Consider the following 143,373-nt stretch of genomic DNA (forward strand, 5'->3'; position numbering starts at 1 on the left):
ATTTAGTCAGTCAGTCAGTCATTCAGTCAGTCACAGAGGATGAGTTCAAATCGAATCCAGGTGTTCCTCACCACAAAATATTACGTATGCGTCATGTAAGCCAGCTGCTGCTCTTTCGTGGTTAACAAGTAAAAGTTAAAAGAGAATTTCGAGAGAAAAGTCATGTCAAAGCACACACACACATAGACGCAGCAAGAGGAGGAAAAATGTTTAATTTCTTGTTGTTGTTCTTCGTCTTCTTCGTTCTGCTTTTGGGCAGCCGCGGCGTCAGCGTCAGCGTTGCCGTCGATGTCGGCAGCATGGCGTCGTATGGCGTCGCGTGCTTAGCTTTCGTTCAGTGTGTCGAGGTGGCAGCAGCTTTGAAGGAAATGATTGGCGGGGGCGGGTAGTCGGTTGGGGGAGCCTTCTCTATATGTGTTTCAAGTTCAAGGTTAAGATACTAGTTGTATATATACACACACACACACACACAGAGACAGTCAGCCAGCCAGCCAGCAGCAGCAGCACCAGTCGTCGCTGATTTAGCAAGAGCAAACGAGATGGACATATGTTGCTGACATACAGCTGCCCTGTACCTGTGACTGTGTATGTGTGTGTGTGCGACAAACTGGTTTGGCACGTTCTACTGTGCAAGCGAGATAGCTAACCTTCTATATATTTTTGTTTTTTTTTCGTATTTGTATGTATCTATGTGTGCAACGACAAACAAAGAGGAAGCAAAAGCAGCCAAAAGCAATGCCAAAAACGTAAAACAAAAACACATAAAAAGAAAACAAAGAAAGTGACAAACATACCAGAAAAAATAAAACAAATTCAGACAGACAGAGACCGAATATTGTCTTTTTGATGGCTTTTAAACGGGAATTCTTATATGAATTATTGCACACGGGAAACCAATTTCTGACTTTAATTAAAATATTTCAGAAAAAACTGATCACTTGCCAATGAAATTATTTTCTAAAATACATTCTATAAGAAATAGAATGTAAGGATTTCATTATTGGATTGCATGACTTCTTTCACTTGATTGGATTACTTCTAGCTATACATATATTTTTTTGCTAACTGATTCAAATAATAAAAAAGAAAGGAAATTAAGTATTTGACAGTTTTTTCATTCGAGTTACAAACTAACAAACTAGAGACTATTATATAGCACAGACAGCTAATATATCTCAACTAAATTGCTGTTAGGCACCTTCTTGTATAAATGTTATATTAAACAAACATGTTTATTATGCATATAAATAGTTGATAGTATGAGTTTGTAAACTAAATATTTTTGAGGAAGATACATTTCAATTGATCGAAAAAAAAAAGATTTTTTCAGATTTGAAAAAAGAATCAGTTCGTTTATTGTTTTTCAAAGATTTTGGTTTGTGTATTTGAAATTGATAAGCAAAGAAACAATTTTGATATATAGGAAAACAAAAACTACCTAACCTATATATAAGCTTACAAAAACAAAATATATTTTGGTATGTGAAGGAGGGAAACTGATAAAAAGAACAACAGAAAATAGTAAACACCAAAAAAAACAAGTAAACGTTACGTTGTTATTTTTGTAATTTGCTTTTTGACATTTATTCGTAATTATTTGCTGCCTTTTTGGTTTGATTACACTTCACACACACACACAAACACACGTACACACAGAGGCACACACTCACAAGAATACACACATGCTGGCAGAAAAAGCTTTTAATTGAATTGATGTTGATGATTACACTGATGAAGGCGACTGCAATCAATCGTTACCCTGTATACTTCCCACCAACCTCTCCTACACACACACACACACAGTGTAATATCCCCATAGCTTTCTTACCCCTTTCGCCATATCAGTCGAATCGGTCATACCACCTGCAAAAGGCAGAACGAGAAATTCTACCAACCAACTGGACGGGCCATTTAATTAATCGCCAGCTCTGTTACTTGGTGGTTTTCTAGGGCATTGTAAGAGCTTCCAATTGGGTATTAAATATGTATTAAAATACAATGCAGAAATATATTGCACAACAGAACAAAAAAGAAAAGTTTTCCATTGTCAAGAGCAAATAATAATAATAATAAACGTAATAAGTGCAATGCTTTATGACTACATAAATTTTATGGTGCACGTTCTTAGCTTATATTATACATACATACATACATATGTATGTATATGTATGCATGCATTTAGTTGCAGCGAGTTCGTTGTACTAATGCCAGACCGACGGCAATGCACTTCCAAACAGACCTTGACTACAGTGCATTTCGAGGAAAAACTATTGTGCTTGTTATATATGGAACAGACAGCTAATGGGAAGAACCAAATTCATAAATGAAATAAAGTCAGCATAGTAAAATAAAGTAAAGCGTTAAACGAAATGAAAGTAGAAGCATGTATTGAAGAAAAAACTTGCTTATAGATTAAAAGGACCATTCAGGAAACAATTTTTTAATAATTAAAATCTGTTTTCAGTATGAAATGGCTTCTTAGTAATGCAAATTTCATCTTCTTCTTAAGTCAGTGACGAGATTTATATGTATATATAATACAGAAAATGATTGGTTTGTTTTGTAACGTATACGCACTGTGCGCCAGATCTAATTTAGACATTACATAAACCCTTTCTGCAAAAATTCGGTTGTCTTAATTTAATGTATATCGAATGAATGTATCTTAGCAGATTTTGACACTTTTGTTGACTTTTATTTCATCTTTTTAACATGAACATATATTCTCCTATTCTTGATCACCCCAATTTCTGTCCATTCTGAGGCACATTTTGGCCTTAGTTTAAGTCCTTTAGGTTAAATTACTTTTCAAAGTCCTTAATGAACCTAAATTTTGCAGAAGTCAAATCCATTTCACTTTTCAACTTCATAAAAACAATTGGTTTAAATGGTTAATTTGTTTATAAACTCGAAAGCAACATAATTCATTTCTAAAAATTTAGGCTAGTGCCGTTTATTCTAAAGCTTATATAATCTATATATAAATAAATTATCAAACTTTAATTTGTAGCTACATTATGTTCAACATAAATATTTATAATCTCGAGTGAAATAAATTTGATTCCATGGGGAGAAATAAGTCGTATCGAATATATTATTGTACAATAAGAAAAAAAAAACCCATTTTGCGATTTGTTTAGGTAAATGTGGGGAAATCCCAAATGGAATTTTTATATTATTTAATACATATTGCCTATTTTGTTGTGCAATTCTAAAGTCTTCGCATGACAAATGTATAATTAAAATGTTTTAACTGTGATTAGCTAAATTACAAATTCATGACATCATCAAAACAATTACGGAAATATTTTTAACAAATTAAGTCTCATTATTTAATTAGCTGTGATTAACTTTGGTGTGCATTTTTAATTGGGTTCTCTACTGAATTACATGACAAAACTTTCAAGGACTGGTTTTATTAATTTATGTAATGTTAAGTATTTCAGTCCTTCTTTGTATGAAGAGTAACTAAATTTTCTCCAATTGACTTGCCAATTTCAATGTGAGTTGAAATAGGAAGGCAAGAATAATATCCAATGAATATTTCATTTTTATTTCTTTAGAGTCGAAAGGATGAAAATTTTCAGTATCTAAAGCATTGGAATTAACAATTTTATAAAGTGTTAATAGATAAAGATATACAGTAACTCGTCTTGGCAATTAAATTTAATTAACGCAAAAAATATATATATATATATAACTTAATCAATGTTTTTTTTTTTTTTAAAATGACTAACACAATTATATGATGTCATTAAAACTAAAACGTAACCTATTTGATTGATTGATCTCTGCCATAAAAGATATATACAAAATGGGCCAGAATTGATTCCTTTCTGTTATAAATAAATTTTAAGTTTATTTGGGCAAGTATTTTCTTTGACGCGACGCAGTTAAATATGATTGGAACCCAATTTTTTGCCATTTATTTTTATAAATCTATATTTTTTTTTGTTTATGACCCAATAGACTATTTATATTTCTCTGGAAAATATCTTGTTGAAGTGACATATCAAGTACATAAGTACATTTGAAAATGTATTCTAAACTAACTTTTACCTGACTCATGTAGAAAGATTATAAATATTAACATCAATTCTAAATGACTATTATGTTCAAATACATAAATATGTATGGTATACATTGTGTAAATAAAAAATTTAAACAATTGAAATAAATAATGCATAAACATAGAAACATTTGAGTGCATTTTGGTTGCTAAGCAAATGCAAATTTCTCTTTAGTTTTCATAAATATTCGAAAAATTAATGCATTTTCAAAGGAAAAATCTGTGCATTTGCATTTTGTTTACACTAAAATCTTTTCAGATTTTTGAATTGAAAACTCAGACCGCCAATATGAATAGTCCGCAGGTGTTTTTGTTAATAAAAAATGTTTATATATGTTAACTGAGGCATATTTTAATTGCGGGCGTAGAAAGCATGGGCAGTTGGTATGAAAAGATGTGGTAATAAAGGCAAAAAGATTTAGGAACATCAACAAAAAACCAGGGAAAATAATTTTTACAATTACATCTCAGTATTAAGACTGGAAATACCAACTCTCCCTTAATATATATATGTATTTTAAGTTTAACTTTTTAAATAACTTTTATAGCGTGTTAACGGCAAAATTAGCTTCAAATGCCTTGCAAAATGTGAGGGGATAACTCTTTTCCTAATGCAAATCAGTTAGCAGTGACGTTAGAGAGTGAAAAAGAGAAGGGATCATCGTGCTATTTATATCTAAAGCACTTAAAGGGGATCTAATTTTAATTTTAATGGTTTTAAAAACACAAAAATCAGGTGTTATGCATTGAAGACTTCCCATCAAGGTGGGAATATGATTTTAACGAAGCTAGCCCTTTAAATTATTAACTTAAAGATCATAGTACCATTTTTGGTTAAAAGATTTTGTTATTACAAAAATAAATAAATATGGAATTTTAGATTCTTTTTCACATATAATTAAGATTAAGTGATCTTTGGCCTAAAGAAGACGATTCAAATGTGAATAGTTTATGTTTTTTGCTAATTTTGTGCATTGGAATTTTTAAACAAAAACCTTGTTGTTTGTTTATTTTTAGTGTGGCAAACTGCGTCAGCATGGAAATTTAATTAGCGACAGTTGAGTTGAGCCAGGCGGTTCGTCGTTTGCCTTTTGCACACACCCACAAAAGCCGCCACTCTCTCCTCACCACCAATTGCCAGAAACAAAAAAAAGGGCTTGCGAATAAATAAAAATGAAGAAGAAAATTGAGTAAACAGCATGTGGCACACACACACACACACCCGCAAAGGGATATAAATCATGCAAGGCTAAAGGAAATAAAGCATAGGCAAAAATTTCAGTGTTGATTTTTGCATGACGACAGCAAAAAGCAGCAGACGAAAGAGACAGCGATATGGAAGTGCACCACAGAACCCACACACTGCAATTTCTGGATGAATCCCTTGTGTATGTATGTATGTGTGTGTGTGTGTGTGTGGAGAACTGGCAAACAAATATGGCGCAGACCTGCGCACTGTGAGGGCAACTTGAACTTGAAAATGTTTTTGTTCCATTTCTCAAAATGCAACAACAACAATAAAAGCACCAAACGCTGGCAGAGGCAGCAACAGCGCAGCTAGCCGGCAAACTGTTGAAAAGTGAGAGAGAGAGAGCAAAAGAGAGTGAGAGCAAAAAGAGGGTAACAAAAAGAGTAAATGAAAGAAATTGATGATAACTAACAGGTATGTATGTATGGAATTGAAATGTTTTGCACTGTTAGAAAACAAAAATAAGCAATCAAATAACGCAAAAATATTCAACTTAAATTTCACAACAATAAGAGAAAGATTTCGAAGTGAGAGCCAAATGCCGCGCGCGAGACACAAAGAGAGAGAGAGTGAACAAGCTTTGCTCTCCGAAAGCTTTTGCGTGGGCGGCTTAAAGCAGCGAAGCTGACGCCAGCCAACTGTTTGCTTTTGTTGTTGCTCTATTTCGGCGTCCAACTGCTGCCAGCTGCTTATATATACAACGACACACTCTCACTCCCACACTCACATAAGCGTATGTGTGTGAAAAATACTGTTGCATATTTATTAGGGATTCAGGATGAGGCGGCCAACCCACCTGTGTGTGGGTTGCAGTTGGTAAGGATGCTGCCTGGCTAACTTCCTTGCTAGCTGAAAGTTATTTAGTGTCGAGCGTCCTCCCGATGAGGTCAGGCCAAGAATAACAAAAAATGACAGAACAGAACAGAAAAATTAACTTGATTCGGAATTCATAAACCTTATATTATAATCGGGTGTGAAACATTGATTAAACCAACTCTCTAAAAATAAAAAAAATAATAAATAAACCAAAAAAAAAAAACTCTGTAAAAGCGGAACAAATTTTGACACACATATGAATAAACAAGCATATGGAAATAGAAAATTGTGTTAACCAGCCAACTGAATATTACATAAATAGACTTGGGGGGGAAAAATGAAGAGAGACATTTTTTGCTCCTTTGCATATGCATTGTTTTCATTTTTATTTGTACACTTGACCTTTCCACGCCCATGCACGTTAAAAATGCGTGGGGCACGCACACTTACTCATACACACACACACACACACATACAGTCTTATATATATGTGGCATGAACAAGGCAGCTGTTGGGGCCGAATACTAGAGAGATATACATATATGTGTATATATTTTTGAAAAAGCAACCGTTCACGCAATTAAAAAAGTGCTAAGATAAAAGTGAGAAAAAATATTTTAAAAAATCAGAAACTGCATAGTCTTTTCTTAAAAAACTTACAAACATATGTTCATACATAAGAGAAACTTGTTTTTTAACCATTTTTCAAACTCAATTTGTGATGAAATCGTTGAAATTGCGTTAAGGAAAAAATTGTGAAATTATCAAAATACTATATAAAAAAAAAAAAATTGGAAAATTGTGAAAAAAAAGCTACAGCTAGTGCAATTGAAAACACACACAATAACAACAACAATGCGAGCAATCAACCACAATAAGGAGAAGCCAGCCAGCTAAAAGAAAAAAACAAAAAAAAACATTGGTTCATTTCAATGCTAAAAGCTCCAAAAAGCTTTCTAGATTCTTCTGTGCAACTGCCACTGGGATACACCCTGTGCTCGCTTTGAATATTGTGCAAACAAGTGAACACAGCTGGTGGTATCCAGTGGCCGTTTTTTGCATCCATGCAACACCAAAAGATAAATATTCTTCGCCAGGAAAGGCACTCCACATAGGTAAGTCCGAGAATTTGCATTAGTTTTATGCCTTCTTATGTTAAAACCTATTTATTTTTTTAAAATCTTTATACAAATATCTAAATATTTTCCTTTGCAACTCCAATGTTATGGTGTTTTTTTTTTCCTGATTTAATTTTCTTGTTGGTTTTATTTATCCATTATTCCATTTTTACTTAGTCATATAAGCTTCCGTTTTCCTTTTGAAAAATTCCCATATTGACAAACAAAAAATTTAAATATGCTTAAGCAATAAGAAAAGAAAAAAAACCCAAAAATCGTTTAAGAAAAATCAGTGAGAAAATCAAATAGAAACAACCAAAAAAAATTGCATATGATTATTACACATAATTTATATATTCAGCATTTTCTTGTTCTACACACACACACACATTCTCACATATTACTTATATACCTATTAATAGATTTATATATGATTAAATTATCTATCAATCTTTTCCGTTGCCAATTAAAATTTTCAGTTCGATCAAGTTTTGGTTGCCATGCAATTGCCTTACCTACACACACACATATACTCACACGCACAGACATATGCCTCTTTGATACCTCATCAATGAAGGGGGCGTGTCATGCGCCTCAAATTGCCATGCTCTAAATAATTTTACTTCTTAGCAAGAGCAAAAACTTTAATTATACTATGAACCAAATAGCCAAAATGGCCCATAGTAATGAGTGAAATTCATTGTGCCGACATTAAAGTGGTGGAGAAGAGAGGTGGAGAGGAAGTGGGAGTGAGGGTGGAGGGGGTGAAATCGACAAGTTTAGAAATCTCTCTGGCAAAAACAATTAAACAGATTTTCATGCTGTAAATTGATTTGATTTTAACATTAAACACGCCGTCTTGCGAATCGCGTGAGATGACTGCACCAGCAATTGCAACACAAACAAAATGAAAAATGAAAACCATTTTCTATTTTCGTTAGCCATTTCGTTGCGCTTCTGGCTTTTTGGCTCACTGACAACGATTCGGGCCAGGCCAGGCCAGGCTAAGGCCCGAAACCAGGCAGCTGCAACGGCAGCAGCAGCAAAGAATCACTTTATTGGCTCTAGAGATATCTCAGGGGTTCTCTGAATTGTTCTTTTGTTTTTGCAAAGGCAAAAGGCAATCCGTTGACATTATTTCGACATTTGTTGTTCGCAGTGGCATTGCGGCAACATTTTGTTGTCACTTTCTTGCATTTCGAATGACCGTCAATTATCCTTTGTCGACTGATTTCTTGCAAAAGTGTTTCTGCATAACACTTTTTCATTGTCTGCTTTCTGCCAACAGTTCTGCAGGTTGCGATGAGGTCAAGGAAAATGAAATTGATTTTTTTTCTCTCTTTTACTCTACACACACACACACACACACTATCGATATATATACATATGTATTTTCAAAGTAGTTTTCTCTCCCTATTATGCAACGCCACGTACATACGCTCTGGCATGATTTTTGGTCAAATTGCCAGTTTGCTAACTAGATTCTAAGACCAATTTGCCTGTTAAATATCTAAATCAGTTACTTCATATACCTTGTATATAAAGTATATACGCCTTTGTATATAGGGGTAATTATAACCAACAGCTTTCTGTTCGTGTGCATTGTGGAATACACTACAGTTCAGCTGGTGATTCTAACCCGGATGACCTCATGCCAAGTCTGATGATGAAATAAGCTTAGCTAGGCGACTATCCATAAAATTACATACATATATCAATATATTTACTATCATTAAGTTCAATTAAAAGAGAGAAAAAATCTAAAATAAAATAGGAATACTAAGAGACTTTGTCTTGGCCATTTTTTCTCCCATCGTTTGCTCTAGAAACTTTCAAAGACTTGAAACAAATTATATTTTATCTATTACAATTACCCATGATCTAGGGAAGTTGATTTTTATAGAAAATTTATATTTATAATACTTTTTCGACTTTTGAGAGCATTTCGCAAAAAAGCTTACAAAATTTAAAAAGAGAGAAATCAATTTTTCCTTAATTAAGAAAATATTTCTACCTGTCATTGAGAAACTTCACCACAAAAAAAAAACACAACACTAGTTTGAGGTAATTATTAACCAATAGATTGTGAGTAAAAATTCTCATAAAGTTGTATTTGATTGGTTATAATAAATTCACATTTGTTTTTTATTAGCTTTATTTCAATATAATTATTGAAAACTATTAAATAATATTAATTATTCTGGAAATTTTATAGAATTCTAAGTCTAATATCTAAGTTATCACAGTGGGTAGATAAAATGTGCATTTTGTGAGAGGAAATTCAACTTGGAAATTGAAAATCTGACAGTTTTAAATATAAAGCAATTAAGTAAGAGTTAAAAACTTGCATTTCGTGGGTTTAAATGGATTAAAATAAATTTTTTTTTCAATTTTAAATATCAAAACACAAATTATAACTTGAAAATTATATTGACTAAAACATAAATAGAAAAAAACAATCTCGCTTCTGTTCTATATAAAAAAATTAAAGCTTATCTAGCAGGATTAGTAAATGATTTTTAAAATTATATAATTTTAAAATATATTCTAACTGTGTACCTAGTTTCGAACATTATGTGATTGCATTACGAATAAGAATTTAGTGTAAATAAATAAATGAATTTCAATGAATTTTAGACATTTATTTTTTGTGATTAACACGATAATAAATTGAGACCGAGAATGTATAGCAAGATTAACAATGTAGATAAAACATTTGTTGGCCTTCAGATTAGAAAAACAAAACATAAATGAAAACAACGTTTTGTAGTAGCAAAAACTTAATTTTCAATTTAAGTTGACCTTAGAATAGGAAAAATTTGATCGATAATTTCGCATAATTGTGACGGCGCTTTGCCTGAGAGAAACTGTGACACATGGCAAACACACACACAGATACACAGACACACACACAAACACACACACACCCACCGAATGGGGAGACACATCACCTTGAACATTTAACGCCCAATGCAAAATGCAACTGACATGAGAAATTTGCAAGAGTGAGATGGCATGAGAGGGAATAGAGAAAGAGAGAGAGAGAGAGACAGCGTAGGAAATAGTGTAGGCAAGCGAGAGAGATAGATGGATGCCATAGTTTTAGTGTTTTTGGTGGCATGAGTGAGTAAGGGAACTGCGCTATATTTGCGTCATGTTGAACAGCAACAACAACAACAACAATAACTGTTAGAATAGTTAAGTACAGCAGCAACAACAACAACAATTGCATACTGCAAAGCTTCAGTGTCACTTGCTTCCTGCTTTAGAGATTGGACAGCTGTAGTTGTGTGTGTGTGTTTGTGAGTGGGTGACAGAAAGCTCTATGGCAAAGCTTTTAGGCTCTCACACTCGCTCGCTCTCTCTCTCTCTCTTTCCCTCTGTGTCTGCTTTTCGTATGACTTTTTGTGTGTGCTCGCTTTTGAACGAGCCGAGCAGCTGACAGTTGCGCTTCAGCATTAGACCAAAGTAGTTTGACAGAAGAAAATAGTTTTTCCCCGAGACCCACACACGCGAAACGAAATGAAAAGTTGCCGACACACCAGTGACTCAGTGTGTGTGTGTGTGTGAGAGAGTGTGTGTGTGTGTGTGCGTGTATGTTGTGGCAGCTGCATTTGCAGCTCGTACAGAAATAAATACTTTAAAATATTTCGCCCTGCATTTAGTATATTTCACCTTTGGGTGTCTTTGCCACAAACACACATACACACACAAACGGACAACAAACACACTCACACTCACATGTAGTCAAAGCGCGCTGCAAGTTTCATTCACGCCCGCGTGGCCATCAAATAGCAACAGCAACAACAACGTACGATATTTTTTTGTTGGTCGGTATCGGTTCGCGTAGCATTCGGCTAAAAAAGAAATTTGGCCCAAAATTGTAACAGTTTTTCCTTTTACAACAACAAAGAGAAATAAAAACTATAACAACAACATAACAAAAGGAAAATAAAAAGAAATGAAAAGAAAAACTTAAAAACTGCACAGTTGCAGTCATGCTGCTGCCTCTGCTGCAGTTGACGTCGACTTCGGTTGCTGCTGCTGGTGCTGGTGCTGCTGCTGCAGTTGCTGTTGGCGTTTTGGCATTTGGTTTGGTCTGGCCACAGTCAGTGTTAATTTCCTCATCGAGTTGGCAACACACACCAAAAAATTGTGGACGTGGCACAAAAGAAGGCGGCAACGGAGAGTCAACGAAGACGAGACTTCAATTGAGAAGACAAAACAAGACGCATGGATTTTTTTTTCTTTTATCTGTAACGGCCTGCAACATGCTGCAACTTCAGATTAACAGCTGTTCTTCAAGCATCTAAAGTGTTCCCTCAACTCTCTGTGTGTGTGTGTGTGCGTGTGTTTGAGTGTGGCTTGTTGGATCTTTTGTGTTGCCTTCTTAGTTATTGTTGGTTTTGTGTTTTTTCGGCTGCAGGTTGCGTAAACAATTTCCGTAACATCCAACACATTGCATTGCATTATAATTTTTTTTTTCTTGCATTATGCAATTGCTACTAAATGTGGGGAAAGAGGGAGAGAAAGACAGAGAATGTAGCGGGGGGTTCACCCTGTCTGTGTTATTATAATAAACAACTAAACAATGCCCAGAGGCAATGGGAAATTGTTTATTAAATAGGCATCCCCCAGAGTATATGTGTCTCTCTGTGTGTCTGTGTGTGTGTGCCAAAGGCTCGATCCACCGGCCCTCTCAATCCAACCCTTACCACCTCTCCTCTCTCTCTTACTTACACCCAGTTTTCTCTCTCGTTTTTACAAAAATTTAAATTTAGTTTTTTTCTTTTTTGCTGCATTTGTAACCTAAATTTTTAGCTATTTCTCAGTGGATTTGAGTGTATTTGTGTGCGGGGCAATTCGTATTCATCTTATATAAGATGCAAAAAGCAACAACAACAAAAGTCATACAATGTCATGCACTTTAATTGCCTCAACTAATTACAAACAATTGCAACAACAACAACAACAACGACAACGACAACGAAATTTAATTTTCAAGTGAAATCTCAATTAAAGCAAAGCTTAAAATAAGCGGCAAAAGTTGAAAGATGAAATATTCAGGCAATTAAACAGACAGAGTGACAAAGAGAGAGAGAGAGTAAGAAAGAGATCCAGTCTGTTAAAGGTGTGGAGGGGGGGAGAGGTTAGGTTAGTGTCCCACACATGCAACACATTTTCTCTCACTTACTCTACACAGGTTTGACCTTGCCTAGTTTTGCCAATACAAAGACTAAATACTTAGCATTGCAAATTGTTGTTGTTTTAAAAATAACCAAGCACACACACACACCTACATATGTATATATGCACCTGCAACTGTGTCTTCAAATGTGTGTGTGTGTGTGAGTTGTAGTGGGCGTTAAATGCCTGTTATGAGGTCGATATTTCGTCTTGTCTGTCAAACTATGTCTCTTTCACACTCACACACACATGTACACATCTCTATGCATCTCTTTCTATGCAAATGTATATGCATGTATGTGTCTAAGTGTGGGAGGATGACTGAAAAATGCATTTGACACAGAAAACACATACATATATATACATTTTGAATAATAATCCAATGTATTGAAATATTTCATGAGGTTTTTGCTTTTTCGACTTGCAAAAATTCCCTCAAATGATTCATAGGCATAGGCGCTCCTCCTCTTTTCACTCGCAAAAGATTATTTAGGATCTTCTCAAGGCCATTTGCCAGAAAACTAATGCTGCTAGGTTATGCCTCAAGGCTCAAATTGTGATGTAAGACATTAAAAAACTTCAATGTGAAACTTTAAAAATGAAAGCCTCTATGAAATTTAAATTCCATGACAAAGTTTTTTACTTTAAGAACACAACTTTTGAAATAGAACCCCAAAAAGGACTGTTAAAGAAAGTCTTAAATGCTTAAAAGATTTCTAACCAAGGTTAGAATTTCCCTCTTGAACTACGCCTTTGTCCATTGATTGGGTAAACCTGTTTTCATAGTTTAAACTTTGTTTCAAACTAAAATTTATGCAAAAGTCGTTCATCATGATGAATCAATAAATATTTCTTAACAATCTTTTCCCGTCATCTTTTAAAGTTGACATAATATGCAAATCGCAAAAAAAAAAACTAAAAATAGTTAAAAGTTATTAAGTGATAAATCTATAAATATAGCAAACATTTCACACTGAAATTCCTCCAACAGTTGTCAATTGAAATTTTATTAATTTTTGCAATTTTCTAAGCTATTTGCTTTCAAGAATAAGGTGGAAATTATTTTCTTGTTTTTTTTTTTTAATACTTTACAAGTGCTAAAAGAAAGATATATGGATGTATGTACTTATATATTTAGGTATATTCAGTCATTTAACGATACAAAACAAGTTTGTTAGACTCTGAAATGAATTTATATATAAATTTCACTCATTTATACAGAAATTTTTTTGTATTTTATGCGTCTGTGTTTGCAGATTGTATAAATAAAATGCTGTTAGCTTTTGTGGAATTTGTACTTTTAATCAACAACAGCAACAAAAAACACATACATATATGAAAAAAAAGTAAAAAGTTGATGACTGATATCACGGCAAACGAACAAGTATACAGACAAATATATATATACATTTTTACTATGACATCATCAACACCATAATCATCATCATTATATGATGGATCATTAGCCATATGCATATAGACAAACTTGATATATAGTTTATATATGTATACAGTCAGTTCTTTCAACCGACTTACGCATTTAGAGGCAGAAAGATAGACAGCCATACAAAAGATATGTTTGCTATATAGTATATTCATTTACTCTACTGATAAGTAGTGTCTGGTCTTCTAGACTTGTGAATCTTTTTGCCTATATATGTATGAATCACGTGTTTCCTCCTCCAGATAAGCAAAATAGACTAGGCAATAGTTTGGAATGTGTTTCTATTTGTATGGATGTTTGTAGTGTTGTCAGTTTTCTAATATTTCAGTAGATTCTTTGGAAATTTCATATCAATCTTTGCGTTTTTACGTTTTTCCTTGATTTGTTTGATGTTTTGAGGGGCAACCTTCAGCCCGGGCCGCAAGGTCATAGGTACATACACACATACATATGCACGAGTATGTGCAACTGATGCTGCGGCACTTTCAAATGGAGGTCATGCCACACAGCCTATGTCCTTCTTCTCTGGCACAGAGCAATAACAACAACAAATTGGGTCAGTGTTATGACCTAGTTTCCACACTGTTATTTGGCTTACCATTTTCCCTCACCCTTCATAGAGTTTCCATTAGGTTTTCGATAGTTTTTGCCACCTCTTGGTAATTACTATAAGGAATAAGGATGTTCGTGTTCTAGTCGCAATAGTGCTTTGGCTATTGATTTAATTTTACTATCTCTCTATAGCATATACACAGCGCATCTAGTATAAGCAACCTACATAACTCTGTATCTATCAGATATTCGTATGCACACATACATATATATGTATATACACCCATGCCTAGAGGTAGTAGCCTGGCTGCCGCTGTCATTGCAGTTGGTGAGCTTAGCCAAGAAGCCAAAAATAAAAATTCTCTTTGGCTCAAAGCCAAATGCACACAAAATGTGCACACAATAACATGGCCAAGGGGGGGCGGTGATGCGGTGAAGGCGAAATTGAACAGCCTAGTGACTCGGGGGAGGGAGGAGGGCGTCAATGGGACGATTGGTTGTGGTTCGTGGTTAGATGCCGCAGGGCCGAAATTAAAAGTGAAATGTTGCCGTACCAAAAAAGAAAAATACAAGGATATATGTATGTATGTGTGTCTGTTTGTATGTGTATACCGACCATATATATTTGCTGACATTTATTAGTTGGCCCACAAAATTAAGTCAAAAGTACGCCAGAAAATAATTCAAATATGATAAATGACAATTGTCAAAGATTCTCAAAACAATTTATAGCCAAGTTTCATCTTGTTGTCGTTTCTCTCTTGATTTAAAAATCAATGCTCACTTTTGTGTCGTTTTCTTTCCACTTTTTGCCACTTATTACATCATGTTCATAAGACTTTCTCTCTTACACACACACACACGACAAAATTACACTTTGGATACTACGATAGACTTGCATGAGGTCTTTCAATTTGGGTCAACTTAAGGCCTCCCGATGGGTTGTTGGGTTGTTGTTAGGTTGATGGCTTCATAGGCTGCTCATGCCTATCGTTTCAGTTATCCTCGTTCCAGTCATGTCTGTTTAAACTTTAACCAGTTCACCAGTTCAGAAAACTGTGTCAAGCCAACTTTATTTCAAATTGAAATTGCTATTAAACTTGTATAGACATATGGCATATATTTGACTTTTATAAATTTCAAGTGGTTCAATACAGAATGTAATAGATATTTGATTTATAGAGTTCACACAAAACTGAGCACAAGTGATGTAAAACTTTTCGGCAAAGTTTTTGTTTCATGATTATAAATAATTTGTTTACTTTTACTTTCATATCTTAAATCTGATGAAATACTTAGGCTAGAAATGTTTATAGAAAACAATCAAAAGTTCTTTAACTACTTTCAAAAAACCTAAACTAAAAGTAACTTGATTTGCTTTAGTTACTTTTTTCCCACAAGAAATTCGGCGTTTACTTGTTATCAATAAGAATCCATCGATTCTATGGAACTTCCATATAATGTTGACCGACTTTTTATCTCTTTCTCTTTTCAATTCTTGCGATAATTCGCTCTATCCCCTTCATTCGGACATGCCATATGCTCTTTGATCGTATGTTTTGGCCTATCACGCCTCAAACGCATGACTCAGTGAAAAATATTTTGTATTCTTGTTGAATTTTTTTTTTTTATGTTTCTTTAATTTTAGATGAAGAAAACAGGGGAACGAAAAGAAATATATATGTACATACAGACATACATACATATATATAAATTCAGCGAATTCTACGCAACAATTTGTTAATGCTCGTTCGTCATTAGTTTGGATCCGCCCCAGACCAAGTAGGGTCTGGAGGTATATAGTACATAGTTGCTAAGCAAAATATAAAAAACCCCAGGGCGGCCACCAATAACGTCAACATACAAAAAAATCATTCATAAAAAGTTGAGCTTAGTTGTCGTTGTTGTTTTGTTGTCTGCAGATAAAAGGCAAACCCAAAACCAATTCACATGGCGTATAGAAAGATTACGTATACGCAACGTTGCGTGTGCGTAGATAATACTAGTGCGTAGGGTGTGTGACTCTGTATATATGTAGTTGTGTGTGTGTGTTGGGGTCTAGCTGATCATGCGACATGCTAAATGATCGTCTAGATAGAAATCTTTATTCTCTTTGTTAGATCACATTGGCAATTTGTATAGGAATTTCTTGACTTTGCTTGATTTAGCAACTCTTTCAACTTTCAACTTCATTTCCGTTAGCGATAAGCGAAAACTTCTTTTGAAAACTTTTTACGACACTTCTGGCAAAAGGCAAAAGGTTCTTTTACCTAGTTACTTATGTATATAGTGACGGCTTTTATGACCCAGATAAAAGTAAAACGTGTTGGTCAACAAATAGTAGTGAGCAAGCGGACAGAGTGACAGAGGAGGGGGCAGGGTAAAGAGAATAGTGCTAATGAAAAATGTTCAGCATTTGCCTAATGAAATTATAACAGACACACTCTAAGTGCCCGCTATGCTATGAGTTTGGAGTGAGCTTAAGTTATGGAATTGGTAGTCAACCCTTTTCTTTCTTTCTCAATTTTTTCCGTTTTTTAGTTTAGAAATTTTTGTTACGATTGCCACATCGAGCATATAACCCCATTTAACTCTTCATAAAAATAACGAAAATGAAAAATGAATGGAAATGAAAAGAAGAAAAGCACATGGAATACAATTTGTTGCCGCTGCTGTTGCTGTTGTTGTCGTTGTTGTTGTTGTTGAGTTTAGTTTTTTTTTTAGTTTTCTAGTTAACGCTTTTTAAGCTCATGAGCTAGCTTTTTTTCTATTTTCCATGTTTTTTTTTTGTTGTATATGTATGTAACTATATTGATACACCTCTAAACACGCACATAAAAAAAAAGAGAAAGAGCGAGAGAGACGACCATAAGCAACTGACATAAATGAACATTAATTTATTTAATTGCCCCACTGCCGCTCTTGTTATTGTAATAGTTTATTATATTTTTCGAAAATTAGAACACCGCTCATACACACACACACACATACACAGAAACGGCACGCGATTAAAAGCCATATTCGAGAGTTTCATAAGTCGACAAAAAAAAATAAACTAAAACAGACTGACAAATTACAATCACATTATATTGGAGCACAATGCACTAGCTAGTCCGGCCTTTCTAATCAAAAATTGTTTCGAATTAGCTGATGAAGCATTAATCACACCCCAAAAAAAAAGGAAAACAAAACCATTTGGATGATAGGAAATGAATTTTTGTTGAAATTGGTTTAAAGTTGATACTTAACTTTCTCTAACAAAAACTCAGTTTGGATGAATGTTTTATTTCCATCTGCCTATAATTACTTTTGGTTCGTCTTTTACTTTGATTATATAGAGAGCAAATGATTGTCAAACTAAATTTGAGTTTACTTCAACTTTTTTAAAAGTATATTCAATTTGAATTTTGTATCTCTTCATGTGGAAATGGTTTCAATTTGGTGTCATTGATTGCTTTTTGAATTCCCATCGAGTACACCGGTCTTAATAATCGGTTATTCTCTCAATGTTGCGGAAAGTGTTGTTGGCCTCGTTTCGTTTACCAAATTAAAGGCGTATTTTCAATGCATTTTGCTTTTTTTATATATATATATTTTGTCTGTTTTGTTGTTGTTTATGTGCCGCACCTCATAGCAAAAAAAAGCAGCCAAGCAAGTCGAAATTGAAGGTTAGAATTGGTTGAGCCTATTTCGCAGATACATATGTATATATAGTATTGAATCGGAGGGGTTCTGTCTTGCTCTAAAAACCAAATACAAAACAAGAAGCTAAATACCAATGAATATTGTTTTCTTGAATTCTTTACTACTTGGACTTTTGGTGAAGTTATCAGTTTATAATCCTGTGCTTATCTTATCTGGCATTTGGCCAACGTTGACTTGGCATTTGTATTTGGGGTTAATAATCGGGTGCGTTGAAAAGTGCCTTATGGAGCTTGATTGATGACAATGGGTGATGGGGGAGGGGACAAACGCAAGACATAGATAAAGACGAGGCATAAAACAAAGTTGCGCCTGACATAAATGCGACATACAAACGACTTTTATAACCAATCATCGATCGCTGATCACTGATCACTAAATATCAATCGTTTCACATCGACCTAGTTTTTCACCCCAAAGTTATAATTTGTCTAATTCTTATCACCAAAGCGGTGTTGCGCACCTGCTTCTTCTACTTCTTCTTCTGCTTCACCTGGCTCCAGCAATTGAAAGAGAGGTAGAGAGGGAGAGAGAGATATGTGTTGTAACCAGTTCATTGTACTTGTTGCATGTATATTTCCATTTCTGTTTGATATTTCCTACATTTGCCTTGTTGTTGTTCTTCTTCTACTTCTTCTTCTTTTTGTTGTATTTTCTTTTCTGTTCGGTTTTATATTTTGTTTTGCAACCAACAATAATGAAATACAAAAATAGCCAAAATCCAACAACCTACTGCCGCCTGCCACTTGCCAACTTGCCACGCCCACACAACTAGCTGACACGCCGCCTACGCGTCCTACGAACAAAAGAAAACCAAAAAAAAACAAAAACCAAGATGAAGAAAAGTTTAATAAAAAAATAAATATATTTACATAGTTCCTTCAGTTTCGAGTTTAAGAACAAATGAAAACAAGCATCCTTTTGAAGGTTTTGGGCTGCGTGTCAGGAGTGCATTTGCACTGAAAATTTCTAAAAGCTTGTAAATGCACTATCTGGTACGACATTCCAGAACGTACAATCTTCTCGAATGCAAGAAAATGCTGAATAACATCAAATCAATCAAACAATAATAAACCTCTATATACATATATAGGTACATATGTATATATGTACTCAAAATATAATGATATGCAATTTTTACGTGTTTAATGTGATAGTTCTCATTGAGAACAAAGCAAAAACGAAAAAAACTGATTTTCTTAATTAAAAACTCTTTAAATTTAAGTAAGCTAATTATAAGTTATATTTTGTAAGAAAAGAACTTGAATCAAATAAAGACAAATAAATATAATAAAAAAAAATATCATACACTTTATAAGAGTCTATTTGTTGTTTTATTTACTTACACATTTAAGGAGTATTTATCTCAAAGCCTTTGACCACGTAAAGGGTAACCTTCCCTTATGATATATGTACCAATCATGTACATGGGTTGGTCACTATTTTCTGTACGTTAACTTTGTCAAGAAAGTTCTTTATAGAAGACTAATCGTTTAAGGTCTGCCCAATAAGCCAATGTCTGATGATAATTTAAAAACAAGGCAATATTTAACAAACAAAAATCGAAAATCGAAGAATAAATGCCTTTAGTTTATTACATGATTTTCATTAATTTACTTTGTTCAAATACTTTTTGACGTATTCTAAATACGTGACACCTTAGAATTTTGCACACGATCTCGATTTGACCTTGGATATTGTAAAGTACAGAAATTAAGAATATATTTAATACCATTCCAAAATAATCTCAAAACTTTTAAGTATTGTTTAGAATCCGTTTCTATTTCTATGAATTCATTTGTATTTTATGATTTTCGTATCTTTAAATTCTTTTTTTTGTGTTGAAAAAATCTTCCAATAACAGTCGAAATCTTTAAAGATTTCTTAGCGAAAACTATTTATTTTCATGATTTGAAAAAGTCGATCTCAAATTTCTATATAAATATATCGATTTCAGGTTGCAAACTTCTAAAAATTTTCATATTTAACAAAGATCAGTTTAAGGTTTATCGATATATGTACATATCTAAAAACAATTGGTAAACCAATTTAGATATAATATTATCGAAAGAATTCGAGCCGATTAAAGTTTATGATTTTTATAAATTTTAAATATCGGCGATCTTTCGCGGGCATTGAAAATAAATCCGATGGCAACATTTTAAATAGACCTTAGCACTTCCGGCTCTCTTTTTACTCAACCTTAGGACTTTCGGCTCACTTTTTACTCAGACGCACATACACATTTATAGATGGCGCCACTGAAAACGTAACGATTTTATTTAAAATCTATCCAAATTATTGTGCAATAAATACTTAAAAATCTAATTATATTCATATCCATTTCAGATAAAAACAAAAATCAACAACAAACAAGGCAAATGGCAAGAGATTTTTCCTCTGAGCATTCTAAATTGAAATTGATGAAAATTAATGTTTAGTTTTGTGCGGTTTTCTACATGAAAGAATTCATTTAACATTCTATTGGCTATGCGCTTTGGCAGTGTGGTTAGCTGGTTGTGTAGCCAATTAAATTGCCAAAACAATAAACCACAGCCACTATCTTCACTGCCGCCGCGACAGGCCATGACAACAATCGGAACAAGCGAAAAAAAAACTAGGTCATAACTGGCCTTCAATTCAAAAATTGAAATTGGGCTGTAAACACATAATAGACGTCATAACTAATTCTAATTAATAACGCACTTCGAATATTGTAAGTGAAAATTAAAAAAGTGCAAATAAATAAAGGTATTTAAAGTAAGGTGGATTTCGAAACCAACAAAATAACCAAGATTCCTCATGAATTCACTTGGTTGGTTTAAGATCAAATGGCGAATTGATCAGTTGCATGGATTTGAAAAGTAGCTGGGCATATATTACAAAATATTGAATTAATTCGTACTCCCAAGTGAAAATAATAATGTTAAACAAACTAAGTCACCAAATCCTCAATGGAATTAAAAATTAACTAACTAATCAAATCTTAAATGCACTCATAATCGATTCGAATTATATTTAAGAGTTGCGTCAAACCGGTCTCACACTGACATTAACCTTAATTGAAAGTGGTTTCAGTATGTGACCGGCCTTTTTACATAACTCTTTCAGCATTAACTAACACTTAACAATTTAAATACCATCGATTTGCAAAACATCATATCTAACAAGAATTAAATCCAATCCATCTAACATGGACGTAAATTGGACGAAAATTTGGTAAGCGAAGACTTGTTGACAAAACCGTACATAAAATTTGTATTAAAAACTAATTTGTCACATTAATTTTTAATCAATTCCGAATACATTTTCTGGCTGTCTTTGTAGTTAAAATTTAGTCCTAATAAATGCATTTTAACAAACATTTGTAAATTCTAAAAGGTTTTCCTTTTCTCCCTTTTTCAGTATGCCATTAAAGTTAAAGGAAATTCAAGTCCTCATATCATGATTTGCCATCTTCGTCAAAAACCAAGTCGGAGACCCACGATTGCATTTAGCTGAAAGCAAAGGCTTGGATTATTAAGGATTGTCTGAATGCGAATAGATCAAAACGAAATCTTTGCGGGATTTAAACTTCAAATATATAAGAGTTCCTTGAAATGAGTATTTTTTAAATCCATCAATCAGTGGAGAGTCTAAAGTCAACGGAGATTGAATTAAATAAGAACTAAAAGTTTCAATATGGCAAATAAAATATCAAAAGGTTTTGTTTTTTTTTTAAGTTTTTTGTTTCCGTTTTTCTTGTTTCTTTTGTTTTTGTTTTATGTATACATATAAATTTTAAATTAATAAAATTTACTTGCTATAATTCTATTCTTTATAAGTTCATTTTCATATAAATAATAATTTTAAATCGCACATTGTTTTCCATTTTGTTTTACTCATTTAAATTTATATATTATAATGCTTGTTTTCTTTTCTGTTACTTTTAATTTGAATTACTCAACATTATTAATTTATCGTTAACCTTTTTGTTTGTTTTGTTTTCTTTTATAGAATTTATGTATAATGTTAAAAGGTGTTTATTTATATTTATTTTTTTTGTTTTTGCATTTCTTACAATTTATTGACATTGTTCTTCAATTGAATGAGAAGATTCCCTTTTTTTTTTGAAGTTTTTGTTGTTTATCGTTTTATTTTGTTGCTGTTCTTGAACGTTTTTTTGCTGCATTTTTATCTGTAACCTTTCTGTTTGTATTATTACAATATAAATGTAAATATACAAATATATATATATTTTTTTTTTTGTAATATTATGCGCTTGGTGTTTTTGAACTAATTTAAATTATTTTAAGTTTTCTATTATATTTGCATTTTGTTGTTATTGATTGTATTCAATGACGTTGTTGTTGTTCCTGCTGCTGCTGAAGGCTGTGGCATTTTTTTTTTTTTTTTTGTTTTTTTGTAATTTTTTAAATAATTTAAGAGTATTTAATAGAAGATACTAATGTTAGTATACGCATGATTTTTACTCGCATAGTTTTTTTTTGTTTTTCATTTGAGGGTGAGGAGGGAGCGCAAAAGCAAAAGTAAGAAACGAAAATTGAACATGTGTAATTGCCAGAAATTAATGTGTTTAAATGTGTGTGTGTGTGTGTGTTCGAGCGAGCCTGTTTAATGTGTGTGTGTGTGTGTGTGTGTGTATGTTCGTGTGAGTTAATAATAGTAATAAATACATTATACAAAATAAGAGAGGATTTTCCATGTAAATCAAACAATAGTTTTTTTTTCGATTTTCTTGTTGCATTTTCCTTTAGCCACTTTTCATCTTCACTTTGCGGCCAAGGAAACTAAACATTTAATAATACAAAAAAAGTAGATTTTAATAAAAATATTAATATATATAATATATATATATATAAAAAAAAACTGTCTCGACACTTGCATAGTTTGTTGCACGAATTATACACAAAACAAACTAAACTAATCAGAAATTCGTTTGTTCATTCAAAAAAAAAAGAAATAAATAAAATAAACAAAAATCAAGACCAATAAAGAAAAAAATAAGCAATTATATTGAATTTTTCTTATTCTTCTGTTTCCTTTAAAAGTATCCATATAAATATACCTTTCAAAGAGAACCAAAAGAGGGAGAAGACACTTTAGAAGTGGAACATTTCCTTGGATTTACGAGACGGAAACTTAGGATTTTGTATAAATTTGTTAATACATTTTAAATTGTTAATCGCTTCTTGTTTTGTTCTTGTTATTTCTGTAGCAAATAATTGCCTTTTAATTAAATTTTATACATAATTTTTATTTTGATTCGTTATTGAATTGTTTGTGTTGGTGTATTTAGAATGCATATTAAAAGCCTAGGCACAGGCATTTAAGGAGGAGGATCTGTTTTCCAATTCCTTTTTGTGTATAATTCGAACGGTCTATCTGTCTCTGTATGTGTGTGTGTGTGTGTATATATATATATATTTATATTATGAGTGTTTGAGTATGTTGTGTGTGTGTGTGTGTTGTTAGTATGTATATGCTTTTACAGTTATTACATATCTCATGTATATTTTGTTTTTTTTTTATATATTTTTGCGGCTTTCCTTTCGTTTTTGTTTTTAGTTACTGAAATAGTTAATCCAACAATTTACTTGTTTGTTTTGTATGCTGCCTACTCTTCTCTTTCCTTGCTGTGGTTTTTGTTGTTGGTGTTGCGTTCTTTCAATGATTTTTTTTGTGTTTTTGTTTTTTTTTTTGTTGTAATGTGTGTCGGGGCGATATTTAACGATATTAACATTAAAATTTACGTTTGCCTGCATCCGATTTGTTTCATTTGTTTGTTTGTTGCGCGCAAACTAATTTCTGTTTTTGTTTTTCTCGGGTGTTGTTGTTGTTGATGCTGTTCGTCGAACGATCTGCAATTCGTGTTGTTGTTGTTGTGTTCAGTTGCATTAATTGCTGCTGCTGCTGCGGTTTAGGATGTGCCATTCACCAGACCCTCCTTTTTAATGTTCTCCGTCAGCTGCTGTTGCTGCTGCTGACCCGACTGCTGATCTGTGTGGTTGTTGCTACGGTTCTTGTTGTTGCGTCGCGGTTTCGGCGCTTGCTGCTGCTGCTGCTGTTGCTGTGGCGGCGCCTGCATCTGTTGTGGCCCCGACTGTTGCTGCTGCTGTTGTTGTTGTTGTTGTTTATTCTCACTATTGCGAACCGAATCCTTCGATTTAATTGCACCGCCAGCATTGTTTGCATTGCCGCTATTCTGTTTATTGATATCGGTGGCATTATTCTGTGACGTCTTATTTGTTTGCGCCGGCGGCTGTTGCTGCTGCTGTGGTTGCTTGTTGTTATTTGGCAACGCACCATTTGCTAATTAATTAAAATTTATTTAAATGAGATCCTCTCTTGAAAGTATATTTGTTTAAATTTTAAAGCTTACTATTATTGGTGGCTCCATTGTTGTTCTTTTGCCTTCTACGCCTTCTCGAACTGCCCTCGTACGAAGAGTTGCTATCCGCTGTAGTAAAATAAAAAGGTAGAGGGTTGAATACCTCAATAATTGACTAATCAACTATGATGTAATCTCCTTTGCTAACTACTTTTCGCTGGATCTACACCTCTTCAGCAATTTTCCATATAAAAAACACTTTGAGTAGCCGAAAATCTGTGGTTACATGCGTCTGACTATTTAAACAAATAGGTATTGAGTTAAAATTTATAAGATTTCAATCCACCAAACCGGTGGAATGAATGATTCTTGGTGCCAAATAATTCATAGACAAAACAATGTCTATTATAACTCCTTTAAAATACTTTTGTTGGCTTTCTGCTTGGCAAAACTTTATCATTAGCTGGTTTCATCTAAGGAAATTGCGAAGAACTTCAGTTTACAAATATACATATATGCCAAAGCCATAAAAGTATTACTAGAACCAAATAAGTAGAATATATTTCTCATAATATAATGCAATACAAGGACCAACTCTTTAATTTCGTACAAAATAAATCATTCCTTGTGCTATTCGCCAGTTCTTAAGAAAACTCCAAGTACATGGATTGTAATCTCAAACTATGATCCAAAAATGTCTTTTTACTTGGTGGTAAGTATTGAAATCCTAAATTCCTTTCACTTACCTCTTTCCACACTGCTCACTTCACGTGTCTCCCGCATATCCTCATTGTGATTAAGGTGCTGATAGTCCCTGCCATTTTGCTGATCATTGCGTGGAGGTCGACGATTTGAGCCACCGCGTCTGTTGTTGCCACCACCACCGCCATTTCCTCCACCGCCGCCGCCGTTGCCACCGCGATAGTTTCCAACACCGTCACCGGCACTTCCACGATCACTGTAGCCACGCTGCTGATCGCGCTGATGATCTCCGCGGGAATTATAGTCATCGTCATCGCGTCGATTGTTTTGATAACGTTGATTTAGACCATTTCCACCACCGCCACCGCCACCACTACCTCCACCGCCGCCACCACCACGTCCACGACGACCACGCTGGGCGCCGCCACCGCCACGCATAGAGCGAACTGACTCAATGTCGCTGCTGTAGCCGCGCTCAGAGCGTCGCGAGACGGGGAAGTTTTGTGTGGAGCCCATTGAGGATTCTTGAATGGCTCGCAGTTGCTGATCAATTTCCAATTTCTCTTGGCGCAGCTTTTCCACTTCCTGCAAGAAACCGTAATTAGTTGACACTTCTCTTGAGACAGCATAGTATAGCTCACCTTTAGATGGGACAAATGGTATTCCAGCAGCACTTTGGCATTCGCAATGCTCTCAACAGTGCCAATGAACACAAATGGTACATGCGCCAATTCACGCGGTATATTCTGGTCTTGTTCATCATCGCCAGCGATCTGTTGCGTTTATTGAAAATATAAACAAAAAATATATATATATATACATAAGGCAATATTCTCCTTGAGCGCACAATACTCACAGCACTCACCTTGATTCGAAAGACACCACTTTTGTCGACAATTTCCTGTATAATGCGACCATTTTTGCCAATCACCTTTCCCACCAATTCACGTGGCACTTGAAAGAACTCCTCGGCATATTCAAGCATTGCGCGTGCCCTTTGCACTGATTCTTCAGTTTCTCCGCTAATTTTAAATGTGCATGATTTCTCCTCCAGCTCGATATTGGTGACGCCGACCAGCGTGCGTGCTGCTTGTATATTCGAGCCATGCGAACCAATTGCCAGGCCCATGAGATCCTCGCGCACGCGAAATTCCTCAACATAGTTCCTAAACAGATGATAAGACCAAGCAATTAGTGATTCAATCGAAACAATGGCTCTTCTAGTAGGCAATAATTGTATTCGAGTTGCTACCATTTGAGTCATCAAGTGGCTTAAGTCCACTTACCCACGATTCATTAGTTTGGTCGTTTCGAGCTGACGCGCAGCTTCTTCAGTCCTTTTCAAGAGCATAACCTGAAATTTCGAATTATTTTGACTCTGATTTCATTGAGAATGCCAATATTTATATATACCTTTTGTGATAGATTACGAAAATGCATATCCTTGAGCATACCGGCACGTTTCTGAGTGTGCTCCCATTTGGAAATTACAATCAGGGCATCCAGATCACGACTATAGTTACAAACACCGGCATCGATTGTGCGCTGAAATTCCGTATGTATTCCATCCTTTTGGGCTCTAAAGGACAAAATAAATGCACGAAATGTAACGACTTTGCAAGAATTATTAATCCAACTGTCCAACTCACTCTTCACGCAATTCTTCGGGCACAGGCAGCGTAAACTGATAGAATGACTTCGGTGTTATTGGCGGATTTGGATTTTTGGCTCTCAATCTGCCCAGTTCACAGATTTCGGTATAGGGTGTCTCGAAACCAGTATAGGCCACCGCACAGATATCAGCTTTGAGCATTTTGATGATGGCCACCCACCAGCCGCAGGTTTCGCGCTCATTTGTGCGCGTAAATACCTCAACTTCCATGCCCTCCTCGAAATTGGGTGTTCCAGCTGGCGTTGAGGCCGCTGCTGATGGTCCTCCCGCCGCTGACGATGTCTCGACAGATCCCTCAGGTGGCAGGCGTACATTGATAAACGGATATTTCAAAACCTCGGGCACACTGCAATGTAACAAACAATGCAATACAATTAAAATTTTTGGTTAAATTAAGGAAAAACAAATCTAACGACAGGTGTTTGCCAAAAAAACAATTGCAACTTCTTCTGCCATTGCTGCTTCTACTGAGGCATCTTATATTTGGCTAAATGCCAAGCAAACATACAATAACAACAACAACAAGTGTGGGGGTGCCGCACAGTGTCCGCGGCATAAGACACAAATCGGAAATGCCATATAGACAAAAAACACACACATTCACAAAAGAAAGAAAGGAGAGGGAGGGAGGGACTACAACCAAACACAGTGGATACACATACAGGATGGTCCAACTAAATTTAGACTCAGCTGCCGCTTAGCTCAACTCAAAGAGGAATATCTTGCATACACATATAAGACATTGTATCCCTCCCCCCCTCTTCACAACCATTGGGGGATAGAATACAAAATTAAATGAGACCAAAACAAAAACACTAAAAACTTTCGTTCCAAAAATGTCACAAAAATGCAGCAGGCCACAAAACAGGCAAAAGACCACCACCAAAATGAAGAAACTATCTACAAGAAGAATAAAATTTAAATTTTTCTATTATGAACACATCGAATATTGTATACTCTTCTGATAAGTAATTAAATTCTCTTTTAATAAATATTAATTAAAATATTCTTTACAGATTAATATTCCTTATCGTTCATGGCATCTATCATCATTGCTAAAAATAAATTATATATGTAAAATACTATACTTTTTAATGACATTTAATTTTTTTGTATTTTATTGTTGCAGCAATTAAGATCAAAGCATCTGATAATTAAAAACTACTTATATAGCCCCTGCAACTTTGTCAAACCTGAACTGAATACTAATCAATATTCGAAAAACTATTCAATCTATCGACATTAGTTGCAAATTGATTGAACCAATTGGCATGGCCATTTTAAAAAAATTGGGATAGAAATGTTTTCTCATTTAGTATTTAAAAATAGTTTCCTTGGATGCTGACCAAGATGGCTAAATGTTGTTGTTGTTGTTGGTGCTGCTGCTTAGTGGCATTTGTCGTTCGCACTTGACAGCGCTTTGGCAGGAGCTGGCTACCTCTTGCCCCTCCTCCGTTAGATTAAAAGAAAAAACCGAAAAGTGTGAAAGAGAGAGTCCACGTCAGAAGCATATGTACACAGTTATTGGCTTTGAAAAGCTGTCAGGGCGGAGTGCGGCAAGACACCATGTCGTCTTTGGTCAGTGAATCGTCAGTCAGTTAGCTGGTTTGTCTATATGACGCCACCAAATAGGAGATATGTTAGTGCAGCAGCAGCGGTAGCAGCAGAGAATTTTAACAAATTGCGCCAAATTAACGATAGACAGGCAGACAGAAAGACAAACAGGCGGACGAGAGTCGAGAGCAGAGGCAAAGCATTAATGATGCGTGCCCAGCATCTCTAATTTCTAATTTTGATGCCAAAAAGCAAGAAAACAAAAAAAACGACGAGTCGTCGGCATTTGAGGCGTCACTAGGCATATACCAAGATTATATTAATTGTTGCAAATTAGTTGGAAAATATGTATACAAAACACTTTACATGTTTTTGTTTAAATCAAATTCGCACGTTTTTCCCTTATTCTTATTCTCTTGTGTGTGTGTGTGTGTGTTTGTTTCTGCTGTTTTGTTTGTTTGTCCCGAGATAGATAACTCACCCGTCCACATCCACAAAGATGCCATCATCACCGACAGCTGTCACCTGGCCCTGTTGTCGTCGTTGCGGAAGGAGCAGAGCAGAGACCAACCATCACAGAGGGAGAACGATGGACAGCAGCGAGCGGGGAGAAAATAGAGCAAGAAAGAGAGAAAAATGTGTGTCATTAATGTTGTATGCCTTATGATATTTCTTCTTTTTAGCTACATACATATGTATATCTAATTTATTTATTTATATGATCATTCTAAAAAAAAAAAAAAAAAATAGTAAAAAGAAAACAAAAAAACCGAGCGTAAAGAAATGCCTCTGAAATTGAGAAATGCATGCAGCAAATGGGGGACAGACAAGCTATGGAAACCTTATCTAAAAGAAAAACAAATAATTGTACGCTATTCAAGCTGATTCATCTGAAAAACATCGATGTCTTAACCCCACCCCTCCAACCGCTTCTTCACAAATAGCGATCGTCTGAAATTGCAAAAATCATTGAATGACAACTTGATGCTTATTTATATAGCGAATCAAGTGAAGGGAGTTGCCTGGAGATTTATGAAAACAAATATTTGATAGAATGGCACTTACAATAAGCAAAAAATGATGAATGAAATTCTACTTTTAAACAGAGGATGCGTGAGTTTCCTGGCGAAACGAAGAAATAAATCTTTATATAACCAACTAGTAATTCAAGAAGTTAGGTATATAAACGAAGGGACGATCAAAACCATAAATGATTGAAATCTTAATCTCAAAGAAGAAGACTTTCCTGGCATACATAAATCTCAGCACAATATTTTGTTATAATATTGCTTTTATCGGAAAAGGGGGAATCACCTAACCATGACATAAAAAGAAGCTAAAAACTGACCAAAGCTACTGACGTTGTTGTCGCTGCTGCCGCTGCACCCACACATACAAGATTGACAGTGCAGTAGCCGCGACGCTGCGTCAGTGCCAGCGTTTGCCCTCTACGCGTGTCTGTGTATGTGTGTGTGGATGATGTCGAGACTCCACTCAACAAAATGCTGCAGTTATTTATAGAAGAAATAAAGCTAAAATTCACGAAATTAGAACCTGGGGCGGCAGGCAGACAGACAGTAAGACAACGGCGCCAATTGCCTAAGGAGACTTCATTGCCCGCCCTCATACCTTATAGTAGGCGCCATTATCAAGTCTAACTTCGACCAACAAATCGTCCATAATGTCCAATGTGCTGGCAAATGTTGTTATCCACTTGATTGATCAGATGAAGCTGTTGCAGTTGCAATTGTTGCTGTTATTGTTGTTGTTATGATTGTGGGCCCCCGCCTGCTTCTTGGACCTTAGCCCCCGCACACTCGTCCGCTGCCGCGTGCTCGTCCACCTTCTGTTCTTCGTTGTTGTGGGTTATCGTCGTTATCCTTCAAAGTGGTTGTCCAAACAAGCCAAAAGCAGTTGGAAGAAAATGTTCTTTGATTCTTTTTAAAAACCCTTTTTTTTTCCTTTCAAGTTTTCAATATATATATTTTTATATATGGTGATTGATTGTTGTTGCTGATGTTGCCTTTGGGAATGTGAAAGTGATTAGATAAGCTTTTCTATCATGTTTTTTTTCGAAAATTTTTTTAACTTTCATACTCACGAAATTTGAGTGAAGTGAAGTTTTTTTTCCTGAAGTTAGCCTTGGGTGAAATTCCTTTCGCTGCTGCTGATGCTGCTGCTGCTTACTTTGTAGTCAGTCTTTTCGCTTGCTGTTCCTGTTAAGAATTTTTCAGAATGGAAATAAATAAATGAATATTTTTTATGTTTTAAATTGACAGACAAAAAGAAGAAATCAAAAATCAGTTTGAAGTTATTTTGGGCATAAATAAAAAAAAACACACACACAGCCACACACATATTAAACGCAGCGGCAACAGCGACGTTTACGTCAGCTGAGGCAGTGACAGCACCGGCTTCTTCTTCTTCTCAATTTTTGTCTTTCTTTCGTATGCCGTGCGAGCAGCGCTCTCTCTTACACACACACACACACACAGCCACATAAAAAGCAGCGGCCGCCGAAATGTTTTATTCGTTCGTTCACACTGCTGAGCACGCTTTTCCAATAAGAATTCCTTACACACACACATACACGTTCTGCCGCACCGTCTTACACACACACACACACACACCCATGAACTGTATGACAGGCACATGCTGAACTTTTTTTACATATTAAATGTACACACACATTATATCCATACGTTTTTAAACATAATTCCCATATTAGTTTTTCATTTAAGTGATTTGAATTTGAATCGTTTATTATAATTCGTGCCGTAGCCCTTTTTCTTCTTTCAGCTGCACACACATTCAAATTCGCCGCAGTCGCTGCCGCTGCCGGCGCTGCCGCTTTGCAAATTTCATTTTTCTTTTTCGTTTTTTTTTCGGTTCTTTTCCGAAGATTTTGGGAACTCATTTTACAGCTGCAATAGATGAAATGTTTCAAATATATTTTAACTTACGGCTAACCGGCACTTGACTCCTTGCTCTGATGCACGCAAATCCCTTAAAATTGGCAATAAACTTTTAGAAAATAAAAATATTTCTCGCTTGCAGTGCTGCTTCGATTTGGTTTTCTCGGTTGCGCTGCGTTCTCTTCGTTTTGCTTTTGCACTCTGTTTCGCAGTTCGGCAACGTGTTATCGATAACGTGTTACCCAATAAACATTGGTTTTATTTAACAATTTTCTTCTTTTTTTTAATGGTACGATTGCCAAATGCCAAGAACAGTAAAAAAATACAGTAAAATTTAACGTATAAAACAATTGTCTTAACTAATTCAATGATTACTAAAAACATTTAACTGGCCGACTGAGACTGAAATTTTTACACTACGACCAAAATTTAGATTTCAGTACTGAAAAGTGAAGAAGTCTGCTAAATTTGTGTGTTGGTAAACGTTTTTTTTTATGGATTATAGCGTTGCCACTCCGTTGTTTAATTTGGCGCGTTGTCTGACTGCTCGATTTATCGATTATTTTCGACATGTTATCGATTACTTCCGATACAAAAGATAAGCAATCAAGGTGGTGGCGCCAGTGAGTAAACATTTTAAATTTACGCGCCAATATTTATTAAATAACGTAAAATTCAATATAACACCAATTGATGATTGCTCACTTTGCTGTCCGGCACCCATTCATTTTATTAATTAAATTGTACCATCGATCAGCAAATCAAATCGAAATCACATGTTTATTGCTTTTCAATTGGTGTCTGATTGCCGTTCAATTTTAATTTGCAATACATTTTGTCTGTCACACGCTGTTTATTTAAACTTTACTCTGGCCCTATTTGTCGCTTAATGTAATTGTAATAATTATTGGGGTCAGCGAGTGTGCACAATTTGTCACATGTGGGACCCCGCCCCTCCGGATTGCGTGCCACTTGCCCAGAGCGAAAGAGAGAGAGAGAGAGAGAGAAAGCATTTTGTCATCGCGCTTGTCTATCTATTTGCTTTTCCGGCGGTTAACAAAATGCATTCGCCCCCTAAAATTGATGCGAATGCCTGATAAAACACTCAAAAAGGTGCAGCGATTTTCTATTTATAATTCTAGCATTTGATTTGCAATGAACATATTTAAGTAAACTAAAAGGACCCCATTTCATTTGGCATGCAATTTAGCTATTTGTGCAACAAATTGCAATAATTTCATAGGCCAGCAATTTGATGAAGTCTATTAAACTGAGCAAACATTCATTTTGACCATTTTAACTGATATTCAAATGTCTCTGTTTTTTTGGCCTTTCTTACCGGGTGAATCCCCTACTCTTGGCTTATTAACACACTTGGCACATACATTGTGGGTAATAAATCTAGAAAGCCACTCGAAATTACATCAAATAAAACTTTGCTATAAATAAAGAGATACGGTCATAAGACTTTTGTTGACTTTATGGAGATTTAGTTGATTTAGAATATTGTCAGAAATTTTCCCCAACTTAATAAGGTTCAAGGTTTACATTAAATATTTAAAAATTGCATATTCAATGAATTTTCAATACATTTTGCATTGTCAGCTTTGTTCGGTTTACTTAACAATATTGATGTAGAATAACGTAGCTACCTACTTAACTTTACTTAAATATTTGAATAGAGATTGAACTTTTGCAAATATTAATTTACAAATTTGTATTCGCTCTTTTTTCATCAGTCGCTGTTTGGGTAAATCTGGTTTTTGGTCATTTAATTTGTTTAAGATTGACTAATATTGTGCCTCAAAATTACATTTAAGATAGTTTCTGCAACTACTTTATAAGAAATCCAATTCAAAAAACGTTGCATTTTGAGATAGTGACACAATATCGAATTAGTTTTTCTTTTTTTTTTTAATTTATCTTTCACAATTCTAAATTTAGTGGCATACTTTACATACAAGACTTTAAGAAAACCTGCCAAAATTTAAATATTATAAAACCCATGAATTCTTTAAACTATGTATGTATGTATATCTAAAATGTCTTCTTTTTTTAAGAGATTTACTTTATAAACTCACAATGCTTATTTTTTAGGTTGAAGTAAATTAAACATTGAAATAAATTTCATATTTCGTATTAAGTCAAAAGTTTTGTATCTATCGCCTGGGTCTGTTTTATACTCTTTCTGACTTTTGAAGCGATTTGAACATATTTATACTATAGCTTTGTTTTTAGCTATAACGAAAAAAAATGATCAGTTTTGCAGTTTATGTTCAAATAATACAAATTAAAATAATAGATGTAAGAAAAATCATAAGTTAAATTAAAAAAAAAAAATGAAGTAAGTAAGTCGTCTCGCCGACTTAGGTATACCATACACCAGTAAAGCAAATATTTCAACTTTATTAAACAAATGGATTTTCACATGCTTCTTACAAGCATATCTTAGTATCTCGCTCACTCAGTCATACGAGCACAATAGCGCCCCCACCAGCCAACGGCCAACTCCGGCCTTATGGAAAAATGTTTATATGCATAACTCGACTGTTTTTTGTCCGATTTTAATCAAATTTGGAATTTTGCTAGATATTAGTATTAAATTTGAGTGTGCCAAATTTGATTGCATAAGGTAACAAATCCCGGGAGATAATCAAGTTTTTTCATATTACGGGGGCGGAAAAGGGCGTGGCAAAATTTTTATACATACAAAATGTGTGCATTTACTAAGCGAATATACATACCAAATATGGTGACTCTAGCTGTAATAGTTTTTGAGATAAACGCGTTTTTTAAATTGCGGGGGCGGAAAGGGGCGTGGCAAAAATTTGAAATAAACTTGATCACTCTACATACTACACGAGTCTACATACCAAATTTGGTGGCTCTAGCTCTTACAGTCTCCGAGATCTAGGTGTTCATACGGACAGACGGACGGACGGACGGACAGACGGACATGACTAGATCGACTCGGTTGTTGATCCTGATCAAGAATATATATACTTTGTGGGGTCGGAGATGCTTCCTTCTGCCTGTTACATACATTTTGGCGACTTTAATATACCATTTCACCCTATGGGTGTATGGTATAATTATGTTGGAGCTTAAATCAAGATTGTATTAAACCAAAAAAATAAAACAATTACAGTAAAGTTTATAAGGTAAATATTAGAAAGTAGTTGGTGTATCCCAGGCTTCTTCTTAATTTTGAAAGAAATTAAGAAATTATTAGCATAAATTTTATTCACTAATTCATTTAACTTTAATTTATTTTAAACAAATTAAATGTAGAAAGGTCATATTAACATTTTTAAGCTGAAATTGCGGAGCATATAGAGATCTAATACGATATTCACCGCATTGCAAGCTGCATTTGACAGTAATTTACTGTCAATTGCTCTCAAAAATCGATTTGCGGCGGAAATGCATTTTGATTTGCTCGCTCAATAGCTCTCTGTCTCCCTCTCTCTCTCTCTCTTTCTTTCTTTTTCTCTCTTTTGCCACAATAAATTGCTGACAGCAGGCAGAGAGGCCAAAAAGGCAGCTGCCGGCTGTGACATTGACTTTTGTTGCAGTTATTGCTGCCTCTTTTTTTTTTGGTTCCACTCACAGATTAACTGCCCTTTTTATGATGTTCACAACTGGCGATTATATGCCACGCCCCGTTTGCCCAGCCGCTCAACATTCTATTGCCCGAGCCCTACTTACTCGACACAGTTTTGTCTCATGTGGCCGCTATTTGATTCAATTAGCATTTTGTGTATGCTGCTTGCCCCTTGTTAAATGATATGTGGGTGCAACAATTGGTCATTTTCGGTTGATTAAATTATGATTAATTCTCAAAATTTTAATAAATTAATGCAAAATGTGCAAACGTAAGCAGAATGAACATAATTTTAGGCTTTTATTTAGCATATTTTCGAGCCATTACCTATAAATATATATCTTTATTATGTAAGTGAGGGGGTGGGGGATTAGGGGATGCTTAAGAGGGGATTAGAAATCTTCTCCATTTTGTAGTTTTTCATATTTGTTCGGTGAGAGAGCGAAAAACCGACCAAAAATAAATACAAACCTTGCCATAATTCAATTCAATTCGCATTGAGTTAGCTGCTGCTGTTCATGTGACTTTGCCTGTGTGTGTGTGCGCCTGTGTTCGTGCCAGTATCTGTGTGTGTGTGCCTGTGGATGTGTAAGTACGTCCATGTATGTGTAGGTTCGAGTACATGAATTGCTCGGATACCTCGGGGTTCGCTTTTCAGTTCTGTTTTCAGTTGCGTTTGGTTGGTTGTTGGTCACCGCTGCCGCTGACGCCCGTTGCGGTTTCCCATTCCCGTTATAAAAGACGCGTGCCTTGCCACAAACTGTTGGAGTTCTCTCTGAGACTTTGAAAAGTTCCGTGTTCCATTCTTGCCTCCTTCTGCCTAACATAAAAAAAAAAAATCTAAATAAACTCTAAGAATTTTTAAGTGCAAGTTCTAATTGTAAATAAATTTTAAATAAATCTAAAAAAAAAAGTGAAATAAAAATGCATTTTCCAATCTTCGTGACATTAGGTAAATTTTTGTAAATTTTTTGTTTTACCTGCCCTTTTTATTTCAATCCCAAATTCCCATCGAATCTCAGTGCTTGTAAAATTTAAGAAAATTGTCGCTGCTATTAATTACAATTATTTTTTAGTTGCGTTGCAATTAAGCCGATCATTTTGCATTGATAAGTGGACAGTGGAAATAAGACAATGGGCTTTGCGATTAAGCTCTAGGCTATAGCAAATACTACATGTCGGTCTTCTTTCTATGATATATATGCTATATCACCTATCTACATATTCTATAATTGTAGTTTCCCACAATGGGATGGCAGTGTGTGATTAGTTAGACGACAGTTCAATTTCCTTTGCGGATATTTGCAATAAGTTTTTCAATTTATATGAAATTTTACCAAATTTCACAAAGTTTTTGTAGATTTGAAAGATACACAAAACAGTGTTTTGTTGTCAAATCTTTTTTTTTGCTCTAATATTAACTAAATTGTTAAGTTTTAGAAATTTAACGTCATTATCTGATACAAAAGTTTTCAATTTTTTAGGCATTTGCTTTAAAAAATTCGTGGCCAAAGAGTTTTTAAAAGCAATTATTGCTCAAAAGTAACTTTATGTCAAAAATTTCAAACGTTTTTATTAATCTGCTTTTGTAAATCAATTATAAATGTTTGGCAAAATGTAACATAAATGACCAAAATATTTTTTCAATTAAGTGGTTTTTATTATTATCATTATTTATATTTCTTGAATTGGATTGAATTGAATTTCCTTTCTCGAAATATATAACTATAATATAATTAACGATAATTAATTAACTGGATAGTAACCCATTTGACTTTAAATATTTTGAAATTTTAATATATATTTGCAATTTGATTTGAAATTTAAAATTGTTAAGAAATAAAAAACGTAAAAGTTAATTAGTCAAGGATTTTAAAATTTCTGCAACTAAGCAGTTCTGGGTTTATCTCAAAAGGCCGGCAAAATGCTTTAAAATTGTCTTTGTTTCACTTATGACTAGATTACACAAAATTTTTGTTAATTATATTAATTAAAATAAGTGTTTAGAAACTTACTTGAGTGACAAAGTCTCTTTCTTACTGTAGAACAATTGAAACCAGTTCGGACCACATTTAAACAGCTGAAATTTCTTTCAGTCCCATTACAATTATAAGGCAATGGGGCTTAGTTTTTTTTTGTTTTGGCTAATTAAGAAACCCCGGCACATATATACACATACATATACATACTTGAAGGCAATCATTGAATCTATGACTACAATAAGCCAACCGATTCAAAGAGTTTACTTAGAACATTTGACAATGAATCATCAAATGATACTCAAATAAATAAATTGATTATTTGTTTGCAAATCCTCTGCAGGCCAATGATAAACCCAAAAACCTCAATGACTCATCCAATGGGGGTACCTAAAATGTTGATAAGGGTCAACCCAAAATGTAAGGTTATTAGGAAGAATATTGAACTATCTGCCAACTATTCATATCAAATTCAAAGAAAAAACCCAAAAAGACTTTAAGTGGTCAGGTAATTGTACGTCATGTGAATAAATCTTCAGATAAGGTAAATTTTTGACTGTAGGGCATATTAAACGATTAACTTGCAATTAGTCTGCCTATAAAAGTTTATGGATGTCTGAGGGAGATGAGATTAAGTCTAATCGAACATATACTAAAATACTTGGAAACAGGCGCCATTATCAAACAAAATTGGTCCGATAATAAGACGACTGAAAGCAAATGGTTTTCAGATTAGCAGTGATTTGAAATGAAGATATACTCTTATTTGACATATATGTCATTTCAGCTGATTAAATTACATATAAATAAACTCTTTTGATTTTGTTACGTCAATTGATGATTCCCATTGATGAAAAGGGCAGAGAACATTCTGCTTTTCCAGCCAATCCCCTGACGCAAAGTCAATGAAGCGTCTACTCTTAATACAAAGGAATTGTAATTGTTGATTTTTTTTGGCGTGTGAAATGAAATCGTTCCATTCTTCTGATAAATCCCTTTCCCTCAGAGTGCTTCCGTTCTGTTTGCAAGTATTTGCATACCATAATCTCAATTACAGTGTAATGAACTGCATTTACATCTTTGTCTCTCTCTCCCTCGCACTATCAGTTTGTTTATTAATTTATATTGTATGCCATTTAACTCCCTTTATTTTTATTTCACTGATATGACGGGCACTTGGAAAGTTGAACGGAAAATTTCTATCATAATCAATCATGATCATCCAAAAAAAAAAGAAAAAATTAAATGAAACTCCATAAAATTAGAAATCACACACACACCATATAGTCTGCGATTTTGTTATTAATTAATAGCAGGTGCTTATTATGGGGGGTTGACTTCAGATATTTGCCCCATTATGTCGTTTTTTTGTTTTTTTTTTTGGGCTGGGTATACCAACATTTACGCGTCAGCAACAGAATGCCAAAGTCTTCCTCTGATTAGAAGCAGCTGAAGAACAATCTTCATTTTTTGCTGACACATTCCTCACTCACACAGTATGGGGGCAAGATAATAGAGAAGATATCAAATATCCGATATAAGTGACAGAATATTGGGTTTATTTTAATTGTAAACAACCATAGACGAGTCCACTTGGAAAAGTAAAATGTTATATAATAAACGGCTCAAAAAAAAACTAGTTAAGTAAACTGATTAGTTTAACTACAGAATTTTAAATAATAAATAATAATATTTACAACTTTGGTAAATAGTTTTAGTTAAGTAATTTAAATTACACCATTCTCCAAGTTCAAATTCAAATGGTTTTAGATAAGATGGTTTGAAAAGGTTTTAACTTGTTTATAAAAATCAAACTACAGTCCTCCAAAAAATAAAGAGAATTACTTAAATTGGCTTTCTTTCCTTTTTTATAGATATACTTTTATATTCACTCATTTTTAGGATAATAAATTTTGAGAGAAAAGAAACGTATAATAAAATTTAATAATTGGATAAACCCAACCCATAATTTATGGGGGCTCGCCTTTCGATTTTGGGTACTTGACACTTTTTTTTTTGTTTAAAGGTAACTATATAGATATATTCACGTGATCCGGATTGTGCTGGCATTTTATCTTACCTCGCTGCTATAAGCAATTGACAATTTCAAATCAAATGTGGCTCACTCCCGAAATGTTTTCCCTTTATCAGTGTATTATGGCCGATTGTAAAAATCTTCATAAAATTCAATATGGAAAAGAACTGAGTACCCCATAGCAAGTTAGTTAAATAAACGCATGTCTAAGATGTGTTGATATCTGCGGGGTAGGGGAGTGGATGGAGGGGCGGCAATGGCAACAGTGATTTGACAGAAAAATGAAACAACTCAATTCGACATTATCTCGCCTGCTGTGCAATGCAAAATAATAAATTGAATTAAAGCTGACATGGCCAAAAATGCAATGCCAAAGAAACAGACAGAACAGACGTTATATGTTAAGCATATTCCAACTACATATATAGAGATATATGTATGTATGTATGTGTATATGTATAACAAGAATTTCACTATATGTCCAGCGATGCATTTCATTTTTCAAGTGCAATTTCGATTGCTTGTTTTGTGCCATTTTTCACATGATTATCCCAATTTTGTTTAACATGTTGTTAACTTTTTTATACGCAGATCAAAGGGGGTTTGTATTGAACAGTTTGAACAGTTTTCTTTTTTTTTTTTTACTAAATTCTTTATTATTTGTTTTTCTCTTAAATTAAATAAACTTTACATGCAAACACTTAATTGCCGTTTAAATTGTTGCTCGACATTTGTTGCATGTGATTGCCATTATACAAAATCGCATCGCTTTTGCAAATAGTTCAAGTTGATGAAAGCGGAAAATAATCAAAACTTGTAATCATTTAAGTGGTTTAGACAACACTCGAAAGATCTTTTGTTTACCGATCTTATCAGATCACTCTATATATATTTACAATTTGACATAATAATTATAGAAATATATATATACATATAAAATATCATTATCACAATGAATCAGTTTCTAACAAACGTAATACCCTAATTAAAAGGGTATTACAGAAATGGCAAAAGGATTTAGCTTCTATGTGTCAACAACTCACTAAGAAAACCTTATTATGACATTGGTAGAATAGAAACATAACTTTTAGTGTAGGAAGAGATAACTTTGTTCATATCATTCGTTTATATTGGACAAAGACTTAAGTAAAGAGGACGATGTAATAAGAACAATTTAAGTAATGAATAGAAGTTTATATCCGAAATGGGCAAAGTTGGTCAAGTTTCTACAAACTTTAATCCCGGCTAAAAAACGATGTGTGTTTAACAAAAAAAATAATTAAGAAATGCATTAAAAACACAGCACATCGAGTAGTTGTTCTAACTAACGTTAATAACTAGGAAATCACGGCTGAGATATTATAAACTAAATTAAACTTTAAAATAGCTTACAATTAGAAATTTCAATGGTCTATCAAATTGTTACAAAGGCTTACTTGGTTTTCATATCATTCATAACAAGAGACAAGACGTAAAAAGTAGAATTGCCATATTTATAGAGAAGAATTGTGAAAAAATTAAATGCAGAATAAAGAAATTTTAATCTATTGTGACAAATATGTTGGAAAGCAAAGTTTAAGGGCGGTAGAATTATGTTGACTTCAAAATCGGATGGCTATTTTTTCCTATCCATAGAAAAAATAGTTTAATCTGCCTGTTATTAAGCATGATTCTATGACGAATAAGACCAAAAAGGAAAATGCCAAGGAAGCAAGAAATCTAATTACAAACAACTAAGAGCAAAAAGCAAAAATTATGTTTAAACAGTTTCGATTTTTGTTTGACGTGATATACAAAGTCAAAGCACTTAACCCCAAACTACGTCTATTTCAAATGAGTTTCTATTCTAAGTAGATAATATACATTCTTATTCACTATATCTTAGAAATGAAATAAGTACCTAACATAGAATTAATCGTAATGGCTAACTTTTTAAAACACATCATGCTCATATTTACTTTTTTATGGGTCTATGATTAAAAATTCGAAATGTCTAGAGTTGATTAAATAATCAAAAGTTTCGTCAAATAGATTGACAAAAATAGATTCTGTCTTGTGATTAATTTTCTATTGACATTAACTTAGTATTTAGTATAAGTCATAATCAGTTTCATCATTTATTATTAAACAAAAGCAAAATATCATATTAATAAAAAATGATTGAATGTCTTTTTAATCAAAATGGAAAAATTCAATTCCAATTTTTTTTTTCATACAAATGGAAATTCTTGATTACATTTTCAAGTATCGAAAAACAACAACAATAGACAACAAATAAAAACTCATTAAACTAGACAAGGAAAAGTACATACAATTTTGGCAAATAAGACATCATTTAGTCATGATCATAAATTGTTTTTGATTTTATTGTTAATTCCCTTAGAAAATTGAGAAAATTTAATTGCTCCCTACGTCAGCTGATCATGATTTTTACTACATTCTTATGCCAAAAAGGCAAGTTCCGTACATTTAGTATATTTTTTGTCTTAAATTTTCCAAATTTCCTCAGCTGTTGTCGTCATTTTCTTTGCTCATAAATAAACGCTTAAGTTTAACTAAGCAAGAGAAAAACAAATGAGAGTCTATATTCTATGTGTGGTTTTTTATGTGCCATTTTTATGAGCACTTTTAATGTTGATTTGACCATTTTGATTGCAAATTAAAGAGTTATGTTGATATTTCAGTTTTTTTTAAATGCTTCACCCTATAAAAAAACTAATTAAAACAATGTCAGTGGCATATTTTGTTGATATGTTGATCTGTGGCTGTCAAAATGCTTTTAGTCCAGTGGCAAATATGATTCTCTCACGTTTATGACTTGAAATTGGTTAGCCAAATAATTTTCTCTGCACATATGTTTCTATATGTATGCTTTCTTCTTTTTTTGTCTTAATTTTGGGATTTTTTTTTGCTCTTGGCGACATCATAAATTTCCTGATTATTTTTAGCCAACAAGAGTCAAGTGCAAGGTGCTGCTATGGGGCTATTGACGTTGCCAAAAAGAAACCCATAAGAAGAGACGAATACACAAAACATTATGTAGTTGTCTTGGCCCACTGACGGACTAACTGAACGACTGACAGAGAGAGAGACAGACAATTCATCTCTCTCTCTCTTATTCTTCTTCTGTTGACTGTTTTCTTTTTTGGCTTTTTTGCATTTAATGGCAACTGTTGTTTTGCACTCTCTCAGTTTATATCTTAATAAACAAATAAAAAAACAAAACAAATTAATGCATAATAAATACCAAATTGCATATATTTAATTTCTTTTTTTATTCTTAATTGCAGCCTGCTGCCTTTTGGCCCTGACTTCGGCCAATGAATGGGGCTATCCGGACTTGGACAGTAATCCGAATGAACGTAAGTGCGAAACCAATCGGTAAACTGCCTCTCATTGTGACCATTAAAGTTCATTTGCTAAAATTAGTTAATCAACGCCAACGACTAACTACGGATATACTTATATAGTATGTATGTAGTTTGCTCAACTGTCCGAGCAATATTTTTCCTAAATTGTGCCAAATTGTTGTGTATGCAAATACTTGGAACTTGGAACAGTGTAGAGAGATCATTGGACAAATGATAAAACTACTGACCCAGCAAAATGTTCTTAGAGCACGCTCTCGAAATTCCGAGTATTAAATTCTAGGCAATAATGTCGAATTAAATTACGTTGAACATGAAATTGTGTTAAATAAATTAAAGATTTATGTTTATTATTAATAAAACAATCGTCCCAAAATATGAAACAGTCACATGGGGTCAAGACCCTAGACTAAAATTAGACTAGAAGTTCGGTTGAGAATTGACTAGATCCTAATCCTATTTAAAATATGTACCATCTCTCTAAAGTCAAAACTTTGAATTAATTTTTAACTTTGATTTCTTTTCATTTAATTTTAGCTTTTCCCAAGTGGGGCGGTTTGTGTGATACGGGTAAAAAACAGAGCCCAATTAATCTAAATAGTAAGGGTTCGCTTAAGGGCATTTTCGAAGAATTGAAATTCGAGAACTATGATGAGCATCAGACTGCCTTACAAATGGTCAACAATGGCCACTCAAGTAAGTTGGAGCATATAATAGCCAATTGTCAGTTGGATAATTTATGTATTTATTCTCTCAATTTCTCCACAGTTCAAATGTCCGGTTTTAATCACGATCTGACTCTAAGTGGCGGAGCCTTGTTGAGTGATTTTGTGGTGGAACAAATTCATCTGCATTGGTGGTCAGAGCATACAATGAATAATGAGCGTTATCCCTTGGAGGCTCACATAGTCCATCGCAATAAGATCTATCCAAATATAACCATGGCAGCCAACTTTCCTGATGGCATTGTGGTGATTGGAGTACTCTATCATATGTCCAGCGTTGCGAATGAAGCAATTGGCAGCATTGTGAAAAGTTTGGGAGCTGTAAAGAGCTATGATAATATCAATCAGCCAACCAAGGTGGCTGACAGTTTGTCTGTGGATGATTTGATACCCAGAGTGTCGTCCTATTTCACCTATGCCGGTTCATTAACCACTCCCACATGTGCCGAGGCTGTGACTTGGATTGTGTTGGCCGAATCATTCCCTGTTACCTCTGCTCAGGTGGATCAATTCCAGGAAATTGAATACGAGGAGGGCAAACAATTGCATAATAACTATCGAGAATTGCAGCGAGAGAACAGTCGTGCTGTGGTGCTGGTCGAGCAGCCAGATGCCAATCGTTCAGGAGCCACAGCATTAGCAGGACTTAGTACACTGATAATGCTGCCATTGTTGCTCCTTGTCCGTAAAATTCTAAACTAAAAGGAATACACAGGAATACATACACAGCCATGCGGTTATACCAAAGAGTTTGCACTGAGTTTCTAATTAGTGTAGCATACAACGAATTTTTTTAATTTTTATTCATGGAGAGCAAAAAATGGAAAAACAACCAGACAATTTATACTCATTATTTATACATACAAAACATTTGTAATACAAGTGAAGGAAATCATAAATCAACTAGTCAATTTGTGTAAAATTCAACGAATGTGCCTTAAAGCTCACCTAAACACACATACACACACACACACACACAAACTAAATATACATATGTACATTATAATTATCGTAATAAAAAAGAGAGAAAAGAAAAAAGGAGAACAATAACTATTTCACCAGCATTCTTTTTGTATTAACACGTTTGCGGTAACCAAGGCGTATACTTAACTTAAAAGTGTTTGGCCGACCATCGCCAATGAGCGCTCGCCTTATTTCCGTTGAAAGTTCAACAATTGACCAAACTGCCTCCCCCCAAGTCACAAGTATATTTCAATTTACAATCCACGTTCATAAAAACAATAATATATCCAAAAATAAACGGTGAACCACAACCATATTCTGCATATAATCATCATTCACCGAGTTCATATTGGTCACATTTTGATTCTCTGTATAAACTTAATATACTGCCCAATTTTATGGCTCTATATAGTTCTCAAAAAATCACTGATAAGCATTAGAGTCAACTGACCAATTGGTCAACTGAACTGATAATGATAATTGATATTGATATTGGACAGTCATTAAGAAACTTTATATCAAGTTTATAGCTCACCCTATACGTTTGGCAGTTTGATTTCTTTCTTTCACTTTTTGGACTCTTAATCATCATCATCATCATTATCATCGTCAACGTCTTCGATGGGGCTATTTATTGGACTAAATGGACATATCGAGAATGTGCCTTACCAGTTGAGTTATTTGATTGATGATAGTAAAATTGCAATTTTAAATGCTTTGCAAGTAAACATGTTTATCTTTCGCTGTGAAATAATTCAATTCTAATTTAACAACAACTATTTATTGCTCTCTTTATTTGTATTTACAATTGAAAATTGCCCTTTTTTTATTCTAGTCAATTTGGACATGCAATAAAATTTGTTTGAGTGTTTTCTGGAACATATCTATGGCCTTTTGCCAAATGAAATTTACTACTGATGTTGATACACGTGCTTTGCACAATTTTGATATTAAAAATCATAAACCAATGTTGTTTTTAAATATTCACATATGTAAAAGTCTATAGCTATCAATAGAGAGATCAAATGGATATGTTTTTCTTTTAATTTTAACATTAAAAGCTTTACCAAACAAACAAAACACGAAAGTCATGCGGTCATTCACAAAAAAAGCGATAGTCACTTCGATTCCAGTGAGTCAATTACTTAAATTTTAATATGATTAGCCAAGTCCGACATTTCATGGCATATTCATTCAATAGTACATGAATAATAAAAAAATGTTTTTAGACCTATTTTAGATAAAGTAACTGGGAAATACCTATATGACAAATCTCCTTTTAAAGGCAAATCTTTGTTTTCATAGGGTGTGTTGGGTGTCGATACATATTAAATAAATTTTGTAAGACAGTGTGATCCCAAATCGACACTTTGAAATGCTAATCAAATAAACACTCACTTATGATAAAATTGTTTAAGTTTCAAGTAATATGTAATGGGAAACCCTTAAAGACAACAGCATCGAAAAACAACCCATTCTTATATAAATATCACTTTTATGACGTCATTCTGATAAGATAAAGCAATTCGATTTTGTAAATCTTTGTATTATCATTTTGGACTTTGTGCTTTCACCATATGGAAGTAGAACATCATTTTCTAATTTTATTCGCATTGGTACTTAGAAACTCTTTCTGATAAAACAGTCAAGGGTTTTTGAATTCTTTGAAACTATCGGTTATCATAATCCTTCCATGCGATTTTTTTAGGCAATTACGATTAAATTGAGGCAAGCAAATTTTTTAGGACAAAAGGGTGTTTCAAATTATTTATTTTTTCATTGGCAAATTAAGCCAATTCTTAATTTTTCAAATCTATGCATACTTTTGGGCTTTTTTTGTCTGTGTGCAAACTCAGTTGTATACATACATAATTCTGGGCGGAATATTAATATATATATATCATTCTCTATTCATTGTTATACGTAAAATAAAAATTTGCCACGAAGCAAATGCTGTCCCGAGTTGTTATTTTTCGGAAATAATATTTTCGATGAATCTTCTTTGTTTTTAGAAGCAGAGTCAATATATATTGCAAATGTAAATTTAAAAAGGTTTAAATAGCGTCAATTCGAGTTCTAAAGCTGATTAACAGAGCTCCGTTAAGTGAACAGTTAACATCTTTAAATTAACAGAGCTCTGTTAATTATGGCAAGCTTTTAGGCATTCTATTAAATTTAATTATTTATTGCATATTTCTCAGTCGTTCTGAATCTACTATAAAAAAAATGCCTTGTACTGAAAGATTTTTAATTTTGGATTATTAAAACAGTATAAGACATTTAAAAATTTATACATAAATTTTTTAATGTATAATTTTAATACAGTATTTAGTTTTAATTATAGTTCCTGTCCACTTGGTAACACATTACGAATTGAAACAATGCACTATGGTCTGGATGTCGATTTTTTTGGCATAAACTACAGTTTGAATGCTAGAGAGTTGAGATTTTGCAAGCATGCTGGAAACACTAAAAGAAAATTTCAATTTTTTTTTTTTTGGAATTGCACCATGGCTTTACCGCGATTTGTCGAAAACTATAAAATTTGACCCGATTGCATACTTTCAGGCTGCATTTTTAAATATTCGGAACTGTTTTGATCAATATATAATTATAAACATGCACAAAATAGATAGTTTAAAATTTTTTTTATATTCCAGATGGTTATTGTTGACTTTACAGTAGATCCATTCTGATACAGATTTTATTTCTCGATTGTTGCTGCACCAAATATCGATGAGTTCTTTATGACAAAATTCGACCTTGCCTGAATATTATCAAATTAATGGAAAAGGGGGAAAAACGGGGCGAAGGCATTAGTTTGCGATCAAAGACGACATATATAGGTACCAACTTGTGTCATTACTTTTTGTCAGCAGGTGTCAGCTAGTTCTATTCCACGAAACACAGAGAACGCAAAACAATTTTCTAAAAAAATACACATTTATTGGACATTACACAACACTTAAATCCTAAGACTACACATAAAATAAATATATACATTAAAAACAACATACCTTGATGTATATTTTCCATATTTTAAATTATTTTTATGTGCAAAATTCCACAAATGGTTGCACTTTAAACTTTAGGTTTTTTTTCACTTTCCAAATGTCGATTACGCACAAAGCACATGTCTGACTTTGAGACTCTGGTACGAACCCAGGGATGCCATTAAAAATTTTTTTTTTATGGATATTTTGTGCTCAGGGTATCTACTTTCATAATCAATTACCAAAACCACCGAATCTTTTCATGAAAATTTGGACTTTATGCCAAAAAAATCGACATCCAGACCATAGTGCAATGCTTATTTTTGTGAGCTTTGAAGAACAGACTTTCTATTAAATAACAATACTACTTAAAATATTTAAGATGATTAATCCAGTAAAATTCTGATACAATTCATATGACCATAGATTCATCAATGAAGAACTTATTGTAGCTAAAAGATATATAGGCAGGCTAAAATATAATAATAATGATGAATAAACTGTTATGGAAATATTGACTGTAGGGTTATTTTCGGAGTTTGGTAATCTTAAGAGGCTGAAGTCATCTATTAACAGACACCCACTAAGTAATGCAAATGCTGAGGGGAAACTTTATTTCTATATTAGCGTTTCGTAAAGTAATCCTTAAACATTTGTATGCGGGTTAAATCTGATGTTTTGCACTATATCAAATGCGTTTCCTATGAATGAAAAAGTTTCTTCCTGCTCGAACCTTGTCAAGGTTTTGTGGTTTTAATTCGTTAATTAACAAATATTTATATAAATAAGTATGTATATACATAGATTCGATGCGTCAGCTTTTTAGCTTTTAAAGGCAACTGTTAAATGCATCGTTTATAATAGATACTTAAACATATATATACCATATTTGAATCTATTATCGATATGAATTCATTTATCATAACTATTTTTGTCTTCATGTTCAAACTGTCAGCTTAAATCTGACAAACACAAAGCCAACTTCGTTCCACATGGTTATTAGATGCTTTGACCTAACAATTTCTGGATTTGGCCAAATCTATTGTTGGAGTTTTGGCAAAGACAATGTGTCAGTCTTAGTTGGACGTGCTATTATTATAATAATTAATATTCAAATCGTTTTTAGACCAATAATCAAAAATGCATTAATAATTGGCTATGTGGCCTACGAAGTAGGCCTCTTTTTTGTTTCTCCCCCTTTTCTAGACAAAAGCCCAATGTCAAAATCAAAATCAAAATCTTGTGGTGTGAAGCGTTGGCCACACAATAAATTAAAATAAAATAAAATGTATTTCTCAAAGTGATTTCGAAAAATCATAATCATATATCTGTATGTCTCTGTCTGTCAGGTGAACACATTCACTTTTTACCCATCTCTCGGCAAACTTACAATGCTCTTGCAAAAAAAAGATACATTTATTTGGTTGAAGAGTTTGCGTATATTCTAAAAAGGAAGGAATAAAAATATAGGGTTATAGACTAAACAAACATAAGTATAAAAATCAAAGCTAAAAAAGGTCAAGAAAAGAATTTTTGTGTCTGGGTCTTTGATCGAATTACTATAAGTAGAGTATACAAAACTTCGGCATTAAACTAGTTAATATGAAACCCTGATTTATATTTAACTTAGAAAGAAATATGTTAATAATTAAGCAACTAATTTGATTAACATAAACTGTGCCAAAAAAGAGAAGGAAATTGTTATTGCATATATTTGCCAGTTTTGGAATTTCATTTTTCACCTTTTGTTTTTGTTTTGTTTAATTTATAATTAATTAAATAATTATTTGGTTTCGCATTTCAAATGGACATTAGTCGTACATTTCTTTGACAAGTCTTTGCATTTTTAATGCACTCACATAAACAAATTATTCATGCAAATCGCCAACGAAAACGGAACGGCCAAAATTTTAACACATTTTCATTAAATTCATTTCTTCGCATTGGTTTTCGTCATGGCCCACGAAATTGGCGTGAGAAAGTGAGAAACCTGTTTGGCGAGCTTGGATAGAGGGTCACATCTCGGGTTAACATTTCATTTTGAAGGTTATCCATGATTTGTAGACAAAAGTCTAAGCCATAATGAGATGCATTTGCAGTGCATCATTATTCTTGCTCAAGTTGCCAAAAGGGAAGGTGGAGGGAGAGGTATGTAGAAAAACTTACGAAAAACTTTTTGTGTGGGAAGTTTCGTTGCATCGTCAAGTGAGGGGAAATTACTTGGTTATCTTCTTGTTAAACATTCATCTAATCTTCTTCAACTTAAAAGGCAAACCAATTAGTTTTATCAACTAATTCCATATGCATCCAGAGAGCCCTTTCATTTCATTTCTTTGCTGGATTATGACAACTCATTTCCGTTTTGATTTTTTTATGATTTAATTTCAAACCATAATGAGATTGTCAACACAAAATAGATATGCTGTTGATCCAAATGCGATAACTGAATCAACTCATCCCTAAACAAAAACCGAATACTTTCATTTGTATTAAGTGATTTGCCTTCACTTTTTTTTTTATATATATTTTAGTTTCATATCGCAATAGTTTAATGGTTTCAACTTGAAGCGACCAGCCATGATTTCAATTTGGCACATTCAAAGTTGACAATATTCGAACGCCCAATATTTACGCCCAAGTCAAAAGAGCAAACACAAAAACCTAGACCTTGGCCATCCCAACCAACTTATAGTAGTTCCCATTTTCAATTTACATTTTTCATTTTTATAGTTGACGATGCGAACAATACAATGGGCTAGGAGACAAAAGTGCATACTTAATAAATACATTTTTGTAACCTCGCCTATATCTCATCAATAGATTTATATATATATATCTACATATATACTGTCTATTTACATATATAGTATATCAATGTGTATCATTCAATCTGACTGCAAATATTATATAGAAATACACAGATCTCTTTTTTGTTTGCCATTTTGGTTCACTATTATAGTTTTTTTGACACTTTTGAAACAAAAGAAAATATAAAACCAATTAAAATGCATAGTTTTGAATTATGCGATGATTGGTAAAATTTTATTAATTAATTTATAACCAACGAGTAGTAAAAGCAAAAATAATGTGAAGCAATATCAAGTCGTTCTTCAAAATACTCTAAACTGGTGAATGATCTAGAAGTGATTTTTCTTTAAATTAGAAATTAATTGGCAACTCATTTACAAAATACTAATCTCGTTTGTCTAAATTAGCAAATAACTAAGTTAAATCCATTATTTTAGTTAAGTTAACCTCATTTGAACCAACTTTAAATGAGTTCATTCGTTTTCGATCAATTTTTCTTTAGATTTGTTAACTCTTCTTTGGCTAAAAGCTTTCCCAAACTAAAGTAACTCATGCATAGGGTGAGATATACCAACCTACAAAAGAGATTAGTGATAGCTAAGGATTCTTATATAAACAATGACGATTTCTACAGATAGACATATTAAAAATGGATTACTCTAAAAAACCCATTCAAGAAAACTAACTAAAGACTTAAGACTAAAACTTAGTCGAATTTTTTCAATTTCGTTTCTGGTTCACGAAACTTTTAAATATATTTCTTATCGTTTTATTATTTGTACATTTTCAAACATAAAACTTAGAGTATTTCTAATATTTACAGAAGAACTAGATGTAGTAGATACAAAACAGATACTAAGATGCTTCTATCTTTTAGGGACTTAGTGGGCTCATTCTAATTCTAGAAAACTGATAAGCATTGGAAAGATCTGTCTTTTAAATGTAAATTTACAAAATAGTTATCTAAAATTATGAGCCAATTTAATTGATGGTCTAATTTGAAGTCTAAATAATTTATGAATTTCATAAAAGGTAACACTCTTAAAGTTAATTCGCTTGATTATTTCTTTTAAGAGAACTGAAATTTAAAACTTTAGAAGTTTATTTTGAAAATATTTAAAATATAAACAAATATACTTACTTTCGCTTTTGTAGTTTAAACGTAGTTTAAGCATATGCATTTGGCCACCTCTTTTTTTTTAAAAAAAAGACACGAATGAGTTACATTTTCGTATTGACCATTGTTAGGTCAACTCAAAAAACTAACAAAAGTTCATCTTCAGGCATAACAAAAGCCCACTTCCAACTTGCCACCCAACACTTATTGTATTTCTCCCATATTCGTCATCATGCATAACAAATTTGTTTTATTTTCTTTAGTTGTTGTTGTTTTTTTTATGGCCCAGCAAAACTGTTGCAACGATTTGTGTGGTGGTTGCTGTTGCGCTGCTGTTTTATTATTTGTTTCCGATTATAAACTAGTTGGTGGGTCAAAATTTTCATATAAAAGGCTTGACCATCTCTTGACCATCATCACAAACAGACAAACCGAAGACAAGCGAGGAGAACGACTAGCAAAGACAGCTAAACTAACTAGCCAAGTTAACAAACTAAGCAACAGCATGAAGATATTTGTGGTGCGTGGATTATCAATGTGGATTAAAAACAAACCCCAAAATAAAAATGAGGATTATCAGTGATTAAAAAACTATTTATTATTACAGACGATTGTGATGGGCGCCTTGGCACTGGCTCAGGCTGACATAAGTCTCACTCAGGGAGGCTATAACTACAACCGGATATCGCAACAGCAACAGCAGGTGCCGCAGCTCCATCCACCAGTTGTGGCGCATTTGTTGAATCAACAACTCCAGCAGCAGCAACAACAATTAGCATCTCATCCAGTATTGCCACCTGTGCCATTGCCCTACCTTCCTCCTGCTGGCCAATATCAACAACAGAACCTGATTCAACCACGACCCACCATTGCCTCTGCTGCATTCCCAATGCCTGCTAACTTTCCGATTAACTTCCAAACTGCTCCCATTCAGCACCAGCATCGTCGTGCCCGTCCTCGTGTCAGGATTCCCAAGAAGCCAATTGTTACCAAGAATTTCTTCATTCACTCCGCTCCCGAGGAATCCGACGATGAAGTGCAGGATGAGTTGGCCCAACTTGCTGCACAGCCACGCAATCATTACAATGTACTCTTTGTAAAGACTCCGGCTCAAACAAATCGCGCTGCTGCTTTGAACTTGGCCAAGTCCCTGAAACAGGAGAAGACTGTGGTCTATGTGCTGGCCAAGAAGACTACAGCAACTGATTTGCAAGATGCCATTGCCGAGGCGCCACAGCATATTAACAAGCCGGAAGTATTCTTTATTAAATACCGCACACCTGAGGAAGCCATCAATGCCCAGCGACAGATTCAATCGCAATACGATACTTTGGGAGGCACTTCTACCATTACGGATGAGGGCGTGGCACCAATTACCTCTGTGGTTGGTTCCCTCGATGCTCCCGAAGAGGATGAAGAAGTCGAGCAGCAGCAGCCACAGCAGCAACAGCAACATCAGATTTCCGATGGCCATTTCGAAGAGAATGTAGGAGGTTCGGGAGGCATTGCCAATCACTATTTGCCCGCCAATCAGTTTTAAATATTCTTCATAGCTCGCCACATTAACAAAATTTTAGTTAGTTAGCTGTCATAACACACACACAACACACCAAACCACTTCCCTTCCCTTCCCTTCCCATGCGTTATCTAAGTCTTTAAGTGTTTTTGCATTAGATTTTAAGTTTTACAAAAAAAAAAGAAGAAGTAACTACAATCTTAAATCTTCTGTATATATTTTCATTTGTTTATACTGGAAATTCGAAAAAGAAAGAGGTAAAACCTTTGTGAATGAGACACCTAGAGCAGCCAATAGTTTTAGTTCGTATAAAATCGAAAAAGAAAGATATACTCGATGCCACATAGGGTATGCCTTTGTTACAGCCCGGACCAAAGCTAGTGAGGCCAACTAACTTGTTTTTATAGACCAACGGAGCACCCGATTCATGATTGCAATAGTCCGTATTATTGGCCACCGTCAAACACAAATGGCCAATGTCAATTGGATTACGAACATTTTTGCTATATGCCGAAAAGCAATCATGATGCGACATAATTTTCATATTGATAGTTTGCATCTTTAACTGACTCTCCGAGGATTTTGATTCGCTCCAGCCAAAAGTTGATATCATCACTTTAGTATTTTCTGCTAGAAAATTCACTTTGCATTCAATGAACTTGATTCTCTTGGTAAATTTGATATTTTTCGTGGTGTGTATTAAGGCAATATCATTGGCCTTCTTTGGTTTATCGTGATGCGGATGCATCAATATGTATTCAATATGATAGACAGTATCATGATGTTTCTTTTTCAGATCATTTGAACCCAGCACAAGCCGGTATTTGTGGACATCACCATATTTCACGCACTGCGCTGTGGTCACAATGAAATTCTTTGATATGATGGCTCCGCTGCATAAATGCCTTCCACTGGGCGATTGTATGGATACTTGCCAGGGTGCCAACACCGAGCTGTCATGGCCAAGACTCGACTTAAGACTTAGTCCACACAGAATAAATAGATAAATATTCATCGAATTTTTCTATACCTGTTAACACGGTGAAACTTTGCTTCCAACTATTTGAGAGTTCAACCAGCTGAACGAATGTATTTGATATACCCCATTATAGATTTCAGTTCACTACGACACGGGTATTCCATGCATTGGGCAATGTATTGAACTAATGAAATAAATCATTTGGAGCTTTAATTTCCTATCATTTACATATAAGTCTACAGTTTCTTACCATCACCTTATGTCCTTATTCAATTCAATAAAATCACAGAAAAAAGAAGAGGAAGCTTTCCGAAAGAAGACTTAAGTTCATATACATAGGTACATATATTGTTTATAGGGAGATAGAGCAGACATTTATTGATTAAAGATGGTTTTTCCAAGGATATTGTGAGCCAGCAACAAATTTAAAGGTTTCGTATGTTTCTAAAAAAAGGATTCTATTGTAAGGAATGTAAGTGAAGGTGTTTTTTTTTTTATCGATTTCTATCATTAGCAATGCCCATTGTTTCCTTTCATCATATCCTCCTCATCCTCTGCGGATGTCTCATCTACACTCAAATGAGTGCGAATAAAGTCGTGATAGTATGAAATAGAAGCATGAGCATCTAAAAAATTGTTTAATTAATAAAAGACATTACAAAAAAGAGTAAATTAAATGTCATACCTGGATATCCTTTGGCACAAGGTAAGCCCCAATTGACCAGAGCCACCAGTTTGCCATTGTGGACCAATGGGCCACCAGAATCGCCATGACAGGCTCCCCTGCCCTTGTCATTGAAGGTGCAAACATGTCCAATATCAACTCGACTGCTATTATCATGGGCAGCACGACACTGTTCGAAGGGCACATAAGTCACCTCCAAGCTCTGAAGGCGAGAGGGCACTTCACCGCCCAACGATAGAGTGCCCCAACCGGTAAGCAATAGCTTGGAACCCGGTACCAAAGGCTCGTGATCCAACTCGACCTTTTGTGTGGCATTGTCAAAAACAATTGAATCATTCAGATGCATCAAAGCAATGTCATTACGGAATTTTCTGGGCGCATAATTGCAATGCTCTACAATCTTGTCGGGATAGTAAAATTTCGAACTATTCTGATTTAGAATTTGGCTTCCGGTTAAAACACGAAAATCACTGGCTTTTCTGCCTCGTGTGCAATGAGCGGCAGTGACAATCCAACGCTCATCGATAATCGCTCCACCACACGAATGTTGGCCGCTTTTTGTGCCTTGCAGGGAGATTTGATAGGGTGCCACACCCATAGCGGCTTCTTCGCCGCCCACAATACGATTATTTGTATATTGTGGTGGATATAGAACCGGCAAATCCATTTCCGCCAAGGATAACGTTAGAATGCAAAGCAATGACAAAAGCAACATCATGATTATAATTTCTACAACTGAAACATGGATTGCCTTTGAAATGGTTTTTATAGGGAACTTTTTGTTCTGAATTTGTACGCCAATCACGTTCTTACTCAATATCCAGCTGAGTGCTTGCATATTCATCAGGTTCTTTTAAATTTTTTAGGTCAAACAAGTACACTTAAAAAAGTAATATGATTTCAATGTAGGAACGTAGTTTGCCATAAAGTTTTTTAAGATTTAGTTAGACCAATATACTTTACAATTAGAAACAAGTAAAATTTGTTTATTGAGATTTAATAGATAAATTAGAAAGAGATAAAGGAAACATATGGCTTTCTTTAGCTAACCAGTTGGAGGAGAAAGAGAATAAGTCTTTGGTCTGCTGACTAAAAACTATTTTTTTATGTACCTATACCACAAAAACAAACAGGAAACTAAAAACTAAAATCCATCTATAACAGAGAACTTATCAAACTCACTGTTTGCCTGTTGACGGGCAACGTAAAACGACCAATCTTTGGAATACAACAAAAATCAAAAAAAATAATAGATATTTTACCTTACTCGAAATCTTTTCATTTTAATTTTTAAGTTTGACCATTTTTGTATGTCTAATCAATCGGGCTAGCACATCTTGAGTTCTATCTCATACTTTTACTTTTGCTTCCGATGTCTTCCACAAATTATTTGTAGTATGACTTATCATTTGTTTGTTGACTGTTTTTAGACCCTTTACTGGGATTCAGTGATGATTCAGTTGAACTATTTATCAACTACCACTTCATAACTAATCAATCACACTTTTCCATGACAGTCTAATCTAAGCAAATTCAAGTGTTCGCGGGGGGATCTTTGAGAAGGAATAAACCCAACATAACCACTCAAAATTTGCTGGGAATTGACGAATCGAAATGAGGTCCTAAAAACAAACAAGGCGATAAAAGTTTGCTTAAAATTTTTTTTGTTTTTGTTCATAAATATTTTACAACTAGTCAGAAATAGGTGTATGATAAAATTTATAGTCTAATTTGATCGACTTGCAACCGCCTTTATATGGCAATTGATATATATATCGATAGATATACATTTTTTTTTGTTCAATATGGCTTTTGAACCCCATGGGGTGATGAGGTATGTATTTGGCTTAACAGGCTGTTCCCTGATCCGTCATCATTTCCTTGATCCAATCTCCGTAATATGCAACACTGGCAAAAACATCTGGATAGCCAATGGCACAGGCTTCGCCCCAGTTGACCACACCGACCAGAGTGCCGGATTCATCGACAAGAGGACCACCGGAATCACCATGACAAGATCCTTCACCCTCTTGGGTGAAAGTGCAGATATGTCCCTCGCTCAGCCAGTTGGCATTGCGCACTGTTGACTCACATCTGGAGTGGGTGATGGAGGAAAGTTCGATTTTCTGCAATTGAGTGGCGTAACGACCCCAGGTCTTTGTGCTGCCCCATCCTGTGAGGGTAAGTTTATCGCCTGCACTCGGGAGACTGCCCTTGCTGGCCAATTTGATGGGCTGGGTCACTGAATCGAAGACGATGGGCTTGGCTGTGTGAATCAGGGCAATATCATTGTGATAGGCTGGTTTATCGTGGCCGCAATGTATTTTAGCGGCATCCACCAGATACTCAGCTCCTGGCTTGGTGTAGTCATTGCTGCCAGTCACAATTTTCAGATACTGTATTGGCCACTCCATACAATGCGCAGCAGTTAGGATCCAATGATCAGCAATGATGCTGCCACCGCAGACATGTTCGCCAAAGGTACTCATGATGGACACTTGATATGGAGCAAAGGCCACTGGGGCATCCACTCCACCGATGATTCTCGTCTCAGGCTTGACAGTTCCCAAATGATGTTGCAATTGCTGGCGCCGTTGAATTTTACCAACTCCTCGACCCTCACACTGGGTTAATATACCAGCACTAAACAGAATACTAATTAAAATAAGAGAATTCATTTTGTCTATCCTCTTTGAACTTTTCTCTAATGAATACGTTGTGTTTACTTTGCTTTCCAAATTTAATTTGCTTATTTTTCGTCACTCAAACTGCCTTTTATAAAGGCTGTGCAAATTTTTTTGCCTTATCATGTCATGAATTTCTTTGAATACGGTTAAGATAAGGGCCACCACAATTCGGGGGAAGCTTTTGATAGTGACACCACAATTAACCAGAACACGTAGTGGTAGTAGCTAGCTGATAACTAACGATAGACAGAGCCCAAACACACGCCAGGGGCGAGAATTACTCATACGTAATGTGGGAGAACTTTGAACGGTAGTCTCCCAGTTAAAGATCTGCAGACTTTTGATAATGGTAATTGGTAATTCCGCCCATGCCAATGGAACTTTACTCAGTGTACTCAATTTAATTCGAAATAATGAAATATTGATTTCGTTTTCTTAAAAAACCAAAGAAGTTTGTATGCTCTTACAACGTAAAATGAAAATCTTAAATACTTAACTTTCATATCGTTCAATTACCTAACAAATCAATATCGAAAGCTTTTATAATTCCCTTACTTTAGGGTGCTTTAATTTATTGCATAAAAAAGATAACCTACACTTTTTAGAGCAAATAAATCATCTAAACATTTGATGTTACTCAATTTTACTTAGAGTATTTCGTAAAAACCAAAAAATAAAGAACAACTTTCATTTTAACTAATCTGACTCGGTTACAAAAAACTCAGAGATATCATCGTCCAGACGTCTGGGTTAATAATATTGATCAATATATTGACCCGTTTAATCCAAGTCTATCATAAAATAAGGGAATTTTAAAAAGTTATTGGAACCATTAATTAATTGCAAGCAGTCGGACACAGTCTTGTCCAGTGGCGGATCTAAGTCTTCATTTTGTGAAAGGAAGTGGGTCATTTTAAAAGGGAAATCGGTCTTGCAAAACGAAATTTTATCAGTTCTTAAAAGGTCCAATATAGTTTTTAGGAGAAGAACTATCCGTCAATTCCCATCTCAAGGATCCCCCAATGTTGGGTAAGACAACAGACGCCAAGTGTACATAATTGTGATTTAAGAATGTATTGAATATTGTTGGTAAATTATGTTTAAAAAAAAGCTGATCTTTTACCTAAGGCGCCAACATACCTCGCATCGGCCCTGGTCGATTGTCCAGACACTGATACGACGTTTTAAACAAAATATTTGTCCCTATCCCAAATTATTAGTCTAATTTTTCGGTTGAAAGAAGTGGAACTAACTAAGGCTTATCTATTAATTATTATGTTTTGATTGAATTCAAAACTATTTACTCGTACCTTTACGATAGTAATGATGAAAGAGAGAAATAGAAAGAGTGAAATGAGATGGATGAGGTCTTCTTTATCGATTTATTGCTTACTTAATATTACAACCATTGATGGTGGCCTGAATCCAATCGTAGAAGTACGGAATGTTAGCAAATACATCAGGAAAACCATACCCACAAGGAACACCCCAGTTACCCAGACCCACCAATCTGCCCTTGCTATCGACTATAGGATTTCCAGCATCACCATGGCAGGAGCCAGCTCCAACTCTGGCAACAGCGCAAATATGTCCAATAGCTAGATCTTGAGTGCCACCAAAAGTTGCATTACAACTCTCTCTAGGCACATAGGTCATTTCCAATTGCTGCAGCTCCCATTCCATATCGCCACCAATGGTCGTGGTACCCCAACCAGTTACCGTTAACTTCTCACCAGCCACCAGCTCTTCCAATCCGGCAAGGGTGATATTCTGTGTCACATCGTCATAGGCAATCAGTGTTTTTAGTTTTATCAAGGCAATGTCATTGTGGTAAAGAGGTTGATCGAAATGACAATGAGTAACAATATCTTCCACATCATAGATCCAGCCTGCTCCACCCCAATCGTTGTAGGTGGTGGTAACCACCATAATATTGCTCTTACGTAGACCACCCAGACAACTGGCAGCCGTTACTACCCATTGATCGGCGATGATCGCACCGCTGCAGAAGTGATTTCTGCAAACAAAATTATATATATTTTTTTGATAACATGAAGAGGACTGAACAATTTTTTAATTACTTCAAAATGATTTGAAGAAAGCTATAAATGCAAACAGAAAAATCGTTCATATGTCTACGATTGTTTAGTTTTAAAAAACTACACAAAATTCTATAGCTAGTTTGGAAAATGGTGGGTTTTTATATAAATATAAATTGATAACTTTTCAATGGTAAATTATTGGAACACTAAATGTGTGTGATATGATCAGAAACAAAACTTATTAAACGTCAGATTATAAAAAATTAAATTCTAGTGCTATACATTTTTGAGATTTTATTTAGCGATGATTATCCTGTTATCATCATATTATATAATATTTTCACATCCACCACAAATTAAGATCAAAAATAATGATACTAAAACGATTTGATTTTCGAAACAAAACTGCACTGGTAAAGTAGAATATTAGGTAAGACTCTTCAGCTTTGGATCGTTTGTTCGATATTGAATATACATCAACATTAAAAATCTGACATATAGTAAAAAACTTAAATTTTTTTTGTAAAAAAAATAAGCTCTAAAAGCTATAAATTAAAGCCGTCGATTCTGTAAATACTTCAGCTCTAGATAAATTCACCTGATCACATTAATAATTTTGATTAATTCTTTTGTAAAATTGCAATCTTTAAACAATTTTTATGTTAATCACAAAATTCTTAAAAACTCAATTGATTTGTCTTTCTAATTACCCGTAGTTGTTCTGCAAAGAGACTTGATATGGTGCAGTGGCAACATCAGCGGTTTCTCCACCCACTATTCTAGAACTGAATCGAGAAGCGGTGGCAGATGCAGGCAAGGCGCGTTTTCGAAGTGTTGCCTGGGTTAAGGATACCGACAAGAGGATAAGAAATCCAAGTAAACGGACTATTCCGATTTGGCAAGACATTATGCACGGCAAGTTGAAAGTGGACTGATTTGTGGGTGAGTCAAGTATCCAGAAACTAAACTGATATATACGATATAACAGTGGATACGATATACGATAAATGGCGAGGGCTATAAATATATCATTATAATGACCATAGACTTTGCTAGGGCCATATCAATCACAATGAAAAACCATGAAGTGCTGGTCTCATAAATCCCAAAATTTTTATATATTTATTAAATCAGCACTGCAAATCGAACAATTGATAATGTTAACCAATGTCTGGGCATGACTAGGCACTGCCGCAGCCATTGATTGTGGTGCGAATCCAATCATTATAGAAGGCAGCTCGAGCATAGACATCCTGAGAAAGAAAACAAAATGATTATGCCTTATGATTTCTATTTGTTTGATAGGATAGTTACCGGTCTTCCATAGCCACAGGGAACACCCCAATTGCCAAAGCCAACAACGCGGTTCTGCTCATCGATCAACGGTCCGCCAGCATCTCCATGACAAGCTCCGGTGCCAGCATTTAGTTTGACACAAACATGACCATAATCCACGTCCTCGGTATCACCTAAATCCGATCGACATTGTTCTACTGGCAAGTAGGTGCCTTCGGCTTGCTGCAAGTAACGCTCATAGGATCCAGTAGCTGACGAACTACCCCAGCCAGCGAATTTCAGCTTATCACCCTCTTGCAGCTCATCGATATCAGCCAGAGTAGCATTTGCGATATAATCATCAAACTCGAATTCTCCATAGATATGGATCAGAGCAATGTCATTGTGATAGAGCGGATTATCGAAATTACAATGGACATGAATGGCATCCGCATTGTAGTAGACGGCAGTGTAATCCCACCAGTCGACAGTGCCGACCACAACCAGAACATTTCGTGGTCTCAAACCGGAAACACAGCTGGCGGCAGTGATAACCCAATTCTCACTAATTATGACTCCGGAACAAAAGTGAAATGAATAGATATTCTGTAGGGTCACAATCCATGGCCATTCTCCCAAAGCAGCTGTTGTTCCACCGACCACACGACCCTGTGGCCCTTTGCTGGCCGTCATCTCATCCTCAGTGGGTCTCCGTTTATTGAGGGCCGCCAAACCGGGCAATTGCTCATCGCCACGCATGCGCAAGGCATCAGTTGGGATGAGGAAGACTAACCCAATGGTCAGCAGAATTGTCGATCTGCACAAAGTTCTCATTGTTTCGATACTGATTACTCTTTGGTTGACCAACTTAAAATTACAGTTCTTAGTTGGCCCGTTATCAATCTTGCTTGTTTGGTCGGTTGGCTGGTTGGTCAAGCTGGATAACAGAGGCTACTAATATTTTATGGGGGCATGACGATAAGTACTCGCATTTCATTTGGTCGAGGCATTCATTTCGCCTTGCGGACACAGGCATTGTGAGCTGGTCAGCCAGTTGGAACCGTGCATTTATAGGCAACTGAGATTTCTTAATGGCTAGGTGCCCAGTCACCTTGTTTTGGATAAGTTTATAGTGCGACCCTCCAATAAAGCGACAAAATGCCGCATATTAGTTTGGTTTTATCCTGAAACTCATAAAGATAGCGTAAGGCATATAAAGATTGAGAGTGAGTGACCAGGAAAAGTACCGTGCGATAGCCATTGGGCAAAGCCCATGGGAATGTGATATAAACGGTTTATATGGAATGCATATAAAAACGCCAAGTTGGGCCATTTAAATTTCCATTGCTGGTCATTAATTCGTCGGTGTCTGTCCGTCGGTCGTCTTGTCGCCTGTCGCCTGTCCTCTATCATGCCTCGCCGTGGCTTTATTTGGTGTCTAATTGCATTGTCTTTGGTGCTGGGCACTTCCATTGACGTCACACGGGCCAAGCGAGTGAATCGTAAACTGTTCGACAATCGCATTGTGGGTGGCCAAGAAGCGGAGGAAGGGGCAGCTCCATATCAGGTTTCGATACAAACAGCTTGGAGAACACATTTCTGCGGTGGGGTAATTTTATCTGATCGTTGGATTCTCACTGCCGGTCATTGTGCTAAGGATTTCAATATCGCTGACGTACGAGTGGCCGTGGGAACCAATGATCGTCTGAGTCCTGGCCAATTGCTATTTCCGGATGAAATACGTGTCCATTGTATGTACGATGTGCCAGCTATATATAATAATGACATCGGTTTAATACATTTAAATGAGTCGATCATATTCAATGAGCGAACACAAATTGTGGAGTTAAGCCATCAAGAGCCGCCAGTAGGCGCCACAGTTACCCTGACTGGATGGGGAGCTCCGGAACTCAATTGGCCGACTATGGAACGATTGCAGACCATAAATTTGACTATTATCGATCATGAAGAGTGTCGCGAAGCTTGGGATTACCATGACGGCATTGATATTGGCCATTTGTGCACACTGACACGCGATGGCGAAGGCGCCTGCTCGGGCGACTCAGGTGGACCTTTAATGTGGGAGGGCAAATTAGTGGGTCTGGTCAACTGGGGTCGCCCTTGTGGTGTGGGCATGCCAGATATGTAAGTTACATACTTATACATATGCCTGTTTTTCAATTAAGATGCATTTTTAACTAAAATTTATTCATATTTCAGGTACGCAAATACAATTTACTATCGAGATTGGATTAGACGGACATTGAAAAACTGCAAGAATCGTGTGAATTAAGAGAGAAAAGGATTTAAATAGGTTTAAATTTTCATATAATCCAAAACTGTTTGTAAATAAATTCTTATAAAATCAAGATAATAATTTCCGATAAGAATTCAGTTACTCAGCACAACGAAAACTTTGCACTGGTCATTACTTGGCTTTTTATTAGGGCAATTAAGTTTTTTTTACGATTCTATTTTGAAATAGATGTTCAAATTAGCCAAAAACATAAAACATTAAAAAAGACTAGGGCTGATATATCATAACTTTTGATCGTTTTTGATTTGTTCAACTCAAAATGTGAAATAAGAAAAAGTATGGGATATATGTATCTACCTCTATATATCTTTCTTTGTGTATCTTAGTTGCAAGAACTTCTTTTCTTTTTGTAGCTTTAATTTATCTTATACTTTTCCTTTTAATATCAGTTGAATGGCAATGAAAAGAAACAAAAAAAAGGGCAAAAATACTTGAAAAATGGCTGAAAAACAAGAACAAAATCTTCTCTAAAACGTCTAAAATAATAGTGCGAAATGATTAGTTGATTAGGGGCGAACTTTATTCAATTCCAAACTAATTTTTCTAGTGCCTTAAAAAGTAATATTATCTTTTATTATGAGCTGTGTCAATCTTTCAAATGGAAATTTGATTTAAAAACTACCTTTTGTCAGACAAAATAATAATTTTATGATTTTATTTACATTATATGCAAATTTGGGTAATGTAATAATGTTTCAATTTAATTTTAGAGACATTTGAAGTATTGAAACTAATCAAATCAAAGAAGCTGCTGCTTCTTTTAGATTAGTAAACCAAATTGCGAGTGTCAATTTGCAATCGGATAAATCTGCTAAGTAGGTTATCATTAGGCCTCCTTATATTTATTTAACTTTCTTCAAATAATCAAGATAAGAACTACATAAATTAGATCTAGGTTTGGATCTTTTTGAAATCTTTCTAATAAACTAGATCAATTTTAGAAGAAGATTATTTCTTAGGCAGTATATTTAGGCATTTTAAGTTGAGTAGGTTATCTTTTCCATTTGAAGATAAAGAAAAGCATATCTCAAAGTGTAGATATAATAGAAGCGTAACGACTGAAGCTAGTTCCGCTTTCATCCAATATCTTATATTTTAGATATAAAATTAAATCAGAAAAAAGAACAGAAGTTACATTAAAAATAGCAACTAAGATCTTGATTAGTTTCTAGCTCGCATTTAGACTGCTTCAGGGAGATATGAAAAGAGACACATTATCATAATATTGTAAAATTTCTGGTCTTACCAAAGTATTTCTTGAGTTTCTGTCATATCCAAAAATCATTTTGATTTAATTTCCTAAATTGCATCATCAATTTTTTGGACGTTTTGTCATTGTGCTGCCCTGGAATCCATTATATTGATGTATGTAGAAATGTTTTTCTATCGGACTCCGCTGGCGTCTTGGTCTCCGGTCATATCCATTGGTGTTTTCCGGGTAATTGACTGTCACAAAATCGTAATCAGAGCACGTCTATATCAGTTTATGATTTAGATATCAACTTGACGGACTGCGATGTTTCGGATTTACGATATTCACTTACGATATTGCAATGATTTTTTTATGTATAAAAGGAAAATCACGATATCTAGATACATTTAATATCGAAAGTACGTGTATGTTGTCAGAATGCTGTCGCGCTCATTGACGGCAACTTGCTGCCTATTTCTCCTGTTGGTCAACTGCCAGCCAGGAGTCTCGAAACGCCTAGGACCTGAGCTCAGTCCAGAAAAGAAGGAAAAATTTGCTGGTTCATTGGGTTCTTCATCGAGTCGCGTCATTGGTGGCACAGATGCCGTGGATGGTGAGGCTCCATATCAAGTCTCGCTACAGGGTACTCTGTACAATGATCATATGTGCGGTGGGGCAATCATCAATAAGGATTGGGTCCTAACGGCCGCCCATTGCGTGTATGGCTACAATCCACCCTATCTGCAAGTGGCCACGGGATCTACTCGTTGGGCTCAACCAGACGCCAGGTATCAAGTGAAGGAATATTATGTGCACTGCAATTACAATTTTCCCAATTATCACAATGATATTGCATTGATCCATCTGAACGAGTCGATTGTGTGGAATGAGTACACACAGCCGGCACCCTTGCCCACGGAACCGCTCGTCGATGGTGCAGAATTGGTACTCACCGGCTGGGGTTCAACGGAGCTGTGGGGTGACACCCCCGATGTGCTCCAACGGGCCAACCTCAAATACGTTGAGTACAATAGATGTCAGGAAATAATGGGTGGCGATGACAACAATGGGATTTGCCACATATGTACACTAACAGATGAGGGCAAGGGCGCTTGCCATGGAGATTCTGGTGGACCGCTCACATGGCAGGGCATCTTGGTGGGCCTGGTCAACTGGGGTTATCCCTGTGCGATTGGCTATCCAGATACCTTTGCCTCTGTATATTTCAATAGGGATTGGATTTCCCGTGTTACATCGGGAACTTGCGATTCCACCTGCCATTGCTATGCCAGCAATTATCCCTCCCTATGATGACAAATAAATGGTAATGCGATAAGTATTTAATCTCTGAATATTGGTTTTTTTTTATTGTACCCAGAACTAGAATAATTAGTTTACAGCTCTTGTGGCTTACGTGGAACATTTGCTATTGCCACTGATGACATTGCGTATCCAATCCAAGTAGTAATAGACACTGGCCTGCACATCGGGCAAACCTTGTCCGCAAGGACGACCCCAATTAACCAAACCAACCAGACAGCCATTACTCACTAGAGGACCACCAGAGTCACCATGGCAGGCACCTTCGCCGGCCTTCGAAAATGTACAAATGTGGCCTACGCCCATGTTGCTGGTCTGGTTAAAGATTTCCTTGCACTCGTCCAAAGGCACAAAGCCCAAGGACAACTCTTGCAGATCCTCCTTGGAACTACCGTAAGCAACTTCAGCACCCCAGCCTGTAAGTAGGATATCGTCGCCTTCACGCACTGGCCCTCTGGGCAAATCAATGGGTTGCGTAAGCTCATTGAAGGTTATATTTTCGGTGAGCTTAATCAGGGCGATATCGTTATGCATATAGGGTAGATCGTACATGCAATGGAGATGTATTTCAGAGGTATAGTAGACAGCTCCCGGCTCAGCATAGCGATTTGTTCCTGTCACCACATTGATCAGAGCTGGCACATAGTTAGCCACACAATGGCCTGCTGTAATTACCCACTGCTCATTTAGAATGGCTCCGCCACAGTTGTGGGCGCCCACAATCGGCTGGAGTGAGACTTGATAGGGAGCCGAACCTATTGCTGCATCTTGGCCGCCCATGATACGGTTTGAAGGCGCTTCATAAGCTTGAAGGGGACCCAGGATTCGTTTGCCCTGGGAGAGGTGAAGGATCGCCAGTAGATAAATGTAAAGAAATTTCATCTTTCTCAGCTAAAATGTGACTTTCGTGAATGGTCACTGACTAATGACTGAATGATAATCATTTTTAATTGAACAAAAGTTTATTGAAAATATCGACTATGGTTAAATGATAAGGTAAACTTTATCAGAAGCAGTTTATAATATCATTCGATAGCCAATCGATCCTACCTCTCGGTGGTGTGATAACCGCCACATTTTACATTTCCGCTGATAACACTACGTATCCAATCTCTGTAAAAATAGACACTGGCATGCGCATCCTAAAGCAGAAAAAAAGGATATGCATATCAGTCGATTATCGAATTAAAAGAATTTCTAAGCACTTACCGGAACGCCGGTACCACAAGGCCAACCCCAGTTGACTAAACCCACTAGCTGATTTTTGCTGATCAAGGGTCCACCCGAATCACCGTGACACGCTCCTTCGCCTTCCTTGGAGAATGTACAAACATGACCCACATCGCAATCCTCTGGATTACTCAAAAGCTCCTGGCACTTGTCATGTGGTACATAATTTAGATAGAGAACTTGAAGATCGATGGGAGAACTGCCCCACAAAACAGTAGAGCCCCATCCAGTTAGGATAACTTCAGCTCCCGGCAACATGGGTTCAGTGGGTAATGCAATTGGCTGAGTACGTTCATTCCATTCAATTGGCTCCGTCAAAACCAGCAGAGCAATGTCATTGTGATACAGTGGCACATCGTATCTGCAATGTACATGTATAGACTGGACAAAATGCCTGGCTCCGGGGCGATTGTATTGATTGGTACCGGTTACAACCACCATGAATTCAGGACTAGCACCATCGACACAATGCCCGGCCGTGAGTACATATTTCTCGCCAATGATGGCACCACCACAGGAATGTGCTCCATTCAGGCCCTGCAGTGATATCTGATATGGGGCAAATCCTTCCTCGGCCACTTGACCACCAACGATACGCTGATCCTTGCTGAAATGGCCAATGGTTGAGTTCTTAATACGTATGGCCAGGCTACAGGAGCTGCAGGCCAATAGCAGCAGTAGCAGAAGCAGCTGGGAAGTCATTTTGTTTCAACACTTGTTTAGCTAATGAACGAATGGTTTTGCCCAAATGGATATTGGATGTCCAGTAATGGGGCTTTTATTGCAGTCAGATAAAAATCCAGTTTATTGGCAAATTTTATGCGATAGCCATGGTCAAATTTCCCCATAAATTTGACCAGGCATGTTCAATTAACGATATCAATCGAGGTACGGAAAATCCATTAGCCAGTCTTTCTTTGGATATCAGACATGTTATTACGTTGTGGCAAAATCGGAATTTCAACTATTATCCTGATATTGGTGTCATTCGCATCATATTCGCATAGTGCAAGATCGGATAATCTTCAGTTCATAGTTGGTGGCCAGAATGCTGATGAGGGCGACGCTCCCTATCAGATCTCATTGCAGACATTGCTGGGACGGCATCTGTGTGGCGGGGCCATCATATCGGATCGTTGGCTACTCACAGCTGGACATTGTGTGAGTGGTTATCCTGCAGATCGTCTTCAAGTGGTCACTGGAACATTGCAATATGCGATACCAGGAGCTATCTACTATCCCGAGTCCATTTACTTGCACTGCAACTACGACACGCCCAAGTATCACAATGATATAGCTCTGCTGCGAGTGAATCAGAGCATTGTCTTTGATGCTCATACCCAGCCAGTCAACTTACCCATTGGTCCATGGGCCGCGTCAGGAGCACAACTCCTTTTCACAGGATGGGGCACACAATCAATTTCGGGTAGCACTCCAGCCCGATTACAACGTGTCCAGCAACAATATATCACCAGCCAGACATGCAAGTCTCTTCTATCCGACTACGAAGATGTCGAGCTGGGTCCTTGCCATGTCTGTGCATATCGACAATTAAATATTGGCGCCTGTCACGGTGACTCCGGAGGACCTCTTGTCCACGAGGGCATCCTGGTGGGCATACTCAACTTCTTTGTACCCTGTGCCCAGGGCGTGCCAGATGTATTCATGAATATCATGTTCTACAGAGATTGGATAAGGCGAGTTATAAGTGGCAATGCAAAATGTACCCAAGTCCATGAACAAATTATTGGTTAAATAAAAATTCGAAAATACTCAAATTGCATAGTTTAAGTTGAAACTAATTGCATACTATAAAAATTTAACTACTTCCATAAACTGATTGGACATATCAGAGAAATTCACTATGGGTCAGATATTTTATTGGCCTTACTCATTTCTAATAGTAGAAGAAGAATTTATGGTTACTGCTAATAATCAATCAATTGATGTTTACTTTAAGAGTTAATCGGATAATTTTATCCAATTTTAATATGACAATTTAACGATAGAGTAATTCCAGTTGGATAAAATATGACAGATTTGACTGATTTAAAAGTAATCATAATTGTAATTATTTAATCTGCGATCAACCAGAGGGTTGAGGTAAGTTCAGTCTTGATTTTTAAGTTAAAGGTACACTTATAAACTATATAAAATTTTGTCACATGTTTATCTTATATAGTCTATTGAATAGTAGCAAAAAATGTTGACATAACTATATATTATAGAATATTTGCTTCTTTTATTACGTTGGTACACATTAGTTCAATTAGCTGTCTATAAGCCAGTGTCAATAGAGAATGAAACACCTGTTTTGCCATTTGATACAATCAAATAAAACTGCTTTAATAATATTTGATGTTTGTTTTAAACAATTACCCTTTGATTTGAGTAGGTAAATTGTTTGTTTTACTTGTTATGATATTTGTATGCTATAAGCACAATTAGGGAACTGGAAGATCATAGAAGTTTGGATTCCGTCGCACCAATTATCCATCAATCATTGGCACTGAATAACTTGAATTCATGACAATCCAATAAATTGGTTAAAACAAAAACAACTTTGGCCATTGGCCAAAATAATTGATTGTAGATAAGCTGAGTCACAATTTCTTGTTATTTTTATTTGAGGCATTGACATGGGTGGATCTCCGTCTTCTTTGGCCACACGTGTCGATGCTCTAATTAGAATTAGGTAGACATCCAATGAGCAGTTCCCATTCGATCAGACAAGATCTCTTAGTCATATTCTCAGTGGTTGCTGTCAAAAAGACGAAATACTATTCAAAAGACGTCTCGTCTCTCATATATGTATGGGGGCATGGAAATTCTGAAATACTTTTTGAATTTCGATGAATTTCCTCGCTCAGCATTTATTCAGCTATTCGCTCATACAGTGTGCGTTTTTGTGTGTGTTTATATATGTATATAGATGGTATCTTGGCATTTTCGAAAAAGTTTTTCAGTTGCTGCATTGACTTGGACGTGTGCGGATCTTCTTCGTTCGTTCGTTTGCATTTTGTGTGGAATACGCGTCGTATACGCATTATTTGCTACATATACATGTAGACGCGTGTGTCATACATACATATATGTGTATTAGTATTGCAAAATATTACAAATTTTCGCAATCATTAAAATAAAGAAAATTTTGCGATAATAAAAGTTAATATGCTAAAGTATGTGAGAAAGAAAATGTGACCTAATAAAGGCAATTGCGCCATAGAAAATCCACAAAATATTAAAGATACTAAGCAAAGAAATTGTGATGAATAATACAGGCCAAATCTTGCCATGAGTGTCTCCTTATATATGAAAAAATATATATATATAAACACACATACTACAGTCAAGTGTATATTCTGTGCAAACATATGGACAAGAAAACTGAAAATATTTCATGTGTCTAAATTGAATTTGGCTTTTATTCTTCGTTCGTGCTCTTGTCCCTTGTACCGAATTATGAGATATTCTTCTCTTGTTATTTTTCGTTTTCGGTTTTTGTTGGTTTTGAAAAATTGCGTACAAAGCGTACAAATATTTTTAGTATAAGTGACTGAAAAATTATGGTCCTGATTGGCCCCATAAGATAACGCGTGTTGAAAAGCCTGTATTGCTGGAGTGTCTGCCATTAATTGAATCACATGTGAGAACGTAAAATGAATTGGCTGCTGAAGTCCTCATCGCCAGGCGCCAGATGTTTGCATCATGGGCGATCTTTATTTAGAACTACAACATATTTTGACGATGCAAACTCTCAAGCACCTGAGACACATATTTAAGGCCAAATTACACAATTTTAAATTGAATTACTTATTTAAGTTCGAATAACGATTACATCGTAAAGAACTTTTAGTTATGCAGCGATTTAAAAATAGGAATAGTTTTGGTTTTTTATAATCAAGGACAGAAAACAATGAATCGAAAGAGATTGATTAAAAGTTGCACAAAGTGATTTATTGGGAGTATTAATTGATTTGTGCAACAATTCTCTAGGATGATTATTCAGAACTACCAAGTATAGTGAGAATATCCATAAATATGTTAACAACGTCCAGATAAAGATTTAAAGCAGCAAAAATATATTCTTCTGGACTTATTGAATACTTGTGCTTTCCACCCATCATTAGTTGAGTATCATAGATCAAATAAGCAGAGAACAGCAATGCACTAAATGAGGCATAAATCAATGTGGATAATTTGGTATTTGCAAATATAGCCACAATTCCAAAGATTGTCAATATAACTAAGCAGCAGAGGAGTATGCCGCCCGATGCAGTGAAATCATATTTAGTTTGCAAGGCAAACAGTGTTAGTGCCAGGCAAAGAATTGCAGTTATGCCCACTGCCAACAGAATCTCGTTTGGCCCATATCGACAGGCAGATACCCCCATAATGAATGATTGCGCCATCGTATATACGCTTAAGAATATGAAATTAGTTGGTGTCTCACGACGCAAATTTTCACAACATATCAAAGCCAGCATGGTAATCAGCATTATTATCAAGGCAAACCAGAAGATCCAGAAATTTTGTTGCACATACAGTTTGACATCATCATTGAACACAAACAGTGAAACAACTCCAAAGGTAGCCACCAATTGTCCCAACAAAATAAGATACACTTTGCGTATGAAACCACGTCGAATGCTCTCATCGTCGAAGGACAAATTCTTGGGCTGATTGCTCGAATTGTTCTCTATATCACCGCCGTAAGATCTATAATCGGTTGATCCCAAAGCCGATAATGGGATGCAATTATTATTACGTCCATTAGCTCCTCCGCCATATTCTGTCGGCTGACTATTTAAATCCATGGCGAATTATATTCAAATTTTTTTAATAGACGACTAAAGTAAAGAAATTTACTGTACAACTTGCTCTAACTAAAATCAAATCAAATTTAACAACTAAAAGCTGGCGAGAAAGTCAAAGTATGTTATGTTTTCAGCTTTTAGGAAAGGATAACTTACATAAATTTATAAATTCTCCAAAGCAATCGACAATGTTGGCATAATTAGTAATTTGCTGTCTTCTTTCGATTCTGGCACTGAAAAACGAAAGCCGTTTAGATAACAGGCACTATGTGGAAAATAACATATATATATGCATTTCTTTACTCGACTCAAAATATCAATTGGACTAACAATCCAATCGAAAAGGCAAAGAGATCTTCTTTGATTCGATTGGCAAGTGATCACACTCACGAGTACAAAGTTGTCTCGAAAGATTTATATTGTATCACACGTAATTACCTCAATGATATAAAATAATTAGTATTTTTAAAGAACTTTACTTACCTAATATGACCACAATTACTATAAAAATCCAATATTGACATAAAAATCCTTATTATGTAATCAAAATACATTAATATTAGAGGCTTTCTATAATTGGATTAGAGTATGTAGCCAACTAAAAGACAAATTGCTTTATCGGATGTTACCAAAATGAACCATTAAAAAAACATTTTCTAAGTCCTAACGCCAAATACCGGCAACCAGAACTCGCTATGCAGCGCAAAAAACTAAAGTGTGATCTTTTAGGTTCAACTTGTTTTATAGTCACAGCACCTGCTAAGACAGGGAGAATGAATTAGAATGATACTCTCTTTTTCTGACTATCACTCTCTTACCTAGTCGCTGAGCGTAACTGCTTTCACTCACTGTGTCTCTTTCTCTCTCGCTTAGAGTGAAAAGTAGTACAAGTCTTTTACACTCTTTAAAATAATAATACTGTTTATTGCCATTTGTATGATACTAACAATGGGTATATCTTAGTTGAATTATTAAATCAATGTCATCAATACTAAATTTTCAAAATTATAATAAATGAGGGAAAAGTTGTAGAAAAGCCATTCTTTCTGGGCATTTTACTGATCTTTTTTCAACTTAAAGAACTCATAAATGTTTTAAGTAAACATCTATATCTGCACAAACCGTTTATATCTAGATTTGGTTTGAATATGTTTTATGGTCATCTGTTCTACAAAAAAATATTGGTGATCATTATTCTAAAATGCATAATAGTTCTGTTTGAGAAACAACAAAACATTTGAAAGTTGCATGATTTAAAAAAGTTCATTAAAAACTCCAAAAATGAGGGACTAGAATCAGACATCTATTCAATTTTATTAAAAGTATTTTTTGACTATGAAGGCTAAAATAGCCTTCGCCAGTTGTAATATTTTCCTTTACTTGATAATTTGGTTGAAGGTGCTCCTGTCGTTATTTCTGTTTTTCCTGACGATGAAGTCATAGATGTTAGTCCAGTGGTTTCCAATGAGTGATATGAATATGGTTGTGCTCCTGCAAAAAGTCCTATTATGCACAACAGAACTAAGTACGCCTTCATTATAAAATAATTTAATTATAATGACTGCCTTTTTAAGAACGATTTCCGCTTTTATAGCAATTTTTAGCAAAAACTGACACAATTGCCACCAAGTTTGTGCAAAAATCATAACACAAAACACTTGTGCACGCGGATTATTTGTATTTAAATAACCTCGTATCTTTTCATCTTATCCAATCTATTTATAATCTTAGGATACACTCTGTCTAGCAACACAGTTCATTTATTTGTGTATTTGCCTTACTTTTTTATATTTAACTCCATTCTAAATATTGTTTTATGTTTGTAAAAGAGAACATCACAAAATCCATGGGGAACAGAAGAGAAGAGAATGGTTAAAAGTGAGCTAAAAACTCTTTAATTTTGAAAGAAGAAATATTGTTATTTGAGCCTGTAAGTTATATAATATAAGATTTAAAACGTTTTAAGCTAAATCAATTCTGTTTGATTGAAAAGGCATTTGGTATACAAAATACTTTGAATAAGGGCAGTATAATCAATAAAAAGTTTGCTTTGAAAATCCCAATTTCTAATAGAATGTATATATATTTTGAGCTTTAAGACCGCAAGGACCAACACCGCATAACGGTATTGATGGTCTGCAGGGATCATTATTGTATCCTCCGCATGGTGGTGGCGGTGCGGCAGTTGATGTTGTCCATGTTGCTCCAGTGGTTGTTGTTTCAGCTTCTGCTGATGTTGTTGTCTCTGTGACTGATACCGTGTCTCCAATTACACTGGCAACTAGTCCAGCCAAACTCAAAATCAGTAATGTTGCCTTCATCTTGAACTCTTGCATCTATTCTGATTATTTCTTCCAAAACTTCATAATTTTATACAAGTTGCTCAAAATTTTCGCATATTGACACAAATGTATGTTAGATGTTCTTATTTTGCCAAACATTAATTTGAGTAGGAAATCATGAAACAAAAACCCACTTGTGCAATTATTTGAATTCATAAAGCAAAACTTTCCATTAAACTTAAGTTTACAAAGAAGTATTGACAAGCTAAATTAAGTAAAGACACACCTCAAAGATATCTAATTAAATAACATTAAAAATCAGTTCGTGTAGGCTTTAAAAAAAGGTTTACAGGATTTTAGGATGTTTAACATATTTAGTTTCGGCTTTTTCGTAAGTCTAACAAGCTTTGAGCAGTGTCGAATCGTTTGATTTACTTCTTTACTTTTGTCTCCTTAATAGTCATTCAGTATTCATCTTAATAGTAATCAGTCGATTAGCTACAGATATGTATAAAAATCCTGAAATAACCAAGTCAATTACTTTGAACTTGTCCATAGTTAATTGAAAACTAAATTAATATTTTGTGAAGCATGAACAGGTTAAATTTGCTTCCTTTACTCTTATAAGTTCTTCACGCTAAATCTGTCGTTCAGAATAGGTTTTGAGAACAAAGGAAAAGTTTTGAAAATATGGTCAACATAGCGAACAATAATAGAAACATATTTGAGTAAACAGAAAATTGGCAATTGACTTAAGGTAAACGATTCAATACTGAGTTGTTTGGCCGATAACACATCTCAATTCGCAGAACTGATATAGAAGAATGTGTGAAGGAGAGTAGCCGGTATTCTAAATAAGCTTGATCATAAAGCAGTCCCAGATAGGTTTATCATACTAAAAATTCATAAATATTTAATAAGGAGTCCTTTTTTGCCCAACAAAATATTCTAAAGGTGCACTTAGTTGCCCCACTGGAACGAATTACTTGTTAGACACATTTAACATAAAATACTTTGTATTCAGAAAATTATTTGATTTATTGAAATGGTTTGCTACAAATAAGAATTTTTAGTAAAAGAAGTATAATTTTTGGCCACAAGGATTAGCTCCACCGCATGGTGGTTTTGGCAGTACAGGTCCACAGGGGCCGATTATGTTTCCTTCGCATGGAGGTTTTGGCCCGCAAGGACCCACGTTGCCTCCTTCACATGGTGGTGCAGCAGTAGTTGTTGATGTTGTTGTTGTTGTTGTTGTGGGTCCTGATGTTGTTGTTGTCCAACCTGATGTTCCCGAAGTTCCCGTCGTTGACGTTGCTTCAATAATGCCGACAATTAGTCCTGCGAAACACAAAAGAGCGAGAGAAGTCTTCATCTTGAATTCGTATAATTGTAATAATTATTTCTTGCGAGTCACCATACTTTTATACTAATCGCGAGCAAATTATGCATATTGACACAAATGTATTATTCATTTTCTTTTATTTTGTCTCATGAATTTAAATTTAGAAAAAAATCATGAAAGAAAACATCTGTGCAAATTATTTTATTGTTATACCATTCACCCAGAATTGAAAATTATATTTTGATTTTCTGATTTTTGTTAATTTTACAAACTGGGACTTTAAAATATTTATTGCAGCTAGAGCCCCCTTCCCAGGCAAACCATTTACCCGAGTTATTTGACAGGAGATATACATATACACGAGAAGCCCTTTATATTCGTCTATTCCTTAAATGCATACATAGATCAACTCTTATTACCTAGATTGCTAAGGAAACCAAATTTTGTATTGTTTAGCTTGTCTAACATTTCAGTAATCTAAAACTGAGGTTCACTGGTATGCTGCCAGAATTTTGAAAAAGAGACCAAAAAACCCAGGCTATAGTTTAATCTTTTCCACTACATGAACTAACAGAGACGAGTCGACGGACTTTAAAGTGCTTAGGAGATAGCCTAGACTTCCTGTGAGGTATGGAAAGTTTTCAAATAATTGTTTAATTTTGATGCAGGATAAACCAAAGTCGCCGAGATGAATGGCTTTCTTTTTCGTTCTTTCATTAACACTTTGAGTGTTAACTCAACAAAAGAAAAAAAACGTGTGGTAGGCTCTCTAATTTTACTAGAGAAGGATAATATTTTTAGGCGAACAGCAAACCTTAAGAAATATTTAAAGCTATGCCGTCCATATTTTAAATGACTTGAATCGATGTCTTCTTACCAATCCAACAGTTTCATATATTTCATTGAGGGAAGTCGTACCATATTTTTATCAGTCGGACTGATTTACATTGATACATTTTTATACAAAAATACATTAAATAAACAAAGCAAATTTGATGTTAAGTGTTATTTTTAATTGGAAAACAAATTTCTAATAGAACATGTATAATTTTTGGCCGCAAGGACCCGCACCGCATAAAGGTTTTGGTCGTCCGCAAGGACCTCCTCCGCATGGTGGGCTTTGGCCACAAGGGCCAAGACTGTTTCCTCCACACGGTGGCGCAGCAGTTGTCGTTGAAGTTGTTGCAGATGTTGTCGATGCCGTACCTGATGTTTCCGTTGCTCCGAAAACCCCGGCAACCAGAACTGCAAAGCACAAAAGAGCGAGAGAAGCCTTCATCTTGAATTATAATTATTATAATAAGTACTTTTTTGTAAAAACTTTATGCTTTTATACTAATCGCAAGCACATTATGTATATTGACACAAATATTCTATTACTTTTTCTCAGTTAATCTAACAAAAAAATCTAAATAGAAAAACACCTGTGCAATCATTTCAGTGAACGTTCATTAATTACTTTAGATATTTGTTTAGTTAAGGTTCTTGTATATGACAAGTTTGGAGATTTTCTTGTCCAAAATATAAAACTTTCCATAGATACAAGAATTAAACAAATTCTAAACAGTATCTTTCATTGGCTGATTAACTCTTTCATTATTATTTATACCTTTACAGAGGGTATTATTAAATTAAAAAACCGTCATTACCTTTCATCTTGTTTCTCTTTTGCGGCTTTCAATTATATTAAATGACCCCAGTTTGAAACTTCTTTGCCTAGTTTCTGATTCATAGCTTTACATGGTCTAATGCTTAACAGAAAGAATCGCAATCAAAGCAAATTTAAATGCATTCTAAAAGTCAGACCTTTGACTCTTACACTTTAGGTACTATGCTCACACCTCAGGTTTTTGAATTGGAAGTATCTTAAAAATAAAAAAAGCTGAGTTGATTTACAATTTTATTTTATTTTGTTTTTCCGAATTTTTAGTAAAAGAAGTATAATTTTCTGCCACAAGGATTAGGACCGTTGCAAGGTGGCTTTGGTAGAACAGGTCCACAAGGGCCAACATTATTTCCACAGGGTGGTGAAAATGGGGAAGTTGTAGTTGTTGTTGTGATGGCTGATGCTGTTGTTGATTCTACAACGATTGGTCCCGAACTTGGCGTCGTTAATTGTCCGAAAACACCAGAAAGAACTCCTGCTATGCACAATAGAACGAGGGCAACTTTCATCTTGAATTCTTTTAATTATAATGTTATCTTCTTCTAAAACACCATTCATTTATATACCCACAGGGAAGATTTGCATATTGACACAAATGTGTTAATATTTTGTATAAGATAATCTTCACAAGAACAAAACACAGCAGCTGTGCAATTGTTTTATTCTTCTTTCATTAATCGTGCGAGATTAACTAAATTTATGACTTTAATTGTTAATTTAATGGAAAAATAATGAAAAAGTAAAGAAATAGGAGAAATGAAGAAATATTTAAATTAATCATATTGAATAGGGACACATGAGATACTCTGAACTTAATCTTTGCAAATGTCAGATTTATCTAAGCAAAATCAACACACAAAATGTATTTCCTTATACCCATCGGGAAAGCCAGCATTGACACTGCCATAGCTCAAAACATTTGAACATCAGGTTCAACTTCCAAATATATGTTTTCCTATTCGAACAAAATCAAAGCCAGTCCGATTACATTAGGTGGATTATTTAATTCACAAGGCAAACTAGATGTTTAGCTTTATTTTCGATTAAAAATAAAAATTTCTAATAGAACATGTACAATTTTTGGCCGCAAGGATTACCACCACACAAGGGTTTTGGTCGTCCGCAAGGACCTCCTCCACATGGTGGATTTTGTCCACAAGGGCCAAGGTTGTTTCCTCCACACGGTGGCGCAGCAGTTGTTGTTGTTGTGGTTGTTGTTGTACTTGTTGTTGTAGCAGTTCCCGATGATGATTGCCCAATAACACCAGCAATAAGTCCTGCTAAGCACAAAAGAGCAAGGGAAGCCTTCATCTTGAATTATTGCAATTTTTATGATTACTTCTTGCGAAACTCCATTCTTTTATACTATGCACAAGCAAATTAGACATATTGACACAAATGTATAACTTCTTTTGTTCCATTTTATATAACAAACATTTAATATAAATCGTTAAGCAAGACACTTGTGCAATTAATTTCATAATTTTGATTGTTAACTCTATAAAATTAACTTGGAAACCCAACAGAATCTAATAAAGTGGTACTGTGAATTAGATTCTCCAGACTGACGTAATAGGAGAGACAAGCTATCCCGCTCACTCAAATCAGGAGCATAGAGAGAAGATTAGGTCAGCTCCTAGTTTTTGTGAACAACTGTAATATTTGTATTTAGTTTAGACTGGACAGAAAGATACTGATTATATAATTAAAAGTGTGAAATAAGAAGTCCTCTTTATAAGTCAATATATTTGCTTTGCATTATTTATAAAAGAAGTATAACTTTTTTCCATTAAGGCCACCACAGTTTCCGCCGAAAACGTTTCCTCCACATGGTGGTGGCGATGTGGTAGTTGTTGTTGTTGTTGCTGATGATGATGTTGTTGTCGTCCACGACGATGTCGCTCCAAAAACACCGGCAAGAAGACCCACAAAGCACAAAAGAACGAAAGCAACCTTCATCTTGGTTTATTGTAATTGTATTGATTGATGAGGGAGAAACTCCTCTTATATCCTTTTATACAAAAATCAATCAAGGTTCCCTTATTGACACAAGTGTATTACTTAATTTCTTATTTTGAAAAATCTCGCACGTGTGTCGTTAAAAAGGCGGCTTATTTTAAATTTTACATTACTTCTTTGTGTATTTTAAAGTTTTCTAAGGTAATTAAAAAGCTAGAGCAAATATTTAGTTTATCTATGAAGTAAGTGAACATATATATACATATACATTTTTTTTAAGTATGCGAAAAACATCGCTTTATTTTTTCTATGGTCCTATGATCATATATTTTTGAACCATGATGTAGATATAGCTGATATTTGTCGCACAGAGTTTAGATTAGTAAAAGTTTCAAAATTTAAATAAACGTTGTTTTGTTTTAATTCTTTTCGAATAAATATACTCAGCTGAATTTACATTTTTTTACGCTATTTATAAATTTCTATAATTTTATTTATTAATGAGAAGAAATTATGCAAACTTTAGGTTTTCCGCTTTGTTTAGATCCCGCTGAGTTATTGTTAATTGTTGAAACATTTTTCAATATACGCAAACATTTTCATAGACATATAAATAGAACCATACATATGTATGTACATACATATATCTACATATAAACATTGTCTAAGAAAACTAAGTCTACACGTGAAAATTTCTTTCATGGTACACAATGTGAAAACAGCTGTTTAAAAAAAGTCATAAAAAGTAGCATGAAAATTTTTAAGAAATATAAATAAAATGTATTTAAAAAGCGCACACGCGTAACATTTGAAATGAAAGTTTAGCAAAACGACAAAATAAATATTGAATAGAATTTGTGGAATTTTATATAAAATTTTTAATATCTGTTTTGGTTCACATATCAATGTAAAAACTCTTTGTGAAGTGGCAACACAGGTAAAAGGAATAAATAAAAAAGGAATAAATGCCTCATTTAAAATGTCTAATTAAACTATAATTTATTCGAAGCACAACATACAATAACATAATTTTTTTGTTGCAGTTTTCCCTCTGACTTTTTGTTTATTTAGGGAATTAGTTATATGAAAATTCAACGAGTTTCTCGACCCGGCAAATAAAATTGAAGAATTTATGAAAGCGTCTAATAATCAAGGGGAACTGACTTAGTCATCCTTTGATATGCAAAAATATAAGCTATATACATTTTTTGATTTCATATTTTTATGAAGGCTTTCTGATGCTGTTGCCGCTGTTTGTCTTTCATTTTGTTTTTTTTCTCGTTGTTGTCCGATCCACTGAGTTGGCCTGTCTATTCTGCGTATTTCAAGTGCAAATTGTGTAGAATATGTTGCCAACGGGGCGGATGAGTCATGAGGCGAGGGAACACGGAATGGTTGGAAATGTGCATATGTACTTGAGGCGACCCCGTCAAGCAAATGCAATTGCCAAACAAATGAACCATTGGTAGACACTTTTCATTTGTGGCTAACAATAATAGACAACAAAAACAAAGAATTCTATAATTAAAACTACAACAACCAAATCAGCTGCGTGCAAATATCACAATTTGTGTGTTTGTATGTGTATTTTTATGTATTAATCGATGATGAGGAGAAAAGTGGAGAATGAAAGAGACTAAAACCTGCCAAACAGAGTATGCTTAGACGTCAGCGTCGTCGAGCAATACCAAAAAAAAAAAAAAAGCAACACAACGTGAATCCTATAACTAAATAAATATTGAACGAATTATGTATTGAAGATGCTTGTGCACACCTCTGAGCAATAAAATAGAAGCGCATGATTGTTTCAAAGGTTTTTCAATATTTTTAAGTTTCTATTTAAGCTTTTTTTAACTTGGAATCGTTAAATTAAGATCAAACACAACGCAAATAATCGAAAATTCAAAGAATTATTGTGGCAAGAAATTTTATATTTACAATTTACAAAAATTTTCAATTCTAATAATTATTATAAATAATGCCCCATAAGGTTCATATGTTGATCTTCATTTAAATCGTTTGCAAGTTAGTCAGTAAAGTTTTTCGACCCTGCAAATAAAAGAAAGAATTTGTGCACACCTACTTAAAGGACGTAAAGCGGATTTACGGGTAATATTCTTTTAAAATAATAATTTGTCTAAATTTTGCACCAACAATGCATCTTGCTTGCTGCAATTTCAGTTTAAGAAACCATAATAAAGATTATAAACCCTTTGGAATTCATAGCCTGTTAGGGAACAGGTGTACCTATTTCTAAATCCTCGACTGTAGGAATTCTTGCAAAACAAAATACAAATAATAATAAAGAAATTGAGCGAAAAGCTGCGCGCGTTTCGCTGCATAAAAACTTTGAGCAAGCAGGCGCAGCCAACTCAGTCGAGTTGAAATATTGTCGCGGTCAAAAACATTCTTATTGCAACGACGACAAGACGACTACGGTGACGACAACAAAAACTAAAAGTGGACAGAACATATTGAAACGCGTGAGCGATCAGATTAAAACGGAACGGAATATATGAACGATTTGTGCAAAATATTTGAAAATATTTGAAATTTGTTTATTTCCAATTGTGTTGAGAAAAAAAACAAGGTGCAAGCCCCCACAACTGGCATTGTGTAATTAGTTAGGGGCATCTCAAGTGATTGATTAATCAGTATTATTTAACTGAAACTATTTCCATTTCAAAACATTCAAATAAAAAATCAACAATTACCATGGCTACCAAGAAAGTGAGTTTGAGCAAATCGCAATGGTTAAAGTAATCTAGTTTATGTCATAGCATTCCCTATTCCGTCATATTCAAGTACAAATGTGTAAAAACAAAAAAATATTGGAGGACATATGGTTTTCATTACCTTTGCATTAAAACCAAAATATTTTGTCAAATTATTTTTAGATGCAAACGCAGCCAATTTTCATTTCACATTGGGTTTTTGTGTAAATGTTGTGTATAATTTTAGTTTGCAAATAAATTAAAATTAATTAAAATGGAAGCAAAAATTTATTTAGCATTTCATTAGGTGCTCTATGAATCATACATAGCTGTAGAGAAGCACAAGGCATAGCAAGGCAAGTGGCGCCTCACGTTCTCGTCGTCGTCGTCACCATTTTTGGTTACATTTTTACAATTTACAATTTTTCCATATTTGGATTCAAAAAATACATGATTTTTCTGCCTAAATCGGGGTGGGGGTCAGCCGTATACTCCCTTGTGGAATGTTTCGAAGGATTTGCTCTGAATTTTAATTTCATTATCGATCATCGTTGATCAGGGGCTTCCAAATTTTTGACTCATTTGTCTCTAAATAAACAAATTCTTACCATATTGAGAAGGTCGTCTAAGGCTGTTGTCAGCCTCATTTGTTTTGGCCATTCAGAGATGTCGTTGTGCATTTGTGTCTGCCTTTCGAATTGGCAATTTCGGGGGCAAGTGCGATGAAGGAGGGAAAGCATTAAAAAAATAAACCATTTGCCAAAAACCCGCAAAATTGGCAAATATTTGACTACATTTTATTGGTTTTAGATCAGATGTGTACGAAGTTAAGTGCATGAATCATTTTACTCAATTGCTGGTAATATATTGAAGTAAATTTTACCAAAATTTAATGCATTCAAAGGAAATAGAAGTTCGTTTTGAATAAATTCTTAAGTTCTTATCACAAAAATGAGAATGAGAGGGTGTTGGTTCAGCGGCTCCACAATTGGTCCCAAGAATACTTTTAGAGAAAGTCGTTTCGTTTGTGGACAAATATGTCAAAATATCTTAAGATATACCACAAACTTAACCATCGATTATTATGAGCTCTAAAATTATTTGTTATTTTGACACCTCATTATTGTAAAAGTTACATTAAATTTAATATTAAAAAGCGATGAGTGTACAATATAAGATTCACTTATCAGCAATTCAATGATTCAAGCGGTTTCGTCATTTATTTTTACAAGTTTTTGGAGTAATATAAATTTAACGTACTAAAACTACTGGAATGTGGCATACTTTGCGGCGCTCGGAGTCAGTTATTGAAAGTAATAAATAATAAATACTCCAAAACTATTTTACGTTCTCACTGTGCAAACTCATAAACTGGTTTTAATATTTAAATAAGTATATTTTTTTTGTGTTACTAGCTTACTTCGGAAACTCCGAAAAACAATTTCTTGATCGTTTATTTACTCCAAGAAGCGAAGCGAATTGATTAAAAAAGCTAAGCGAATTCAATTAAAAATCTAAGCGAATTCTGGCAACAAGCTAAGCGAATTCAAAATGGCAAAGCGAATTGAAAAGTGCGCCGTCGAAATCATGGCAGAGAAAAGTAACGGTCGATCGGGCAACCACGACGACGCGGACGGAATAACTCCAAACCATAACACCGCGATCGCTAGAAATCAACACATTAACGGCGCGGGTGACTTAGTGCAAAATAGTTATACAAACGGCCAAACATCGCAAGCGACCATATATCTTAACCATAGCAATAACAATAATCACAGAGGCCAATACAACCACCAACAACTGGGCAACACTCACCTGCCCAATAATAATAATAGTCCGCCAAATTCCGCCAACGCGTGTGTTTACAACAATAACAACAGTGATCAGAATTTCAGCAATTTAAGTTTCTACGCACAACAACCAAAGGCGTCAACAAACACCGGCGACGTTTTCTATCATCAACAGGTGTGTCCTCCTACCCCGCCCCCGCCCGCTCGTCGTCTACGTTGTCTTTTAATTGTTGCATTTCACAATGCGTTTTGTCGCTGCCGGCATTTCGCAATTAATGAAAATGTTAATGAACTTCACACGCTGCGCACTCAGCCTGAGCCCTAAGCAGACGCCGAGGCAGAGGCAAACGCAGACGCAGACCTGTCGCCTAGTTTGCCAACAACATTAATTTCTTTTTGTGGCCCTTTTTCTGGCCGAATGACAGAAAGAATTGTGAAACGTGCGGAGGGAAAGGGAAAGAAAGAAGTCCCGTCTCATACTCTATTTATGTTTGTTTTGTTACTAAAACCACACGCAGACACTGAAGAAAAAAGAGCAAAAAACCAAAAAAAAGAAGTTCTCTGGCACGCAAAAGTTGTCTGCGTCAAAATAAACCCTTTCAACTAGTTGGCATATTTTGAATTATTACTTGCATTCTTTTTCTTATTCATACAAATTTTTTAATTAGTTTTCTTTAAAGAATTTCAAAGAGAATCTCATGGTCAGTAAAAACAAGTTTTAAAAAAGAGTATTAATGTGTTTGGTTGTTTTTTAAATTTGACTTAAATTCTTGATTGCCACATTTGTGCGTGTGTGTGTGTGAAGAGTGGATTGTCCACTCAATTTGATATTTGGACTGTCTGTGTGTGTGTGTGCGTGAGTGTGTGCACCTTGATTAAACTGGACTAAGTTGGCGTCTTCAGTGGACACGGACCACACCTTTCCTTACTTTGTTTCAAATTCATTTCGATAGGCCTTGTAGCAGAAAAGCTGACAGTTTTTTTGCATAACTGTTAAGTGGTTTTTGAGGTATCAACCTACACACACACACAAATGCATTTCATCCTACCACGCCCATTATAGTAATACACTTTTAAAATAGAGTATATTATTAATTTTAAACACGTTATAATAGTCGAACAGAAGCCCAGGCGAGGGCATCAAAACTACGGCGAAGCCGAAGTTAGGACAGCATTTCCAATTGCCAATACTGTGTGAGCTAACTTGTTCTTAACCCCTTCCCCCCCACAGCCCAACGAATATTATCCACAGCAGCAGCTCCAAAATCAACAGCAGTTGCCGGATCAATACGACGAGAATTTTGACGAAGACATGGAAGCTGAACGTGATCTTGCCGAGGATGCGCAATGGAAGAAAATCCAACAGAATACCTTTACACGTTGGGCCAACGAGCATCTAAAGACCATCGATCGTTCCATAAATAATTTGGAAACTGATCTATCCGATGGCCTTAGATTGATTGCCCTTGTTGAGGTTTTGTCGCAGAAACGTTTGCCCAAACATAATAAACGACCAACATTCCGTAGCCAGAAATTGGAAAATGTTTCAGTGGCCTTGAAATTCCTCCAGGATGAGGGCATCAAAATTGTTAATATTGGTGAGTTAATCCAATCATCCTTTTTATTTTTGCTGTTTCACATTCTAAGAACTGACAATTTGGGTTGGGTCTGCCAGAAAATATGATAATGATGGTTAAGATGGGTTAAAGTTATGAGTTAGATATGACTATGGGAACTTTTGTTGCGGTTAAAGCGCATTATGACTCAGTAGCTTCAACATTACGTGAATCATTTAACAATTTGCACTACTCAATTTTGCATACCAAATAAATATCTATTAAAAGAATTTGTCTATTGTGTTGGTTAAATGATGGCAAGCGCCACCAAGGAGAGATAGAGAGAGGAGTCGTCTTCCATTGCATTCCAAGCAAGCCCAGATCACAGATGGCAAATAAATGTTATTTCAATTGTACTCAATGATAAAAATGATGTCATGCTTATGACTCTTGTTCAATGAGATTTTTACTTTCATTTGTATTTATATATTATGCATAATTTAAAAAAATTTGCAATAGGAACTCGTACCTGCAGCACCTGACATCACATGAATTTGTTGTGATGTCAGAGAATCTGCTAAAAAAATTAACAAAACCGAAACAAAAACAAAAAGCCAACTTCTGCTAATGAATTTGATAGCAAAAAATATCAGCCAAGCGTGGACAATTTTTTGAAGGTTTTTATTTCCTTAGATAGAGTAGAGAAATACCCCTTATACGGTTTCCGTTCCCGATCCATGCCTTAGCCATGGAATAGAATCTGTGTTCTATTGCACCGATAATATGCTAATTTGCATTGATTAAACTAAATGAACATGTGATACTAATAATATTTTTATGACTCATTGCCAGTGACCAAGTTCTCCCAAGTTCAGACGGTCATTGAGACAAAGTGTAATATTTCAAGCTTGTCTAGTAAATTTTTGTGTGTTACTTGATTGACTCTTTCAAGTGACGCAATTGATAAGGTGTCCCGCTTTAGTTTTTTATTAAGACTTTTCTTATCAATCAGAAGGCAGATAAGAGAGTGAAAGAAAGATGGATTGTTCAGTAGAACTTTACTATATACAAACATATGTACCTAAAGAAAAACAAATACAAATATATACAAAAAAAAAACCCATTTGTCAATAATTCGACAGCTTTGTCAATAATGTTTAAGGTATACCCTACATCTGTATGTTTATATACACATATTGTAGATACCTTTATATGGCTTGAACCACATTTGTATATTTGTTTGTTAACATAAATTCCATTACTTTGTTAATAAACTTTTTTGTTTATGGAATTACCTTTTTCTGCCTTGGCTTATCAGTAATCAATACAATAACTTTCGCTTTGGTTTGGCTAACAAAATGTCATTAACCGTTGGCCGGTTGGTGAGATAAGAAAGTCATATCTCACTTTTATACAATTTCGGCAACATTTGCTAGAGGTATTTTCGTTGATAATTTATGAGTTTTAAAACGCACCCATTTCTTTCCAAATTGTGCAAATTTAGTTTGCAAAAATTCAATACAATGAATATGTCTAATTAATTTAACGACTTGTTGACAAATACAAAAAAAACGCACCTCTTCCTGCCTGACAAAAACGAATGTCTGTATGTACATAAATGCGTTTTGGATCAAAAAAGTATAGCGAAAGCTCACAAATTTAAAGAGAAAATAGTTTTTTTCTTACTTTTTTTTCGATCGAAATGAGAAACTTGTTTTGCCGGTAGAGTTTCCACGGTATTGTATACATATATGTATGTGTACCTACATATGTTTGAATGTATTATAATCCACTGTTATAATTCCAAGGGCGTAGTTTGATTCTGTTCATTTATATATGTATGTATGTATGCAGGTGGGGTGGTAAAGGAAAGAGTAGAAACATCTACCATTTGGCATCAATTCCCAATTCAATTCTCACCTGTTGAGAACTTTGTGTTAACTCTTATTAGAGCATAACGGCCCTGGCGCCAGTGGCATTCAACATTCCATTGATGTCGCTCTTCAAGTGGTTTATGTTTTGCATATATGCTTTACTATATAGCTTTTCAATCACTACACAATGTGTGCAGCTTTATTGGAGTGTTTATTATGCCCTAAGGACAATTAGTTGAGGGGATACAAAGTTAGCTTTCATTACAGCCTTTTGGGGAATTCCAAATTTATATGAGCAAGTCTGTAAAACCGTTTGGAAGAGTATTAAGTTTGGAAACTGCACTTTGTTTACATGATTTGTTAAAAAAAACTTTTTATAAATTACCCTCACTTCAGGAATTTTTTCAACAACCTAAAGAGGTGTAATTTTGATAAAAATAGTCGACTTTTAGTTCAAATCGCAGCCCAGAAGTTCAATTGTAATTTTTCCCTGTATAAATCGGAGTTCTAATAACAGATAAAATGGGTTTTTTTTAATTAGAATTAAAAATTTTTTGTTTACTGCAAAAGGTTCTTAAAATATGTATGTACATATAAGAAAATCCAGAATTTTCAATACTTCTATTCTAGAATTTCACAAAATCACTCGAGAACAAATATCTTTTGTGGTATCAACCGCATTTACGAAATATTTCAGAAGTTTTTCAGAGTTTTTCATTACCTAAATATAGTAAACATTATAAACTTAGAGGAAAGATTATTTCCTATTTCAACCATAGTTATCCATAGTTATCCTATAACTAAAAAAATGAATCCCAAATCTGGTTTCAGTTTATTGCATAATATTTGACAATCTAAAAATAACTTGCATTGTATCTTGATCCATTAAAATTGATTTCTAATTATTTAATTAACAGCTTAATTGTTATTTCGAAATATCTTCAATCATCTCAATTTGATGTACCACAAAATGGATGTAGATACAGATAAATGGACGTTACTACAACATATGTATGTTTCATGTATAAATTGCTTTTTGCTACGCCCATGTTAAAAAATTTATTTCTTAGTTATTTCCTTTGCTTTGTGTCGATCTGTTGTTTTTTTTGTTGGGTCTTTTGTGCTGTCAATTGAATTAGCGCGAATTCGTATGAAATTGGTTGGTTATTTTTTTTGCGAGCGACAAACCGAAATTTCGTCTACAACTTGCGTTTTGCGTTCTCAGCCGGCTTTCTGTAGATTACCATGTCCCCGGACTCGGCGTATCTAGAAATGTTTGCGCTAAAAGATCTACAAAAACAAATAATAATAAAAAAAAACAAAAAACACAATAAAATGCAAAATAAAGTAAAAAAATTAAAAGTACGAAAACAGAGTGGAACAGAACCCTCTAATATACACAAACACGCACACATTCAAACATGTGTTGTAGGAATGTTTGTTTGAATGAATGTGTATGTGTTCAGATAAAAGTCGCTCAGTTGACTCAATGACATCATCATCTGCGGCTTTAGGTTGAGTTTTACTTGGCGTCCACGTTAAACTTCAAAATATAAGTTGAGGTTCCCTAAACATTTGCTTCAGGGTCTCACAGAGTCAGACGACTTCAGTGAGAAAAACTTTGGTGGCGGCGTTAATGGTTTTACATAGACAAAAACCAATTTGTCACAGTCAATTGATTGTTATTGATGATGACGACAACACAACACTGCAATACTGCAACAGTCCAACACGAAAAGGGCGACAATCGAAGCTCGAAAAAACCATATTGATAAAATAAAAGAAGAAATGAACAATCAAAATGTACATAATTCATATAATTGAGATTTCTTTATGTGTCATTTGACCCAGTTTTTAATGTTTAGGCATTGGCTTGTTAATAATATTATTAAATAAAAGAAATGATTAACTCTCAATGGAGACAAACTGTTTCTAGAAGTATTTATTGAGTCACCTGGGTACCAAGTTTTTAAGAAATATTTACATAATTTATATAATAGAGACTACTTCATGAGCCAATTGACACAAATTTTAATGTTTACGTATTGTAGGGTTAATACTTTTTTTAAATAAAGCAAAAATAAAAACATTAACTCTGTAAAAGTAATAAATTTGTAATAAATTTTTAGAAGTATTGATTGAGTTGATCAATCCCTCAAATAGATGAATCACCTAAGGCGACTAAATACAAACATAAAAAATAAATAATATTCATTTCTCATTATCAGCGAATTTCCGTTGAATTTTGCTTCATTTCGATGAATACCTGAGAAACCGTGTTTTGATGTTTCAATGCAGTCAGCACGTCTTTAATGGTTACCGATGTTGGTCATCTATGACGCCATCAATTGGTCATAGTCGTCATGGCTATGACTACGAATTTTTGTTGTATTATTTTGTTGATTATATTAACCCGCACGATTAAAAATAGAAATGATCGAGAGTAAGAAACACCACTCAACATTGAAATCTAGTCAAAATGATGAGATTAAGCTCTATTATTGCAATACCACTTGGCATTATATTTCTATGACTTGGCATTGTAGACATTTATTCAAATTAGCAGCCATGGACCGTTAGTTCAGAGAAAGAGAGAGAAGAAAGACTCGTCTCAATTAACCCCAAACAAGTGAAAAATTACACACTTTGAGTGAATGACACCATAATGTGGGGCAGCAAGGCAACAAAACAAACGTTTCCCACATCAAAATCTGTCCAAAAAAATGGAACCAAATAGCTTTTGACAAATATGTATACCCTGTAGCATGGTTTCTCAGGTAATCCCATAACAATCCTATTTGTGGCCAAGCTGACACCATTTGATGCTGGGATGCTGTAAATGTGGCCCTCTGCTTCTAATTTAATTAGCCACGCAACAGTTAGATGAGGCTTTTGCACCATAGAAGACTGCATGATTAGCCCCAGCCGCCGTCACCGTCACCGTCACCGCTTAGTCGAGAAACCGTGTGGAAAACTGGTTTTTCCGTTTGGAAAAATTTCTTCTTGGCCTAGACATGGCATTTTATCGCTTATGTATGTATGTCTCTGCCGGCTTTGGCTCTGGCTTTAGCTTTGACGTGATCTTGGTCTTTTGGTATGCGCGTGCCGCTCAAAGAACGTGTCTGGCAACAATTGACCCAGACCCAGCCAGTTGGCGGCCATGTACATACGCGCCTCAGAATCTTGGTTGCAGCCTCAGCATTTTGTCCCCTCTATCTTCCTTCCGTTCGCTGCACCATTCTCATTCTCCTTCTTCAGCTATTATCATCATCATCATTCGCTTTGACTCAGTTTATTTGAAAATTAAATACATTTCTTCTTCTGTGTTGCGCTTAACATCATAATTCTTAGAGAGCGACCAAAGAGATTGTTGTAATGGCAGCATATAAATCATGCCAAGTCATCATTCCACCAATTCGAATCAAATGCCATGCCACATAAATATGCACACTATAAAAGAACGAGTTCTTTGTTTGAACCATAAAAATTAACATTTAAAAAGTTTAACATGCAATTATGATATGTATCAAAAGGAGATCTTTTGATTTATAAGCAAAACGAAATATCTGAGATTCCTTGGATTATAATTGTGTATTTAAACCAGAGAAGGCAAAAATGCAAGGAATTCTTTTTGAAAAGTTTAAATAAACTTTATCTTGCCTAAAAGTTCTGGACTCTTACTTCTTCTAATCTTATCTTGAGACAATTTTTGGTTGCCCTGAGATTCACATAATATTGATAAGCTTAATGTTTGCTTTTCTAGATTTTTATAAAATGACTAATATGTTTTTTTGAGAGGAATTTGTTTTTCTCATGGAATTAAATTTAGGTTTTCCACTGATAAATATCTTGGGTTATTCATTTTCCCCCTTCAAACTAATGCATATGTATGGGCTCGCTTCTTATTTTCCTGCTCAACTTGGAAGAGGAGTAGTTTGTTGGTGGAGTTTTCTGGCTAGTTAATATGCATTATCTTTTGTTCTCTCCCTCTTTCTCTATGGCTCCATCGCTTCGTCTATTAGCATATTTCTAGATAATTTACACAACATTTTCTTCTTGTTCGCATTGCTGTGCCAAAAACAAACTTTGGCGAAGTTGACAACCTGTTCCCAGTTCAAGTTTGTCGAGATTGGCATGATGCTGGCTGCCTGCGTTGCCTAATTAGCCAAATCATTTCAACGCTATTTCTATTTATTTATACATAACTACAAACAAACAAAGAAACAAACACTGACAGACACACACACACACACACACACACACACTTCTCTTTATGCCGTTTTAATTGCTGCTTTCTTTTGACTGGGAGTGGATTGATGGAGAGATGGCTAAATCTATTTGTATTGAATGTATTTTTAATAAATATGTCAAGTGGCTGAGCATACTGATTGCCCACTTAATTCATTTGTCATCTCTTGGCATGATGGCATATAAAAATTTTTCCAAATCGAGGCAAATGTGCATTGAATATGGCTATGAAAAAAGTGGCCTAAGTGGGGCCTGTCAGTTAATAAGCCGGTTTCCAATTCCAAAACCAAACAATGCCAACTTGCATATGTACATGGAAGAAGAAGCATTTTCATATTTTCTTTTTCCTTTTTTTTACATTTTTTTTGTATTCTTTGTTTTTGTTTTGCGGGTGTTAAACGATTCATAGTGTTGTTAGTTGGGGGCATCAGCAAATGGTTTAACGCCTCGTTGCACAGCATAAAAGTTCTCTACTAGGAACTTTTCCCCCTTTCTCTCTCTCCTCACAGAAAATCTTATGTAGAAATCAACGAAATACTATACCAGTTAGTAAAATATTTAGTTCGTGTGAAGCTAAGGAGAGTATTTCTTTATAATTTATATTCTCGATTAGCATCAACAAATGGCAGTCAGCGGGAACCGAAAGGGTTTCCCGCTCTACCATAAACCAGGCAGTAAACGTTAACGTTAACTAGATTGTCGTCACTAAAAAGCACATAGAATATTTAATTACATTTGAAATGCCGCCAAACTTTTGCACAGTTTTGTGCAAACTTTCCCTATAAATTGTATTTTCAATTTGCCAAATGTGAGAGAGTTGCGACAATAATCGAATGATAAGCTTTAGCATAGTTGAGAACAGCCTTTCACTTTGTCAATGCTTATCAAAATCAAAGTTCAATAAACTCATACATGCAAACAAAACAAGACAAATAGCGACGATAGCGATTTGATTCACAATTGATTAGCATAACAAAAAGATGAAACGCTTATTGACCAAATCTATCTATCTGCTCGACTGTGTTCAAGTTTAAGGTCGTCTGGTTGGTTGGTTGGCAAGTTAATCGCGTGCGAGCGATGCTCTTGGCCCTGAACTTGACCAGGAGACAAGAAGTTGTTGTAACAGTTAACAGACATTTTTGTACATAATTGGCAGCTTGTCGCTGCAACTGGTTTTTAATGGCAAGTGTTGTCATTGACAGATCTGTGGACTGCCGTTGCCTGCCATTTGCCATTGCTGTTGTTTAGTTGCAGATGCAGATGCTGATGCTGGCAGCAAGTTGTTATGGCAATTAATAGATACATTAACTATATGACGATGGTAACGGTGTATGATCTTCATCTTCATCTTTTGAGCCTTTCGAGCTTCTGGCTTGGCATGAATCTTTTCTGAATTGCATTCTGGTTTGACAACAATTTAAGCAAGTAACATGAAACGATTTACGACTTTTACAGATTCGTCGGACATTGTGGACTGTAAGCTGAAATTGATACTGGGTCTGATATGGACACTTATTCTCCACTATTCGATATCGATGCCCATGTGGGATGGTGAGGATGAGAAGCAATTGAATGGCTCGGGTCCGACACCTAAACAGCGGTAAGTGAACCTTTTTCATTTTTCTCGTTTCATTTTGGGCTGCAGCATAAACTTTCATTTTTTTTTCTTGCAGTCTACTCAACTGGATACATACTAGAATACCCGATATGCCCATAAATAACTTTACTAATGACTGGACTACTGGCAAGGCTGTGGGTGCTTTAGTTGATGCCTGTGCCCCGGGTCTCTGTCCCGACTGGGAGCTCTGGGATCCCAAAGATGCTGTGCAAAATGCCTCTGAGGCCATGGGTTTGGCTGATGATTGGCTTAATGTACGCCAGTTGATAAAGCCCGAGGAACTGGTCAATCCCAATGTTGACGAGCAATCCATGATGACCTATTTGTCGCAATATCCCAACTCAAAGCTCAAGACTGGAGCTCCTTTGCGTCCCAAGACTAATCCAAATAGGTGAGTCTCGTGAATTTCGGCATTTGAAATATAAATTATTAATTTTTGTGGATGTACATATATACCTTTGGTCCTTTTTCCGTCTAATACCATTCAATGGATATTCAAATTGAAATTCACATTTCTAATATTTTGTATTTCCTTTCTGTCTTCTCTCTCTTTCTCTGTATGTTATTATCGGTTTCTTTTTGTACACCTTTAATTTATTGGATATTAATTGTTTTCTCTCCCTTTTTTTTTTGTTCTCCCTTCTTTCCTGCTCCTGCTCTCACATAAATTTATGCCAAAACAAAAAACAAAAAATTCCTTATTAAAATTGTCTGAAATGCAAAACTCAGCATTCCTCCGCCGCGGTAAGTTCGGCATGCCCCGACTCTTCGCTCGTTGCTTTTGAATATTTCTTTTCGTTTCTGATTTCTGACAGCCGTTTCTTTTTTGCCTACGTTTTATCGGCTGGTTTATTTTTTTTTATTATTACTCTTTGTTTTTGTTCTTGACAACTTTTTATATGTATTTCTTTTTGTATATATGTTTTAACGCGCTTCGCATTTTGTTTGAACCTTGTTTTTGGATTTAAATGTTCTACCAGTTTGCTATATACCTACATATTTCGTATTTTGCCTTAAGCTAACCAGCGTATCTAATGGATACTTTAACGTTTAACAGGGCTCACTTAAAATTTGCTCGCTGCTAACAAGATTTCGCATTGATTTCAAATTGCTGGTTACGTTCAGTTTATTTCTTTTGTTTGCAGTAGATAATTAAAAGACTCTAACTAGCCTGCTGTTTTATTTTTAATACATTTCTATTTTGGTAAATTTTTAACTGCAAATACTGTTTGAATTTAACAAAAAAGTATAGCCTACTCTTAGATGCTGTTTCAACTAAGCTGCAAGATATTGCTGCATACTTCTAGGCTACTCATATTTTCTCTGATTTTTATACTCAATCGATTTATTTCTTTTGTTTTTCTATGTATAGAGTACGTGCCTATGGACCTGGAATTGAACCCATTGGACCTGTGGTTGGGGCACCAGCCAACTTCACCGTCGAAACTTTCTCCGCTGGCAAAGGTACGTTCATATAAGGAACAAAAGTTAAAGGATTCCGAGTTAATCTATGTTATTGTACATTTTCGTGTAGGCGTTGTCGATGTTGAGATCGAAGGACCAAACGGAGAGATCGAGAAAGCTGATGTGCGCTTCAATCAAGACAAGAATCTCACATATACCGTCTCCTATATACCCAAGGCTGAGGGTCAGCATAAGGTAACCGTTAAGTTTTCGGGTCGCGATATTCCGAAAAGTCCGTTCCCCGTAAAAGTTGAAGGACATGCCGGAGATGCATCTAAGGTTCAGGTAACTGGTCCTGGCATTCACCCTACTGGTGTGACCATCAAGAAACCCACCTTCTTTGACATACTCACCAAGGATGCTGGACGCGGTGTTCCGGAGGTGATAATCATTGATCCTGCCAATCATAAAACTTCCGTGGCGGCCAAAGTGCGCCAGTTGGAGAATGATACTTGGCGTTGCGAATATGTCACCGCTCTGCAGGGCTTGCACTCGGTTAATGTGTTCTATGCCGGCACACCAATACCGAACAGTCCGTTCCCCGTGAAGGTTGCCCCATTGTCAGATGCTCGCAAAGTGCGCGCCTCTGGCCGTGGTCTTCAAGCAACGGGCGTTCGGGTTGGAGATGATGCTGACTTTAAGATTTACACAGAGGGAGCCGGCGAGGGTTTACCGGAGGTGCGTGTCATTGGACCCGGTGGCATGAACCAAAACGTTATGCAATCAAAGATCGATGGTCATACGTATCAGTGCCAGTATTATCCCACCAAGGAGGGACGATATGTAGTCATGGTTACTTATGGAGGCCAAGAAGTACCCAAATCACCCTTCGAGGTGAAAGTTGGTCCCAAGAAGGAGTCATCCATTGTGGCATATGGTCCTGGATTGAGTAGTGGTGTCATTGGATATCCCGCTGCCTTTGTAGTGGAGACCAATGGTGAGACAGGTGCCCTCGGATTTACCGTGGCTGGTCCCTCGCAAGCAGAGATCGAGTGTCATGATAACGGTGATGGCTCCGCTCTGGTCAAGTATCATCCAACTGCAGTGGGAGAATATGCTGTTCACATTCTATGCGATAACGAGGATATACCCAAGTCACCGTTTATTGCTCAGATATTGCCGCGCACCGATTTCCATCCGGAGTTGGTCAAAGCCAGTGGTCCTGGTCTCGAAAAGAATGGAGTTACCAACAATCAACCCACCAGCTTCGATGTTGATACCAGCAAGGCAGGCAACGCTCCATTGGAGGTCGTTGTTCAGGATGTCTATGGCACCAAGATTCCAGTGCAGCTGAAAAACAATCCCGATGGCACTAAGAAGGTCACCTACACGCCAACCACCGGTGTGCCACACACTGTGGAAGGTTAGTTACATAAATACAAGAATTGATTTAAATCTCGGAATGTTTATATATTATTCAATTCATTTCAGTCAACTACGGCGGAGTATCAACACCCAATTCTCCTCACCGCATCTATGTGGGAGTGCCCGTTGATGCATCTAAGGTCCAAGCATTTGGTCCATGGCTTCAACCTGGTGTACGTCCCAATGTGCCCACACATTTCAATGTGGATGCTCGTGATGCCGGCGAGGCTGAATTAAAGGTGAAGGTAATCCATGAAGAAACCAAAATTGATGTTCCCTGCCGCATCATCGACAACGAGGACAGTACCTATTCGGTTGAGGTTATTCCACCCACCAAAGGAGCATATACCACAACCATGACATATGGCGGACAACGTGTGCCCCTCGGCCAGAAGGTGGTTGTCGAGCAGACAGTGGATGTGTCTAAGATCAAGGTCGATGGACTTGAGCCGAGTAAGTTGATATGCATAAGATGACTTAAAATTGAATCTCCATCTCTAGCACTCCAAGTTTATCGCGGTCTAAGTTCAAGTCATTTCATTCACTTCATTCAAAAGCCGCGCCCCTAAACAGTTTGCAGCAGTTCCGCATCATCACCCATGGTCTACCTAAAGCGGACTTGGCAGTGACTATCACAAGTCCTTCGGGTAATCGGATCAAGGCGCACATTATACCAACAGCAGAGGGTTTTCTTGTTAACTTTACGCCCACCCAGTTGGGAGAGTATTTGCTGAGCATTTGTTTTGGCGGCACACCCATTACGCCGCGTCCCTTCCGCCTGCAATGTCTGACTGGCAGTGATTCTAACAAAGTCCATGCCTTTGGGCCTGGACTAGAGCGCGGTATTGTGGGTCAGCCGGCAGAGTTTATGATCGATACGAGAGGTGCCGGCCAAGGTGGCTTGGGCGTCACAGTTGAAGGGCCCTGCGAGGCGGCCATCAATTGCCGCGACAATGGTGATGGCACCTGCAATGTGGCCTATCTGCCCACCGAAGCTGGCGATTATACAGTCAATATAACGTTCAATGAGCGCCACATCATTGGCTCACCATTCCAGCCCATCATTATGCCAGTGCCGAATCTGAAGAACACACGAGTCAGCGGCATTGGCATACAGCCCCACGGTGAGAGGCTATAACCAGGAGTCAAATTCCAAATGCAGTTCCGGCCACTTCTAATCTAATGCCTACGCTACTCACCCAATTTGTCGCAGCGCCTGCCTCAACTCCTTCTTTGCGTTATTTTTGTTGTTGTCGTTGTTAATGTTTATGATGTTCTTGTCCTTATTGTTATGAACTAAACCCATTTAATGATACACTAATTGCATCTTATTTATTCTCGTTGTTGTTTCTATTCTTTCACATACAAGATGAAACAGAAATCTAATCCTGATCATTTTTACTTTTTCTCCTCCCCTTAGGTGTTATCATGAATGCTGCAACTGATTTTATGGTAGACATGAGCAAGGTGGGCAGCAACATTGAGTCGGGAAAATTATCCTGTGCCATTTTTGATCCAATGGGTCATGTGCTGCCTAGCAAGATTGTTCAAGGACCTACTGATGACATTTTCCGCATTATGTATACTCCATTTGAGGCTGGACGACACACCATTGAGCTTATGTATGACAATATACCCGTTCCGGGATCGCCATTTGTGGTGAATGTTAAGAGCGGCTGTGATCCAGCACGCTGCAAGGCCTACGGACCAGGTCTGGAGAAGGGTCTAACCAATCAGAAGAACAAATTCACCGTCGAGACCAAAGGTGCTGGTAATGGCGGTCTCTCGTTGGCCATCGAAGGCCCATCGGAGGCTAAAATGACCTGCACGGATAATCGCGATGGCAGCTGTGATGTTGACTATTTGGCCACAGATCCGGGAGAGTATGATATAACCATTCGCTTTGCGGAGAAGCATATACCCGGCTCTCCCTTCCGAGTGGTCGTGGAAGAGACTGTCGATCCCAGCAAGGTGAAGGTCTATGGTCCAGGCATCGAGCATGGACAGGTGCGCGAAAGTGTGCCTACCTATTTCAATGTAGATGTAGGCGAGGCTGGTCCTGGCCGCATTGCCGTTAAATTGACCAATTCAGAGGGCATACCTGTGGATAATCTGCGTGTGGAGGACAAGGGTGATTGTATTTATGCCGTGCACTATGTGCCACCCAAAGCTGGTTCAGTGCTAACCTGCCAAGTGAAATTTGCCGATGTTGAAGTGCCATGCAGGTAAGTTCTTTTTACTTTGCCATGTCCTTAGTTGTCACAATGCTTTTGTTTCCGTTCAGTCCATTCGTGATGACAGTCTTCCCCAAATCCGAGGCCACTAAGGTCAAGGTCAAGGGTGTAAATGAGAAAAAGAAGACACCAGCTTCACTACCAGCCGAATTTGAAATTGATACCAAACAAGCGGGTCAGGCTGACATCAATGTGGCCATCAAGAATCCAAAGGGCAAAGCCATGCAGCCGCGCCTCGAAGAAGTGGCCAGCGGGACTTATGTGGTATCCTTTGTGCCCGATGAGTGCGGCACATATCAGTGCAGCATTAAATATGGTGACAAGGAGATTGAGGGCTCTCCCTTCAAACTCGAAGCATTCCCCACCGGCGAGGCCAAGAAATGTAAGCTAGTTGAGCAGGCACCCAAAATTCTACCGTCGGGCAGTCAATCCCATCTCAAAGTGGATGCACGTGAGGCGGGCGATGGTGCAGTAACCTGCAAGATCACCAACAAGGCTGGCAGGTAAGAATCATCCACAGCATCGCCATCGATTGTGGGAGTCCATAACGATTTAATTCTCTCCACTTTGCAGCGAAATTGTGGGCATTGATGTGATTGAGAAGGATGGATTCTTCGACATACTTTATGCTCTAAATGACCCTGGCGACTATGACATCAATGTTAAATTCGGTGGCAAGGATATACCGAATGGTAGCTTCTCCATTAAGGTAGCCTGAACAAAACATTTAAACCAAAAACTCACAGCCAAAATATGAAATTCAATCTCTAGTCACAAATCTAGTCACTAAATGGGAATTGTTGAAAATTAGCAATTATTAAGTAATATTACAAACATTTACCTATATATACATATATATATATATATACAATTTATTTATATATTTAAGAGTTTAGCATCAAGTCCATTGTCATATTGCGTTTTGTTTTTCCTTTTTGTGCGTATCATTTCAAACTCTTCTCCCTTTTTTTTCTGTATTTGATCAAATTGTTTGACATTTGTATATATGTTTATACAAAATACATATATAGTAATCAAATACAAATCGACACGCAAACAATTTATCATTTCGATTAAAACAAAGTATACAATTTAAGTGCAACATTGTAAAACATGATAAAAACAAATACAAACAATCAAAATCATAGATATCAAAAATAATAAAAATTGAAATACCCAAACAAAAATATCATCTTTTAAGATGTAAAAAGATTGAAAACTCTCTCTCGCGTTCTCTCTTTTTCTATATAAAGAAATTGAATGAAAATTTTGTAATCTAATTGCATGTAATTATATTTCGTTATCAAAATTATTTCAAATCCAAAAAACCAAAACCAAAAAAATGCTCTGCTATGCTTAAACTTCGCTTTGTTTTACATTTTATGCATTGTTTTAATGCTTCACTTATTATATAGATTTATAAGTTGTTTGTGTGTATGTATTTGTGTTTGATAACGCAGATAGTAATTCAAAAAACCTATTCACTGTATATGTAGTTAAAAAGCAACCAACTGAAATGATTACCCAGTATTGGTTTAGCCCAAAAACTATGCTTAAGCACATAATTATTTACAATTACGAAAAGCAAAACCCATAGAATGGAAATATCTAATAATTGCTAATTTTAACAACAATTTTCCTAACACCAGTTAAAGCCAAGCCGTATACTTTGCACTAAAAACCAAATTGTTCTTACAGCCAAGGGGGTAAGACCTATATAGATACATTTGTGTGTGTATATAATTATATATATTTGTAGAATTGTAAGTAAGTTCACGTGCCGCACACAATGTTGACAGCATGAGAAATGAAATGTCATTAATATAGTGTCAAAAATCGTAAGACTTTTGGTTGGTCCTCGACATCGAAAGGCGGCAACAACAATGCACATCACTCAATTCTGATTGAAACAACTTGAAATCTGCGCCGGGCATAATGCCCAAAATGAAAATTCAACCGTTTTGTTTCTGCAGCTGCGTTGGCATGGACGTAGTCGATATAATTCCAAGGGGTAGCTCCAAAATCTGTATTAAAATTACATTATTAAATGCATTGAGGGTAGTTAGATTTCTAAGCTGTTTCTCAATTTGAAATTCTATATAATCTAACGTTTTGCATGCCATCAATAATCTAACTATGCCCTTGTTTTATGTCAAGTGTTTGTTCGATTCTTGGGTAGTCAAGATTAATTGACTTGTCTGTGTGTTGTATGTTTCTGCTTAAAAAATTTTGTGTTTAACAGATTTGCACAATTAGCTAGCTGTGAAATTAATTTTTGTGTCTTTTTTGTAAAGGGAAAACTTTGTTTTTCTGCCATCTTTTGGCATATACAACTTCATTATATGCTCGGTTGGTCTACGTGATTGCCAGCACATTTCTCATATTTCTCTTCTATTAATTTTTGTTTTTTTAGGATATTGAAAACTATTTTTAGCATCTTTACTAAACCCCCATGCAAGTTAGGGGGGTTTCAAACAATAGACAACTTCATATTGATTAGTCAATTTCTTGAAGATTACATTTAACCTAATACTGATTTTAATAGAAGTCATTAAAGAATAGTTAAACCAATTATTTGGTTTATTTTTTCTTATATAAAAAAAGTAGCGTCTGTAATTGAAGAGAACATAAATTAACACGTTGTATATTGTTTTTCATTTCTCAGATGACATTTTGTTATATCTATTCATATTCTATATGCTAAATATAAATTGCAGTTCACACTCTTGGGCGCCTTAGCGCCTCAGGAACATTTTATGAAGGAATTTTGAAATTTCATTATTGCTGTCCGTCCCAGCCATATGCAAACAGATTTAGAAAACTTATAAAAACAAAAAAAAAATACAAAATCAAATACATACATACATTGTAGATATATATACGACCGATATACCTATTTGATCTGTATGTATGTATGTATAGGCCATGTAAACGCTGATGACAACAACCCACGCTGATTCAGAATGTGTTGTTGTTGTTGTTGTTGCTGCTGCTATTGCCTCTTGCAGGTTGCAACAAAATCAAATATGTATATATACACGACATACTGCATATGAAAATGAACGCAAAATTCGCAAGTAATTAAAAATAAGAAAATGAAATTATAAAAATGGCGCAAAATGGTGTATGTGTATGATTGTGTGTGTGTGTGTGTTTGTAGTGCTGCTTAGATGAAGCACAAATAGTCATCGCTCTAGTAGCTAGTCGATCTAGTCGTCGTCCACAACTGACCAATACTTAGTCACAAATTGTCCTGTGTCGTTGCCGTTGTCGTTGTCGTTGCTGTTGCTGTTGCCGTTGTCGCTGGTATCGTTGTTTGATCGTGATCGAAATTTCGGTGAATTGAGTGCATTGAGAGGTGGATTTCGATTTGATTTTGATTTTATGACGTCTGATGCATGTTGTACATGATGTTGTATAAACATCGACTGTCAATATGGCATCTCACATTGATCTAATACATATATGAAACGACAACTGTCGCTCGATTCGATTCGATTTCTATATATTTCTACAAATTTTTCATTTCTATATAATTTTTTTTTGCATTTTGCTGGCCAATTGATTGGCCTGGCCTAGTGGTAGAGATTCGATTTGTGTACCTCTTCTTATTAATAGCCAAAAATATTTTATAGCAATTTGTATCTTTGGCTGTTTTTCTTTCTTTTGGTCGATTTTGGCCACGGATATGGCACGAATTGGCATTCATTATAAAGTGCTTATGTAACAGCTGCAATTGTGGAAATTCTTTCCGCGTCAATCAATCCCATTTCCTCTCCAATTCCGTTTATGTACCATCTACACCTACATTTACGATATTCTGTATCTGTGTCTGCGTGTGTATTGATTGTTGTTCATTATTTTTTTTGTTTCACACTTCGAAATTTAGTTCTTCCCTTGTTTTTCTTTTATTTTTTTTGCCTATATCAATCAATACATCAAGTTTTAATAATAAGCAGAGTCCATATTAAAGGCCACACATATCACCACAATAGACGATGCGGCAGTTGTACAATATTGTGGAATATATATAGTTTTTTTGTTTTTCACAAGTGCAAAGTATACGCGGAAAGATGTAGAACTTCACTCGTTAGTGCTCTTGTCTACGTACTGGACGATCATGTGCCATTATCGCACAAATTTTCATCTTTATTGAAATTTAGATTTTGAACAAATTTTTGTTTTGTAGTACTTACACATTTAGGAATTTTCATTTTCATTATTTTCATTGACCTTTCAGGCTGTCGAAAGCATCGAACAATACGAATACGTCGAAGAGCATTCAACCAAGGTGATTAAGCAAACAACTCAGGTAAGTCTTGACAATTGCATTCCATTGCCAATGTTAGATATTTCTTTTTTTTTAACAAAAATAATACTTTAAATATATTAAAAGTGAAGTGTAATTTAATTTAGAAAACAAGCTTGATTTATGTTTTAAAATTCTTCTTTTGTAGACAGTTTAAACTAATTGAAAAGTGATATTTAGAGTGCTAATAGATGACCTTTGGTCAAAAAACTATGAAATTAGGACGTTTATTTGGTATTTTGTTTCGTTTACTTCTTTAGAATATTGGAATACTGCCAATTTGATTAATTATGATCAGTTTTATTAAAAAAAATTAGCAATACATATTTTTAGTAATAGTATAATAAGCAAACTTTTGTTTTAAAAATTTGCTTTTGATTATGTATAAACAAATTTTATGTCTCTTTACCAAATTTTTGCGGCATTTTGAGACTGCTTATGTAAAAGTTCATCAAAGGAAAGCAAAGTAAGTCGTCAAAAACTTATATTAAAAACCATAATATAAACAAATGACTGACAGGCGGACATTTTCATTACGATTGTTATTCATTTGAATTTGTTTTAGACATTGAAATGATCAACAACTTTTTTACGATGACTTTTATATACAGCCTTTCAAGATTTAGTAATGAACAATAAGTTGACTTAACCATCAAGTAGGGTAAAATGTTTATCTTACGTCTATTAAAGATTTCTAGTTACTATTTGGAAAGACTTTAAAGACTTCTTTGGTTATTTAATATAATGTTTTCCTTATTATTATGTTTACAGTCTATAATTTTAATATTATTAATATTTCTAGAGCGAACTTGTTAACGGAAAGAGTGAAATCACATATCGTAGTGTTGCCTTTGAGAAATTGCCACTCCCCACAACAGGCGGTAACGTTACAGGTAAGCGAAATGTTTTATTTAATTAAATCAAATGTCAGAAATTTTATTTGTTTAACCTAGACAACATTTATGCGCAATTTAAGCTGGCAAATCTAGTGAAACAAAAATGTCAGCACAGTGGCCATTGTCAGAAACTTTTTGGCCACAAAAATACACAAAAACATATGCATTCAGCGTGTGTGTGTGTGTGCTTTCGAGTCTTTTTGTCTTTTCATGCAGAGGTGTCGTAAATTTGAAGAATATTTAAATTTAAATATTTTGTGAAAATACGACTCATGTTAGATGTGATGCAGAGACATCATGGACATGTGTGGCCAATGCACGGACGGACTGGCGACAAGATGGACAGACAGATAGACAACTGATGGCTTATCACAGGCTAATCGTTGACAGTCCGACATCTTAATTATGACAATGGCACTGCAGTGACTAAGCAGGAGAGGCAATTTTCAGTTAATTTCTTGTGAGGTCCATACACGATGATTTGTTTTTGCTGTGGAAGTCACATTTTCACATATTTCAGAATGAATTTTCTTTTGTTTTCCGTTCATTGACTGTGTGTGCATTGCCTGCACGCTTACACTTTTACTTTCCTTTGATTTTTTTCGGGTTTTTTGTGGCGGGAGGGGCAAAGTAATTGGGTATTTAAATTTCAAATACGTGTGTTAATTATCGAAATTTATGTGGTTATGTGTTTTGGAGGTTGTTGACGGAATTTACGACTCGCAAAACTGTTTGCTAGCCTATAATTTCAATTTTGAAATTTCTTCAACATGATTAATGCGATTTTTCGCCCCAGTAGATCTCGATGGTTGTCGCTCTGCGAGTGTGTATGTGTGTGTGTGTGTGTGGGTTTGAGTGTGTTTGTGTGCTCTTAGAATTTTAAAATCAATAAATAAATTTGCACTTTATTCAGTACAAGAGATATTCGATTCAATGTTTCACGCTTCCATGACATTTTCAAACATTTTGCAATAAGAAAAAAAAAAATGGTGAGGTCTGTTCCGTTTGAGTCTGCCCATGAGGTCTGGTGGTCCTCCTCGATTCATCATTAAGATCACACAGTGCGCCACGTATCATTTGAGGTTTGGTGCAGTTTTCTCTCTTTTGGATATTTGCCTTACCAATAATGTCGGCTTTTTCTTTTTTTTTTTTTTGAAAGAGGGGCGGTTTATTTGGTTAAATGTCGTCTAGTTTGTGGGATCATTCGGTTTTTATGGTGCGCTCCATTTCGTTTGAAGATGGTTTATTGTAAATGAATCGTTTGTTTAAATGTTCAAGTGGCTTTCTGATTTGTTTGTGGTTACATTGATTTTTCTTTTAGCCATTTCGAAGAAGGTTCTTTATTGGCATATGTATAATTAGAAATTTACTTATCTTAACTATTGATGAATTGTTATATGAATTGTCTGTTATTCCCATTATTACGGGCGTTTTCTCTATAAGATGAGTTAGATTGTCTTAGATTCAATGCTACTTGTAGATAAGTTAAAATGAATTAGAATCGATTTATCAGTTAATCCATTTAATCAATCAAAATTCATTTAGAAATAATAGTTGTAAACCTCTTTCAAACCATTTTATGGTTTCCGATAGCAAAAATTCACTTAATCTAGTTAAATATAGTTGAATTATATCTACTTAAGTATGTGTCTTTTCTTTTCTTTTATTTCTATAATTTTCCCAGTTTAAAATTCTTTGCTCTCTGTTAGATAAAACATAATTATTGTGTTTAATGTCTACTTAATTAATTTAAGCATTCAAAAATTGTTTTATGTCTATTCGCTCTATATTTGTGAAAATTGTGAAAATTATGATTCATATTCAATTTGTATTAATAGTGAATTTTGGGCATTTTGATTGATTTTCGCCAATTGCTAACAGTAATGTCGCATTTATTAGGTACAGCAGACAAAATTGATTTCCAATTGACAAATTCGATTACATAAGCAATACGAAAAATGTATATATATACTATAACGACACTTGTTAAATCTATTAATTTCTCATAATACACACACACGGATATAGGAAAATGATTAACGCATTTTTGGCATACCAGAATATGTTCATTAAACATCTATATAGATTTTATAGTTCAATTTTTTATTTCGCTTTCACGTCAATAAAAAAAAAAAAAAACGGAAAACTTTATTTAAATTTGTCTCTGCAGATTTGTACATATATATGTATGTATATATATATACATATATGTATCTATAGATTTTATTTTTAAAACATTTCCCGCCAGTTTAATGGTAAAATATTAATAAATTTTATGTCGTCTTTGCTGCAATAAGTAATAAATTTCATTTCTATGATCTGAGCTCCAAAGAATGCAAATACATTTCGAGTTCGAAATTCAAATTCGAAAAAGAATAGCAACCTCTGTTAAGGCAAATGGCCAATGATTATAGATCAATGATTATGTTAACAGTCAGACACACACACATGTACCAAATGATATATATATATTTATACAGAATGTTGAATGTCCATAGGAAATATTTCCAATTTTCTATCTATTTCATCTTTTATAATTTTATTCATTGGTTCTTTTGCGCCATAGCAGCAGCAGCAGCAGCAGCGGCAGCAGCGAAGCAGAGCAGCGGCGGCCATATTTTTCGAAAATCCGCAAAACACCAACACTGTATATATGTGTGTGTGTGTGTGTGATTGAGTTTGATTGCGATTGTCCGTGTTTGTGTGTGTGTGTGGTCGATCAATGCTGCTAACAGCGCTGCTGCTGCTCAGCCACTGCGCCATCGTGATAGACGCAGACGCATCTTTGTGGTAGAAGGAGGAACTGGCTGGTTTTTTCATATTTTGGCCTTAATTTCGATTTGGAACTGTCTCTGTTCACTTGAAATCGGGACGTGGAAACGCGTAGACCTACAAAACGTCGCTAGCAATTAAAAACGTTCGCAAAAAATAAAAGAAAAATACCAGAAATACAAAAAAATTAGAAGAGCAAATTATCGAATCGAATCGAAAAAAAAGAAAAATTAATAGCAGCAACAAAAAAAAAATCGAGAAAAACTAAAGCCAAATGACATATAATTTTAAGCCCATAATAATCCAATCAAGTGCATCGATGAGATTTTAGCTTGTGTGTTCATCAAAAAGAAAAAAAAGGACTATTGTTATTTCTTTGTAGCGCAGGAAATTACGCAAAAGACATTAATTTAATTAAGCAAATATTTATTATAATCTACTAGATATTATATAACGGTTTCTTACTTTGATTCTCAGAGTGTGAGTGTGACGACAAATTGCAAATTTTTCTATTTAGATCGATATTTATCCTTGTGTTTTCAATTCCTAATTGTAATCTTGATCCTTAAACTAAACAGCAAGGATATGCGTTAAAGCGTGTTATTAAAAATTAAATAAAAAGAAATAAATTAACCCCATCTAACATTTGATCTTAAACGTGCGCATATCCTTGCTGTTTGCCCTTGAGTGTCCTTTGTAATCTTGTCGAAATTATTGACAAAATATGTTCGCTGTTTCAATTAAATTATTCTAAATTTTAAGTGTCTTTATTTCACAAATTCTATCGAAACGCGTCAACCAATTGAAAAAAAAAAAACCAACCAAAATCCTAAACGAATATCTAATACGAACAAAATCAAACGAACAATAATACCAAAATGCACTTCAGTTGGTTATCAGAGAAAACACCAGCACCACCAGCCACCTGGGCGGATCATTCATATTACTTTCGACCGCAATTCTATAAAGTGACCGTCTCTGAGCGGGATCACGTTGAGCGTACAAACGTCTACTTCAATGAGACCATCATACCGGAGAATCAAGGATTAAATGGTTCTGATTTTATGCCATTAAATTTTAAATCATCGTTTGCAATTGTAACACATCAAGGTAAAATGAAAAACACCAAAAAATCAAATGTCAAATGTCTCTGTTAAAGATTACCATCATTTTCTTTTTGGAACCTATTCTCCTGGGAAAATGGCCACAGGAAGACTAACGGTTGATAATGAGAGAAATGCTTTCAATTCTTGATACTGTGCCAAGCGAAATGACGTCCACGATATTGTGGTTCAAATCGCCTGAGCGCCTGCCTCCTGACTAAAACCAAAAGAATGTTTCATTTGTGTTAATGACAAAAATGACACCAAAAATTTTCAATTCAATTCACTTGCCAGCTTGAAGCAAGCAAATGTTGAGAGGAAAGTGAAATGCTTCTCCTTCCTTCTAACGACAACGGCGGCGCTTGGCCCACACAGACGAATGAACAAATTTTTTTTGAATTATTACCCCAAAAGACTCTCCAATGTGTCTTGTCATCTGTGTCTCCTGCCTGCTGTGATTGCATGGCAAGGGGACAGGGGCCGGGGCCGCTCTGTGTGTTTGTAGTTTTGCAAATTATTCTCTATGATTTATTATCATAAAATGCAACAAAGCGAAAAATTTGTATGGCTTTTGCAGCGAATATTTTTCAATGGACTTAGAATTCTATGCAGGGCGATGATAGTTTACACTCTCTAACAAGTTGTTGACATACACAACCCTTTCTTTAACTCTTTAGAAATCCAAAAGGATGTTAAACTTTGCTGAAGTTAGAGACTTTTTAAAAGTATTATTCATTATTATTTTTGCATAGTTCTGCAATCCTGAGTGTGAAAGTCTTTGAGATTTTTAAAATCAAGAAATGCTTTTCAAGATGTTCTTTTCATTATATGTGATTATAAATTTCAAAACTTTTTCAAAGTTTAGTATCAAAATAGCTAACTTTATATAAGACAGTATTAGTTCTATCTTTTAATATGTTGAAATCCTTTTTTTATGCTGTGCAGTGTTTTATTTTGTTGGCTATGGACAAATGGCAAAGTTTCACAAATATATCGAAAACATATATCCCATCGTTGGGTCTGCCTATAACAGCCAGAGAGTCATTAAATCTTTCATTTGTATTGCCAGCGTCCATTAGATGCCAAAGATGCCAGCGTCGCAGCCATTTGCCATGCTTCAATAGCCAACGCTGGCAGGTAATCTTGGCCAAGCGGCGGGTGAATAAGGAAGGCGCAAGGGGGGTAAAGGGAGGGATCAGCATTGAGCATTGAGGATGGTGGACAAAACGACGACGGACAGCAGCAAATGTTTAAACATAAATAATCATCAAATTTTTGTTTCATTCTGCCACATGAATAGATATAAAGTTATATATTTTTTTCGCTTTTTTGGCAGACATCGTTTATAGTTTTTTTTTTGTATTTTTTAAATTCCCCATATTTTGTTGTTATTTTTTGCTGTTGCTGGCTTCTATCAAATGCACGCACTCAATATAATATTTTATCATTTATTTGCAAAGTTCTTATGAAAGTTTTCCTTTTCAAACGAATTGAGAACATTGAACAGCTGAAGGAAATGGCTACTGAGCAGATTTCAATGTGAATATATTTTATATACTATAATAGGTATGTGTGGAAAGAAAAGCAATTTGATTGTTACAATATGCCCCAGATAGAAATGACTCTAACCCTTTTCCTGCCACTCAGGGGGAGGGGAGCATCTTCATCATCATTGTCATCATTATCTCTTTTTATGATATGTTTGTTCTTAATTGTTCTTATGTTTAGCCCATAAGTTGGCAATAAATTGTTCAAAACGTTCAACTTGGCACTCTGTCCATTGTCTTTGTTTGTAGTGTATGATTTCTTTTTTTTTTTTTTGAGAAAATATTTGAAAATTGTCGAAACATTTGGACACAGTCAGAGGCACGCGACGGCACGCTACACGCTTTTCTCTGATTTATTTCTGTTTACCTCCTTCACTTTTGTTGTTCTAAGCTGATATATGTGTATATACAGAGTATTCTTTGCCTTCTGATGGATCAAACTGTAAAGCTTATTATTTTATTTAATATAGAAATGTATGTATGTACGTATGTTTGTTCCAGAAATAGAATTTTGCTTGAAATTAATGATTTATTTGACATACGATTTTATGGTGTGAACATTTGGAGAAACTAAATGTTCATTTAATAAAATAGAAATTTATGCTAATGTGACTTGTCTGACTATAATTAACTGTTTAATTTTGGCACAAATACTATATTATATATATATATGCATACATATATTCCAAATGAATCACAAGTGAAAAGGCATAGAAGGGGAAAGAGTAGAACCTTTAGCATTGTTTACTAGTCTACGCGCCCCTTAATCTAAATCTGGCGACAACTTATGCACATTTATATAAAATCTCCACGCAAAAGTGAAAAATATCTTTGATATTTACCTATTTATTCACATTTTTATTACTAGGTATATGTCAGGGGCGCATTAAAAGCGTAGTGGGTGGGGGGCCCTTTAAAATTGAAAATTTCTCATCTAAAATGCATTTTATTTTTCGGGCGCCATTCACTCAGAATTCAACTCTGTTCAGATATGACTATATGCACATATTAAAGCTAAAAATACGTTTGTCGAATATCATAAAAATTTATAAATAAAAAAACATATCGGGCACGTGCTAAAGTTTGTCCCCCTTATATATTTGACTCCAGCATCTGTCCATAGATATTGGCTAAATACTCATGCATTTTTCTCTATATACAATCTGGGAGGGAATCAGTAAATAGTGGGAACCATTAAGACATCTATATATACATAATATTCTTGATTTTTTTCTATATAACATAAAAAACTTGGTGTGTCCTATATTTGACCTCAAAGTATCATTCGGGAATGATGTTTTAGTTTCTTGTTTTTCTTCATTTTGTTTTTGTTTTTTTGGATCTTTCTTTTTTTTTTTTGGTTTTGATGGCGTGGGAAAGTATAAAAGCAATTGTAGGCGTTGTGGGAAATTTCTTACTTTGGACAGACGAAAGTTTAACAGGCACTCAGTTGCTGGGAAGCATTCGTTGTGCATAGAAGTGAACTTGGACACTGGCTCCAAAAATAAAACAAATCAAAACAAAATCAAGGACATTTTTGAAAGGACATTAAGAAAAAAAGATACCCGCGTGTGTGTGTGTGTGGTGTGAGAACGTGTCAGATTTTTCAAAAATATTTCTATAGGTAAATGAATTGAAATTTGCTGCTGCTCGTGTGATAATTAAGTGGATCTATATACATATTTATATACCCCCAATAGAGGTCCGCTATGTCATTAGATTTCGCAGTCCTTTTTTTTTAATATTTATTGGAAATTTTTTTATAATTTTGTAGTTTTTTCACATTCTTAGCAGTTCCGAGTGCAAAAAAAAAATATGGAAAAAACATATGGTCCAATTAATTTACTTTGTTTTGACACAAATATATGATCAGTGCCTGAAGTTTTCTTTCAAAAATACCAAAATAGATTGGAAATAAAAAATAAAAAAAAGAAATGGCATGCAGAAGCCAGAAAAAAAACCACCAAACATAAAAATTAAATTATGATTTCTTTTAAAAAATAATTGAGAAATGTTTCACCCACACAGAAAGAAACTGTGTTGATTTCCGATTTTGAGGAATGTTTTCTCGGTTGGGTGACATAAGACAGTGTAATAAATGAGCATGGACACACCCCATTTCGTGTGATCTATATATATGTACCTACATATATATCTTTGGCGGGGGGGCTATGTCGAATATATTGTAAACTGTACCTAAATTTAACGCCAACTATTATCTATCTGTTTCCACAGCTGAAGTCAGAATGCCAAGCGGTAAGATAGACAAACCAGTTATTCAGGACAATCGTGATGGTACCGTCTCGGTGAAGTACGATCCACGCGAGGAGGGCTCTCACGAGTTGGTGGTTAAATACAACGGTGAACCCGTCCAGGGTAAGTAAAAATATTTGTGGAAATCAAAATGAATGGATTACTGAAATTGAGGAATTTCTTTTAGGATCACCCTTCAAATTCCATGTGGATTCCATCACCTCGGGCTATGTGACAGCCTATGGACCAGGTTTGACGCATGGCGTCACTGGTGAACCAGCCAATTTCACCATCTCAACCAAGGGAGCCAGCGCCGGAGGCCTGACCATGGCCGTTGAGGGTCCCAGCAAGGCTGAGGTAAGAATATTGATAGTTATCCTCCTGCAAGTGGTTCCGGTTTAACATGTGGCTTTATTATTTAGATCAACTACCATGACAACAAGGACGGAACCGTGTCGGTACAATATCTGCCAACGGCACCTGGTGAATATCAGGTTTCGGTGCGTTTCGGTGATAGGCACATTAAGGGCTCCCCGTACTTTGCCAAGATCACTGGCGAGGGTCGTAAGCGTAATCAGATTTCTGTGGGCTCCTGCTCTGAGGTGCAAATGCCCGGTGACATTACGGATGATGATCTCCGTGCTCTCAATGCCTCCATTCAGGCACCCAGCGGTTTGGAGGAGCCATGCTTCCTGAAGCGTATGCCCACTGGCAACATTGGCATTTCATTCACTCCCCGTGAGATTGGCGAGCATTTGGTGTCGGTTAAGCGTATGGGCAAGCACATCAACAACTCCCCCTTCAAGGTCACCGTCTGCGAACGCGAAGTGGGCGATGCCAAGAAGGTTAAGGTATCTGGAATCGGACTTAAGGAGGGCCAGACCCATGCCGATAACATCTTCTCGGTGGATACCCGTAATGCCGGATTCGGTGGTCTCTCCGTTTCCATTGAGGGTCCCAGCAAGGCGGAAATCCAGTGTACCGATAAGGACGATGGCACTCTGAACATCTCCTACAAGCCCACCGAACCGGGTTACTACATTGTCAATTTGAAGTTCGCTGATCACCATGTCGAAGGATCGCCCTTCACAGTGAAAGTAGCCGGCGAGGGAAGCAATCGCAAGCGCGAGAAGATTCAGCGTGAGCGCGATGCCGTGCCCATTACGGAGATTGGCAGCCAGTGCAAGTTGACCTTCAAGATGCCAGGCATCACATCCTTCGATTTGGCCGCCTGTGTGACGTCGCCAAGCAATGTGACTGAAGATGCTGAGATTCAGGAAGTCGAGGATGGCCTCTACTCGGTGCACTTTGTGCCCAAAGAACTGGGCGTGCACACTGTTTCCGTGCGTTACTCTGAGATGCATATTCCCGGCTCACCCTTCCAGTTCACCGTGGGTCCACTGCGTGACTCTGGCAGCCATTTGGTGAAGGCTGGCGGCTCTGGTCTGGAGCGCGGCGTGGTCGGTGAGGCAGCTGAGTTCAATGTATGGACACGCGAGGCTGGCGGCGGTTCATTGGCCATTTCCGTGGAAGGCCCCAGCAAGGCTGACATTGAGTTCAAGGATCGCAAGGACGGCAGCTGCGATGTGTCCTACAAGGTCTCCGAACCAGGAGAGTACCGTGTGGGCCTCAAATTCAATGACCGTCACATACCCGACTCGCCATTCAAGGTCTACGTCTCTCCGGATGCCGGTGATGCTCATAAACTGGAAGTACAGCAATTCCCCCAGGGCAACATCCAGGCCGATGCTCCGTATCAGTTCATGGTGCGCAAGAATGGAGCTAAGGGCGATTTGGATGCCAAAATCGTGGCCCCCTCAGGAACCGATGACGATTGCTTCATTCAAAATATCGACAGTGAGATGACCTCGGTTCGTTTCTATCCACGTGAGAACGGCATTCATGCCATTCATGTCAAGTTCAACGGCGTCCATATTCCCGACTCGCCATTCAGAATCAAGGTCGGCAAGGATGTGGCCGACCCAGCCGCTGTGCATGCCACCGGCAATGGCCTCGATGATGTCAAGACGGGCCACAAGCATGATTTTATCATCAATACCTGCAATGCTGGTGTCGGCACACTCGCTGTCTCCATCGATGGCCCATCCAAGGTGGCCATGGATTGCACTGAGGTCGAGGAGGGCTACAAGGTGCGCTACACTCCCCTGTTGCCTGGAGAGCACTACATTACGGTTAAGTACAACAACATGCACATTGTGGGATCGCCATTCAAGGTGCAAGCCACCGGAGAAAAGCTGGCCGATGAGGGTGCCCAGGAGACATCCACAGTGATTGTGGAGACTGTGCGGAAGATCGCCAAGGGAGGCAAAAATACCGGAGTACATCTGCCTACTTTCAAATCCGATTCCACCAAGGTGGAGTCCAAGGGCATGGGTCTAAAGAAGGCCTACATTGGCAAGCAAAATCAGTTTACCATCTGTGCCACCGATGCAGGTGAGTGTTAGCCCTCCACTAACCCCCTTCCTTCTACTTGTCTCGATTCTCTATATTAATCGAATTCTTATTCCAATTTTAAGGCAACAACATCCTGTACGTTGGCATGTATGGACCAAAGGGACCCTGCGAGGAGCTCCATGTCAAGCATGCTGGCCACAACAACTACAATGTTCATTATGTGGTACGCGATCGCGGCCAATACGTGCTCCTTATCAAATGGGGCGAAGAGCATGTACCCGGCTCCCCATTCCAGATCGATGTCTAGATGTAGCCGGTGCATACATATCATCTATATGTAGTATATATATATTTGTGCTGCATATATATATATATATTTCTATATACATATATGGGCGCTTCATTATTGTGTAAACCATATGTTCCAGGGTCAAATTTCGCATCGTGTATGTCTCTTTAATTTTTCTTTTTTGCATAATTCTTTTTGTTTTAACTTTTTTTTAAGGTAAGAGTCTCTTTTTTTTTGTTATTTTTGTACATAAAATGAAATGGAAAAGATGAAAATTATGTTTGCGCCATTTTCATATTATAATTTATCGTTTTGTTTTGCTCGTCTATACTTAAACTAAATTAAAATTTAACTGTTGAGTCAATCAATCGATTTTGAAAATGAATTATTGTTCGATACAATTTAAGCACCACAATGCAAATTAAATCTCTTAAACAATTATTTAATACTTAAGCAAACTAATGAAGGAAAGATGACGATTATTATGATTATGATGTATTATGTTTTTTATTATCACTATCGTATCGACATGTAATTTAAATGAAACGAAATAAACTAAAATTTACAAAACTTTCACTGAAGTTTAGCTTAATAAGAAATAATAATAAAACAGTTATGGTTAAATTGTTTTAACTGCAATAATTAACTAGATAATCATATCCAAAAAAGAAAGGAGTTTAAGTAAAGCGAATTTCATAATTTGACCAAAGAGAAAACCAGACTAATTCGAATTTTTCAATTTGCGCGCTCTTTAATAAACTCAGATGCTCCAGCCCTGGTCCCTTAACATTATTTCATAGTGCTGCCAGACCATTTGAAAAGCATACATGCTCGTTACATTTGTAATTCAAATAATGAAATTTATTTGACTAGCAATTATTATATTTAGTCAAAGCCAACAAATATAATTATCTTCACAAACGTTAACAATTAAAAATCTTCTACGAATGAGAAATATACCTTAACCGTAAAAGTTCGTTTCTTTATAAAATCGAAGCTCAAAATGAATAAATAGTCGCCAGTTGGAAAAGGATTAAGCAATTTTTCCGGCTTGGGATAGAAATCTTTCAATTCCTGGTTTCCCTAAAATATAAATTAATTTACAATTCTTAATATCCGTTTTTAATGAATACTTACGAAATAGGGGCAAGTGTGATTGACTGTTGAGAAATCTTTGAATAGTAGCCAAATCATTCGAACCGCTGCATTTGATGTCTTCTTCTCCAAAAACTTACAAGCATCTAGTTTTATATCAAAAAGCCAGGGCTTATATCCATTTCCTCTCTTTTGTATTTGCAATCTTATATCAATAAAATGAACTGGATAAGCAACATCAAGTTTGATGTTCAAAGTTGTCTTGTTCCGGTTCACTGCCCGTAAACGGCATTGACTAAAGGTAACCCATGTTTCATTATAAGTCTCACATACAGCATTCGTCATTTTCATTGTAATGGAATCCTGCAAATAATACAATAAATATAAGCCTAGATGTATACAAGTTTTTCCTTTTGCCAAAAAAAAAAGAGTCCTTACTGCGTTTTCCATTATGAAGAGGAGTAACGACAAATATAACAAAATTTGTCGCATGGTTAAACAAGTTCAACTGCATTCAAATTTAAATTGAAAACTGAATTAAAATGAACAATTAGCTTTAGACTAACCGAACCGCGATGTAAGTGGCTTTTTCCACGCCGATGAACCAATACTGAAAGGTGATTGCATTTCCGTCGGGGATAATGAAATTGATTGTGGTTAACGAATAAATAATTTTGTTCAATCATTAAAAATACATTAGGTCAATAGAAATATATTATTATTAATCATAGAAAATCTGTATGTTGTGCTTTAATTTAAAATTTGCGCCGAAATTTCATAACATTATGGCGCCTAACAGAACCTTTAGTGCATTTCATGGAGTTGCCAGACGAAATAAAAAACAATTTAAACAATTTTATACGTTACTTTCAAATGAGTTATTAGAAGTGTATTGATATAACAACACAAAAATTTTAAGCACAGAGCTCATATGCTTAACAATTCATGTTTCCCTCAACTTTAGCGTATTTGGCCTGTTTATTCCTTGTAGTCAATATCCATTAAACTTTGTCTTCTAATAGATTTGTGGAGAATATTAAACATTGTTTTAGTTTAAATTGCTATTCAGAAACTGCCACAAAATCAGGTCATGTGTCCGGAAGCTTTAGTGCCTAAGCCTAAGCTGACAAATTTTAGATTACTTTTAATTAATGGTAATTTGCCGCAAACATGATTGCTGTTAATTACAAATGCATTTGCCAATGAATCTGAGAAGAATACATATTTTGTAAATGTAGATATATATCGGTTGAAAATTGTGAAATTTCGATTTTCTTTTTCTCATTTTAGTCAAATTTTATTAACATTTGCACCCTTATCATAAAACCAAGCATTAGTTTTTACGATTTCAGTGACTAATAACTACATTTTTTATTATATCTAAAGGTTCTCGATAATTACACAAACTATTTTTATGACATTCAATCATCAGACGAGTCTAGGTAATCTTTGCTTTACGAGAAGGTATACATATATAATTAACAGTATTTCAAACATTTTATGTCTATTTATTTTTTATATTGGATTTTGAGAGTAGCAAATTATTAAGTACTCCAAATATATATAAGACAATGTATGTATGTATATCTATTATAGGGAAGGTGGTATATTATTACAGTAGACAAATTTTTCCAGCTTTGTAATTACAATGTCAAATGTAAATACTCAATTAGGTAGCTAATTAACATTAAAAGTCGGAAGTTAAGTAAATAGCTATTTAGATATTGATGCGTATGATGATGTATTCTGTCAACATTTTTGGTTTCAAGTCAAATCAAAAATAAATATATATATATGTATATAGTTTTGGAATTTTTACCCTGACTCATTGTCAGGGTAATTGATTTGCATTTCAGTTGCCACTTGAAATGCATTTGTTTAATGAATACCTTTTTAGCCATATCAACACATAGACAAATTGAATCAATAAGCCACTCGAATACATTTAGTAAAATCGCGTTAGAGACTTTTTAAGTCAGTTGCCCCCATAACCTCTGCCAAAGTAGATTTAGACAGACACAAATATATATATATATATAGGTATACGTTTATAGTTAGATGTAGATGCAATCGTCAGTCTAGAGAGTTATTTGCACGATTTGTAGCCGTGTCCAACCACTATTGAATCCGCTCTGAATTTCAATTGCGTCTCAATGTGAGAGGATGCGTGTGCACATTTTCTGTTTGTTGGCTTTTTATTTGGTTTATTTCTTTCTTTCTTTTCCCCCGCACACAGGGAATTTTTGCGTTCTAGCCATGACTGATATTTATATTAGTGGGTGGAGGCAAAGTCGTAAGCCATGAGGCTTAAGCCGTTCTGCTGATGCGTTGAGTCATCAAATAAATCAAGGAGCTTGACACAAGAGTCAATACTAAATCATGGCAACGGTAGCAGCAAATTGCCCTCCTCCTCCTTCATAGTCAAGAAGCGGTGATAATTATGCAGTGACGAGCAGAATTTTGCATACATATTATATGCGTGTATGTCTGAAACGGAATCCGCAATGGCAATTATCTTCTCTATCTTGAATTTTGTGTTTTCGTAGTTACGATTATTTCAGTTATTTTTATTTGTTTGTTTATCCATACGTTCTATGTATTAATTTGATACTTCAATGACTAGGCAACTTGTTGCTCCATGTGTTGATCATCATTATCATGGCTAGGAATGGGCAATTGGTTTATGTGTTACTTGCATTCAAAGCTAATATCAATTGGGCTTGAGATTTACGAGTTATATTTCGATATATAGAGAGAGACAGAACTTCCTTCCCCCTCAACGATTAGCCAACAAAATTTATAAATGTACAGAATAAATACATATGGAATATACTATATAAGTACATTTAGCTGATTGCACAATTAATATGCAATGATGTATTCACAAAATTTTAATTAATGGGCCTTTTGTTTTGTGTCGTTTGCTTTGAAGCATTTATTTCAGAGGTATTTTGCCTTAATAGATGGATGGCTGGTTGGATGGCTGGATGGATTGCCTTTGCCTTTGTTCTGTGTGAGAAGATACAATGGCAAGATACAGATGGAAACAGCGACAAACATGCTGGGAAATTACGTGATTGATTGCAGAGTTGCGATTGCCGCACTTGTATTGTGTATAGTATGTACTTATTGTATTTGCTTTTATAGTCAGATATACATAAGTATTAAAGTCGTCTAGCAAAATCTCAAATAAAACCAAAGACCAGAACCAAATACATTTTGTGTGGAGTCTAAATTTGACTACCCTTTATTTAACATTATTTAGTTATTAAAAATATAATTTATAATTATTAATAAGCTAAGTTTTCCCACTGATTTTCTTTTATTCAGTTTTAACAAAATAATAATAAGTAGTTAAAATATATTATATATGTACATATGTAGTTTCTTTGCTAAATACTAAACAATTAAAGGCGAAAACTCATTAAATGCAATTGTTTGATTTAAATATGCAAAAAATAAGTCAAAGTTTCAAGTTAGTATTGGTTAATTATAAAAACAATTAACAGTTTGGAAAATACTTTAACAAGATTTATTACTATTAATTACTAATAAATTAAAAAGCGAAAGATTAAACCATTATAACCGATAGAGAAGTTTGAGCTCAAGATATAACCAAAATCGAATTTAATCAATTTTAAAATTTAGTTTAAAGTTAATTGAAACATTAGCTAATACCCCTAATTTGCATTTCCGGCAAAATAAAATAGTCCTAGTAGAACAATTTGTATTTAGATGAAATTTAAAAATTCATATTTCCTTCATGTTTCTTGTAATTATCTACAGTTTATACAATTATCTAAGTGATTACTATAAATAAAAGAAAATCATAGCCCCTAATTATAATAAAAGACTTGATTTTCCACTAATAAATGGCATGGTTCAATTAAAACTGGTTGTGGAGGCATAAGAATTCTAAATATTAAGCATTATTTTAGCCACATTGTAACCCTTTATAATAAATTCCGACTTAATTAGACCAGTTTAGTTGTAAAAGGGACTGAGTGATATTTTGTACTTACTTGTCAACTATAAGACCTGATAATCATTGTAACCCTTTTTAATATATTCCGATTTAATTAGACCAGTTAGTAAAGTTCGTTGTCACCTGCTGCTCAGCTAATCGTATATAACTTCCTTTGGTTAAGGGTATATGGAAAGGAAAAATCACAGCAAATGCAAAATTTATGAGCGTACACTTAACCAAACGACGTCTCCGGGCGCACGGTCAAGGCATACCAATTACATGTCCAGAATATAGCCTGACGGATATATATATATATATACATATAAATGCATAGGGATAGATGACTCATTGTTGGGGTTTTTTTCCAGACTTATCCCTCTACAGATACATGTATAGGAAACTTTTATTGTGAATCTGTACACACACATTAAAAAGTAAACTAAACTAATTACCAACACTGAAGTAGATTGTAAACAACATTTTGTTAAATTACAAAAACAACTTTTTTCGGCCAGATCGACTTGTGAGCTTTACTACCCCGAAGCGAGGCTTTTATTGTTGCTGTAGCCGCCTACAATACGATCGCGTTGCCTGTGCCTGTATCTGGCTAGCTGCAGTCAATCGCTTATGGTTTTTTTTTGGTATCGACGTCAGCGTCAACGGGCAGCGGACGTCAGGTAAAAAGCGCCGCAACCGCCGCCGCCGCTGTCAGGTGTTGTCGTTTTTGCAATCCGCTATCGGTTTGAGTCTGTTTTCGTCTGCCTGGCAGCGCGGTTCTGAAACGCGTAACATTTCACTTGTATATTTTGTGAATAACGAACGATCGGATAGTGGTCGGTCGGTATATTTATTTGTTTGTCTGCTCGGTTCAATCAGTTCGTCGCGCTCGAGCTTAGAGTGGTTTTTCCTGAAAATCTAAACAGCATTTTGGGATATTTTCAGTTTATGCAACACTGCGTGGCTGCGTGTCCACCAGTGATAAAGTTTCGAAAGTGCATTGCCCATAACAAAAATAAGAAAAAACAAAAAATCCACACACATTCCCACTTATAATTTGATATTACCCAGACTAGATCGGGACACAGACAGAGACAGAGATTAGAGTCGCGGATTTACAAGAGATAAACCAAAAAATAATAAAAAAAAACCAGTAGAAAACGTATAATTTGGCAACATAACAGATATTTTTCTCTGTTTCTGTTTACGCCGAAATCCAATTTGCATCATATCTGTGGGCGTGAGGTAAGTCGGGCATTATATTGGATTAATATGGAATATGTTTCAAATGATGAATGTATGTTTAAACTGCCAAAATGGCTTTCAGAAAATTGAACAAAAAAAATAACAGAAATTTATTGCATTGTGCAAATTGTGTTTAATTTAAAGAAAAAGTTTATAAAACAAAATGCCAAAAAGTATATAAATTTTATATGTTATAAATTTGTTATTTTATTTAAAAATATGTGCAAAACTTTGCTGAAAAACAATTGCTAGATTTAATTAAATATTTAACTAAATTGTGGTAGCATTTTTAGTAAGAAGTTTATTGGCTAACGCGTTGTTGCGTATACGCCGTGTTGTATGGAAAATTGTTTGCAATCTTTTTCGCTGCATTTTGCTGTCACTTAAATTTAAATCAAAACAATTATTTTGTCCTGACGCCAAGTAAATTGCAATCTATAAAGCGAAATATTAAATAAAAAATAATCGATGATGTGGCAAGGCGCAATGCAAATATTGAATCAAAGTCAAATAGCATTAAACTTTCTTGAACTTTAGTTCGTGTTCGTGTAAAGGAGGAAAAAAACAAAAAATGTAAAAGAAAAGTTGGCTTCTCTTGCAAGAGGCGTGAAGTGCACACACTGTAAGAGAGAAAGAGAGAGAGAGAGAGAGAGGGAAGAACAAGGATGTCGGATTGGGTACCAGGCATGGGACATTGAATGGATTTTCGTGGGTCTCTGTTGGGCTTTTGGTTTTTATGAATGAGCGCAGCGTAGCACAAATATTTGACAAATCCCGCGAAAAACTCTGCTTATGTTGTCACCACCCGTCGAGAGAGACAAAGACTGGGAGACTGGCATACAGATAGACAGACAGACGGACAGACAGACAGACAAATGGCATTCGGCCAGTCATACTGATTAGGATTTGTCCGGAAGTCCCGACAGGGGAAACAAAGATGGGATTGTCGACTATGAAGATGTTGACTATAACGATCTATGCAGTTAGCTAGGTGCAACATTTGCATGCGAAAATCAAAAATTAAATTTGCATACATTTATCGGTGGTGTAATTTATATTTTGCACTTAGCCTTTAGATGCTTTTCATTTCAGTTTTTTTTGCATTGTTGTTGCTGTTGTTTATGCAATTTTCAAGCCAAATGGCACACACACACACGCAGAGGGAGAGAGACAGAGAGAGAGAGAGAGAGAAAAACTCGCTAACGATGCTGCTTGCATCTGCTAGTGTAAGTGTGTAAATGTATCTCATGGATACCTTCTCAGGTAAAGCAATCCCAAATGCGCCAATTTGTATGCAAGTGGCATTAATCGCCAGACCTGTGGGTCGGGGGGTGGTGGCTTTGCCTTAGTCTAGCATCCAGCACAACCTGGAGCTGAAGCAGAGAATAACAGAAAAAGTTACGTGAGTTGTGGAATACTATGAAATTGATTTGTAATCGATAAATGTGCGAATATTGTGTTCTAGGTTTAGATTTTGGATTACCAAAGCGAAGCAAGCAAACCATTTGGCACTTTAATAACATATATCTACGTGAAACTCTTTGTATGTGTGTGTCTGTGTGTGTCGGTCTGTGATTGTGATTGTATTTCGTGCTCGTGGTGGCCGCCTTTTGTGTTGCTGCAAAAATTGAAAAATCAAACACAAGGAAAACCACTTGAGGAGAGCAACAGCAGCCACAGAGCCATTGACAAGGTCAGCGCGTGGTGGTGTTTTATTTGGGGTCTCTGTTGTGGCATGTATTGGTAGTTGTAGTGGTGCCGCATTCTAAAACCGAATCTCAATCTCATGAAATTGTCGAACAACCGACAACCGACAACCGTCGACCATAATACTTAATCTCTCTGCTGCTTGTTAGTTGTGGCTACTAGCACACACACACAAAGATACTGGCAACAAGTGTTTAATTGCAATAAATGCACCTGAATACCTTGACTGTGCTACCTGAGCTTGAGCTTGGATGCAAAGGCGGCATTCTTAGAGCTCAATGCAAAACGAAGAATCTGCCCCCTCAAGTCCAAAAACGATGAAAAGAAGAAACAGCTGCTATTCGAGCAAGGAGTGTTGCTCAAATGCATTCGAAATCATTTGTATTAATCATTATCTTAAATGGAACGTGTACTCTTTGCATCAATGTATTAAACGTCTTTGAGGTCGTGTTTCGTTTTGGCCATTAAACACTTGACAAAGACCATCAACTATAACTAGCCTCTATGTACTTACTTACATATATCCTGGTTAACAGCTTTTTAATTATGCATTTTTGGCCTAGGTCGGTAACAGCCACAAAGATAGCATAAGCAACTAGGTCATTACCAAGAGACTTAAGCTGATAATACTCATCGGATTAAGACCTCGACTGTGCACATAAAGGCTGCACTGACACTGTACTTCCAGACGGCTATAAAACTATGAAAATGGTTCAAAACAACAAAAAAAAAAGGTAATGTGATGCTAAAGACACACATTAAAAGCCCAAGTTAAAGAAGGCACAAAAATAGAAACCAGGAAGGTCACTTGTTATATTGTTTGCTTAAATTATTAACTTGGTCTATTGCGGAACTAAGTGGTCATACTTGGAATGTTATTTTACTAAATGTTTTAATAAATGTACATAACGTAAAGTATATCTTTCAGTTAGTTCAACTCATGCGGAAGCTAAGAAGTGTGTTAAAAATTTTAACTTTCAACAAGGAAGACTCGTCACAGATTTGACTTAAAAATATATATAATAAAATTTCACGACCACATTATCTTGTAGATAATTCTTGACTTAAATAGCTTGTGTTAGTTTAGGTAACTAGTTAGACAGTTTTATGGTTAGACAACCAAGTCTATTAACGAGAGAAAATATCTTATTTTTGTGACAAAAATCTGTAATAGTGTTGTTTTTAGAGATTTTATTGGTTTTTTCTATACCTGTACTTCAAGGGACATGTAGGAGTGTCTAATTGTAGACATTTTTCGTTTAAGTCCTCGTTTGGACAAGTTTTTCTCATAAGTATTCGGTGTAAATTATTTTAAATGTTGTTTAAGCCAATATAGATACAAAATTCTACTTCAATGTACCCTTTCTACGTTTTCTATTTATTAAACATTTCAGGAAAAAAAATAGAAAAAAAGCTACCAAGTTTCATCCCAGTAAATATTACATTAAAAGATTGTCTACCACATACAGTGCTGGTTATATAAACTCGTCTTATCATGCTGTACACATGTTTATAATTTATGGTCCCAGAAATGTCTACATTTCAATGTTACAAATGTCTGCCCAAATTTTATATAAACTTACATTTAAATATTCAAACATTTGTACATTGAAATGATTATTTTGGGCAAAAACAAAACTATCTTTTACTTTTTTAAAATTTTTATATAACATTCAATTTTGGCCAACTGTTCAAAATCTATTTTGTTTACTTATATTAACTTTAGTACCATGTTTTGCGCACTTGATAGTTTTTTCGACATACAATCGTAGTTTATTTTCTTTCTGTTTTAATAAAAACTAGTTTTGTATTCGAATTTTATCTCATTTTTTGATATTGATATTAATCACTTGGTTTTTATTTACTGATCATTCACTGATCCATAAACATAAACAAGAAGCAAAAAAAAAATGTGTCTTTAGGAAACAAGTTTTGAAACGCATCAACTTGGGTTGTAATTAGATCCAAGAGCAATCAAGTGGAATCGATTGCCTCGAACGGTCACTGGCCAAAAACAATTGAACTGAAACCAACTATGGAATAAGGAAATGTAATGGAAAAATTTAAAAAAAAAAAAAAGAAAGGCCATTGGTTGGTGACAAATGAGTAATAACATTAACATTGCCACAAATTGATGTACTACATAGTTTTGCTACCTCTTTAATTAAATTATTAATTATGTACCTTAATGAATGCATAATTGAATAATAAACTACGTGCAAACGCCCTCGTTATGATTGTGCGTTGTGTCTGTGTGTGTGTGTTGGAGTGAGTGTGCGATTGCCACAATTGTTCTGGTGTTTTTGCTGTTGCGGATTGTTGTTTTTAACCTTTTAACTTTTTGTGTATCCCATGCATAAGTTGGTTGCTGATTGGAGAGGGGGTTGCAAAGTTGAAGGGGGCTCATTAAGTAATCACATGGAATATTCCCCGCAGCCAATTAAACCAGAAAGCCGCAACGTTGGCAACCAACAGATGCAGCCAGTGAGATGGATAGACAACCAGGCAGAGATACTGTTACAGATACAGTTGCAGATACACACACACACACTTACACACAGAGTTGCAGTTACATGTAACACACACTCTCAGGTACAATTAAATTCGTTTCAGGAAGCATTTATGCAGTTCGGCTTTTTTTTTCCTTTTTGTTTTTTTTTTTTTGAGCTTTTGAAGTGAAAGGCATAAAACGACATCGAATCTTCTTTGATGGAAAAATATGGCAAATAATGGAAATTTCGCGTCTCTTTAATATTTAAACAGAACAAGTTTTTGCCCAGTCCTCAAAGTTCTACACATAATTGAACAGGATAAAGAGCGTTTTAATGGCGGTTAAAAAGGCAAGAAGTGAATGCAATTTTGTGTGTGTTTTCATTGTATTTAATGAGTGAGTGTGTGTACATACTTAAAGCAATCCCCACCACTTTGGATTGCACCATGGTTTTGCTGATGAAAACAATTTGCAGCCAATTTCATTTTTGTTGTTGTTGTTGTTTTTCTCTTTTAGTTTCAATCAAATGGCGAGCAACTTAAACTGGTTTGACATAATTTTTGCCAGCCAAACTGTCAAGCGGGAGAGAGAGAGACGGTACAGGGACAGGGACTGACAGGCGCGTCATTGGGACAGCCAGCAGCCGCTGACTATTACTGTGACTATGACTCTGACGGCTGACGATGACAAACTGGCCAAGCCACGCTCAATCCCCTTGCAGTCCTGTGAGTGATTCCCAAAAAAAAGTAGGAAAAACCCATACGCAGTTCCATAGCTAGTTACCATTACTAGATAGTTTTGGGTTAATTTTTGTCCACTACCATTTCGGTTGCTTTTTGGGGAATGTGTTTTTTTGTTGTTGTTGTTGTAGTTTTTGTTGTTCGGCTGCTTGTTTGCACAATTCATACGTACATTGTACATACTATATAGCCAGTTGCTCGCCAATGCTGTCGACTTTTGGGGCCGCACCTCCGCTGTGCCGCACGCACCGCTTAAACCATTGGCTGCCTAGCCAAATACCAAAAACAACAACAACAATAACGGCAGCAGCAACAACAATCCCAGCTATAACAAAATAAAAAGCAAAAAAAAAACAGCACAAAATATTGTATCTCTTTTTTGAAATTTCTAAACCAAAGCTAAGCGTGTTTAGCCACAGTGACCAAATATATGTGTCCATGTCTATGTGTGTGTGTGTGTGTGTGTGTATCTATGTCTACGTAGATTGGCGGCAGCAGCAGAGATACTTACTAACTAAAAGCCAACAAGTCGCTACCAACTTCTAGCTCGTAAATAAATCAAAACGATGCCACAGTGGCATGAAAATGTAAATAATTTGTAAGCAACATATTGAGACGTCTTCAATTAAAGTTAATTTTACAATTTTACAAGCAATTTAGGGAAAAAGCTAGTAGTTAAGAATTCAATTAGCAGAAAGCATATTAATTAAAATATAGTATTTATTCATCATTCAACATTTTTGCTTTAAAGATGATTGGAACGATTGTTTACTTCAAATTATCTTTAAAAAAGTAGAAGAAATATTTTACTCAATTTAATAAAATATTTTTAATTTTTGTATTTCTTTCATTTAATTTCAACAGCCAATTGAATGTTTTATCGATTAAATATGTTTGGAATTAAAAAGTAAACAAACAGTTTATTAGAAATGACAGAAACACTATTTAAATATTAGAGAGAAGTATAATTAATTTTATAGTGTACTTGAAACTCATTTAATTCTACTCAAATGTAATCATCTTAAACTATATTATGATTCAATTCATGTAAAGTAGTTGCCACTTTTTTGTAACTTAAAACAAAATTGAACGCCAAAATTAGTTAATTACTTAAATCCTAATATTAACTGCTGCAGTATATAGACATATCAAATTCTGTTCTTTTTTAAGAAGAAGCATTTCAAATAAAGTTTATTTTTAAAATATATATGCTTTATGGCTTTATCAAGTATTAAAAATGTAGTTCTAGCCTAAAAGATTAAGCTCAGCCTAATGAGGTCTGACGCTATATTAATGTTAAACTAAAGAAAATAATCAAAAAAAGCCTAGTATTTTATTACAACAAAATAAATATATCATAAAAACAGTTTATTAAAAGTAAAATTACTTTGAAATGAAATGATTAAATCTATTTCAATTGCTGATGGCTTTCAATTGACAATTTCAACTTATTTTGATAAAAATATTTTAAGGTTAATTAATTTAAATGAAACCAAAACAAAATAGTCTCTTAATCGCAATTGTTGTCTTACACTTTGCCGTGGTATGTACATACATATTTACATATGTGTTCACTTTTTGTTAGGATATTCTAACCACTGTAAGTGCTGGCTTTTGGTTGGTTAGTTTTGCGTGCTTCTTTTGTGCTTTGGTAATTTGTTTTAAATATTTGCTTAAAATATCAAAAACTCATGGCAACACACGTACACGTATTTATACGCTTTGGCCGAACTTGTACGTGGTATCTAACAGATATATGTGAAAATAAAAGTTGTTTGAGGTTCAGTGCGATGCAATGGTACTAGGGAATAGACCAGGCCGCTCGGAGTAAGTGGGGGATATGGGGTATGGTTTAGGTATGTTGTGCCTTAAAATGGTTCTCATGATGCAAAAGTCGGAAGAGACAAAATTTCACTTCACCTGCTTTGAATTTGATGCACTCACACCACATCATGTGGACAATCTTAACGGTTCCGTATACGTGACACGATCAATCGATCATTATAACCTATCTGCCTATCTACATATCTATATAGTATATATATATACATGCATATTCGCCGATATGAAATTGTTATGCATTACGCACCTCAAGCATGATGAAACGCGCGGTATATGCGACGCGTTTGTTTTTTGGTTCCTCTGCGTTCATTGTATACCAATTGCGACCCAGTCCCAGTTTCGAAATCTTTCGAATTTCAATTCGGCTGGCCAAACATTTTCAACAATCTACGTGATAACATTTGCAGAGCGACCTTCAGACTTTTCAAGTAATACGTTTAGAAAGCTTCAAGTTGTCTCTCACACATATAAAAAAATTTGTATCAATTCCGAATTGAAACTCATATAATAGAAGTGATAATTAAAACTTGACCACTATAATTCTTGATTGCATCTCGTGGATTTGATTATATATATGTACTATACCATACACTATTTTTGCTCTTTTGAGCTATTCCACTTAAGTATCCAATTCGCTATTCTGGCTCTTAATGTCAGGCATTCGTTTTAAATTTAAAAAATAAAACTTGTTTGCCGTTGCAAACAAACTGAGTACTAATTAAATTTATGTATGTATGTAGGTATGTAAGCTATTTGCTTACACGCTGTGTTCAGGCATTCATATGCAACAGCACGAGCTTGCAACGAAGAATCCACAAAAATTCCACCAACAACAACAAAAAAGAAGACATAAAGAAAAAATAAATCGCAAACCGGATTACATGCAAAATTGCCTTAGCTACCAGTAAAATCAAAATCAAGTAAAATAAAAAGAGACAATAGGTATATCGGTAGGTATCCCTAGCCTCAAACCGACAAAAACACAAATACCTCACATATTTTCCATCATGGATCATAAAATCAAAAAGATTGGCCAGCATCGGGAGTGGCAGTTATAACCCATAGTCGGAAATGGAATGCACAGCAATTTCAAATAAAACTAAATCTAAAAATATATGTATATATACCCACATGGTCAAAGTGTTTGCTACTTGGTAAATAAGTGAATAAATAGTTATGAATTGATATTCGGCTTATATTTTTGTTAATTTTTGTTAAATAATTTAGTCAACAAGATGTTAATGTTAATTGAAGTTTGAGTCGCACATGAATCCGGTTCAATGATAGAAATACATACACACACACACACATACACGTCATTTTTGTTCTGCAGGTGTGAAAAACCACTCAACTAATCGACTTTGTCATTGATGAGAAAGAATTATAAATAATTGATAATATTTGAGTATAAATTTTTTGCAAATTTAAAGATTTGAAATTAAATACCCTTCAAATGTGTCGTTAAGCCTATCAACTCTAATTCTTTTTCAGATTTAATTTTAAGATTATATAATGGATTTCTTAAAGCAATTTCTGTTTAGATTTAAGAAATCGGATTGATAAGGGTAAATAATATATTTATACCCTTGCAAAAAGGGTATATTAATTTTGGTCAGAAGTGTGCAACGCATAGAAGGAAGCATTTCCGACCATATAAAGTATATATATTCTTGATCAGCACGACGAGACGAGTTCAAATAGCCATGTCCGTCCGTCCGTCCGTCCGTCCGTCCGTCCGTCCGTCTGTCCGTCTGTCCGTCCGTCTGGATCAACGCAAACTCCTCCTAGACCGTAAAAGCTACAGAGCTGAAATTTTGCATGTAGGCTTGTATATACTGCAGGCGTTGTATATCTCGGATTCAGCCGGATCGGACCACTATATCATATAGCTCCCATACAAATAGCAAAGTCACGAACAGTGACTTTTCTTAATAACTTCGTTATTTTCTGAGCTATTGTCGTGAAATTTAAAATTGGTGAGTTAATTACACATATAACCGACTATGCCAAATTTGATTAAGATCGGGCGACTATATCATATAGCTCCCATAGGAACAATCGGTGGAAAACAGTGACTTTGATCAAATCTTCGTTATTTCCTATACTAAGATTGTAGGCCGTTCTTTCGCAAATGTTAGCCTTTTTAGCTTGAACGTTTTTCCACTTTGATGGCTTTAGGTAAGGAAAGAGTTACCATAAAAGTTGCAAGGGTATACAAACTTTGACGCGGTCGAAGTTAGCCCCGGCCCTCTGGTTTTATTTGAAATAGTTTAGTTTGGAAACCCAAAATGATGAACTATCAGAATTTAAAGTCTCTTCCGATTCCGATTTATTATAGACCAAATTATAAAGCTATCTAGATTTAAGACTTCCTTGACAAAAGAACATATTTTTGGCATCGTGTTGTTAGTATTTTTCATTAAAAAGTAAAAGGTCATACACATTTTTCTGTATATTTAAATATAACAATGTCTTCAATGAACACGTTGGGTTTTTTGTTTTAACTGCAATCTATTTTAAACATTTTAGAGTCAGCCCTTCTGAAAATCCCCATCCTTTTCCTCCTAGTTGTCTATAGTTAATAGACTTGTAATCTGTTTATGTGGTTTTCTCTATGAGTGTCCTTTGGTGGGTCGGGGCTGATATTTAGATAAAAAATTAATTATTAAATTAACCACAATTCCTCCTACTCTATTGGATATCTCTCTCTCTCAACACATTTGTGTTCTCAATTATTTTGTTGTTTTGGAAATCTGAACTCCAACAAATGGTTAATTAAAAGTTAATCGCAAAGGCTTTTCTTTTCAAGCTATCAACAATGTTCAATGATTTCACAGTATATAAACTTTGAATTGGCAAATTTTTAGCTTCCGGTAACAATTTGTTGTGAATTGGTATATTATTATTGATGCGAATAATATTTGAGCAGGCAGATTTAATATATTTGTATATGTTTGACTCAAATGTGATTTCGAGGCTTAATATGTATGTATGTGAGATTGTTTGTTTGTGTGTGTGTGTGTGTGTGTGTGTGTGTATACGCAACCATTTATACCATATTCATCTTCAATTCAATTTCCATTTCGGTCATTGAATTGGGAAGAAGCGCATCTCAATTCAGTTATGAAAACTGAATTTTTTTTACTTGTTTTATTTTTATTTTTTGCAGCATAAAGTGATTTTTATATATGTAATATGGATACAGACACACACACACATATATATATATACGCAGGCATATACATTTATACAATTTGTTTGCATATACAAATTGAGGCATGAATATACATATGCATATGTATGTAAGTGAATGTATCCCATGTGCATACGTCACTTATTTTTATGATATCTTGTTATTTTGTTCAATTGCAATCAATAAATGTGCGTGGGCGTAACCTATAGCCTATCTTTGGGCGCAATGCAACTTCATTCACCCTGTACAAACACACACATACACCCACACACACACACACAGATGGAGAGAGGGTGACTGAAGGAGAGTCAAATGGTTGCTCTACATGTAATCGATTTAATCATAATCCAGCTTTTACTATTTATTGTTCTGAGTTATAGTATAAATATGTGGATGCATTAAGACAACATACACACACACACACACACACACACACAAAATATTATCCACATGCCTCCTTCTTCTTGTTGCTGTTGTTGTCTGCCTTTTGTATTGTTGTTATTGTAGTTGCTGCTGTTGTTCTAAGACGCCCACTGGGCTGCTACTTTTGCTTTAGCCCTGGCTCCGTTGGAGCATATTTATGGTTATAGTATGCATAACTGGAGGCAACCATAAAGTAATAATATGAAAGCCACCACCTTCCACTCCTCACTTGCTAACCGATTCCCCCACATCCTCTCCGCATAGTTCTTCTCCTTTCATAGTACCAACCATCATCCGACATTGCCCAACTCTTTCAGAAAATGCTTCATGTATTTGGCTGCTGGCTAAGGCGGTCTGCTGGATGCTGCTCTGGAGGCGTGGCCTTTTGTATAGTGTACAATCATTGATTTTGGTTCAACTAAGTTTTTCTTATGCAAATACGCAATAGCATTTTCCATTTTTACTCCCAATCCCTCTTTATCCTCTTCCCATTTAACGTGTGTGTGTGTGTGTAGTCTTGGCTTTTGCATGAGTTAACGCCACTGGGTAAGGATATTGAAATATCCGGCTTTTACTTAAGTATTTATTAAAAACAAAAAAACAAAAACCAAAAATAAAAATACAGAAAATGATTTTAAAAGCGTTCGCAGTTGTTGTTATTTTTTTGTTTTGGTTTTGTTACGGTTTGCCAGTGTAATTTAAAAAGTGTTTCGCTTTCAATTGTTAAAATTGTTTATGACTGTCGGAGATAAATTGAAATTTGAATACTTTTGACCAAATGAACTCTATTTTGTGGTGGCACGTACAAAGCATTATTGACTAACAATTTTTAATAAGAGCATGAAATGAAGAAAATTTTAAAAGGTTTGAAGAGGCATCTCAAGCATTTATTTGTCTTTTCAATTACAAATAGATGCGTAACGCTTTAAATTGATTTTAAACCATATACTTTGTATTCCTAATAAAGCTGGTGCATATACTTATTTAAATAACTATGACTACTTTAAGGGAATTTAGTAATTTTTTAATTGGTTTAATAACATCATCGCGGACAGCACGAGAGAACTTCGTACGATTTCAGATATTATTATTAATTATACAATTCAATTCGATAGATGGATTAGAGGTTTTAAGTGTAATTGTGTAATTAATTTTTAGTTTATAGACAAATTGCTCTCTAGACTCTGGAATTTGGTTTGAGATGTATACCTCTTATATATAGACAATTTAATAGAAATTCCAAAAGCTCTGACCTTACAATGTATAATGAAAATTTTGTTAAATAAGTTGCCAGGCCTTTGATTAGACTTTTGAACTTAAATTTGTTCTCGGACTATTTCATAGAATTATTTTTCACATAATTATTACTGATAACATAATCCTCCAGACGAAAAAACTAAAGCATATAGAGGGAGAGAGAGACATATGTTATTTTATACATATTTACATTTAAATCATTTTGTTGGCAATACCAAAAAAGACTTAAAAAAAATTGTTGTTAACTTTGATTTATTATACGGGGAGTTTAATTGCATTTACATTACAAACATTTCCAAATTTACTTGAATTTAAATGCCAAATATTAAAAGCCAACCAGAAACTCTTAAACCAAAAGCCAAATTTTATACAAAACATTGTTTGCATTTCAAATAAATGAAGTAATAACTTTTATGCCATGTTAAACATTTTTATGCACTCCACAAAAACATTGTGAAGACAAAAAGAAAAAAACCCACAAACCAACGAAATGAAAACAAAAAAAAAAAAGAAAACCAGGGAGAGCATTTTACTTTATGGAGATTTTTGATTTGCAACAAGCTAAATAAATTGAATGCAATTTGTGGATAGCATAAAAATGAGCAACAAATAAATTTCTCCAGTCAAGTTGGGCAGCAAATGCATATGTATGTATATGCGTGTGTGTGTGTGAGTGAGTTGGTCCATACCATACATAATTATGTATGAGTAGGATAATGCTCGGGGCCACGTAAACGGACATGTTTGCTTTTGGATCAGCGGACAAGGATAAGAGGAATGGAGTGGAATGCAATCCTAGGAATTAACAATGGCCAAATCAACGAAAGAACCATAGAATAACGATAGAATCACATAAAGAAAAGGGGCAACAATTTTGCTTTGAGGTCAAAGGGGAGTCCGACTGCTGGGGGTGGCTTGGCTTTCGGTTGGTCTGGGGTCTTGTACACAAGTGATAAAAAGTAATGAGCAAATTGTAACAACAACAGCCGAAACAACAGCAGCAGCAGCAGCAGCAGCAACAACAACAACAATAACATTTGTAGCATAGTAAAACATCTTTGTGTTACTTTGTGTGTGGGTCAGTGGGTCGGTTATTGTTCTTCATTTTCGTCTTTTGACTTGTTTTTTTTGGGCGGCGGCAGCAGAGGGGGCAGCCAAGCCTCCGGGTAAAGAGTCCAATGAATTGGGCGTTACAAACAACAGTACAAAGCTAAAGAAAAAGGCATCGTTTAAAAGGGCCATAGCAAATGATTTGCTACGAAAATTTGTCACACAAACACACAGACACACAATACTTATACTTACATACATACATAGCTAAACGCACAGATATGTCCATACATAAAGATACAACTTGGCCTGAAGAAAATTCAAAAGGAAGCTTGAGAAGCAACAGAAGAGCCAACACTAAATAACATGCACAATGCCAAGATAAAGTGGCAGATGAGCAACACCAACAAACGACAACAACAACAACAACAACAACAACATCATCATCGAAAACGAACAAAAGCTCTTGTACGTGTTAAGCACTCATTGCTGTCAAACATGCCGCATAGTTTGACGAAGAAGCATATCTAACATACACACACATACACACACACACATATACATACTAGTATGGCTGCAACGTGTGGGAAAACAAACTGTAACACTTGCGACTGATGGCCAACAGAATAGATAGAGAAAGAGAGTTGAATCTGAAGAACTGAGAAAACTAACTAAATAATGATACCACAAATAGTGATGTCAATAGTCAAATAGTTATGATTTAATGATAAATCGAAAATAAGAGGCTATATAAATTTATTGCACATATTTGAAAAGAATCTATAAATTATTAATATTTAAAAAAGAAGTCACAAATTGATTTCTACATTTAAAGCGAATATATCAGTTTTGTAGTTTAGATTTTAGTTTCATTATTAGAAAAGTAATGAAATTCGAATAAACGATTGTAAACGAAAAAAAAACCCGGTGAAATTAAAATATATTTCAAACTTTGTTTCTATTTTCTATCATTTATTAAGTGTACAATTGACATTTGCGACCAATTGAGAATGTTTCCATTGAGTGCTTGAAATTGAAGCATCTCCACATGACCTGACTCTAAAGCAGCCAAAAGGTCAGCACTGACAAGTGATGTATTCCCTACATCAAACACATAAAGGCACACACACACACAGACACACACACACTCTCGGCAGGCCACGCCATGCCACGCCACGCATACGCCCCGTGTGACAAGACCGACACTTGAGCCGGCAATCAGGCTGAAATCGTTGAGGCAAGTACAAAAGGCCGGGGTGCTTGCAATCTGGTGCTCGCACTCATACATTCGCACGTACACGGGACCACGGGCCATAGCCAGGGCAATGCTTTTGCTTTGAAATGTGAGCTTCTTGAAGCAGCAGCAGCAACAGCAGCATTCGCAGAGGCAGCGACACAAACAACAAATATAAATCGTTAACAATAAATAATCGTCTATGAGTGAGCGACATTTGGATGTTGTTGTTGTTGCTGTTGTTTCTGTTGTTTGTGGGCGCGTTGCTTTATGCATTTGTAGTCGTATTTGTAATACAATTGTTTATGCCATTGCGGCTTTGTTGTTTTGTTTTTATGGCTAACACACACACACACACACACACACACACACATGCACACGCACACACAATCCACACTTATAAATGCCTAGATGTTTTCTTTGGGATTTATGGAGCAGGGGGCGTGGGGCATCCGTAGAGCATAGTTTATTGTTATTTTATTGGGGCCCTCTTTTAGGCTTTTGCGTGCTTGGTAAATAATTCGTGCTCGTCGCGTTTATGACGTGATTTCTTTAGCTGCTTACCCTAACAATTCTATTGCCACGTCTCTGCCAATTTACTTCCTCACATTCAGTGTATTGTATTTCGCATAGCCAGACTTAAATGACACTTGGAAAAACTAAATTGTATCTGCAACTGGCAGCTGCAACTCATAATGCCAAAATCACATTACAATACCCTTACAGGAGAGGCTTTATATAGAAAGCATGACCAATCAGGGGGTAGGAACTCGGTGCAAAATATTTGAAAAGAATTAAACTCCAGCATACCGAATGTGTCTTATGTCTTTTAAAGAAAAAAGAGGCAACTCTGAATCCCACTTTTCTCTATAAAAGCTAACAAAAGTGGAGTGCTTGGAATATATTCAATAATATTCACTATTTCATCAAAAGTAAGGAAGTAACCCAATCCTTTTTGAGTCTTAATTCAATGATGAATCATCTGAAATGTGTTCAAGAAGAGTATCTGAAATAAGCAATGATGAAATTGGCAAATAAAATGTATTAAATCAACTTTAGATATCGTTTTTGCAATATTATTGAATTAAAAATTAACACAACAAACTGCAATCGTTTAAGTTTTATTTATTTATTAGCGCATAAATTTGTTTACATCAATTTTTTTTTCCCTGCCTGTCTCTGTTGCTGTTGCTCATTACAAGCCGAGCGTTTTGATTTTTGGCCTACAATCCATAGTATTTCGTTCAATAACAAAAAATCCTATTAATTAATATAAATTATATACGAATTTCTTTTTTTTTGGTTTGCCCCCTCCTGTCGTTATTGCTGGTTTTTCTTGCTAAATGTTTGCATTAAATTACGTTGTAATGTTGTAATGTTTTCAGGTTGTTGTTGCTGCAGTTGTTGTCATTGATAATAAGCGAATTATGTAATTACACATACGAATGTATCTGTTTGTGTGTGTATGTGTGTGCTTGTTGTTTTTTTGCAATTTCGGTATCTTTTTTCTCAATATTTTGTTGCTTTTTTTCGAAATATCAACCATAAATAAGCAGGTGTAATAATGGGGCAATAAAACAATGGCAATTGTTTTAGAAATTGACCATACAAATTATATAAAAATTTAATCATTCACATATGTATGGACAAACACATATATATACATACATATAAATATATTCTACATGTATTTAATTTCATTTATTTCACAAATTTGTTTGTGTTCAATTTAAATTTACCCAAACAATTATGGAGATACATCGTTAAAAGAATTTAATTAAAAAATTTAAATAAAAAAAATTGAGTTTCAAAGATTGAAGTACATACATATATGTGTATTTATTTTATAAATATTTCTAGATTTCTGTCATATCAATAACACACATCACAAAAACTTTTGCATTTATCTGAATTGAATTGGACTTTTTTCAAGTTAATTGCGAATGCGATATTCTTTTTGATTAAAAATTGAAAATAATATGTAAGTTCTTTTGCATTATTAATATTTTGGCAGCTCGAATTTCACAGATGAAATGGCTCATATCAATGGGCAACTCCTGCTGATTTAGAATCATCCGCAAACACAGAGCGGGTCTGTTTAATGAAACTGCCATTTATTTAATTAGAATTTGTCATACTGAGTTTTAATTGGAATTTTAACTAGCTTGCCACTTTCAGTTTCCGCTATGATTATGGCCCTTTTAATTATTAAATAAATATATAATGGCTTTTTGCCATTCTGGTTTGATGTTCTCATTAACCTGGTCATGACATTTAAGCTAAGACCAGACAAATATCCGGTGGGTATTTACCCAGAAAGAAGTATCTGTTCACCTTGTTCTGGTTTAATAAATAAATTTATATAGTTTGCTATGAATATTGCATTAAAATTTGCTCTAGTAAGATTAGGAGCAATGTCTATTTGATTTCATTTGATTTGTATTGGAGCAAGTAAAGTGAGGCAATGCTCATGCATATTTGCCCAACTTGTAGGCACATAACTGTTATGTTATAGCCCAGACCCATTTCGTAGCCAGCCATCAACAACAATAATAGCAAACTAACCCATTTGGTTACACGGTCAAATTGGCAGACGATGAAAATGGAGCAGGTGGCATGGGGTAGGGGCAGCAGACAGGTGCACATGAGAGCTGTTGCTGTTTGATTATGGCACCGCATCACTGCATGGCATATCAACAATGAGCAATGTCAATGCTCATTAGCTCCTCCAATCTCCAGCCTCCAGCCTCCAGCCCTTCACCATAAACATGTTGGCCTTAGGCATTTTGACGCACGCGCAGCTCATCATTACAAGCCTCTGCGATATTCCACACCGATAGAAAAACATCAAAAGTTGCGTCACATTGACTTGGTTTGAGTGTAAATTCAGACAAGATCACCGGCACGTAGATGGGAGGAAAAAGTTTCATTCTATGTATGGCAAATGTTTGTCTCTTTGTATATCTACTTGCATTATATTCGTAATTGGTTATTAAAAGTTTTCACACGTCTTAATTAGCATTTTATTGCCAATAGCAAGAACTTTGCCATTTACCCCAAGCAAACGTCAGGCGACAAATTCCATTAATACACCAATTAGTGTTAGTTGCAGCTAAACTTGCATAACAGTAATAGTGTAAAAATTTTCGCTAGAGAATTTAAGTAAAACTTAATTCTGATGATCATTTGTTTAATTTCTTTATTGTGACTGCCTAAGAGCAACTCTTTCTTCTTAGAAAAAATGAATATTTCTAAAATGTTGTCTAATATGAAATTTTCGCAAAAGCTTTACCATATAATAATATTATATTCGCCTTAGTTTCCTCAATGTTATACTAAGAAATTGACAGTTGGGACTAAAAGACTTGGTTAAGAGCCAGTCTTTGGTATCTTATGAGTTTCTCAATGAACTTTGAAAACATTGACTGTAGCTGATTTACCAACAAATTAGTTTCTTGCTAAAATATATGTATTCTTATATCGAAACAAAGAAAGGGAGTAATACCCAAGGAGTTAGGTATTTGCATTTTAGCTATGTATTTATTCCTTTGATGATTTCATATTGCATTCATGTGAACGAATTAATGGATTTAGTTTGTTTGCTCATTTTGGCATTTGTAATTACGTTTTCCCCATTCAAGAGACACTTAAGCAGCTGTTAATTGACGACCAGTGGGTTGGGTTATTGAACTGGTTAGTGTCATGAATGGCTTATTTCCAGTGTGCACCATTATAGGGGGCCCATAAACTAGATGCTGTCACAAACCACTCAATTTCAATACCATTGCGGCTCATAAAATGACGCATCAATATAATCGAAATTATCATTACCCGCCCCCTGTCTAGGGGAGGTGGGCATTTAGGGACATTTATTCAGCATCCACATCGACATCGACATTGGCATCAGCATCAGTCGTAGTGCTTACATCTCCATCTCCATTACCCTCTTTTACTCGACATAAAAACTATAATCAATATCCATATCCATTAGCGTTATCGTATCAACGAACTCGAATAATAATAACGTACATATGTATGTATGGACCGCAGACACAATTCAAGCTCAAGCTGTGAGTAACCCAGAGAGAGAGAGAGAGAGAGAGAGAGGTAAAGCGGGAGCAGAGTGCGGTAAGTGTCAGTTGCGAAGGGTATGGCGGAAGGTACCCAACGTCCGTCGTCCATTTGTCTTCACGTAATTATCTTTTAATAGATTTAACGAACATTTTTCGCACTGACTCTTTGCTTGTGTCATCCCAATGGAGAGAAAGAGACAGAGAATGCCAGAGGTGTGGGGTAAAGGGATGAGGGAAAGAGGAGTCAAATGGGCGGCAATGGCAACAACAAGAAGCAAACAAACCAGCCGGGCCAAGCAAGCAAGCAAGGCAGAGTCATCCATTCCAACACTGAGCCAGTCTGTGTCCAACAGTCCATGCCAACGGAAGTCGGAAGTTGTATGGCACATGCGGCAGAGTTGGTGGCACTGTCGGTGGCACAGTTGGTGGCAGAGTGATGGTGTGGCCATGGTGGTGGTTGGGAGCTGTGATGGCAATGCCAGCCATTTTCACTTTATGGACTTTCAAACTGTTGCTGTTAATTATTTCTTCTTCTTTTAATGTGGCCACTGCCAGCACCGCAGTTCTTATTCCTCCAGCTCCTGCTGCCTCATGATGATGATGATGAAGTTGTTGTTGCTGCTGCTGCTGCTGTTGTTGTTGATATTATGCATTTCTCTTTCTCACCCTCCTCCTCCTCTCTATCGGTCTCACTTTGTGTTTATCAGCCTCTCATACCGCATTGTCGTCTGGTTTGGTTTGCCGTTTCTCCTTGCTGTTGTTTGCACTTTTTCACCATTTTACACTTTATTACAAAAGCATTAAATAAAATTCAAAGCGAAACGAGCCTCGGCCAAAAGTGAGATGGTTTGATATAGCACAACAGCAAGGATAGGGCTGATGGGCTATATGGTTATAGGGGTTTGAGGACAGGCGGGGTCCGCTGGTAAATGGGTCTTGGTGATTTCGATTCGCATTTTGGGTCCATTGAAATATTCGCAATGTTGCAGTCATCGCTATTGTTGTTGTTGTTGTTGTTGTTGTTGCATTGCTTTCAGCTGCTGTTGTTATTGTTGTGTGGTTCATACTTTTGTTTTGTCGATCCATTGTTCCGCAGAGTTTTGCACTTGCTCAAAGCTGGCAGGCAGCAACATCGCACGCAAAACAAGAGAGACCAAAGTAAAAGAAGTAACAGAAGTGCCAACAAAAGACCTTACTATCGACATCTTACTGTGGACTGAAATCACTTTATATTATGTCATAATTATAAAATTACAATACAGTCAAGTCTAATTACATCATCTAGATATGAAATATGATTTCGATTCCCAGGGGGCCTAGCAATCAGTCAAATCATCGAACAAACTCTGGCTTATATTAGGAGAGTTTTTAAACAATTATTAATAATATTTTCTTAAGAAATTTGAATAAACAAAATAAAATACAATTGAATTAAGTCAAGTTAAATGTAAATTACTTTATGTTTGAGAAAAATTTGAATGGAATGTCACTGTTTGATATATGTATAAGCCTCTAAATACCTCTGGGACACACCCATTTAAGAGCTCCCCACTTGAGAGCTCTTTTGGTTATATATTTCAATCAAAGATCAATGTAAAGCAACCTCTTGAAAATTATAGTCAAGTGCTTCATGATGATGGACTGACATTTGTCTATAATAAGTTGAATATCGTTTACCTTGTGCCGATTTGCCATTAAAGTTTCATTTCATTGACATGTATAGAAAATTGTTATTAAAATTTTTGAATAGTAGTAAATACTTAATAAACCACATACATATGTAGAGGGCGTGTGTGTATATGTGTGAGTGTTTTAGTGTCTAATAGTGTGTAAAACTTAATGATAAAAGTTGTTGTTTTATATAATTTTTTGTTTTTTGTTTTTTTTTGTGCAAAAAAGTAAACAAAAAATTCTCACACTTGCCTGAACCACTGTGGGGAACCGTTTCAATTAGCTGCGCTTCGATGTGCATCGACGATGACGATGAAGCTGGGTGTCGACAACAGCAACAGCAACAGAAGCAGCAGCAACATCAGCAACAGCAACAGCAATAGCTGTGGCCAATACTTAAACAATGTATAAATTTCGCCTACAAAGTTGTATAGCCGCAGGATGGAGGGATAGAGAGAAGTTCGGGACGTTTGGCTTATTCAATGCGTATACATAGTGTTGTTGTTGCTGTTGTTGTTGCTGTTGCTGCTGTTGTTTCTTCTTGTGGTCGCCGGCATAGTGCAATCAGCTGCAGTGGCTTTTTGGCCGACATTGCCAGTTAGTCAGTCCGGACACTCTGGCAATCTGCCCAACAACTTTTGACTGTCTGACTGACTGACTGACTGACTGTATCAACTGACGCTTTCGTCATTCATACGAATGAGTGAGCGCCGAGCCAAGCGTTGGAAAAGCCCCTTCAATTGGTGTGAAATGCAACACGACTCTACCATTTTGTAGTGGATGCGGGGGCAAAACGAACGGGCAAATGGGTAAAATGGTAATGGGATTGAGAATGGGTAACAGCATTGCCACTGACTCCGTTTTCAATTGGTAAATATAGCAAAGATATGGTTTAATTGTACAAAACTTCGACACACAATTTATGGTTGGCAAATAATAATTTCGTTTTTCTTTTTAGCTTATTGCTATAGATTCAACAGCTGCAGCTGTAAATATTGTTGTTGTTGTTGTTGAACAAGTTGCTGCTGCTGCTGCACTTGTAGCATGTCTGAGTATTTACATGGCCTTAAATTTGCACTTGCTGCCACTAGGAATCGTGACATTCATTTATTAAGTTGTCGTCGCAATTGTAATTGTCATTATTAGTACCTATGTCACTTGAATTCTCACTGTTTAAATTTTACTTACCTTTTTCAGAATTTTGCAAACTCATCGAATTGGCCACTTTAATTAAGTTTTTATACAATATTTCGCTTAGTTTTGACTTATATGATGGTGGATTATAATTAATTCACGTCTATTGTGATGCATTGTATATTTCATTTGTCTTATACTCTCATTTGTTTATGTTCGCTAAAGATTTTTTGTCAACAACAATAACAACAACAGGTGCATTTGACACCTCATCAGAATTCGTAGTGGCCTTTTGGCTTTGCCTCTTTCATTTCATCCATTGTTCACCCCCACGAATACCTTGCCACAACCAAATACTAAGCTCTACATAAAACTTTTAATTAAATTTTGAGCTTTGCTCAAGAGAAATTTACTTAAAATATGATTTTTAGTTGCCACGAAACGGTTGCATGGCGAAATGCATGAGTTTTTACTCTTAATTATCACTACGGTCCAGATTATTATTTAATCATAATCAGATTTTGTTTTCAAATTAACTTAACTCTAGATTTAATTTAGTTGCCTGGGGTGCAGAAGAGATAGAAAATTAATTTGCAAGCAGAAATATATTTCACTTTAAACTTTTGCTGTTCAGAATTAACAAAATGTCATTGATTACTAATGAATACAGAAATATTGCAAAAATATAAAATTTCAGTTCGTTTTCCACTTCGTTTTCAATGGTAAAACAACTTCTATTCTATATAGTTATTGTGCTTGTTTCTAGGTTTATATTTATTTCTATATAGATTGGCTTTTAAATTAATTTAAGTACCTATAGTTTAAGTCACATTTATTTGCCTATTTCAGTATGCCTCATTTAGTGGCATACTAATTGCAAAAGTTTTGCAAATAAAGACAGATTTCATTTAATTTGTTATCAGTTTTCATATATAAATAAATCAATTTTCTTTTTAATTTAAAGAACGTCCAGCTTTAGTTAGATTGGCCTTATCTTAATGTAAGATAAGTTACATATATTAATACTAATATTTCATTTTGTATTTAATTTAATTTTAGAAAACAAAAAATTTCACGCTATGGATGACCCCAAGTTAATGAACATTATGAACGGAATCAAATCGTTTGAGGATCATTGTCAGCATATTAACAGCGGACAGGGTGAGTTCACACGAACGAATAAACCAGTTTGGTTCCCTACATACAAAAAAACTCAAGTATATTATATTAGCAAGTGAAGGGAGGCCCAGCAGCGAGACAAAATAAAAACAAAAACAAAGGAAGAAAATTGTTGAAATTGACAAATTATATGACAGTCTTTTGTCTGCCAGATATACAGTGTTGATGGTTTGATGGCCAGGGATGGGAAGGGAAGGTGGTTTGTGGTGTTGGCCGGAGCGAAGGCGTTCCACAAATCCAAAGAGCCAACAACAATTGTTGACAATTCACTCAAAGTGCTTTGCTGTGTCTCTGTGTCGTCGTCGTCGTTGGCGTTGAACAAATGCCCCAAAGCGCTCAAAAGCTTTAAATGCCACCACAGCCACTCCACACTCGGCAAGTGAGGCCACGCGGTGCGGCTCAATTTCGAAGCGCTCATAAACAATGGGGCACAAAGTGAGGGTGAGGCGTGGTTTCTTTCTTTTTTTTTTGCCAAAAAAAAGGGAGCCCAAAAGGGATTGGGTGTTGCAAGCAGTGTGCTTGGGTGGAGGGGTGTGAATATTTTCAGTTTCAGTTTCGGCTTGGCGCGATGAGAAGTGCGCTTCAGTTGCATTTAAGCCAATTAGCATAGGTAAACAAAACATTTGAGTGAGAGCTTCAAGTGCCTTATGGTTGAGTGGGGCCGCCGCCGCCACAGCCACAGCCACAGCCGCTGGGTATAGCCAAGAAAACAGCATGGAAGGGATACAAGCAGTGATGGATGATGTTGAGATGGGTTGAGCTGAATGTCGAGGGTGTCGACTGTAGTAGGTGTCAAGTTGTATTTGCCTGAATATGTTTGTTATGTTTGACGCTTGCTGAATATTTGCAACAATGAAGGACACACACACACACACTTAGGTATGGATTCTTGACAATGCCTGCATTTATTATGCAATTATCAAGTGGGCCTCTCTGCCAAGTGTAACCCTTGCCACAGCCCATTGACTGACAGTGATTTACGTTGACGATTGGCAATTAGGCGGAATAAGACAGACGGCAATACCTGCAAATGTCCAGGCATTTAATAAAGGAATTCCCTCAATATGTCATGCATATGTATGCATAAGCAAGTGTGTGTATGTGTGTGCGTGTGTGTGTATCGTCATGTTTTGTTCAATATGTAGATGAATGACTCGACGAGTTGCTAACTTGCAAATATTTATGAGTGCCCCACAAGTGGCAGCAGTCAAGCCAAACCAAAGGGCACGGATCAATGGCACAGTGGGCATAGATCAATGACAGAAATTAGTTAGTTTATCTCAGACTAGATAAGTTAGTAATTTAAATCAGCTAAAAGCAAGGTGAAAGGAAAATGCTACATATTGTTTAACTCTTTAGCAGCATTTGACAATTTCTTCGATTTATGACTCGCCCCAGTGTGCGCAATGTCTAGGCCTCAGCTGGCGACATTGAGTGTTTGTTGTTGCCATTTTGGCACTTGGCTAAAATGCAGGCACATGCCAACCAGCCAACAAACTCACACACACATCTCCACCCACCCCATCTACACCGCCCGCTGTGGCAGTGTGTGTGTGTGGCGGCGTGAATTATGCGCCATTGAAGTGGCTTTTCGGTGCGCATTTAAATTCGTGACGCGCTTTTCAAGTTGGTGGCAAACACGGAGAAACACAGAGACACACACACACACACAGACACACAAGAGTGGGGTGGGCTGGCTGAGACTCATTCATCCAATGATGCTCATCAAATTGGCTAATTGTTTAATGACTGTTTGCATTGATCTCTTCCCCAATAGATGAGTCGCCCATGCAAATGTTCTACAAGGATAAGGGTGTTTTTCTCACTGGCGGCACAGGATTCTTTGGTAAAAGTAAGTTAAACTCTTGGCCAAAACGTGACTGGAATACCGATATATGTATTTTGTCGTCTCTGACTTAACTCTGGTCTATGACTTTCGCTTCTGTTCTGTAGTTATCATTGAGAAATTGTTGCGCGTCACAGAGGTGGGACAAATCTATTTGCTAATACGCACCAAGAAGGGCAAGGATGCGTTTGCTCGAATCGAGGATCTGTTCAATGATCCGGTAAGTGTTAAGTGCTAACCAATTCTACACTTCAGTGAATTGCAATTCATACTCTCTGATTTTTGTGTTTTCAAGGTATTTGATAAAATGAAACAATTGAATCCGAAATACCGCTGCCAAATCACAATCATAAGTGGCGATTGCTCATTGCCTGGATTGGGCATAACCCCAGACGAACGTGAGACCATCAAGGAGAATGTGAACATTGTTCTACACAGTGCGGCCACAGTGAGATTTGATGAGAAATTGAAGATGGCCATTGCCATCAATGTCCATGGCACTAAGGAGATTATTAAGCTGGCCAAAGAGATTGCCAACTTAAAGGTAGATAAGTTCAATTGAGTTGTTTG

The 143,373-nt window shown here is 35.5% G+C and overlaps 16 protein-coding genes and 1 long non-coding RNA gene across 25 annotated transcripts in view; 7 read left to right on the top strand and 10 right to left on the bottom strand.

Annotated features, from left to right (window-relative positions):
* Positions 1-23,932: 23,932 nt before the first annotated feature.
* Positions 23,933-30,383, bottom strand: LOC6647513 (synaptic functional regulator FMR1). Of its 4 annotated transcripts, none has more exons than XM_002070673.4 (10): positions 30,026-30,382; positions 28,878-28,927; positions 26,820-27,188; positions 26,584-26,749; positions 26,457-26,524; positions 26,036-26,336; positions 25,812-25,943; positions 25,215-25,755; positions 24,520-24,597; positions 23,933-24,449 (listed from the first exon to the last, which is right to left on the bottom strand). In XM_002070673.4, exons 1-10 carry the CDS (start codon positions 30,074-30,076, stop codon positions 24,058-24,060), a joined length of 2,148 nt encoding a protein of 715 aa, XP_002070709.1. In that variant the 5' UTR covers positions 30,077-30,382; the 3' UTR covers positions 23,933-24,057. The 4 variants fall into 4 exon arrangements, with proteins under 4 accessions (XP_002070709.1, XP_015032918.1, XP_023034198.1 ...); XM_015177432.3 differs by having other exon boundaries at positions 26,027-26,336; XM_023178430.2 differs by lacking the exons at positions 23,933-24,449; positions 24,520-24,597 and adding an exon at positions 25,004-25,149 and having other exon boundaries at positions 26,027-26,336; positions 30,026-30,383.
* A 6-nt stretch (positions 30,384-30,389) lies between these two features.
* Positions 30,390-31,705, bottom strand: LOC26528913. Its single transcript, XR_001450534.3, has 3 exons — positions 31,360-31,705; positions 30,498-30,612; positions 30,390-30,419 (listed from the first exon to the last, which is right to left on the bottom strand). It is a non-coding gene; the product is annotated as an uncharacterized LOC26528913 (long non-coding RNA).
* Positions 31,706-35,839: 4,134 nt separating this feature from the next.
* LOC6647496 (carbonic anhydrase 2) lies at positions 35,840-44,016 on the top strand. Its single transcript, XM_023178272.1, has 4 exons — positions 35,840-35,867; positions 42,220-42,291; positions 42,835-42,993; positions 43,066-44,016. Exons 1-4 carry the CDS (start codon positions 35,840-35,842, stop codon positions 43,722-43,724), a joined length of 918 nt encoding a protein of 305 aa, XP_023034040.1. The 3' UTR covers positions 43,725-44,016.
* A 7,500-nt stretch (positions 44,017-51,516) lies between these two features.
* On the top strand, positions 51,517-52,524 carry LOC6647495. Its single transcript, XM_002070671.4, has one exon. The coding sequence runs from the start codon at positions 51,520-51,522 to the stop codon at positions 52,441-52,443; it is 924 nt and encodes a 307-aa protein (XP_002070707.2). The 5' UTR covers positions 51,517-51,519; the 3' UTR covers positions 52,444-52,524.
* Positions 52,525-52,612: 88 nt separating this feature from the next.
* LOC111519153 (chymotrypsin-2-like) lies at positions 52,613-53,467 on the bottom strand. Its single transcript, XM_023178269.2, has one exon. The coding sequence runs from the start codon at positions 53,432-53,434 to the stop codon at positions 52,649-52,651; it is 786 nt and encodes a 261-aa protein (XP_023034037.1). The 5' UTR covers positions 53,435-53,467; the 3' UTR covers positions 52,613-52,648.
* A 441-nt stretch (positions 53,468-53,908) lies between these two features.
* On the bottom strand, positions 53,909-54,750 carry LOC6647494 (chymotrypsin-2). The gene is made up of 2 exons (XM_002070670.1): positions 54,084-54,750; positions 53,909-54,024 (listed from the first exon to the last, which is right to left on the bottom strand). Exons 1-2 carry the CDS (start codon positions 54,748-54,750, stop codon positions 53,909-53,911), a joined length of 783 nt encoding a protein of 260 aa, XP_002070706.1.
* A 980-nt stretch (positions 54,751-55,730) lies between these two features.
* On the bottom strand, positions 55,731-56,779 carry LOC6647493 (chymotrypsin-1). The gene has a single exon (XM_002070669.3). The coding sequence runs from the start codon at positions 56,759-56,761 to the stop codon at positions 55,931-55,933; it is 831 nt and encodes a 276-aa protein (XP_002070705.1). The 5' UTR covers positions 56,762-56,779; the 3' UTR covers positions 55,731-55,930.
* Positions 56,780-58,124: 1,345 nt separating this feature from the next.
* Positions 58,125-59,724, bottom strand: LOC6647492 (chymotrypsin-2). The gene is made up of 2 exons (XM_002070668.2): positions 59,523-59,724; positions 58,125-58,787 (listed from the first exon to the last, which is right to left on the bottom strand). Exons 1-2 carry the CDS (start codon positions 59,717-59,719, stop codon positions 58,160-58,162), a joined length of 825 nt encoding a protein of 274 aa, XP_002070704.1. The 5' UTR covers positions 59,720-59,724; the 3' UTR covers positions 58,125-58,159.
* Positions 59,725-59,900: 176 nt separating this feature from the next.
* On the bottom strand, positions 59,901-60,936 carry LOC6647491 (chymotrypsin-2). Its single transcript, XM_002070667.2, has 2 exons — positions 60,127-60,936; positions 59,901-60,065 (listed from the first exon to the last, which is right to left on the bottom strand). Exons 1-2 carry the CDS (start codon positions 60,919-60,921, stop codon positions 59,994-59,996), a joined length of 867 nt encoding a protein of 288 aa, XP_002070703.1. The 5' UTR covers positions 60,922-60,936; the 3' UTR covers positions 59,901-59,993.
* Positions 60,937-61,429: 493 nt separating this feature from the next.
* On the top strand, positions 61,430-62,456 carry LOC6647490 (chymotrypsin-1). Its single transcript, XM_002070666.4, has 2 exons — positions 61,430-62,232; positions 62,308-62,456. The coding sequence occupies exons 1-2, from the start codon at positions 61,499-61,501 to the stop codon at positions 62,378-62,380; spliced, it is 807 nt and encodes a 268-aa protein (XP_002070702.1). The 5' UTR covers positions 61,430-61,498; the 3' UTR covers positions 62,381-62,456.
* Positions 62,457-64,008: 1,552 nt separating this feature from the next.
* On the top strand, positions 64,009-64,948 carry LOC6647489 (chymotrypsin-2). Its single transcript, XM_002070665.3, has one exon. The coding sequence runs from the start codon at positions 64,035-64,037 to the stop codon at positions 64,905-64,907; it is 873 nt and encodes a 290-aa protein (XP_002070701.1). The 5' UTR covers positions 64,009-64,034; the 3' UTR covers positions 64,908-64,948.
* Positions 64,936-65,819, bottom strand: LOC6647488 (chymotrypsin-2). The gene has a single exon (XM_002070664.4). The coding sequence runs from the start codon at positions 65,796-65,798 to the stop codon at positions 65,007-65,009; it is 792 nt and encodes a 263-aa protein (XP_002070700.2). The 5' UTR covers positions 65,799-65,819; the 3' UTR covers positions 64,936-65,006.
* Positions 65,820-65,859: 40 nt separating this feature from the next.
* On the bottom strand, positions 65,860-66,848 carry LOC6647487 (chymotrypsin-2). The gene is made up of 2 exons (XM_002070663.3): positions 66,126-66,848; positions 65,860-66,058 (listed from the first exon to the last, which is right to left on the bottom strand). Exons 1-2 carry the CDS (start codon positions 66,846-66,848, stop codon positions 65,963-65,965), a joined length of 819 nt encoding a protein of 272 aa, XP_002070699.1. The 3' UTR covers positions 65,860-65,962.
* LOC6647417 (chymotrypsin-2) lies at positions 66,802-67,924 on the top strand. The gene has a single exon (XM_002070662.3). The coding sequence runs from the start codon at positions 67,077-67,079 to the stop codon at positions 67,899-67,901; it is 825 nt and encodes a 274-aa protein (XP_002070698.1). The 5' UTR covers positions 66,802-67,076; the 3' UTR covers positions 67,902-67,924.
* A 2,157-nt stretch (positions 67,925-70,081) lies between these two features.
* Positions 70,082-71,088, bottom strand: LOC6647416 (protein lifeguard 1-like). Its single transcript, XM_047013485.1, has one exon. The coding sequence runs from the start codon at positions 70,961-70,963 to the stop codon at positions 70,148-70,150; it is 816 nt and encodes a 271-aa protein (XP_046869441.1). The 5' UTR covers positions 70,964-71,088; the 3' UTR covers positions 70,082-70,147.
* A 9,795-nt stretch (positions 71,089-80,883) lies between these two features.
* LOC6647415 (filamin-A) lies at positions 80,884-113,235 on the top strand. Of its 6 annotated transcripts, none has more exons than XM_023178423.2 (18): positions 80,884-80,942; positions 83,948-84,314; positions 91,850-91,994; positions 92,068-92,403; positions 92,742-92,756; positions 93,385-93,476; positions 93,547-94,839; positions 94,908-95,294; positions 95,399-95,965; positions 96,262-97,066; positions 97,126-97,578; positions 97,649-97,784; positions 101,316-101,387; positions 102,187-102,277; positions 109,938-110,078; positions 110,143-110,312; positions 110,378-112,409; positions 112,493-113,235. In XM_023178423.2, the coding sequence occupies exons 1-18, from the start codon at positions 80,928-80,930 to the stop codon at positions 112,675-112,677; spliced, it is 7,302 nt and encodes a 2,433-aa protein (XP_023034191.1). In that variant the 5' UTR covers positions 80,884-80,927; the 3' UTR covers positions 112,678-113,235. The 6 variants fall into 6 exon arrangements, with proteins under 6 accessions (XP_023034191.1, XP_023034190.2, XP_002070696.3 ...); XM_023178422.2 differs by lacking the exon at positions 80,884-80,942 and adding an exon at positions 82,513-82,891; XM_002070660.4 differs by lacking the exons at positions 80,884-80,942; positions 92,742-92,756 and adding an exon at positions 82,513-82,891.
* Positions 113,236-118,494: 5,259 nt separating this feature from the next.
* LOC6647413 (fatty acyl-CoA reductase wat) overlaps positions 118,495-143,373 on the top strand; it is a 26,944-nt gene continuing 2,065 nt past the window's right edge. Inside the window, exons 1-5 of the mRNA XM_002070658.4 lie at positions 118,495-118,963; positions 140,838-140,939; positions 142,735-142,809; positions 142,911-143,023; positions 143,099-143,347. Of these exons, the coding sequence (XP_002070694.1) occupies positions 140,858-140,939; positions 142,735-142,809; positions 142,911-143,023; positions 143,099-143,347 (519 nt within the window). The 5' untranslated portion in view covers positions 118,495-118,963; positions 140,838-140,857. The remainder of the gene's footprint in view (positions 118,964-140,837; positions 140,940-142,734; positions 142,810-142,910; positions 143,024-143,098; positions 143,348-143,373) is intronic.

This window comes from Drosophila willistoni, chromosome 3R (genome assembly GCF_018902025.1).
Source record: "Drosophila willistoni isolate 14030-0811.24 chromosome 3R, UCI_dwil_1.1, whole genome shotgun sequence".
Taxonomy (NCBI): Eukaryota; Metazoa; Arthropoda; class Insecta; order Diptera; family Drosophilidae; genus Drosophila; species Drosophila willistoni.

What these genes read in the sequence shown, in the direction of transcription:
- LOC6647496 (XM_023178272.1), top strand. Translation starts at nt 35,840, where the DNA reads ATGCATTTTCCAATCTTCGTGACATTAG. An exon ending in GGACAGTAATCCGAATGAAC is followed by an intron (nt 42,292 to 42,834) that starts GTAAGTGCGAAA and finishes ATTTAATTTTAG; the next exon opens with CTTTTCCCAAGTGGGGCGGT. An exon ending in GGTCAACAATGGCCACTCAA is followed by an intron (nt 42,994 to 43,065) that starts GTAAGTTGGAGC and finishes ATTTCTCCACAG; the next exon opens with TTCAAATGTCCGGTTTTAAT.
- LOC6647513 (XM_015177432.3), bottom strand. Translation starts at nt 30,076, where the DNA reads ATGGACGATTTGTTGGTCGAAGTTAGACTTGATAATGGCGCCTACTAT. An exon ending in CCCGAAGAATTGCGTGAAGA is followed by an intron (nt 26,750 to 26,819) that starts GTGAGTTGGACA and finishes TTTGTCCTTTAG; the next exon opens with AGCCCAAAAGGATGGAATAC. An exon ending in CAATGGAGCCACCAATAATA is followed by an intron (nt 24,450 to 24,519) that starts GTAAGCTTTAAA and finishes TTAATTAATTAG; the next exon opens with CAAATGGTGCGTTGCCAAAT.
- LOC6647490 (XM_002070666.4), top strand. Translation starts at nt 61,499, where the DNA reads ATGCCTCGCCGTGGCTTTATTTGGTGTCTAATTGCATTGTCTTTGGTG. An exon ending in GGTGTGGGCATGCCAGATAT is followed by an intron (nt 62,233 to 62,307) that starts GTAAGTTACATA and finishes TTCATATTTCAG; the next exon opens with GTACGCAAATACAATTTACT.
- LOC6647487 (XM_002070663.3), bottom strand. Translation starts at nt 66,848, where the DNA reads ATGACTTCCCAGCTGCTTCTGCTACTGCTGCTATTGGCCTGCAGCTCC. An exon ending in CTTGTGGTACCGGCGTTCCG is followed by an intron (nt 66,059 to 66,125) that starts GTAAGTGCTTAG and finishes TTTCTGCTTTAG; the next exon opens with GATGCGCATGCCAGTGTCTA.
- LOC6647415 (XM_023178422.2), top strand. Translation starts at nt 82,514, where the DNA reads ATGGCAGAGAAAAGTAACGGTCGATCGGGCAACCACGACGACGCGGAC. An exon ending in CATTGGCATACAGCCCCACG is followed by an intron (nt 95,966 to 96,261) that starts GTGAGAGGCTAT and finishes TCCTCCCCTTAG; the next exon opens with GTGTTATCATGAATGCTGCA. An exon ending in ATGGTAGCTTCTCCATTAAG is followed by an intron (nt 97,785 to 101,315) that starts GTAGCCTGAACA and finishes TTGACCTTTCAG; the next exon opens with GCTGTCGAAAGCATCGAACA.
- LOC6647493 (XM_002070669.3), bottom strand. Translation starts at nt 56,761, where the DNA reads ATGAATTCTCTTATTTTAATTAGTATTCTGTTTAGTGCTGGTATATTA.
- LOC6647492 (XM_002070668.2), bottom strand. Translation starts at nt 59,719, where the DNA reads ATGTCTTGCCAAATCGGAATAGTCCGTTTACTTGGATTTCTTATCCTC. An exon ending in TCTTTGCAGAACAACTACGG is followed by an intron (nt 58,788 to 59,522) that starts GTAATTAGAAAG and finishes TTTTGTTTGCAG; the next exon opens with AAATCACTTCTGCAGCGGTG.
- LOC6647494 (XM_002070670.1), bottom strand. Translation starts at nt 54,750, where the DNA reads ATGGATTTGCCGGTTCTATATCCACCACAATATACAAATAATCGTATT. An exon ending in TTGTGCCAAAGGATATCCAG is followed by an intron (nt 54,025 to 54,083) that starts GTATGACATTTA and finishes ACAATTTTTTAG; the next exon opens with ATGCTCATGCTTCTATTTCA.
- LOC6647417 (XM_002070662.3), top strand. Translation starts at nt 67,077, where the DNA reads ATGTTATTACGTTGTGGCAAAATCGGAATTTCAACTATTATCCTGATA.
- LOC6647495 (XM_002070671.4), top strand. Translation starts at nt 51,520, where the DNA reads ATGGGCGCCTTGGCACTGGCTCAGGCTGACATAAGTCTCACTCAGGGA.
- LOC6647416 (XM_047013485.1), bottom strand. Translation starts at nt 70,963, where the DNA reads ATGGATTTAAATAGTCAGCCGACAGAATATGGCGGAGGAGCTAATGGA.
- LOC111519153 (XM_023178269.2), bottom strand. Translation starts at nt 53,434, where the DNA reads ATGAATATTTATCTATTTATTCTGTGTGGACTAAGTCTTAAGTCGAGT.
- LOC6647489 (XM_002070665.3), top strand. Translation starts at nt 64,035, where the DNA reads ATGCTGTCGCGCTCATTGACGGCAACTTGCTGCCTATTTCTCCTGTTG.
- LOC6647488 (XM_002070664.4), bottom strand. Translation starts at nt 65,798, where the DNA reads ATGAAATTTCTTTACATTTATCTACTGGCGATCCTTCACCTCTCCCAG.
- LOC6647491 (XM_002070667.2), bottom strand. Translation starts at nt 60,921, where the DNA reads ATGAGAACTTTGTGCAGATCGACAATTCTGCTGACCATTGGGTTAGTC. An exon ending in CCTGTGGCTATGGAAGACCG is followed by an intron (nt 60,066 to 60,126) that starts GTAACTATCCTA and finishes TTTCTTTCTCAG; the next exon opens with GATGTCTATGCTCGAGCTGC.